Source organism: Eumetopias jubatus, unplaced genomic scaffold (genome assembly GCF_037043125.1).
Source record: "Eumetopias jubatus isolate StellerSeaLion01/CBP00866 unplaced genomic scaffold, mEumJub1_p1.0 scaffold_9, whole genome shotgun sequence".
Classification (NCBI taxonomy): Eukaryota; Metazoa; Chordata; class Mammalia; order Carnivora; family Otariidae; genus Eumetopias; species Eumetopias jubatus.
The window spans coordinates 80,684,744-80,828,922 of record NW_028274815.1 but is presented as its reverse complement, the minus strand read 5'-3'; the positions used below and the strand labels follow the sequence as shown (position 1 = coordinate 80,828,922).

General features: G+C 42.0%; 1 protein-coding gene and 1 pseudogene across 1 annotated transcript; both read left to right on the top strand.

The window, feature by feature from the left end:
- Positions 1–79,734: 79,734 nt before the first annotated feature.
- RFX8 (regulatory factor X8) lies at positions 79,735–142,649 on the top strand. Its single transcript, XM_088026631.1, has 15 exons — positions 79,735–79,808; positions 86,302–86,425; positions 97,235–97,296; positions 98,385–98,471; positions 115,692–115,755; positions 119,724–119,834; positions 120,423–120,500; positions 124,257–124,370; positions 125,176–125,326; positions 127,966–128,024; positions 129,513–129,669; positions 131,805–131,899; positions 134,804–134,918; positions 137,433–137,749; positions 142,473–142,649. Exons 1-15 carry the CDS (start codon positions 79,735–79,737, stop codon positions 142,647–142,649), a joined length of 1,785 nt encoding a protein of 594 aa, XP_087882757.1.
- On the top strand, positions 121,391–122,671 carry LOC114209814 (solute carrier family 25 member 3 pseudogene; annotated as a pseudogene).
- Positions 142,650–144,179: the final 1,530 nt, after the last annotated feature.

Below are 144,179 nucleotides of genomic sequence, written 5' to 3'. Positions count from 1 at the left end.
AGGCAGGGGAAACAAAAGCAAAAACAAACTATTGGGATGACATCAAAATAGAAAGCTTCTGTGCAGTGAAGGAAACAATCAACAAAACTAAAAGGCAACCTACTGAATGGGAGAAGATGTTTACAAATGACCTATCCAATAAAGGGTTAGTATCCAAAATATATGAAGAACTTAATACAACTCAACACCCCCCCCAAGTAATCCAATTACAAAATGGGCAGAAGACATGAACAGACATTTCTCTAAAGAAGACATCCAGATGGCCAACAGACAGACACATGAAAAGACACTCAACATCACTCATCAGGGAAATGCAAATCAAAACTACAATGAAATAGCATCTCACACCTGTCAGAATGGCTAAAATAAAAAACGCAAGAAACAAGTGTTGGGGAGGATGTGGAGAAAGAGGAACCCTTGTGCACTGTTGGTAGGAATGCAAACTGGTGCAGCTGCTATGGAAAACAGTATGGAGATTCCTCAAAAATTTAAAAATAGAACTATCCTATGATCCAGTAATTGCACTACTACTGTATATTTACCCCCAAAATACAAAAACATTAATTCAAAAGGATACTTTTGCGCCTATGTTTATAACAATTATTTACAATGTCAAATTATGGAAGCAGCCCAGTGTCCATTGATGGATGAATAGATAAAGAAGATATGTTTATATATATATATGTGTGTGTGTGTATATCTATATATAATAGGATAGTATATATAATAGAATATTATTCAGCGATAAAAAGAATGAAAATCTTGCCATTTGCAACGACATGGATGAGACTAGAGAGTATAATGCTAAGTGAAATACGTCAATTAGAGGAAGATGAATATCATATGATTTCAGTCATGAGGAATTGAAGAAACAAACAAGCAAAAGAAAAATAAACAGAAAGACAAACCAAGAAACTGACTCTTAACTATAGAGAACAAACTGATGATTACCAGAAAGGAGGTGGATGAGGGGAAGGGGTGAAATAGGCCATAGGGATTAGGGAGTGCATTTGTTGTGATGTACACTGGGTAATATATGGAATTGTTGAATCACTATATTGTACACCTGAACCAAATATAACAGTATATGTTAACCATACGGGAATTAAAATTAAAACTTAATAAATAAATAAATAGAAAAGATTTAAGATGGTGAAGGAGCAGGCCCACCTTTTTCAAGCGGGAATAGGCTTTTGGGAACTCAGGCCATATCTCAGCAAATCTATTGTAGGAAAGGATATAAACAGATATTAATGGTCAGGTAATGCGTTCCTTTGAAACTTCCAGAGTACCTGCTAGTACATCTTTGCCCACCCACAGAAATCCTCAAACCCCAGATGAAGACTTATGTTACAGAACACACTGAAGAAGACCAGCTCCAAAGCTCAACGTGTGCCCTTGGTCAACCTCATAACCCAGGCTTATGGTCATGTGCATAGAACCTCCTTCCACCTCTCAACTTCAGTCTCATGCAATTGGCAGATAGTACTAATTGGTCAGGCTTCCTTTCCTGTTCCTTCCTTCCAAATATTGCCTCAGGACCTTTTCAGTTTAGGACTCTAAGACATGCTTCCAAGTTAAGAGAATTAGTGTTTAAGACGAAAACTATTCACTGTCTTAGATTTAAATTCCTGAGTGTTATTCATCTATAAAACAATGGGATATGTCTACATGCTTTTAGATTAAGGTGCCATAATTTATTTAACCAATTCCCTATTCTTAAGCATCTGAAATGATTCCTATTTTTTTACAATTGAAAATATATAACTTATATGTGGCATAATTCCTAAAGTAGTGTCCTGGGTTATAAGAAGTCATAGAACAGGGGAGCCTGTGTGGCTCAGTCATTGGGTATCTGCCATCGGCTCAGGTCATGATCCCAGGATCCTAGGATCGAGACCTGCATCGGGCTTGGCGAGAAGCCTGCTTGTGTTCCCTCTCTTGTTGTCTCTCTCTCTGTCAAGTAAATAAATAAAATCTTAAAAAAAATAGTCATAAAACAAATTTGTAGCTTTTATTATACATATTGCCACACTGTTGTCCCTAAAGATCAAACCAATTTAGAGTCTGACCAAGCTGGATATTTACATTGTTATTTATTTGTGAGCTTTATAGGTACTTTATGCTCTCATAAAATTTAACATTTACATTTCTAAAATTGCTTCTATGTATTGATTCATTGCATTTGCTTGTGTATAAACTGCCGGCTTTGATCCCATATCAGGTATTGATTGGTCATATTTGCATTTACTCTGTCTGTCCCTTGGAAGGCATTTTATCAGTGATGTTTGCCCTTCCTTCTCCACACAGATTGTTGGCTTGCCCTTGGTGCACTGAGGCGAGGGGTCCTGTCATCAAAGGAGAAGCTGCCAGGGCACAGCTGCTCTGTCCTTGAGCCTCTTTGAAGTCTAAACAGAAAGCATTTTAGTGCTTACTTAGTGCCAGGTTAGTGCTTTCCGTGTTATCCGTAAGCAGAGTCAACTCCTGCCCTTTGGGTTTTTATCAGACCTTCTTTCGGGGACCTACTGATGCCCTGTTCTAAGTTTAAAAGCTTTCTTTTTCACTAGTGAAGAGGAATCTTGCACAAATTCTCAGCACCCATGAGTTCTAATCATCAGAATTTTGTGATGTCTTCCTATTCATCCAATTCGATGCTCCTTGCCTGGACTCAGAAGTGAGACTATGTGTACCTTATAACTCCTCTAAGCCAAAAACCGGCCATCATCCCATTAATGCTTATACCTTGTTCTTCACACCTGTGGCCCAAGCTTTTAGCTCAAACTTGGACTATTCCAATCATTTTCTCTTGGACTCCATCCTGGATAATAGGAACTGGAGAAATCAGAAAAGGAAGTTGGTTTTTTGTGCCTGGAACTGGAGTTACCACTTGTTTGTGGTCAGTGGATAAAACTAAATAGGGGCAGCCTCCCCAAAATGAGGAGTGCCTCACGAACCATGGAAAAGTCACATGTACTGCTAGAAGGAGTCTCTTTTGGGGTCAATGTATTCTGCCTTCTGGGTAGATGTTAAGGTACCCATTTGGGTAGTTGTTAAGGTGAAGAGAACTTCTCTGTTACCTCTGGTAATGTCTCCTAATCTACTTTTCCCACAACAAGCTTCTTACTCCATGTTATTAGCTCAGGAGTTGTTCAAAGTGGGGGTGGGTGGAATCCATTCAAGATGCATCAGATGGCTTTGGAGCTCAGTCTTCCTTTAGAGCATTTCAAAACTAGTTGCAAACTAATTCGACCCATGGAAGAAAGTTAAGTGCTTAACAATCAGTGAAAAACGAAATAAATGAAAAGTTGAAGTGGAAAGATAACTGCTATCCCACAATGGAAGTGTTATGGTGGAAAAAAGGAACTCACTCAAAAGTTCTCTTAATTAGTCCAAATTAAGATGTTGCAAATATGTGAATTGATTTGTATTTAATTAAACATGGTCTCTGATAAATATGTTGATATAATCTGCTTCAGGTTTAGAAGAATCTTCTGGTTTATTATTATTATTATTATTATTATTATTATTATTTTACAGATCTTAGTGTGAAATAGAAGAAGAAAATTAAGGCATTTTATAATACTAGAGCTATGTTTTGCAGTGGCCATTAAAAGGCAATGCAATTCCAGATTCCACCTTGGGACCCTTTCTGTTTCACTGAGGAATCTAATTCTTTGTGTTACACTACCTCATTCTATGAGGGGAAGCCCACAAAGATCATCACAATGAAACTTCCTGTGGCCCTCAAGGGCATCCTTTAGGAATGGAGGTAGAAGAAAGCTCAACAGAAATACGCAACTAAACCTCTGGGAGTTTCAGCAAGTGACTGTCAACCAAGGTTGGGTTAGGGGTTCCAGTCTCTGGAAGAGAGCCTTCTGTATATCAAGTCCTTGGCTTTCCTCATTTAGTCTCACTTATTGCTGTGTTAGTCCGGGTTCTCCAGAGAGACAGAACCAATAAGATGGATAGGCAGGTAGGTAGGTATGTAGGTAGATAGATAAATAAGGAATTAGCCCACCCAATTATGGAGGCTGTCAAGGCCCAAGATCTGCAGGGTGAGTTGGCAAGCTGGAGACACAGGAAAACTGATGGTGTATTTCTAGTCTGAGTCCTCAGGCCTTTGAACCAGGAGAGCCAGTGGTGTCAGTTCCAGTCCAAAGGCTGGCAGGCTCAAGACCCCAGAAGAGCTCATATTTCAGTTCAAGTCTAAAGACAGGAAAAAGCCAATGTCTCAGTTCAAAAAGCAGTCAGGCAGGAGAATTCCGTCTTACTTCGGGTAGGGTCAGCCTTTTGTTCTATTCAGGCCTTTGCCTGACTGGATGAGGCTCATGCATATTGAGAAGGACCATCTGTTTTACTCAGTCTACTGATTTAAATGCTAATTTCATCCAGGAACATCCTCGCAGACACACCCAGAACAATGTTTAACCAAATATCTGGGTACCATGTGGCCCAGTCAAGTTGGCATGTAAAACTGATCATCACAGTCACCGGTGTACAGACAACACTGGCTCAGGAGATGTAGGAAACTTGCTATAGAGAGCAAGATGGAGTCACTCACGTCAAGCAGTGACTCATGTCAAGCAGTGACCTAAGCAGCCAAGGGCATTACAGCTAAGACCAGAAATCGCCCAAACCAGCACAGTCTAAAGACACCCAGAACTGATAACGAACAGAACCAGAGGAGACCTGCAGAGGCCCAAGACTGATTAAATACCCTTTAAAAGAGAGGACTTTTGCAGCAAACTGTCAGACTCTCCAGACGCTGACCCTTGCACGTCTGACCACATCAAAAGGCAGCTGCCACCGAAGGCTCTGCCTGACTAATCTCTGAACGTAACAGATCCTCCACTGCTTGAACAGGATAAGCAGTCAGCGCTGAGAGCTGGCCCGGACCAGACCCAGTCCTCATCTCAACTGTGCGTGCAGGGACTGACTTGGAGCTGGGTTTGTTAACTTCTTCCCCCTCGTTGCATCTTGCTTGTTGTGTGACTTGGTATTGTGCTTCACTTTGTGTGACGTGTAGAAGCCATGTTAAACGTGTAGTGAAATGTCATTGAGTTTGGAATCCTGAACCTGCTTTACAATTGTGTTAACCTTGCTTTATGATTGAATAAAGCTGACATGGTAGAAAAACACAACTCTTGAGGGGCAGGCACAGGAAGGTTCTTTCCACACTGCTGCACAATGGGAAATATACCCATTTTTACCTCTGCTATGAGGAGTGTGATTTAGGGAAAAATGGGAGTGTAGTGATGGCATCCCTTTCTCTAGATGACAAAGGTGATTAAGTAGAAGGCAGAAGGGACTCTGAATTCCCACACCTTGGGGCCCCTTCCACAGTGGGCTGGATGAAGATGTGCTCAGTAGCTTCCCCTGGTGGCTCTGGCACCTTTTCCCACTGTGAGGCTTTGCTAAAGGAAGGTGAGAGCAAAAGTGGCCATTGTGGGCCCCTGGGACCCAGAGTCATTGAAAGGAGGGGACTAAGGTTCCTCTCCAACAAAGCAGGTATTTGGTCTGTTGCTGTATTGCTCAAAAGCTTGGAGATTTAGCTTTGTGTTGCACTATTTTAATAATCATACCAAAAAGTTATCCAGCAGCTGCCTGGAAGCAGTGTGATGGAAGGATACAGACATTATAGCCCTTTGTGGGCAGTGCTGCTTCTGCCTTCTCCAAGTGCTTCCCAGCCCTGCTATTGATTTTGACTTCCAGGTTCTTTTTGTGAGATTAGTGTGGAGGTGATATTTCTTTACAAACCAGGAAGATTCCAAGAGATCCCTTTATTTTATTTTATTTATTTATTTTGCTTTTATTTTTTTTATTTTATTATGTTAATCACCATACATTACATCATTAATTTTTGATGTAGTGTTCCATGATTCATTGTTTGCGTATAACACACAGTGCTCCATTCAGTACCTGCCCTCTTTAATACCCATCACCAAGCTAACCCATCCCCCATCCCCCCTCCCCTCTAGTTTGTTTCTCAGCATCTCATGGTTCCTTTCCCCCACCAATTTCCCCCCCTTCATTTCTCCCTTTCCTATTATCTTCTTTTTTAAAAAAAATATAATGTATTATTTGTTTCAGAGGTACAGGTCTGTGATTCAACAGTCTTACACAATTCATAGTGCGCACTATAGTACATAGCCTCCCCAATGTCTATCACCAAGCCACCCCATCCCTCCTACCCCCCACCACTCCAGCAACCCTCAGTTTGTTCCCTGAGATTAAGAATTCCTCATATCAGTGAGGTCATATGATGCATGACTTGCTCTGATTGACTTATTTTGCTCAGCATAATACCCTCCAGTTCCATCCATGTCTTGCAAATGGCAAGATTTCATTTTTACTGATGGTTGCATAATAGTCCATTGTATATATATATACCACATCTTTATCCATTCATGTGTTGATGGACATTTTGGCTCTTTCCATAGTTTAGCTGTTGTGGACATTGCTGCTATAAACATCAGGGTGCACGTACCCCTTTGGATCACTACATTTTTATCTTTGGGGTGAATACCCAGTAGTGCAATTGCTGGGTCATAGGATCTATTTTCAACTTTTTGAGGGTAGCCAACAGACACATGAAAAAGTGCTCAACATCGCTCGGCATCAGGGAAATCCAAAGCAAAACCTCAATGAGATACCACCTCACACGAGTCGGAATGGCTAAAATTAACAAATCAGGAAACGACAGATGTTGGTGGGGATGCGGAGAACGGGGAACCCTCCTACACTGTTGGTGGGAATGCAAGCTGGTACAGCTACTCTGGCAAACAGTATGGAGGTTCCTCAAAAAGTTGAAAATAGAGCTTTATTTTATTTTTTATTTTATTTTATCATGTTATGTTAATCACCATATATTACATCATTAGTTTTTGATGTAGTGTTCCATGATTCGTTGTTTGCGTATAACACCCAGTGCTCCATGCAATACGTGCCCTCTTTAATACCCATCACCAGGCTAACCCATCCCCCCACCCTCCCTCCCCTCTAGAACCCTCAGTTTGTTTCTCAGAGTCCATAATCTCTCATGGTTCGTCTCCCCCTCCGATTTCCCCCCCTTCATTTTTCCCTTCCTACTATCTTCTTCTTCTTTTTTTAACGTATGATGTATTATTTGTTTCAGAGGTACAGGTCTGTGATCCCCAACAGTCTTACGTAGTTCACCATAGCACATACCCTCTCCAATGTCTATCACCCAGCCACCCCATCCCTCCCACCCCTCACCACTCTAGCAACCCTCAGTTTGTTTCCTGAGATTAAGAATTCCTCATATCGGGGCACCTGGGTGGCTCAGTCATTAAGCGTCTGCCTTCGGCTCAGGTCATGACCCCAAGATCCTGGGATTGAGCCCCACATCAGGCTCCCTGCTCGGCAGGAAGCCTGCTTTTCCCTCTCCCGCTCCCCCACTTGTGTTCCTTCTCTCGCTCTGTCTCTGTCAAATAAATAAATAAAATCTTAAAAAAAAAAAAAGAATTCCTCATATCAGTGAGATCATATGTTACATGTCTTTCTCTGATTGACTTATTTCGCTCAGCATAATACCCTCTAGTTCCATCCACGTCTTGCAAATGGCAAGATTTCGGTTTTTTGGTGGGTTTTTTTGATGGCTGCATAATATTCCATTGTATATATATATACCACATCTTCTTTATCCATTCATCTGTTTGATGGACATCTTGGCTCTTTTCCATAGTTTGGCTATTGTGGACATTGCTGCTATAAACATTGGGGTGCACATACCCCTTCGGATCACTACATTTGTGTCTTTGGGGTAAATACCCAGTAGTGCAATTGCTTGGTCATAGGGTTCCTCTGTTTTCAACTTTTTGAGGAACTTTCATATTGTTTTCCAGAGTGGCTGCACCAGCTTGCATTCCCACCAACAGTGTAGGAAGGTTCCCCTTTCTCCACATCCTCGTCAATCTCTGTCGTTTCTGGACTTGTTAATTTTAGCCATTCTGACTGGCGTGAGGTGGTATCTCATTGAGGTTTTGATTTGGATTTCCCTGATGCCACGCGATGTTGAGCACTTCTTCCTGTGTCTGTTGGCCATCTGGATGTCTTCTTTGGAAAAATGTCTGTTCATGTCTTCTGCCCATTTCTTGATTGGATTATTTGTTCTTTGGGTGTTGAGATTAATAAGTTCTTTATAGATTTTGGATACTAGCCCTTTATCTGATATGTCATTTGCAAATATCTTCTCCCATTCTGTCGTTTGTCTTTTGGTTTTGTTGACTGTTTCTTTGCTGTGCAAAAGCTTTTTATCTTGATGAAGTCCCAGTAGTTCCTTTTTGCCCTTGCTTCCCTTGCCTTTGGAGATGTTTCTAGGAAGAAGTTGCTGCGGCTGAGGTCGAAGAGGTTGCTGCCTGTGTTCTCCTCTAGGATTGTGATGGACTCCTGTCTCACATTTAGGTCTTTCAACCATTTGGAATCTATTTTTGTGTGTGGTGTAAGGAAATGGTCCAGTTTCATTCTTCTGCATGTGGCTGTCCAATTCTCCCAACACCATTTGTTGAAGAGACTGTCTTTTTTCCATTGGACATTCTTTCCTGCTTTGTCAAAGATGAGTTGACCATAGAGTTGAGGGTCCATTTCTGGGCTCTCGATTCTGTTCCATTGATCTATGTGTCTGTTTTTGTGCCAGTACCATACTGTCTTGAGGATGACAGCTTTGTAATAGAGCTGGAAGTCCAGAATTGTGACGCCGCCAGCTTTGCTTTTCTTTTTCAATATTCGTCTGGCTATTCGGGGTCTTTTCTGGTTCCATATAAATTTTAGGATTATTTGTTCCATTTCTTTGAAAAAAGTGGATGGTATTTTGATATGGATTGAATTAAATGAGTAGATTGCTCTAGGTAGCATTGACATCTTCACAATATTTGTTCTTCCAGTCCATGAGCATGGAAGGTTTTTCCATTTCTTTGTGTCTTCCTCCATTTCTTTCATGAGTATTTTATAGTTTTCTGAGTACAGATTCTTTGCCTCTTTGGTTAGATTTATTCCTAGGTATCTTATGGTTTTGGGTGCAATTGTAAATGGGATAGACTCCTTAATTTCTCTCTCTTCTGTCTTGTTGTTGGTGTATAGAAATGCCACCGATTTCTGTGCATTGATTTTATATCCTGACACTTGACTGAATTCCTGTATGAGTTCTAGGAGTTTTGGGGTGGAGTCTTTTGGGTTTTCCACATAAAGTATCATATCATCTGCAAAGAGTGAGAATTTGACTTCTTCTTTGCTGATTCGGATGCCTTTTATTTCCTTTTGTTGTTTGATTGCTGTGGCTAGGACTTCTAGTACTATGTTGAATAGCAGTGGTGATAGTGGACATCTCTGCCATGTGCCTGACCTTAGGCGATAGCTCTCAGTTTTTCCCCATTGAGAATGATATTCGCTGTGGGTTTTTCATAGATGGCTTTTATGATATTGAGGTATGTACCCTCTATCCCTATACTCTGAAGAGTTTTGATCAAGAAAGGATGCTGTACTTTGTCAAATGCTTTTTCTGCATCTATTGAGAGGGAGAGCCCTTTATTTTAAATGTTTAATTGAAAACTCTAGAAAGAAAAAAGAAATACTCACCTTTATGGAGAAATACATCATGAGAGGGAGTTCTCTTTATTCCTGTTTGCTGTTTAAGAGTTTAAAAGGCTGGTAGAGAGGGCTCTTCTTTTTCTGTTTTCCTACTCTTTAGCATCCCTTTGTTAACTCACCCACCTTCTTTCTAGAACTTTTCACACAAGCCAGCCCCAGACCAATTTCCTAGTTGTGTGGCAAGAGAGGAAGTGGAAATGATTTATGCACGTGTAAGGTACTTGCTATCCGGCACAACATGATTGCATAAGACTGTCTAACAAGAGAGTGGTGGTTGGGGGTGAGAGGACATTAGTAACAGGACTGGAAGTGCCAGGGTGTTAAGCAAATGGGGAAATTCATTTCACCTTCCCTTCCAAAGAGGAAATGACCCACCCTGCCTCCCCCCGCCAGAGTAACACTTCAAGTAAAAATGTGGAACATTTCAAAAGACAGAACTCCAGCCCTCCACAACCATAGCCAGGAGCTGGCAGAGGACTTTGGAAGGAAGCAAAATTTTATAGAAATAAACCAATAAGGATTTACTTCTTATAGATGACACTGGTTGTACACAAGCCAAGTGTCAACGGTGGTAGTGAGGTCTTGAAGCCAGGGTCAAATAGCCCAGAGTCCATTAGACAGCAGGAGACAAGAGTAGGAGGCCAGCAGATGCACACCCTGAAGAGGGTCTGAGCTGAACAGAATTAGTCTCTCAGTCACTAGGGGAACTTGAAGTTAAGAGCCAAGTGCCTGGGAGGCATTGACAGACTGTTGGTAAATTTTTCAGGTGTTTGAGAGAAGTGATGAATAGAACCAGGGGAAAGGAAGAAATATGCCAAATAGAACAGCCATGGGAATGAGTTCCCCAGGGAATCATGGGCAGCAAGTTTAGGATATCCCAACTGCAGGAGAACAAAGCAGAGCTCTGGAACTACAGGATCAGGGCACAGGCAGGGAATATTCAGGTCTCATGGACAGGTATGAGCTACAGATTGAGTGAGGATGGAGCAGACATGCCCTAGCAGTCCAACCATATGAGGATATGGAGTTAGCACGTTTATATTATTTAAGACATTATCAAGAAAGAAAAAACGAAGTGAATCTGATCTAAGAGGTGTGCATTCTCTTCTGTTATTTTTATGCTTCTGGCTGATTTGTAGCCTTGGGGTGATGTTGAATGGAGCAGAGGCCCAAGATTTATGCTAATTGTGAGCATCTTTGAGCAAATGTGTATGTATGTTTGGGGGGAGGGTGGATAAACAGTGAGGTTAGTTACCAGGTGAGCTGGACTTGGGCTGTGTGAGGGAGACCATGGCAGGGGCGAGGGAAGGCTAGTGTTGAAGGCCCCATAATTTCTTCTCATCTAACTGCTAAAATCTCTTGGATCTGAGACAGATCAAATTGCTACCATCTGAATGATGACAGTGGGAGCCAAAGCAAACCCTACTTTTTAGTGGGGCTGTGGGGTGCAACGACTTGGAGTCTGTGGAGCCACAAGATACATTCATTCATTTATTTGCTCATTTACTCATCCATTTATTTATTCACTTATTCCATAATCATTATTATAAACTAAGTTCCACCAGTTGGGTGTTTTTCCCACTTTGTGATTGATGGAATTGCCATGAACTATAAACTTATTTACATTTCCTTTTCTCTTCAGCACAGCAGCCAGCAGGAAGGAGTAGATGCAGATGGGGTAGAGGCAGGCAAGGAAGATGAGCCAGGTAAAACTGAAGGCGTGCCAGTTAGGAGGTTTTGCTGACATCTTCCTCGGCTTTATAATCTGGCTCCCCCCTTGCCCCCATTTCCAGCCCGCATGCCCAGACACTTCCCTGATGCCCCATGTCTAGCCAGCTCTAACCACTAACTGAACATCTCCACATCTCTATGTGAACTGGGAATAATATCACCGCAGTTATCGAGAGCTTTTAATGTGCTGAGGGCTAAGGTAGTTGCTCTATGTTCAAGATCACATTGATCCTCACATGCACCCCATACGGGTGAGGAAATTGGGGTTTAGAGAAGTAACAAGCCCAAAGTTACTCAGTAATGCTATTTCCTGCAGCACTGGAAGTTTCTTCTGCCTGCAGAAGAAAATGTGCTTTCACAGGAAGTCAATCAAAATGAGTATGAGTTTGTATTAGTTTCCTAGGGCTGCCATACAAAGAAGCACAAACCAGATGGCTTAGAACAACAAATTTATTGTTTCACGATTCTGGAGCCAGAACTCTGAGGCCAAGGTGTGGGCAGGGCGATACTCCCTCTAAAGAAGTTAGGGAAGGTTCTATTCCTGGTCTTTTCCCGGGCTTCTACTAGTTCCTTGGCTTGTGGCAGCCTAACTCCATTCTTCACATGGCCTTCTCCCTGTGTGTGTCTGTATCCAAATTTCCCCTTTCTATGAGGACACCACTCATGTTGGATTAGGGGATAGCATATTCCGTTATGACCTCATCTTAGCTAATTATATCTGCAAAGACCCTGCTTCCAAATAAGGTCACATTCTGAGCACTGGGGGTACTTCAACATATGAATTTGGGGGAGGGATATAATTCAACCTGTACAACTGTTTTGTGACCTATTTCTCTACTGTTCTAACAGGACCACACACAATTTCCTCCTACCCATGTGGAGGGGAGTGGGACCAGTGGGGAATGAAGAGGGGAACGGTGTGGGGGCGCGGCATGGATGAGCTCTCTCTCCTACTTCTAAGACTTGCACATCATCAGGCTGTGTCCATTTTTCCTAAAGGGGATATGGGGACTCCCTCGTTTTAGGATGCACATGCCCTCTGTGTACACAGGTAACTTCTCCTTCACTAGGGGCAAACACCCGATTAGGTACTTCTTTCCCAGTTCAAGGATCTAATGGTACAGATTGCCATCTATGGTGTTCCTTCTGTGGTCTCTTTCTTCCCACATTAGGAGTCCACTGATGGTCATTCAGGCCTTTAGTCAACACACATAGATGCAGTTCCTGCTGTATGCAGGGCACAGGGAGCCCATGCATCAGGGTCTCAGAAAACATGCAGTCTTATGGGACAGGGAGCCAGAATACCAGGCAGGAGGTTTGTTAACAAAAGAGAACAGACAAAATACTGATGTTTTGCTTCTCTCTTGGAGGACTTGGGGAAGGCTTTTAAGAGATGTGCAGTAGTCTGACATTGGGGAAAGGTGGTGATTCTGAGAAGGGGCGGGATGGCACAGGCTCTCAGGAAGCAGGAACAGTGTGGGAAGAGAGGCAAAGCCCAGAGCATGCATTGTTTGGTTTAGATAAAAACTGTGAGCTATTTCAAGTGGAAAAATGGGGTAATAATTTTGGACAGGTGGATTGATTAAAGGGTCTTAAATGACAGGGTAAAGAATGTGGACTTAGAGAATCTTTGAGGAGTGCCTGGGTGGTTCAGTCAGTTGAACATCCAACTCTTGGTTTTGGCTTGGGTCATGATCTCATGGGTCATGATCTTACGGGTTATGGGATGGGCCTGTGTCGGGCTCCATTCTCAGCGGGGAGTCTGCTTGAAGGTTCTCTCCCTCTGCCCCTCCCCCTACTTGCATGTGCTCTCTTGCTCTCTCTTTCTTTCAAATAAATAAATAAATCTTTTTTTTTTTAAAGGAAAGAGTCTCCTTGAGAATGTTTCCTTCCTCAGTTTTTTTTTTCTTTTCCCTTCCCAATGAAAACATGATCTTTGTGGTAGGCAGAATAATGGGTTCCAAAAATATGTCCACACCTTCATCCCCAGTACCTGTGAATATGTTACCTGATGCAATAAAGGGGATTTTGCAGCTATGATGAGGGTTAAGGGCCTTAAGATGGGAAGACTTTCCTGGATTAATGGGATGGGCCCAATTTAATCATATGAATCCATAAAGTCAGAGAACACTTCTGGGACAGAGAACTAAGGAAATGCCAGCATGGGGAGGACTTGGCTTTGAAGATGGAGGAAGGGCCACTGGGTACTGGAAAAGGCAAGGAAATGGATTTTTCCCTGGAACCTACAGAAAGGAACACAACCCTATTGATGCCTTCATTTTGGCTCAGTGAGACCCATATGGGATATCTGACATTCAGAACTGTAGGACAATAAATTTATGTTGTTTTAAGCCAGTACATTTGTGTTAACTTGTTACTGGGCTGCTTGGGCCTTATAGGGCACCTGGTTCCATTCCGTGAGGTTACTTTCTGACCTAGGAAACTCAAGTGCAGCTCAGCTAGCCCCGTGCTTGTTCCATTCCTCGACAATTCCTTCCTCAACCCTCTACCCTTCTCTGGTAGCTGGTGGTAGTGGTGGGACAGGAGGGCATTTTCACTGGCACCAGACCTAATCTGGGACTGTTTCAGGCAGGAATCAACAGCCATACAACAATGCATCAGTTTCCCAACTTCCATGGTTATCAGGTTAAAATGTAGCCATTTATAGCTTCTCTATGGAAGCCACCTCTGTGCATTGCTTTCTATATCCTAAAAATAAGAGAATAAAATAGTTTTACAAAACAAAAAGAAGAATAAAGAAAAGAGAGAGAGAGCCCCCATACAGATTCTCATAAAAATCAAACAAAGGGACGAGGATGGGGAAGCCAAGGACATTGAACTTTAGGCCTGCTGCCTGATAGCCTTTAGATGCAGGGCACATGGGTCACTTTCTTTTCCCGGATTCTATATATAGCATGTCAGTTAGACCAGCCTTTTCTCCAGAGTCCAGCTCCACTCCACAGTAGATTTCCACCTGCAGGAATTTTGGGAAGAGGGGGAGCTGCTTTGGTTTGCACTTTCCTTCTTCATATTTGGTGCTATAACTAGTTCTGAAGTCATTGTTCTTTCTAAAGAGATGGTTAGATGAAGTAGGTAATAAGAAAAAGTATTGCTTTCACAGCCTTCATTGTTCCAATAGAGAGGGCAATTCCTTTTAAAAGAAATGATGCAAGCTATGGCTCTGTGTGTATTTACCAACACATTACAGCCCAGTTGCCAACTCTTAATTGACAATAAGATCATGAATAGTTGCTAGCTAATCCGGATATTTACTAATGGCCAGCAGAGACAGAAACGTCTTCTTTAGACGGCTGATGCTGCCACTGGGTGCCAGAAGTTACTGGCAACCCTTGCTTCTCTCATTCTTTCCTCTGAATAGCCAAACCTCCCTGTGGCTGCAGTTTTCCTTTTCTATAACCAATTGCTTCCATTTTACTGCTCACACCAGTGTGTTGGACATTTACCTGCATCTTCCCACAGTGTTTTATTGCTGAGTGCTGGAAATTAGATCACACATACATCAAAGGCACTTCCAAACTGATTTGAAAATTTGTTCCTTTGGCATTTCAAAACATCATGCGTATTTCTCACTCCCTGTTGTTGTTGTTGTTGTTGTTTTGCCAGAGTATTAAACATGGAAAAACCAAAATTTATTCATTAGTTGGAAGGAAAAGATTGTGAATATTTTATTTATTCAAAATGCAAACTAATATAATTTGAGGCACAGAATTTTAAAGCCAGGAGTCTGGAAAATGTCTTCCAGAATAAAAGGGATGGCCCTTATCACTTATGAAGTAGTCTTTCCAAAATAAATGAACTGGAAACTAATGAAACCTCTAGATCTATTTACACAAAAAATAGAAGACAGATAAATGAACATATTAAATGGCAGCATGGAGTTGCCATCCATAAAATCCATACCAGGAGAAACTATAGGACGAATGGCCCAATTTCCTCAATAAGTATATTAGAAGGAAGAGAAAGAGAGAGAATATCTGAGGAGCATCTTACAGGTTAATCGATTTAAAATGTTATCAGTCATTTGCAATGTGCAGACCTTAGTATGGAGACAACTGGAAATTTGAACATTGACTTCGTATTTATAATTTTAAGGAATTATTGTTAATTTTTAAAGTTGTTATAATAGTAGTGTGAATATACACTTTTAAAACGATTCCTTATCTTTTAGAAATACCAATGGAAATATTTACAAGGGAAAGATCCTGGGTTTGCTTCAAACCATGTAGTAGGCAGAAGGTGAACCAAGGTTGACATGAATTAATCATAGTGGGAGCAGGGATTTGGGTACACAGATATTCATTAAACTATTCTACTTACACAATGTTTGAAATTTTCCACTAAAAAATGTAAAATAAAAAGCATTGCTTAATGTAAAAATATAGAATCCACTGATGTCCTTAAAATTGCCCACATTAAAGGAAAAATCAGAAGTGACATGGGTATAAGTTTCTAGACATCTGCAACTCCTCCTTGCCAGTCCATGTCACCTCCCTGGACACCTCCCATCCTACCTCGCTCTCCAAAGTACTGTAGGTCTGGTTGCTCATGGAGAACTTAGGTGAAAGTCTGAGTAATGTGTAGCACTGCATTAGCCTTCAGAGGACTGGCTATTTCCATCGTTCTCAGCTCCCTTCTTGGTCCCCACAGCCCTCTCACTTCCGGGGTGCCCACAGAAATTTAAAAAAAATTTTTTTATTAGTCACCATACAGCACATCATTAGTTTTTGATATAATGTTCCATGATTCATTGTTGGACCTTTTTATTCAAAAAGCAGTTTATTTTGCTCATTCCAAGTCTGTCCTGACAACTCCATGAGGACTCCTTTCCTTATTGTACATATAGCACAGCTCTTTCCCTGAGGAAAACCTTCACAGCTTAAAAATCAGGGCAGTGGACTGCAGAAATGGCTACAATTTTTGCTGCTCCTTCCATCAAACAGTGAAGTCTATTTCCTGACCCTTTGAGTCTAGGCTGGCCTTGTGACTTGTAAGAAATAGGCTGAGTGGCATGGCACTGTGAAGAGGCGCTGAGCTCCACTGCTGAATGGAAGCCCACAGGGAGCAGGCACAAGCCACCCAGTGAGGTGCCTAGATTGTTCAGCTTCCTGCTGACCACAGATGCAGGTGTGATCCCAGGCTGGACCGATCAGGCTAGCGTAAAACAGAACCAGCCAACCAAACCACAAAATGATGAGCTAGATAGATAGTTGCTATTTTAAGGCATTCACTTCAGGGATTTTTTTTTTTTTTAAATGCAGGAACAGTTAACAGAGCCAATTACTCTTTCCTACTGCACGGATGGCACTGGGTGGCTCCAGTGAATAATAGACACTTGATAAGTAGAGTGATGGGTGGCATGGAGTATTTCCCAAAATAGGTAAATTAGAGGTCAGAGCAGACTTCCCGGAACAAAAGACACCTAAACTGAGACAGGGAAGTAAATATGAATTAGCTAGGGATAAAGATGGGAAAAGATTTCTAGGGAGAAGAGACTGCACCCACAATGCTAGCAGCATCCTAAATGAATGTATGTTGAATCATTATGTGACATCTTTGAATTAAAGACTTTTACACTAAAGGATGCAATGAGATGAACCTTTTAGTTTCCATCTGAATTGTCTTCAGGTATTTTGTCTTTGCGATCCTAAAGTCTAACCCTCTCAGGAGGGGAAACTGAGGCCCTAATAATGGGCTGCTTAGTATTATAGATATTCAAGCACACATATTCTATCTACTAGAAGTGAATAAGCTCCTTAAGCAGTGAGGGATTATTTATTTTAGCGTTCCCAGACCTACCAGCTACCTACACCAAGTGGGTGAGTAAATGAACAGACCGATGTATTACCCAGAGTCTTTGAAATTTTCGAATCTCCAGGAAAAATTCATCATACTTTTTATTAATACTGTAGGCCCAGATTTGCTCATGCCCTGCCAACAGTTTCTGCCTAGACTGGTGTCTGTAGATCCAGCTTTATTCAAACTACCTTTGCTGTGGTCTTCTCAGCTTTAAAAACTTGCCCGCTATGTTCATTTTGATCATCCCTTCAACATTTTAAAATCAGCATCTCTCCAACTCCTCCCTGGCAGGTGTTTGATCCTTCATCCTGGTGTGCTTTCCTGTTTTAGGGAATGATTAGAGCCTGCAGGGCCCTGGACCTACATCACATTCAGTCTGGTTTGAAGGAGGGCAGTGCTTCACAGAGGTTCAAAATGGGAGATCTCTGAGGCAGAAACTTAAATAGAAATGTGCCAGTTTTCAGCACTGAGCAACCAATTTATGAATCTTTCTGATATGTGAGAGAGAAAGCAGCTAAAGGGGCTCTTATTTTCATTAGAGAAAAAAACCCTATGAAATATGAAAAACTAATTTAACCTACAGGTTCCATCTGTGGATTTTATATAGAGACGAAGCTCACATGTATCTTCCCTAACACCTATAGAGCAACAAGCCAAGAAAGAATAATAGAAATTTAGACATGTATGGGACCTTAATGATAATCCAATTCTGTACATGTATCCTGTACTTGCCCTCATTTTACAGAAAGAAAATTGAGTCTGGGAGAAGTTAAGTGTGTGCCCAGATTCAGAGAGCAAAATGTATCTGGGGTGACAGGATGTTTTTTGTGGCGATGACTTCAAAGTGCACACCCGTGTGTCAAAATTAATCAAATTATACACTGTGTGCAGTTTATTGTATGTCAAGGATGTCTCAATAAAGAGACATTAAGAAGAATGAGAATTAAGAAGAATGAAGGCAAAATAATGTTTTCAGGGGGTTCAGAACCACTACTGGACTGTAACCTTGAACAATCTAGAATGTGAGACACATTCTTCAATGAATGAATTATTGAAAAAAACAAAGGGGGGAGGAGAACACATAATGAAAAGAGATGTAGGAGACCTACCTATCAAATACAATGTGTTGATTTGTTTGGGTCCAGATTCAAATAAATCAACTATAAAATAACATTTAGGAGAATATCGAGAAATTTTATACACTGGATATCTGATGATATTGAGGGATTAATTTTTCTCTCTTTTTTTAAAGATTTTATTTATTTGGTAGAGAGAGAGAGCACAAGCGGGGGGGGGGGGGGAAGCAGCAGGCAGAGGGAGAGGGAGAAGCTGACTCCTTGCTGAGCCCAATGTGGGGCTCGGTCCCAGGACCCTGAGATCATGACCTGAGACGAAGACAGGCACTTAACCAACTGAGCCACCTGAGGGATTAATTTTTTTTTAAAGATTTTATTTATTTATTTGACACACAGAGAGAGAAACAGAGAGCAAGCACAAGCAGGGGGAACAGCAGGCAGGGGAGAAGTGGGCTCGGTGCTGAGCAAGGAGCCCAACTTGGGGCTTAATCCCAGGATCCTGGGATCATGACCCGAGCCAAAGGCAGCCGCTTAACCGCCTGAGCCACCCAGGCACCCCAGGATTAATTTTTTTAAGTGTGATAATGGCATTGTGATTTTGCTCAGAAAAAATAAAAGGTGGGGTTTTTTTTAGATGTATAAATTAAACTATTTACAAATGAAATATTAGGATGCCTGATATTTGCTTCAAAATAATCCAGTCTAGATGTTTGAAATGTTAAGGAATTATTAAGATTTTGGGGGTGAAATGGTATTCTGGGTAATTTTTAAAGAGATTGTATTTTTGAAATGCATAATGAAATATTTACAGAGGAAATGATACGGTTTTTGGGATGTGCTTCAAGGTAAACCTGGCAGTGGGCAGTTAGTGGGGGTCTGGATGATGATCACTACTGAGGCCAGTGATGGACATGTGGAGATTCAATCAGAAGTTCCTTTCTACTCTGGTATATATTTGACATTTTCCAAAATATAGGCTTAAAAACCAACATTATGAAATTATTGAGTTAAGTCTAGATTATGAATTAGTGTTAACCCATCATTTGACTGGCTAGTGGGGAACTGGGCATACCCACAGAGCTAGAGGAACAGCACACAGATTACTAGTTGAAAGGGGAGAACCACACCTGTTTTTAGGTCCATGTGCAGCTCAGGAAAGTGAGCTGTTCAGAGGGCAGTTAAGAAGAAACCCAATCTCTCCAAAGACAGACTAAAGCCATATTAACTTCCGTTATCATCTGAAGCCTTCACATGCTCGTATTTAAAACTAAAAAAGACACCACCAAAATATGAAGTGAAAGTTATAAGAAACTCTTAAATACTCTGTTTCTGTATTTTCTATCTAAATTAAGGGGATGATTTCTTTTTCTCAAAGAAAACTGAAGTTTGGATTGTTCTAGTTTTGCATTGCATCCTGCTTTAGGCTGCCCTAAAACAAAAACAGAAACAGAAAATACCTTAACCCAAATGCCTGGGTGGCTCAGTCGTTAAGCGTCTGCCTTCGGCTCAGGTCATGGTCCCAGGGTCCTGGGATCAAGCCCCAAATCAGGCTCCCTGCTCAGCAGGTAGCCTGCTTCTCCCTCCTACTCCCCCTGCTTGTGTTCCCTGTCTCACTCTCTCTCTCTCTCTCTGTCAAATAAATAAATAAAATCTAAAAAAAAAAAAAGCTTTAAAAAAAAGAAAATACCTTAACTTCAGTAGGCTCTTCTAGGTCTTCAGAATGAAGGGTATCAGTTTTTCCTTTGGCTAGATTTTTATGTTTGGGTATGTTTTGTCAATACGTTTATCATCTTCCTCACTTTCAAACTGTATTTCCTGTCCAGAAACACTATTTCAAGGTTATATTTAGCTTTTCACATAGAATTCCTCAGGCTGCATCCAGGAAACAGAGCCCTATAACTGGAGGGTGGGGTCACAAGGTCAAGGTGTTTCCTGGATAAGAACTCCATCAGTGTTATGTCCAAACTTCCAACATCCCCACCATTCACTGTGCCCTCCTCACTGTCAGAGCCCATGGGATGATAAGCAACCAATAGCAAATGAAGGGCTAATTTCATGGAAGAGTTTTTGCCGCCCAGTGGGAGGGAAACTGGATCTTGTCATTCATATCCTTGTAGACTATGAATCTAGGTGACATGTCACCTATAAAATCTTTTACTCTCCAGCTCCTAAGTGAGTTATGTCCATTTATCACCTGTTCACTGTAAGCAATGCTCCACATGAGATGCTTTCTTCTTCCCTTGTGTGTAGACCCAATTGAATGGTAAATGCAAGAGTAAGGCAGATGGTAATCAAAATATCACTTTGTTACCAATAAAACCTGGATTGGAGGATGTAGTGTAGGTGAGCAACTCACATTGGCCATTGGCTTACCAATATACTCCCCATCCTTCTCTCACACATGTCCTCCTACCCCCACATCCTGATCATGGAAAGCCCACATGAGGGAAAACATGTTTGCAAGCATACCCTCTTATCCAAGATTGTGCCTCATACTGGTCTGGGCAGGGAAGGAAAAGAGAGATTGTTACCTCATTGCTGGAGCCTTTTTATATTAGATCCTTTCAGTGGAGAACATAGACCAATAGCTGTCACCCATAAATCAAGGAACCTGTGGAGGAATGAATAACGGATAGGGCAATAGGCCAGGAGTGATACTCAAGAGGTTGTCACCTCATTGGTAATGGGAGGAGTGGGTATGAGTGTTCCTTTTTAATAAGCAGATGTGTGTTGGAGGTGCGATAGGTGCAGGGTGGCAGTGAGGGTTCAGGGTAAGGGGATGAAAAAAATAAAAAACAAAAATTAGGAGACAAACTCCCTGTCCTAGGGATCAGAGGCCTAAGGAAGGGACAAAACCAGGAAATGGCTGGTATCAGCTGAGTTATTTATCAGTTCAAGTAAATGACTAAGTGATGGCCTTTCATATTGTAACTTTGCTGAGTATATGCCTAAACAGATTCCAAGTGGTGAAATTTAAGCTAAGTGGGAATTTTTTTTTTAAAACGTGGAGCAGATGAGAAAAAGGAAACTCAGTTTCTAGTTCAGGACCTATAAGCAAAATTGGGTAACTAACCCTGTGATGGCCTTTGCAGTAAGTTGATACCACAGGAAATGACATGGCTTTGAGCAGCCTTTAAAGTTAACCTAAATGTTCATTGTCTTGCTCCAACTGAGGGTACTACATAATTGAAAAAGGAAGTGAAGTGCTTTTGTCCTCTAATCATGTGGTTAAATCTAGAGTCAGATAAGGCCAAATGTGTAAATTCCAATGTTTATTGATTATGTGGTCAGAAAATATCTGGAATAACCATGCAAGTGGGAATAGTGTCTAATTTTGCTTACAATTATATTCCTGATACTTAGCAGAGTGCCAATAGGCACTCTGTAAATACTTGATGAAAGAAAGAAAGAAGAAAGAAAGGAAGGGAGGGAGGGAGGGAGGGAGGAAGGAAGGAAGGAAGGAAGAAAAGAAAGAAAGAAAAGAAAAGAAAAGAAAAGAAAAGAAAGAAAGAAAGAAAGAAGAAAGAAAGAAAGAAAGAAAAGAAAGAAAGAAAAAGAAAGCAAGCAAGAAAGAAAGAAAGAAAGAAAAGAAAGAAAGAGAAAAGAAAGAAGAGAAAGGAAGAAAGTCAAGTTAGTCGGTGTGGGTAGAATATATGTTTTTGGGTAGGGATTTGGGAATTGGGTTTATCAAGAGATTTTCTGCTCTCTAGGAGGACAAGGAAGAAGCTAAAGAACTTTGGTTACCAGAGGTTAAGGCAAGATATAGAACAAGAACCAAACAAGTTAGTCAAGGCATATTATGAGGTTAGAGATAGATCAGAGAACATGTTTCCAAGCCTGGTAATGTAGGGTAATGTGTGCCCTAACCCTGTTCACCAGTGAGCACTGAGGTTTGGAAGACTCTTCTGTTTCTCACCTAAAAAAACCAAGCCTTATGGATGTAAAATATTTGGAAACACAAATGAACTTCTGCTTTTGGCCAAGATGAGTAACAAGGATTGGATTTACTTCCTACTTGAAACAACTAAAACACCGAAGAAAATGTGGTTTCAAGACACGGACCTCAGGCAATGAAGGAGAGTGATCCTGAGAGGGGAAAATAAAATTTGCCCCAGTACTGCCTACAGAGAGTGTCTAAGATGTAGCACAGGGAGAAGAGCCCACAGAGAACCCCACAATCTTCCAATGTTGAATAGATGAGACAGGTAGGTGGTCCAGGGAAGCCAAGGTGACTGAGTGAGTTCTCAGGACAGAGTACTGAAGACCAAGGAGCTACACACAATGACAGCCTTTGAGATCAGCAGGAGGTCTCCCTCAAGTCTTTCTTCACATGCATGTGAGGAAATTACCTAGAGCCAGGGAAAAGGTCACACAAAAGGATAAGAGGGAATAATCCCCTAACAGGACTAGGAAAGTTCTTCCCAATAGCCAAAGTGAAAAACCTCACAATTCATGGAATATCAATTAGAGAACTCAAGAGTTTTGCCTCAGTAGTGAGACAAAATTATCCTTAGACTAAAACACCACTAGTCTCACCTTGCAAAACTTAAGAGCAAGATCTCAAAGTATCAAACTCTTTCCAAGTAACTTAACTGCATCCCAAAACAAGATTCAAATATATTTATAGGAATATGAAAATATCCAGTCCTGAAAATTCAGTCTGGCATCCAAATTACCAGACATATAAAGAAGCAGCAAAATATGATCCACAATGAAGGGAGAGAAAAGCAATTAATAGAAACCTACCCAGAAATAGTACAAATGATAGAATTAATAGTTAAGGACATTAAGACAATTATTTCAACTATATCCCATATGCTTGAGAGCCTAGAGGAAAGATTGAACATGATAAGTAGAGACATGGAATACAGAAAAAAGACCCAAATCAAACTTCTAGAAATGAAAACATCAATGTCTGAGATAGAAAGTACACTGGATGGTGTTAACAGAAGATCAGACATGACAGAAGAAAAGATTAGTACACTTGAGGACATAATAGAAATTATCCAACATGAAACCCAGAGAGAATACTGGGAAAAAATAAATAAACAGAACATCAGTGAATCCTAGAACAACTTAAAACAACCTAATATACATGTAATGAGAGTCACAAAGAGAGCAGGGAACAGAAAAAAAAAAAATTGAAGAAATAAAGGCCAAGAAATTTCCAAATTTGATAAAAACTATAAACACACAAATCCAAGATGGCCTCTGAACCCCAAGAAAAGAAACATGAAGAACACTACATCAAGGCATATGATAAAATTGCTTTAAAACATGTATAAATAGGGGTGCCTGGGTGGCTCAGTTCAATGAGGGTCTGACTCTTACTTCAGCTCAGGTCATGATCTCAGGGTCGTGGGATTGAGCCCCACGTCAGGCTCCCCACTCAGCAGGGAGTCTGCTTGGGATTCTCTCCCTCTCCCTCCCCCTTAGCCCCTCCCCTCTCACTCTCTGTCTCAAATAAATAAATCTTTTCAAAAATAAAAAATAAATAAATGTAGGATACTAATATCACAAAGGCTGTAAGGGGAAAAATAGAAGTATACTGTTGTAAGTTTCTTGTGTTACACATGAAGTGGTATCATATCATTTGAAGGTAGACTGTGATAGGCTAAATCATAAATCAGCCACCATAAAAACATAATAAAGAGTTAAAGTTAATAAACCAACATAAGAGCTAAAATGAAATTTTTTTTTTAAATACTCAAGTAATCCAACAGAAGGCAGAAAATTAGAGAGAAGAGAACAAAGAACAGATGGGATAAATGTAGAATACATAACAAAACACTAGATTTATTTTTTTAAAGATTTTTTATTTATTCATATGACAGAGAGAGTGAGAGAGGGAGAGAGGGCATGCACAAACAAGGGGAACAGCAGGCAGAGGGGGAGAAACAGTCTCCCCGCTGAGCAGGGAGCCTGAACTGGGGACCGATCATGACCTGAGCTGAAGGCAGACACTTAAATGTTTAACCAGCTGAGCCACCCAGGCGCCCCAAGATGCTAGATTTAAATAAAAGCATATCAATGATCACATTTCATATGCATTGTCTAATTAGTCTAATTTAAAGGCAGAGATTTTGATTGGATAAAAAAATAAAAATTAAATTAAAAAAACAAGACTCAACTATATTCTGCATCCCAAAAAAGACAGAAGTTCTATAACCCCTTAACCTACAGTGTCCTAATGGTACCTGAAAAAGTGCATCCTTCCCTGCTATTCTATCTGTAACAGTTCCTTCTCCATCCAATGAGCCACTAGTCGTGAAACCTCACAACATTTGATTTCAAGTCATTACTTCTGTAATGTCTCCTCAGTACTGACCCACTCAACTCAGACTTCATTTTAGGTAACTGTGCTTTTGCCCAACCTGTTTCTTTCCATTGACCTTTGACCCCTATGACCAGCCCACCTTCCTTCTCTGCCAGCTCTCAGCCCTATAAATCATGACACTTATATCAAGATACAAGAAATCAGAGCTCGGTGATGTGGGACTGAGACTTCTTTGGGTCTGTCCATCAGTCTTCCTCAGCTCCAGTTTCCTCTACTCCTCAGAGCTAAGGCCACATCAGATGGATACTGTTTTAGCAACAGCTAAGGAAGATTACCACATATCCAGCCTTAAGTCTCTCTTGTTGCTCACCTCTCTGTGACCTTGTGCCCCACTTCTCATAACTTCCTGAAATGCATTCCTCAACTTGTGTCCCAGGTCTAGCAGATGCCCCTGATCAACTATAGACTCTTGCCCACTGGCTTTCCTGATACTGCCTAGACTTTTTTTTTTTTTAAGATTTTATTTATTTATTTGACAGAGAAACAGTGAGAGAGGGAACACGAGCAGGGGGAGTGAGAGAGGGAGAAGCAGGCTTCCCACCGAGCGGGGAGCCTGATGTGGGGCTCGATCCCAGGACCCTGGGATCATGACCTGAGCTGAAGGCAGACACTTAACAACTGAGCCACCTGGGCACCCCTGCCCAGACTTTTAATAATCTCCCAATGTTGGTTTCTCTATGACAGCACCATCCGCAGCTGTCAAATAATATCTAATTGTTTGTGTTAGACAACCTGTGCCATAGACAACAGCCTCATCTCCACTACCACCTCTGCCCGGGCCACCGCACCATCTGTCATCTGTTGCTCTACCCTTTGAATGTCCTGTCCTGCCTGCAGCCCTAGACCTCTTTCCAGCACTTATCCCTCTTTAATCACGTGGGTCTAATTCCAGCCAGTCTTTCTCATACTGTGGCAATGAACCTTCTCAAATGGGTGGGTGCCTAGGCTGAGGTGACCAAAGCAATTCAACTGTTTGATCATGTCTTCTGAGAATAACTACCTCAGAGAAAACTCAAAAGGGCCATCACTTTGTCTTTTATACAGTCACACCCATGTTTTTTTCTCCTAAGAGCATCAGAAGCCATATTACCAACACCTATAGTGCTCTTGGATAATGGTCATGGCTGGGTCACATTTGGCTCTTAATATCTGCCTATATAACTCATTAAGTAATAAACAACCATCTGCCTTAATGTCAAGCTAAAGCCATTACTAGACACATGTAAAGGGCATGGCCATGCCCATTCTTCCTTTAGCCTCAGTCCAGGCTGTGGTTACCATTCATCCTTAAGTTGTTCAAGACAGAGAACTTATGGTCCCAAAAGAATCCAGGCAGTGGCCTGATTAAACTCTAGAAGTTCAACAAGTAGTGTTAACTTTTAGAAATCTTAGAAGAAAATAATTGAGTTTGGGCTAGAACTTCTCCCATGGCTAGATTCTTTACTTTTGGTGGTATTTCTAGGGTTGGAGAGGTAGAAACAAGGAAGGGACAAGATGGCAAGAGAAGATTTTGGGCACTAGGAAACACTTGGAGCCTCTGGGCACAGTCCTGGTCATGACAAAGTAACCTTTGGACTTAGAGTTACCATACCAGCAAAGGAGTGAGAGAGACCAAAGGCAAAAAATAATGAGCAATGCTTTTATCCATGAACTTTTGATGCCTTCCTAATGGTACATAATATGGAATTAACCATTAGTTTGTTCTCTATACTTAAGAGTCTGTTTTTTAGGGGCACCTGGGTGGCTTAGTCAGTTAAGATTCTTGAACTCAGCTCAGGTCTTGACTCAGGGTTGTGAGTTCAAGCCCCATGTTGGGTTCCACGCCCAAGTCTGTTTTTTATTTTGTCTCTTTTTTTCTTTGTTCATTTGTTTTGTTTCTTAAATTCCACATGTCAGTGAAATCATATGCTATTTATCTTTCTCTGATTTATTTCACTTAGCATTATGCCCTCTAGATCCATTGGTATTTTTGAAGATGGCAAGATCTCATTCCTTTTTATGGTTAATATTCCACGGTATATATTGTATATACCACATCTTTGGATAAAGATTCATCTATTGATAGACACTTGGGTTGCTTCCATAATCTGACTACTGTAAATAATGCTGCAATAAACATAAGGGTGCATGTATCTTTCAAATTAGTGTTTTTGTATTCTTTGGGTAACTACCCAGTGGTGGAATTACTGGATCATAGGGTAATTCTATTTTTAATTTTTTGAGGAACCTCCATACTGTTTTCCACAGTGGCTGTACCAATTTGTATTCCCACCGACAGTGCATGAGGGTTCCTTTTTCTCCACATCCTCACCAACATTTGCTGTTTCTTATATTTTTATTTTGGCCATTCAAAGTAGAGTTTGTTTTTAATCCATGTGTCAGACAGTGCATGATGATACAAAAAGTCAGCTGCAAATTACAGCTACAGTCCACAACAGTGGAATCAACCTCACTGTCCCCTTGGTACAAAAAAAAAAAAAAAAAAATGGTACAAATTGTGAATGAGCCCTTTTCAGCCATACATATGCATAGACTCATCATTATCAAGTCTATAGTATTATGCATAACCACTGCAGAACTATTTCTAGTCTGGAAAGGGGAATAGAGCATACAAAACAAGGTTATTTTGTTTTGTTTTGTTTTATTTTATTTTATTTTATTTTTATTTTTTTAAAGGCTTTTCTCCAATCCCATTCATCATCACATTAGGTTAAAAAATATACAAGGAAAGAAACAGGAGGGAACTAATCATAAATGATGGGGTGGACTTGTTTCAAATCCCTGTATTTTAGTGAATTTTACCTAACAGATTCCCATGGTCTCTACTTCCTAGGATCCCTGACGTTCCAATAGGGATGCCCATTAAAAATTTATCTGCCCATTCTCACAGGGCTAGAGAGTGAGGAGGAGAAGGACCAGGAAGGGAAAAATTCTCTCCTTCCAATACCGTAGGGAGATGAAGCTCTGTTTGGGGAAGCTTTCATTTTATCCCATAATCCTGTTTGTTTCTGTATTCCCAAGACATGGAAAATGAGAGAAGGGAGAAAGTAATAATTATATGTATAAGTGGAAGATGATGCCCACTATTAGAAAGCCCTGTGTTTGAGATGTTTCCCCAGAAATAGGACAAGTGGCCACACTGCCTTTCACTCCAGTGTGCAGGGTGATAGAGCAGTTGTTCTTTGGGAAAAGGTAACTGCCTCATTTGGGCTCCAACCTGTGCCTTGGCTCTAATCTACCCTGTAAGAATAAAACCACTCAGCCATCCAGAATAGGGTTCCCTGAATGAAGCATAAGGATCACATTGAAGGAACTCAGAGACGGGAGAGCAGTAAGGATTAGTGTCCTTACAAGGAAAACTTCAAGGAAGAGGTAATGCTTGAACTGGCCTTTAGGGGCTTCAGGGGCCAGTCAGTTCTTTAAACTTCAATCTCCTCATTCTTAAAATGAGAAAACTCATTGAGAAAGAAGGGCTTTCCCAGTAAGGGATGCCTAGCCCACCCACAGGTGGGGGGTGCTGTCCTTAGGAGACGTTGCCCTCCCTAAGCCCTAACATCACATTCAGTGTGAGTCACTTAGAGGGCTGGATGTGCTTAAAGTTTATCCTGAGTGACTCTGATCATGCGAAACTAGGGAAGTAAATATTAATTACACCAAGATAGTTATACTTTCCATGTCTGATCTGGGCATAAACACTGTCTCCTTGTTCCTGTCTTTAACGTTGAAATAGGTTACAACTCACCATCTTTCTACTGATGGGTCATGTCCAGGCCTATAACTTTTGTCACAAAAGCCACAGAGTATAGGTAATATCCTTATCAGGCTCTGGTTCTCGACCACTTGGCTTCAGAGCCCAGTTATTAGCTAGTAACTCCTGGTAGATTACTTTCCCAACTATAAAATGTGGCTTGTAATCATACCTAACTTATAGTTAATGTAGGTGAAACAATTAGTACAATGCCAGGTACCTAAGCATTCAACAAGTGTCATTATTAGTCATCTTTTAAAGACACAGTTATGCCAGTTGTAAAGTGGTCATGAAAAATCTTACCTTCCATCTCCTACTCGGGATGCTGTAAAACTTGAAGTCATGAGTGTTAAAACACATAAAAATCTATCTACTAGTACATTGAAATTCTATTTACAAGTCTCTGCTGAGGATTGCTGTATTGGGAAAAATGCCTCTGGCGAAGGATTTTTACCATTTCATTAACTAAACTCCCTTAGATTAGGATGGCAGATAAACCAGTATTGTGCAACTCTGCTCTGTAATAAGTGAGGTAAGAGCAGGCTTCAGGATCTAACAGGCAATGTTCAATACTGAAAATTCCTGTTGCCCTGAAGGAAATAGGTTTCAGTGCCCCTGGCTTTGTTAGTGGGATTTCTGGCTATGGCCAAGTGAGGAGGTCAACAAATCCCATCCTCAAAAAGCAACTATAAAGCTGAGCAAATTTGACAAAAACTATTTCATTGCCTTGGAAATTGACCAAAGGCATACAAAAATATAAGAAACATTTGCACATAAAACTACTAAGAGCAGTGGGAGTCTGGCATTCTTGCCTGGGGCTGCTTCCATTTCCCTCCCCAGGTCAGTGGAGAATGTTTTGCCAGGGCAGGACAGACCATGAGGATCAGGAGATTTGCAGCCATAATCAAAGACCTTGCTTGATTTGGAGCAGTGGATGATACCTACATTCATCTGCATAGTCTGGAAGTGACAGTCTTGGCAGTGGGTGAAGGTAGCTCTATTAGCCCGAGGTTATATTTATGATTGGGGCAAACATATATCTGGCTGAGTTGATGTGCATGCACAGCAGAGACTGGAGACAGCCCAAGCTAGGCACATAGTCCTGGCCAACCATAGGGTTATACAGAAGACACATGGGGAATGCAAAAAGGCCAGGTGGAAAGGAAAAGCTTGGAGAAGACAGAAAAATGGCCTGAACTTTGAAAGCGGCCCCTATCTACTCACAGATCCATCAGCAGAGGACAGAAGCCTTTTTGGCAGCAGGGGCCTGGGCAAAACCCCAGTCAAGTCTAACACTCCAAACAAAAGGCAAAGATAGTCATATTGGATTAAAAAACCAAGATCCACCTATATGCTGTCTATAAGAGAGGTAAACTACACAAAGATTCCAAGACACAAAGAGATTGAAAGTAAAATAATGGAAAAAGGTATCCAAAACAGTATCCATAAGAGAGCTCAAGTGGCTATATTAATATTAAACAAAATACACTGGAATACAAAAAGTATTATGCAATAAAGGAATATTTCATAATGAGAAGAGGATCAATACATGAGGAATTAAAACAATTACAAATGTATACATACCAAAAAAAGAGCAAATATATGAAGCAAAAACTGACAGAATTGAAGTTGAAATATATAATTCCACAATAATGGTTGGATATTTCAATACCCCCTCAGTAACTGATAGAAAAACTAGATATGAAATCAACAAGGATATAGATGGGTTGAACAACACTATCAACCAATTCACTCTGGCACATACAGAACACTCTGACTGCAGACACACATTCTTTTCAAGTGCATATGGAACATAACCTTGGAAAGACCATATGATAGGCCATAAAACAAGTCCCAATATATTTAAACAGTTTAATTATATAAAGTATGTTTACTGACTACAATGGAATTAAATTAGAAATCAACAACAAAAAAGAAATCTGGGAATCCCATAATATTTGGAAATTAAACAACACACTTCCAAATAACCCATTGATTAAAGGAGAAATCACAAGGGCAATTAGAAAATATATTGAGCTGGGTGTAATTGAAAACACAACATATCAAAATGTGTGGGATACAGAAAAAGCAGAGCTTAAGTGGATATTTATAGCATTAAATGCCTGTAATAGAAGAGAAGAAAGTCCTCAGGTCAATAACCTAAGGTTCCACATTAAGAAAATAAGGGGGAAAAAAAACAATCTAAATACAAAGCAAGTAGAAGAAAGAAAGTTATAAAGATTAGAAGAGAAATCAATGAAACAGAAAACGGAAAAACTTTAAAGAAAAATCAATGAAATCCAGATTGGTTCTTCAAAAAAGATCAATAAAGTTGAGAAGTATTTACCTAGACCTATGAAGAAAAAGTTCAGAGAAGACACAAATTTCCAAAATCAGGAATGAAAGAGAGGACATCATTACTGATCCTACAGAGATTAGAAGAAAACTACAAAACATTGTTGAGAAAAATTAAAGATCTAAACAAATGGAGAGATATCCCATGCTCATGGATTTCAAGTTTCAATATTGTCAAGATGGAAATTCTCCTTAAATTGATCTATAAATCTAACATAATTCCTATCAAATTCCCAGTAACCTTTTTTGTAACAATTCACAAATTGATTTTTTAAAAAATCTATATGAAAATGCAAAGGACCAGGATACCTGGGTGGCTCAGTCAGTTAAGTGTCTGCACCTCTAGTTAAGCATCTGTACCCCCAAAACAATGTTTTTAAAAGAAGAACAAATTAAGAATTTACATTTCTTAATTTAAAACTTACTATTGGGGTGCCTGGGTGGCTCAGTCAGTTAAGCATATGATTCTTGTTTTCAGCTCAGGTCATGATCTCAGGGTCATGGGATCGAGCCCCATTTGGGCTCCACACTGGGCATGGAACCTGCTTAAGATTCTCTCTCTCTCTCTCTCAAATAAAATAAAATAAAATAAAAACTTACTTTAAAACCACACTAATCAAGAGAGTGTGGTATTAGCACAAGGAAAGACATATAGATCAATGGCACTGATTAAGTATCCAGAAATAAACCCTCATTTACCATGAACTGATTTTCTATGAAGGTTCTAGACAATTCAATTCAATGATAAAAGGGTAATACTTTCAACAAATGTTGCTGGTCCAATTGGATATCCATATGCCAAAAAAAGGAAGAACTTAGACTTTCATCTCATAGCATAAACAAAAAAATCGGCCCACAATGGATCAAGATATATATAAAAGCTAAAATTACTGAACTTTTGGGAGAAAATCTTTGTAAATTTAGTTTGTGCTACACATTTTTATAAATGACACCAAATGCAAGATCTATAAAAGAAAAATATTGATAAATTAGACTTCAAAATTTAAAACATTTGTACTTCAGAAAATACCATTAAGATGAAAAGACAAGTCATAGACTGGGAGAAAATACTTGCAAATTATATATTTGATAAAGAACTTCTATCCAACAAAGAACTTTCCAAACATGTTGATAAAAAAGCAAATAATCCAATATAAAAATGGCCAAAAGATCTGAATAGGCATTTCACCAAAGAAATTACACAAGTGGCTAATAAACTCATGAAAAATGTTCAACATCATTAGTTATTAGGGAAATGCAAATTAAAACCACAGTGAGATATCACTATATACTCACAAGAATAGCTATAATCAAAAAGGCAATAGCAAGTATAACATGGACAGAAAGAAATGTAGCCCTCATATGTTGCCAGTGGGAATTTAATATGGTGCAGCCACTTTGGAAAACAGCCTGGCATTTTCTTAGAAAGTTAAACTTTCCACTTGACCCAGCAATTCCACTCCTAGGAATCTACCCAAGAGAAATGAAAACACATGTCCACACAAAGATGTATAGGCAGATGTTCAGAACAGTATCACTCTTAACAGCCAAAACTAGAAACAATCCAAATATCTTAACTAGTGAATGGATAAACAAAATGTTTCATATGCACACAACAGAATAGTATTCAGCAATAAAAAGGAAAAAAACTACTGATACATCCTGTGACATAGATGAACCTCAAAACAGGAGGCTAAAATAGAGTGAAAGATGGAGCACTGGGTGTTATACGCAAACAATGAATCATGGAACACTACATCAAAAACTAATGATGTAATGTATGGTGATTAACATAACATAATAAAAAGAAAAAAGAAAAAAATAAAATAGAGTGAAAGAAGTCAGACACAAAAAGCTAATTATTGTATGATTCCATTTGTATGAAATGTCCAGAAAAGGCAAATTTATAGAGACAAAAAGTAAATTAGTGGTTGCCTAATTAACCTAATTAATTACAAACAGGTATGAGGAAACTGTCTGGGCTAATGGAAATATTCTAAAACTGGATTGTGGTTATAGTCACTCAACTCCATAAATTTGTTAAAAATCATTGAAATGTACCCTTAGAATGAGTGAATTTAAAGACATATAGATTATGCCTCAATAAATCTGTTTAAAATCTTGAAAATATGAAATATAGACACCTAAAATTCAACCACAGTCCAGTTGGCACTCCTTTGCTGTGAATCATCTCGGCTGCTGATGTAAATTAGAATTTGGAATGGTTCTGTGGATTTAATTGATAGCTCTCCAAGAAGATTGATTTTATGTACCTAATGATATTTAAAGACACAAACGTTCAGTAATTTTGTTGTCTATTTATAGCCATCTACTATTTGTTATGCTCTCTTTAGTGCAAGCTGCTGCCCTTCTGGGGGGGGGGTGGGCTTTGCTACTCAATATAAGTAGTAATTAATTAAGAGCTCAGCTCCTACACTAGAAGCAAGCAGAAGGGCAAAGAAAGCCAAACAGATGTCCCCAAAATGAGTTCGGTTCTTCTAGCTAGTTTCCTAATTACCACTAATACACACATGTGCCATGGATTAGAAAATACCCACTTCCTGTCAAGAATAGCAGTAAAATAATCAGCCAGAAAAGGAAAACTCTTTAATTCTTATTTATTGGCAGTTGAAACGTGTAAACATAAAAATCAGCTCAGTCACTGAATCAACTTTGATCATTATGACCAAGTGGGAAGGTATTTGTTTGGTTGATATTTAAAGAATATAGGTTGGCATGTGGGGAAGGGGGACAGATTTGCCCTATCAGACATCAAGACTTATTTTGGAACACTAGTAAATTAACATTGTGATAGATGAATAGACCAATGAAACCAGAGAGCCAGAAACAGAGCTAGATAATATTCTATAATATAATGAAAAAACCAAAACATTATAATACATTGAATTTTAAAATACCAAAAGCTAAGAAAACAATTGAAAGCAAGTTTCAGCAAACTTTTTCTGTAAATGGCCAGATAGTAAACATTTTATACTTTGCAGGCACATACATCTCTGTCCCTTCTTTTCTTCCTCCCCCACCTCCTTTTGCTCCTTCTTCAAACTTTTAAATATGTAAAAACCATTCTTAGTTCAAGGGTCTACAAAAACAGTCCATGGAAAAGGGGCATAGTATTGGAGAAGATTATTTCAGTCAGTATAAACAACAAAGGATTGTAATTAAAATATAAAATGGTTTGTTTACAAATCAATAAGAATATAGGTAGCCCAACAAGAAGAGTAAATGATACGAACAGGAAATTGAATAAGTAATAAACATACAAAAACAAGCTCTTGCATGGAAAGAGGGAAATACAAATTAAAGCATAATATTATGAGATAATATTGCACACCCTTCAGTTTGCAAAAAAAAAGGCTAGTCTAAGTATTTCAAAGGGTGCAGCTCAAACTGAAATTCTTTTACTTCTGGTGGGAGTATAACTTAGTTTCAACCACTTTGGAGAGCAATTTTGCACTATGTAGTAAATTTGAAGATGTGCATGCCCTGTAACGCAACAACTCCACTAATAGTGCTAAGGAAAAGGGTGGAAAACCACTTAATGTGCATTATTGGGGTAATGGATAACCAATTATGGCAAATTTATAAATGGAATACATAAATATAAAATGCATATAATTTAAACATAGACAAATGGCAGTTTAAAAGAATTATATATATATTTACATGGACAAACCCTATAAAATTTGTTGTATCAAAAATTATATTGCAAGTTAAGAACTGAGAATAGTCAAGATAACTGTGAAGAAGAAGCTAGGGATACTTGTCTCCCCAGACATCAAAATTTACAATAAAGCTATGATGGTTAGGACAGTATGGAATTAGTGCAAGGATAGGCAAACTCATGGAATTAAAGAAACCTAGAAACATACCCATGCACATCTGGAAAAGAACAGCACTGCCCATCAGTGGCAAAAGGATAGGCTTCCCAACACATGGAACTGGAACAACTGGTTATCTATAAAGAAAAAATTGGAACTGGATCCTGGCCTTATACCATATTACAAACCTCCATTTCAGGTTGATTAGACATTTAAATATGAAAGGCAAAACTTTAAAGCCTAAGAGGAAAATATGAGAGAACATCTTTATGATGTCAGAATACAGGTTTTCTAAAAAAAAAAAAAAAAAAAAGAATACAGGTTTTCTTAAATAAAACTCCAGAGTGTTAACCATAAAAGGAAAAGATTGATAGATTTGACTACATTAAAATTGAGAATGCTTCTTCATCATAAAACAGCATTTAAAAAATGAAAAGGCAAGCCACAAAAGAGAAGTTAATACTTGCAGCATATATAACCAATAAAGGCTTAATATGCAGAGTATATTAGAAGTTCTTAGAAATCAATAAGAGAAAAGACAAACCCAATAGAAAAATGGACAATGCATGCAACAGTTGCTTCACAGAAAACAACTACAAATAACCAATAATTGTATGAAAAGATGATAAAATGGAAATGTAAGCCCTAGCAAGATGTCATTTTGTCCCCAGTTGATGGATAGGTGTTGAAAAGACCATGAAACATCCAGAACACTTACACACCATTGGTAAAGGAAAAAATTGGTCAAAACTTTGGTGGGGGGCATAAACTGGTAGAACTACTTTGAAAAACAAAAATAATCAATATAATAATAAAAGGAACCAGAAATCCAACTCTTAGGTATTACCACAGAGAAATTCTTACATATGTATACCAGGAAAAAATACAATACTATTTATAACCACAATGTTTGTAGGTAGCAAAGACTTGAAACAACCTAAATATCCAGCAGCGGTACATGGTATATAGTATGTTTATCCAATGGAATACTAGGCAGCAGTGGAAAGGAAATCAATGAACCATAACTCTGCTCATCAACGTGGATGAACTGTGCAAGTACATGAGAGTGAAAGAAAACAGTTTTGGAAGAATACATACAACATGTATTCTGTACAAAGCTTAAATACATTCAAACATAAATGTGTCTTTCAGGATTATGTATATTGTAGCAAATTGTTAAGAAGTGTAAAGAAAGAATAAGCACTCAGTTCAAGGAAGCAGTGGCCTCTCGTGGGAGAGAGGAGGAGGAAATTTGGGAGGGACACATGGGGTCCTTCAGCAGGACCAGCTATAGCTCACTTGTGGGTGGTGGCCATACAGGTTTTGGTTTTGTTATTATTATGTATTTCTTACATGGAACATATAAAATATTTGTATCATATATTTTATAAGTTTAACATGAACAAATTATGTGGCAGAAAGAAAAGTACAGTAAGGTACCATTTATGTAAATTTGTAAAGCACGAAAAGCAAAGTAAGTACATTTTGTTTCTAGAGACACACACTTGGTAAAAGCAGAAAAACACCCCCCATAAGGATAACCACGAATATAATAAATAGGGAGTTTCGTTGGAGGAGAATAGCCGAGTAGAGGAAAGTTGGGAAAAGTTACAAAGAGATTTCAACTGTAATCTGTGACTTTTTATTTAGAACATAAAAATAGGGGAGCCTGGTGGCTCAGTTGGTTCAGCATCTGCCTTTGGCTCAGGTCATGATCCTGGAGTCCTAGAAGGGAGCCTGCTTAGCGGGGAGTCTGCTTCTCCCTCTGCCTCTGCGCCTCCCCCGCTCCTGCTCGTGCGCTCTCTCTCTCTCTTGCTCACTCTCTCTCTCAAATAAATAAATAAATAAAATCTTAAAAAAATAAAATAAAACATAAAGATAATTCAAGCTAAGATATAAGACAGCAAAATATTAACATTTTTAAGTCTGAGTTGAGTACTTAGGTGTTAGGTATAGGGTTGCCAGACCTGGCACAAAGAAAAAAAGATGCCCAGTTAAACTGAATTTCAAATAAACAATTTTTAGTATGAATAATTTTTAATATAAACGTGTCACATAGGGACTGTCTGCGTTTTGTCTGGCAACCCTAGTTGTTATATTAATCTCTGTATCTGAAATATCTTATAGGAAAAGTGCATTTGTCCCGTTCATGTATATTATGAAAAATTAATCAGCAATCATGTATTTAGTAGGCACAAAATGAGGGGAGGAGATTATAGAATACCTACAGCTTGTATTTTCAAGCCATTTTCTCTGATTATTTAAGTCTAAAAACTGATGTACTTATTTAAAAATTTTAATTACCATTTATTGTATGCTAAGATCTTAACATGCATTATCTCATTGGATCTCCATAACAACCCCAGTCCTGGTACTACTTTTTTTAGTTTTCTTATAGTTTCTGGTACTTCCCCAAGGCTCAGAAATTGGCCACGTTCTCAGAGCTAGTGTGTGTTTCCAAAGCCATTGTCCCTTCCACCCGATGGACACACACACACACACACACACACACACACACACACACACACACACACAGAGCAATCTTTTCTCAGTCCTTCGTGGTTTCTCCCCACCTGGACTTCTATATCATTTTGTGTCTGGTTCCTCCTTTGGCAAGGAGCACTTATTAGCCTTGTGTTTGTTATCTTTCTAGAAACAGACCACCCACCTACTTAGGTTGCATACTTCTTTGCTGATCACTACCCAGCCCCAGCTCCAAATCTCTGACTAACCAGTGTCTTGTGGGAAGAAGGTGCACAGTACATATTTGTCCGTTGACTGGTCTGGAAGGCAGCAGTGCACTTGGTCACTTCCGCCAGTCCTACTTTATATATATATATATATACTTATTTATTTATTTATTTGTTTAAAGTAAGCTCTATATCCAATGTGGGGCTTGAACTCACAGCCTCGAGATCAAGAGTTGTGTGCTCTACCGACTGAGCCAGCCAGGTGCCCCCACCAGTCCTACTTTAAACACAGAGTTCCTTGGCTTTCAGTTTTCACATTAATGCACTGATTCCTTCTGGCCAGCACAGAGCATGACAGAGTCTTGAAGCCCTCTAGATAGACACCACGCAGGGAAGCCCAGAGACAGTTTTCTTGGGAACTTCCACATAAACAGCCCAAGTCCATGCCTACTACTAATTTTTAAAATGCCCCAATACAACCCCTTTTTGTTGTTTAGAAGAGCAGGGAAGAGTCCCTTCAAAAGACCAGCTGGCTTCCTCTCAAATATGCTAATTGCCCAGCTTCCAAGTTTCAGCTCAAGGCCCATTTTTATGCCTGACTTAAAAATAAAGTCCTGACAATAAGGTCTTGAATGGAAATGCTGACAACACTAACTGGTGAGAACAAACAGCTATTCCAGGAAGGGAAACAATGCAGGGAGGCAGTGAGCACCCATTCTAAGCTCCAGCCAGCCTTAACACTCGAGGCTGCACTGCACAGCCCCCGGACCAAGCCTGATTTCTTCACTGGGGGCTTGAGGAAATGTGATCCTATCTCTTTGTTCTCAGAGTTTAAAAGTGGAACTAGCTTTGCCTGTCTGTTACGTTGGAGGGAGAGTTTGTACCCCTGCACTTTCGGGGGACCGATTCTGAAACTCAGGACAAGCAGCGTGCATGTGGGGTAGAGGCCCCTGTGCACCTGTGTGTAGTTTCTCTGTTCCCAGTGGCTCCCTCTGTTTGAAAGAGGTCTACGCAACATTTAAAACAAGTGTCACAAATAAATAGGCCTGGATGACCTAATGGACTTCACAAAGATGCTTTTCCTGGGTGGCAGTGATCTGTGTCCCAGTCTGCATTTTAAAGATTATTTATTTATTTATTTGATAGAGAGTATGAGATGGGGGAGGGTCAGAGGGAGAAGCAGACTCCCCACTGAGCAGGGAGCCTGATGTGTGGCTCCATTTTGGGACTCCAGGATCATGACCTGAGACAAAGGCAGACGCTTACCTGACTGAGCCACTCAGGTGCCCCCTCTAGTCTGCATTTTAACAGCTCTGTCTGGATAGCAGCCTTAACGTTCTATGTCAGTGGAGGCTGCACCTCCAATTCTAACCAAAATGAGTGAAAAACTATTCCATGGTATCATCTCCTTTAATTTACATTTACCAGTGAGGTCAATAGTATTGTCACCATTTTACAGATGAGGATCCTGAGCCTCAGAAAGGATAAATCATTAAGTAAGACCCCATTGTTAATAGGTGATAGAATTGAAATTTAAAACCAAGAGTGTGAGATATGATGAAGTTCAGGACATGCTACCCCAAAACATTGCACCTTGGCCTATTGGATACTTAAGCTGAAGGAATTTGAGGACATGGCAGATGCAAAGTCATGCTCACTTTCCCCTGGTCCTTGTCCCCTGAAACAGTCCATAAACCCTTGTGTGAGAGGTGTCCTCTCTATACCCAGAAGAAAGGAACATCTTTATATCCAAAGACAAAGGGACACCAAGAAGAATCCTAGGAAGCAGGCCTTGCTAAATTCCCCATTTACAACACTTACTTCGTACTCTTTGATCTATCATATTTCTATATGAATGCCCACTATTCATCATGCCTAGCATAAAAATACTCAGGCCTAACTGTTTCTTCATGGCTTCATATCTTTATGAAGGCCCCCATGTCATGTCAAATTTATGTTAAATAAAGGTGTATGTTTTTCTCCTGTTAATTTGTCAGTTTGATTTTCAGACCCAGCCAGAGACCCTAGGAGGCTTGAGGAAAATTTTTCCTCCCCTACAGATGCCGCGCTGCCCCACCCTTGCTACTCAAAGAGTGGTCCATGGACCAGCAGCATCTGGTATCACCTGGGAACTTGTTAGAAATACAGAGTCTGATAACTTGCCTTTTAACAAGATCTTCTGGGCTTCACATGCACATGAAAGTTTGAGAAGTGCTGACCACACCCCAGCCCTTCTCAAATGACCCTGCTCCACAACAGAAAGAAATGAGCATGGAACCGTGAGGATTTTGGAAGATAAAACAGGGTGTGACATAAGGTCCTAAGGAGAGTGGAGTGCCAGGTGGAAGGAAGTGAAGAATTTAGGATAGCAGTTACGTTATGTCTCAGAGGACTGCCTTGGATGCAGTGCAGAGAAGAATAAGATAGTCTCTGGATTTCAGTATCTTCACATCCTGGGTCTGCCATTTACTAGCTATAAAACCTTGGGAAAGTTGTTAAAATTCCCTGAGTCTCAATTCATCTCCCAAACAAGGATAATGCTACATATTAGGTTTTTCTGATGTTCAGTGAGACTCGTGTGTGTGTGTGTGTGTGTGTGTGTGTGTGTGTGTGTGTAAAGTGACGGGAATATCATAGGTCATCAATATGGGTATATATTAAATATTAATATCCACATTAAATATTATGTCATCCAGAGTCTGAGGGGACTTTAAAAAGAGTTTTCTTGCAAGCAACAGAAACCACTCTGGTTGGTTTCTGGCCAGTTCGAGGGATTCATTACCGAATATTACGTGGTTTAGAAAAAATCATTGTAAGGAACTGATTCAAGTGGGAACTTCCAGGAACAATTCCCAGGCTCAGAAGCACACTTGCGCCGCATTGCAGAAAGCCTTCCCATGGAACTCACAGCCTCCGCAGCAGTCCAACGCTGGCAAAATGACTGCCTTACCCTCTGCCCTCTTCGTCTTGGTTCAGGTCCAAATTGAGTCTCACACTTTGGTGTATCTCACTGGAGGAGCCTAGATCACAACCAAAACCCTGGTTGCAAGGAAACCTGGGAAATGTAGTTGCTAGCTTTCCAGTGGCTACAGAACAAGGAGGCACTTCAGAAGGGGCTTAGAATGGATGAGAGGGGACAGCCCATAATGTCCACCACAGGGGGTTGCCAGTCTTTACTATGCCCTAAATAGGATGATCTGATCTAGGGGTCAGGGCCTTATCTCAGGGCTATGTGGGGATAGGGATTCAGCAGGTGTGAATAACTAGAAAGCAGGATGTCAGAAGGAGCTACAGAGCAGCTGATAGATAAATTCATTTCAGGCACTGTATTGGACTTGCACATGCAGGGAGAGTTCAGGAATGGCTGTTAGCAGGACCTTCTGGGGTGACAATAACAGGCAAGGCTTTTTTTGTGCTCATGCCTGCTTACTCACTCTCTGGCACCCAGCCTGGAACACATATTCCACCTGGGTACCCCAAACCCCCAATGTAGTGCCCAACGTGGCCTGGCCTCACTAGGCTATATTTCCTGATCAGAGTTAATTCATAAGAATAAGTAAATTAGGGGGCTAAGGGCTTGATGAATTATGTAGTCCCAAGGATGTGTCTGAACTTCACTGGAGATTTCCAGTACTGAGTTTCCAGGCCATGGGAGCTTACAAGCAAGGGTGGACACCTACTAGTCAGGGGTGCTGCAAGAGAGATTCAGGGACTGTGCGAGTACTGGGCCAAATGTCCTGAAAGGCCCTTACGTACTCTGAAATTCAGGGCTCCCTTGAGGCACTTACTTCCCCAGAAGGGGCTGTAATAGGGAAGAAGCATGGCAGACCAATAGGGAAGATTTGGAGTCAGGGCTCTCTACAATGTGCAAATCACTGTCAGAGCAGTGTCTGTCTCCCTAGTTTACTTAAGCACCTGAGCAAGGGGCTTCTTAGAAGGAGGGAACAGTGCCCCATCCCTGTTAGACAATTACTGCATTGTTCTGTATGTTATTTACCTGAAACAGGTCATGCTCTTCCTTCAGAAAGGGGCCTGGCTTCGGCCCTGAAAGGATTAGAGGAATGACTACTTTTACAATAAGAGGTGACCTATAGTCTGTAGTATTGTGAGTGTCTGTGGACCAGAAATGTTTGACAATCTGAAAAAATAAAACAACAAAATCATGTGTTGTGTGCAGCAGATAGGATTATGGTTAAATTTGCCTTCTTTTTTTTATTTCTGCAAATTTTTTTTTTAAATTCCTTCGTAGACTTCAGAAAAAGAATCATTTCTCTGGACTTAAAGGAAATTTCATGAATCATTATATTAGGAAGATGCAGAGGTGTTTCTAAATTTGTCTCATTTTGTCTTTGTCTGCTAAAGGCCACCAGTGAGAGTGAAGGCTCTGGGCCTATGTAATTCCAAATCCAAGTTGACAGAGCCTCAGACTGTAGTTTTTACCATCTGTGTGTGGTCTCCGTTTTGCTTGGTTTGGTTTGATGTGCTTAGGTGAGCAGGCTGGTTTGAGGTGTTGGGACCCATACCGCAGCAGAGGGGACAAAAGAGGGCCCTCTTCCTTTCCTACACAAGCAAAAGTATTCTTTCACAATCCACAGGCTCTGGTTCTGATTTCTAGATAGAGATGGTGGGCTAAACACCTGCCTCTGACTTTGATCTCTCCTGAACCCTACCAAACTACAATAAAATGAGCAGGAGAGGAGGCAATGAGGTCTTAGAAGCTGGAAAGCAGATGAAAGCCAAATCTGGCAGTGCAGAAAGCTGAGATCTACACAGTTTACAGGATGGCAGCAAGTGCTTCTGAAATTGGGGGTAGAGGAGGTCTGCAGGTGCCCCCTCCGCTCCACACCGTAATTGCCTCTCCCCAACCCTGTTGGGAGACTGGAGCTTTGGTCTATGGTGAGAGCACTCAGAACTGGGACTATCAGGCACAACTGAGGATGGGACCCTGTACTAAAAGGATGGGAAGATGACGTGTTATGCCTACTCAAAGCTGTGGTGGGCAGCCCTCTTCTTTCACACAGTTCCCAGAGCACAGGCAAGCAGGTCTTCACCCTCTGCAGAGGATGCTGGAAGCTTCTCCTCAGGGGCATCAGATGGCCCAAGAGGAGAGCCTTGAAAGTACTGATATTAGGGGTTCCCCAACTCATGGCCCAGGCTGGTCACCCCACTTGGAAGCTAACAGTCAACAACAGCCGCCAACCCCAGTGCAAGACATCCAGTCAGCTTATTTCCTTAGTCAATCATCTCCCTCTCTCCCTTTCCTCCTCAGATAAGCTGGGACCTTTGTGTCTTTCCACCTCAGGCTGGTGCTCCTCCTGGGCTCTAGACCCATCCTCTTTGGCCTTCCCAGTAAGGATATCTTGGACCCCCTCCAGTCAGATAATAGATCCTTCTAATCAGCAATAAAACCCAATCGGTCTCCTCCATCTTGCAGAACCTCTCCTTCAGTCCCACATTGTCTCCAGTCTCCCACACCACCTCTTCTGCCCCTCACAGCCAAACTTCCTCACCTTACACTGAATTCCCAACCCACTCAAGATTGTCTTAGCCATGTAACTTCACAAAATCTGCCTTTCCAAGGAAGGCCATGGAAGTTGCTAAAAACAACAGAGACATCTCAGTCCTCTTCTTGACTTGACAGCAGCATTCACCAGTGTTGACCACCACCTTCTTGAAATACTCTCTCCCCCACTGATTTCCATGGCATCCTGTTCTCCTGATTTCTCTCCTACTTCACTGACCACTTCTCAGCCTTCTTCACTGCCTTGCCCTCCCTTACTCAACCTATAAATGGTGTTCTTTGGGGTTCAATCCTAGGCTTTCTATTTTTCTCACTCTACTCTCTCCTTAGCTGATACCATTCACTTGTCCCCAAATGTGTATCTCCAGCTCAGACCTCTCCTGTATATCCAGTTTCATCTTTGAAAGCTTTATAGATATCTCTGAATTAACTGTCCACACTAAACTAGCCAGACTGTCCTGCCCCCACCTCAAACTTGCTCCTCCTCCAAAACCCTCCCCATTAATGGCCAACATCTGTAGAGTTGTTCATGTTGAACACCAAGAATCATGTTTGACATCCTCTTCTCCTGTTCAAACTTTTACTAAGTCCTGTTGATTCTACCTCCAAAACATATCACAAATCCACCTCTTTCTCTCCATCTCTGAAACCACTACCAGAGTCCAGGCCATCATCTCTTGCTTCCAGACTACTTGCCCCACATTCATTCTTGCCCTCCAGTATCACTCCCCTGCTTCAGACCTTCCAATGGTTTTCCATTACTTCTAGGATAGAACAAAATCCTTCACTTGGCCTCCATGGCTCAGGCTAATCCAGCCTCTCCTCCTGCTTCCACTTTTGCCTTTCTAGCCACAGGGTCATTCCTTCACTTCCTGCCCCTGGACTTTTGTACCTGTTGCTCCCTCTACTTACAATACCCTTCCTTCCTCCCCCCCTTTCTCAGTATTAGGGACTGAATGTTTGTATCCTCCCAAAATTCATTTGTTAAAGCCCCAGCCCCCCAGTGTGACTAAATTTGGAGACAAGGGCTTTATGGAGGTTAATAAGGTTAAATGAAGTAATAAGAGTGGGGCCCTAATCCAGTAATATTCGTATCTATATAAAAAGAAACACAAGAGAGCTCTCCCTGCCCCTCCCCACCATGTGACATAGCAAGGAGATAGCCAGCTATAAGCCAGGAAGGATCCTCACCAGAAACGACTCAGCTGACACTTTGATCTTGACTTCCCAGCCTCCGAAATTGTGAAAAATAGATTTCTGGTGTTTAAGCTGCCCAGTCCAAAAATATTTTGTTATGGCAGCTCTACCTGGCTGATCACACTCAACTAACCTCTACCCTTCAACTCTCTGTCTAAACCACATTTTAAAAAAAATCTCTGACTCCCCATTCCCACACCACATTGCCATTTAAATAGGACCTTTGATATTCAATCTTATAGCAGTTGGGGTTCTTCTTTGTAGCACCTGTCACTATAGCATTAATTAATTCTGTAAGTGTTGCCTTCTACACTAGACTGTGCTTGATAAAGGTCAAGACAGTGGTCTATGTTATTCAGTGATGTAGCCTTGGTATCTAGCACAGGGTCCAGAACACAGTAAGTGCTTAGCAAAAATTTTAATGTGTGATCATGAAAGCTATCTCTGATTTTAAGGAAATCTTGAACAATTTTTTAAAATTTTATTTTTAACTCTACAATCTTATAGGAGAAAGGAACCAAACCTTATATTCTATATGACCCTTTTTAATTTACAATGCTTAACTTGTCAGAACTCAAATATACATTTTTGTGTTGCAGCAGTCAATGTTGCCTTATATCCTGCCTGTTTTTACTGCAGTGGAAAGGATGCCAGGAAAATCTCCCTTTTGGGACTTGGACATTCAGTCAAATGCTGCCTTATCACATGGCTTTTTCCCTTTGATCACCAGACTATCCCCTAAAGTAGTTCAAGCCTGTAGGCCCTAAGTTATACACAAAATAGTGTAACATGTAATTGTGTGGTAGTTTGAATGTAGGTTGAAATGCTAGATCAGAATAAAAAGCCTATGATTGTTAAGTGATGCAATCTGAGCAGACAGTAGTTCATCTATACATGTGTGGGCTAGCCCCTGAGAGCCCAGCCTGTCTCCATTAGAACCACAACTACACCCAGTGAGTCCCACAAAGGAAGCAGCCCTCAAGCGTTCCCCTGGCCTGGGCTGTTTCTATACAATGCTTAACAATCTGCTGGTGGAATTGTTCCCTGCCACGGACTAAATATGTGTGTCCCCTCAAAACTCCTATGTTGAAGCCAAATCCCCAACACAATAGTATTTGGAGGTAGGGTATTTGGAAGGTAATTAGGTTTATGAGGTCATGAAGATAATGGGATTAGAAGAAGAGATCAGAACCCCGTCCTCTCTGCCCTGTGAGGACACAGCAGGCAAATGGCTGTCTGTAAGCCAGGAAGAGAAACCTGACAAGAACTGAATCTGCCAGCACCTTTTTTGGACTTCCTAGTCTCCACAACTGTGAGAAATAAAAGTCTGTTGTTTAAGCTACCCAGTCTGTGGTAGTTCGTTCTAACAGCCCAAGGTGACTAAGACCTCCTCCAGTCCCCTTTCCTCGGAAGGCTGCACTGTATTCTCCCCGACGGAGGGACTGTCCACTTCCTCTCAGGGAAGGTAGCTTTTGAATTTACTTTTGTTCAGCCCCTATCTGGTGACACACTAATGTCTGTAGCAGAGCTTACTCAGAGGGAAATAACCTGCTCCTAGTGTCACTCTCTAAACCACGAAATTAGTCTTTAACAAGAGAAAAGGTCGTTAACGTGATTTCACATGCACAGATACAGGTAGAGGTCACACATTCCACCATTTGTAATGCCCAGCTATTATACGGATACCCTGAGTCATTTCCCATTGTTGAGCCCTCAAGTTGTTTCCAAGTTTTTCGCTGCTACAAATAGCAATGATCAAAACATTTTTATGCTGCTTGCTTTTTTTTCTAACTTTTAGATTTTTCCTCAGAGTAAAGTTTCCTGGTTAAAGTGTATGAGTTATTTTATAGCTCTTACATAAAGCCTTATTGCTTCATAAAAGCCACAACTATATACGAGGTAGCAGCATGTGCAAATGAGCCTCCTCCCTCACAGGCCTGCCATACTAGGTCTTGCCATTACCCCTTATCTTAACTAGTTTAATAGATATATAATGAGCCTCTAGATTTATTTTACTGTTCATTTCTTTCAGTGAGAGTTGTATATGTGTGATTAACAAAATGCTAACACTCGGAGAATCAGTTATCATTCTGCCAATAATCAGAAATCTCTGCTTGAAGGTCCATAGTTTCAACTCTGCCATGGCACTTTCCCCATTCTCAAATCCACAAGGTATTGTTAATATGAGTGATACTTCAAGGGATTTATGGGGACAAATGGTGGAAGAGAAAGCAAACAAATGAACAAATAAGCAGAGAAGTATTTCCTCTTTCAATCTGGGCCTCCTCAAAGTCACTGTGTTCGTTGAAGGCCATCTAGTGGACCCACGAGGGAAAAATGCACAGTGGTGTGGGAGGGAGGCCAGCTTCCCAGGCACACACAGATGCGGGGGTGAGGGATGCAGGCCTTTCAGGATGAATGCTGGCTCAGAGTCCTGTTTCCTCACGGGAGGAAGGGCTGTAGATTTCCCCAACTCCCATCAGCTCCTATGTACTATTATTTCACATTTCTTGAGGAAATGATAGGCCAGCTTCTTCCTGATGGAGGTGTGTAGAAACCAGAATGGAATGAAAAACATGTTGTTACATTTACTAAACTGTGCAAAGTTCGGGACTGAGTTAAAGAAATGAATTTCTAGTACATATGTGCATGCTCGCATGCATGCATGCGTGCGCACATGCGCGCATGCACGCGCACACATACACACACACACACACACACAAGCAAACCACGATTCCCATAAAGTAAGGTGCCAACATTACAGGTATATATTCATCCACCAAACATTAGATGAGTTCCCAGTATATGAGCACAACCATGCTCATGCTACAGATGACTCTAGCTGGGACTGATAGTCTAGAGAAAGGGAAAAGACTTAGCTGTGAAAAGTTAGTTAAGGTAGAAGGCAATGAGACTTGAAGAGCAAGAGGTCACTCCGCTCTAGAGAATCAGAGAACCTTCCATGGAGGAGGTGGACTTTTGGTGGTTTATTTTTGGTTTCATTTAAACAAAATAATACATGCTTGTATTATTGAAAAAAATACAAAAATTGGGGAAAAAAAGGCAAAAAGTGGACTAATCCTCTCACTCCCCATGTGCTTCCATTCTTGACAGGGAACCACTGCTTAGAGTTTGTTTTGTATAGTTCTGAGAGGTAGATTTTGAAGGATGATAAGGTCTGGCCAGTGGAAGGAAGTGGGATAGGGATGCTATGGTAGGACTCTCTGGAATGGGAAGGGTTAACTCTAGATGGGCACCTAGCCCTGTTATCATCGTGATATTTTAATTTTCTGATAGTCTCGGGTCTCTTGAGTTTCTGGTAGTACTCATAATTTAAAAAAAAAAGAGAGAGAAAGAGAGAGGAAAAAAGAACTAGTTAATTCATTCCAGATACCTGGCTTCCTTCAAACTCCCCAGATTTTTTTTCTTTTTTGGTTTGACCACGAAGTGAACCCAAGAGTATGAATCATAAGCCTTCACCTCGTGAGTGTTCTATTCCAAGACCTTTGACTTTCGGAACTTTTTATATTGCATTCAGATACTCAGGCAACAATATTTCCCTGCTTCTTCTGGTCCTTGAAAGGAAAGCTTGCATTGATCTCTAAGACTGGGGGACATTTGCTACACAGCAACAGGTCCTTAACTCCCAATGCAGTAACTAGCAGCCTTGTTCTTTGTGAACCTCCCAGACTAGTTCATGTGGCTTTCTTCTGGATGACCTGGACTTAGCTCTGTCAGAGTACTTAACAATCCATATTGTAAATTGCTATTAATTATTCAGCTTTATGCAGACCATAATATCCATGAAGCCTGTCTACTCACTGTGATAGGCTCAGTGCCTAGGATCTCAAATATTTGCAGAATGAATGTATGAATAATGACCAATGTTCCACAAGAAATTCTCTGTTCTAGGCGTGGCCCCAGAGTAAGTGCATTAGCCGCTAGACACGTGTGATAAAATAATAACTCACTGACAGCTAAGCACTGTTCCCCACACAGGAAGTCTGAGTTATTCCTCCTTTGTGGATATCCCAACTCACTCATTTTTGAAGAGAGTTAGAACTTTCCGGGATCAAACTGCTCAGTGCATGACACACATTCTTCCGGACCCTTTTCCTGCCACCACTTCCCCCATCAGCAGAGCCTGACAGTCAGCATTTGCCACAAAATCATCATTAGTGGGGCGCCTGGGTGGCTCAGTCGTTAGGCTTCTGCCTTTGGTTCGGGTCATGATCCTGGGGTCCTGGGATCGAGCCCCGCACTGGGCTCCCTGCTCAGCGGGAAGCCTTCTTCTCCCTCTCCCACTCCCCCTGCTGTGTTCCTGCTCTCACTATCTCTTTCTGTGTCAAATAAATAAAATCTTTAAAAAAAAATCATCATTAGCATATCTCCTGGTTGGTGTCACTGCACTGCCTGTGCTTACCTTTCCCACTCGGGACCTTCAGAAGGAGCCAGCCTGCAGCACAGAGTGTGTAAAGCCCACCCATAGACAAGGGTCTACCCAGACCCCCTTGCCACTTGACCTCTTGATCCACATTTCCTGTTTCTCTTTTCCAGAACTCTTCAGTTCCTTGATGTCCTTCTCAGCCTCCGCATACCTGCCTGAGGTCCTCCGTATTAGGAGAGGTGAGGTGCCATTACAGTATCTATCTAAAAATCTTAGTGACTTAATAATGACAAGAGTTTATTTCCTGCTCACGCTACTTGTCCACTATGGGTTGGTGGAGGACTTGTGCTCACTACAGTCGTTTAGGGACCCAGGCTGGTGGACGTTCCTGCTCCATACACAATTTCATGATCACTACAGCGAAGAAGGCAACATGGTGAATCACAAGCTCCCAAAGCTTCTGCTCATATTTCATTGGCCAAAGCAAGTCACATGACCATGCCTCATGGCAGTGGGTTCAGGGAAGTACAGTCCTGACGTGCACCAGCAGGAGAGAACTGGAATATTTGTACCTGGCTTTAGTGACAACCAGACTCTCCTTCCATTGACAGTGTGACTGGACACATTGGACAGCCATGCTGACCTTGGCCGTCCTGCCTGATCCACAGCTTTGCTTGCTCCTTCCGTTTTAATCTACTATAGTCGCAGGGGAAAATTTCTGGCGGAGGAAACCAGACCACTACTTCCTGCCAGAGGAAGGAATTGATCATCATTCATGTGAGATCAGAGTTGCAGTGTTAAACAGAATTCCCAGAGAGTTTCCAAACACTTTCTTAACCAGTAGCTTACATTCAGCCAGCCAAGTAAGCTCCACAAACATTTCTTAAACCCATAGGATGTGCCAAGGACCCTGGGAGGTGCTGGGGTTACACCTATCAACCACACACACTTGCTGTTATAAAAGAACTAAGACGCAGGCAAGCCGATTAAAAAATATCAGAGCAAGCCTTGCTTTCTTTACTGTCCCTGAGTTAGTGATGGAGCCAGAAGAAGGGGAGCTGATGGGAAACTCAGCATCAGGCAGGTCAGCCTTGCTCAGGCACAAAACTGCGGAGGGTGGAAAGGTGTCGGCCTGTTCTGTTTGCTTCCGCAGAGAAGTTGGGTCAGGTAATCATGGGGCTGCCCACCCTGAGGCAGGACTAACAGGAAAAAACAAACACAAACATGTTGCTTTCAATAAATTGAGGCGAGTGGACTTGGCCTGGGTTCGAGTTTCAGCTATACTCACAAGTGTGCCAACTCTCTGGGCTGCTTCCTATCTGGAAAATGAAGATTTTGTGTGGCTTAAATGAGATAATGTCTACAAAGCACTTACCACAGTCTCCTGAATATGGGAGACAGCCAGGAAATGTCAGCCTCTGCTAATGTTATGTGAAGCTGCTCCAAGCACCTGCAGTGGCTACCCAGTTTATGTGATCAGTTTTCATCCCTCTCCCTCTTTTGCAACAAACTGTGTTTCAGCAATAATCATGAAATGGAATAAGTAATGTTAATGGCCAGAGAAAATGCAGTAAAATTTTCTTTTTCTTGAGCTTTCTATATATAGTCATGACAGTAAAACAAAATAAATACCCAATACAAAAAAAGAAGCACATTTTCAGTACAAGAAAGGAGAGAAACAGTGGATTACTGTTTTTTAATTACAATAATTTTTTTAATATCAAGGAGAAAGATGTATACTTAAAAATTGGTCCATCATGGTAATGGACAAGAGTGCAATTTAATAGCCACTGAATAACAGTAAGGTAAAAAAAAAATTTAAATTTTAAATACTCACATTTTCAAAAATTACTCAAATTTAATCATGCGTTTTGTATATGGAAAATTTGTACATAACAAAAATATCATACCTTGCACTTTGCATGGTTTCAGTTTTAAATTTCAGAAGTGAAAACTCCAAGTGGTTATATAGAAAGTCAGAATAGAAGCAACTCATATTTTGTTTCTTCATCTTTGCAATCATTCTGCTACCACTGTTTATTTCTTATTTTTTTCTTACTGTTATTATAGATTTATTAAATCTGTTTAAATGCAGGCATATGTAGTTTGACAGATGATTGGACACGAACTTGAAGTGAACTCACTCAAAAGAACACAAGGCCAGTTTACTCTCAAAAGGAATGGGTATAGCTGAGTCCAGGCTAACCCAGGGCCAATTGTATAGTTGGAAGTTCTCTGAATTAATGTTCCCTGGTACATAAAGTTTATTAAGGACTATGGTGGGCAGAACTCTAAGATGACCCCCACGTTCCAGCCCCTGGTGCAGAGGCATCTTCTCCCGTTATTCAGTGAAACACTCATCTAGGCACTGTTGTGAGGGACTTTGTGGATGTAGTTAAGGTCTCAAATCAGTTGATCTTGTAGGGAGATTATCCAGGTGGCTTGGCCTAATCACATGAGCCCTTTAAATCTGGTTGTGGAGGTCAGAGACATAAGAAATCCGAGATGTGAAGCAGGAGAAATTTCTGATGCTTTGTTGCTGGCTTGAGGATGGAGGGGGCCACAGGGCAAAGAACGTGCGTGGCCTTAGGAGCCAAAGACTCAGGCTGGCTGACAGTTTGACTTCTGTCTTAGGACCTGGAGCAGAGAAGCAGCTGAGCCACACTGTGCTGGATCTACATAGCTGGGAGCTAATAAGTGGCTGCTGGGTTTTCTGTTTGTTTTTTAGCTTTATTGAGGCATAATTGACAAGTAAAATTGTATATACTTAAGATGTTGAGACAGCTTGATGTTTTGATATATGTATATACTGGGATATGATCACCACAAGCTAATTAACATATCCATCATCTCACATACTTTTTTTTTTTAAAGATTTTATTTATTTATTTGACAAAGAGAGACACAGCGACAGAGGGAACACAAGCAGGGGGAGTGGGAGAGGGAGAAGCAGGCTTCCCGCTGAGCAGGGAGCCCGATGATGCGGGGCTCAATCCCAGGACCTGGGACCATGACCTGAGCTGAAAGCAGATGCTTAACTACTGAGCCACCCAGGTGCCCCCTCACATACTTTTTTGTGTGTGGCAAGAACACTTAGGATTTACCCTCTTAGCAAATTTCAAGTATACAATGCAATATTTTTCACTATAGTCACAGTGCTGTGACATTAGATCTCCAGAACTTACTCATTCTGCATAACTGAAACTTTGTACCCTTTGACCAATATCTCCCCAGTTCCTCTATCCCCCAACCCCTGACAACAACCTTTCTACTCTGTGCTTCTGAGTTTGACTAGTTTAGATTCTATGTATAATTGAGTTCATGCACTATTTGCCTTTTTTGTGTCTGGCTGCTTTCACTTAGCATAATGTCCATGCTATTGATAATGCCCATGGTTCATCCGTGTTGTCACAAATGGCAGGATTTCCTTCTTTTGCATGGTTGAACAATATTCCGGGGTGTGTGTGTCTGTCTGTCTGTCTGTCTCACATTTTCTCTATCCATTCATCCATCAAAGAACCTTAGGTTGTTCCATGTCTTGGCTATTGTGAATAGTGCTTCAGTGAACACAGGGTGCAGATATGTCTTCCAGATACTGATTTCATTTCCTTTGGATATATACCGAGAAGGGAATATTGTTTTGAGCCACTGAGTTTGTGGCAGCTTGTTATGCAGCAATAGAAAAATTACTATAATGAATAAGTAATACAAATATGCTAAAGTTGACATAAATATTATTAAAAATCTATAGTAATTGCACCAATTGTTTAGAACTTAAACCAAAAAAGACTGTCAAGTGAGGACTTCTTTATCACTGACTTTGTTTAGAGTTGCTAGAGCGCAGTGATAATAAAAAGCTGGCTGACTTTTAGTTGGTTTTATTATTATTTTAAAATTCTTTACCGATGGTGCTTCCCCTTTCTGCCTGCAACTGAGGTGGCTGATCCCTTTGCTCTGTTCTTGGTAAGCCACTGAGTACTTGGAACCCAAAAAGAGAAAGAACCTTCTGGATCAAGCAGCTATTTAGCAGTAGAGGAGAAGTCCAACCTCAGGCCTCATGACTCCGTCCTGCCCCTTATTAAATTAAGGCTGCAGGTGTTCTGGGAAGAATTGTGCCAAGTCTTCTGTAAGTTTTCTGGTGAAATCTTAGTAAGGTAACTAGCTAGGATCCATCAGTAATCATGAGCTAAGGAATGCAAATTCTTGTCCCAAATGAACCCCTAATTGATTTAATGCTACTTAAAGCACATAGGGCTGCTTTGGTTGCCATCTGTCTAAGTCTGCTCGGGCTGCTATCACAAATGCCACAGGCTGGGTGGCTTTAAACAACCAACATTTATTTCCCACAGTTCTGGAGGCTGGAAAGTCCAAGATCAAGGTGCCAGTGGATCTGTTCCTCTCGAGAGCTCTCTTCCTGCCTTGCAGACATCCGTCTTCTTGCTGTGTCTTCATATGACAGAGAACTCCGGTCTCTCTTCCTCTTCTTATAAGAACACTAATCCCATCATGGGGCCCCACCCTCATGACCTTAGGACTTCAACATATGAATTTTGAAGGGACACAAGGAATTTTGAAGCATTATATACGATATAACAATATCACATGCCTCTGTGCTGTGATATGATTTCCTACATTTTGAAGGACATGCTATTTTGGAATTGTACAGCTGGAAAGATCTTAGAGATCTTACACTCTAGGTTTCCAGTTCTGAGCACAGAGCAAGCCCCAGAGTACCAGGGGACCCAGAACAGGTTAGCCACCCCTCACATAGCACACTTTTGTGTGCTGTAACACATTTGTATTTAGAGATACCATGGCCACATTTATTGGTATTTATGTCACAATTCTTACTCAAAGGACATTTGTGGTTTGTCAGTTGTATGTACTTTGAAGGCATTATCCATTTAGTACATAGCAACATTTCTCAAATCTGTGAACCTGGTGACACCTAACGCTGTATCCCTGGCTCTTAATCAGAGAAACCCTGTAGTACGAGTTAAGTGCTATATCTTCCAGTGACCACTGTACCAGTATGTTCCAGTAACATACAAAGACGCAGACAGTCACTGAAATCTTTGTATAATACTTGGTTTTCCAGATAATCCTAAATATGCATATTAAGTCCTTTTTGGATCACTGTTCAAATGATAATAGATAACACTCATGGTGTGCTCACTATGTGTCATTGATTGTCTAATTTAATCCTCACAGTGACTCTCTGGTTTGGTACTTTGGTACTTTTCAATGTTTCCATATGAAAGACCTAGATCCCAAAATGACCAGCTGTCTGTCACACAGCTAGTAAATGGAAGGGGCAGAATTTGAACCCAAGGGGAGAGCACCATCATAGGAGGCAAGTCTCCATGGGTGTAAGTGGGGAGGGGATTACTTATCACCCAGTAAGTCCCAAGATGATACATGTGGGAGGAGGAATGGGGAGTGGGGAGAGGACACCAAAAGGTAAGAGGCAGATGAAGAAAATGAATACCAGCATTCCACCTCAGCGACCTCACAAGTTTACCAAGAGCACTCCCTAATTGTTTAAGACTAAATGAACAAGTCAAGGACACTATGCCCCTGAGGAAGTATGATGGGCAGTCTAGGCAGGGTGGGGATTGGGTTAAATAAACTTCACAAGTACTCCAGATTTCTAATGTTCTTTCCAATCTTGACTGCTTCACCATAGAAAACCATCTAATACCAGTGCGTTGGCTATAAATCAGGGGCACTGTGTAGATGATCTATGTGAACTGCTCTACTGGGCGCTGACTGACACCAAGATAAGTTAAGTGAATAGAGGAAGCTTGTAAACTGCATAACACCAACGTCTCTTCTACCTCCTTCTTCCAACCTTGTCCCCCTGGACATCTGAGGCTCATATATCCTCCAGACAGTCCTCTTGAGTGGGATCCATGTTGAGGTGACCCAGTGGGTCCAGATCCAGCCCACACCTGGGCAGTCTCACCCCTAGCCTCTTGTCAGGTGGGAGTCAGATATCAGTACACTATGTCCCTCAAACCCTGGACGCACAGTCATCTCCCTGAAGCCTCTCTATCCCTTTGCTTTCCCAGCTTCCTGAACATTTAACTGTATATTGCTTTGGCTGCCCCTTGAGATCCCCACTGATGTGGCACATTCCCCAGACTTTCCAACTAGCTTGGTGAGGATGCCTTGGGTTAATTTGTACCCTAGCCTCCTTCCGCACTCAGTGTCCCTCTTTTCTCAGCCTTCTCCTCTTGAATTTCCTGCCCTAGTCCTTGCCTGTGTAAGCATACTAATACCTTGATTGGCTGTCTTCTCTGTTGCCCAACCCCCACACCCCCACATGCCTGGTTTTGACATGATGCTGGGCTGCCCTCCCTTGCTATTGACTTCTCTCTCTAGTTAACAACGCTCTACCAGCAGGGTGCTCGTGTATAAGATTGTTTCTGGGACACAGGCATGTGTAAAAATGCCTTCCACTTTAGCAGAAAAGCATTATTACTTCATTCCCTCTGCAGCTTTGGTGAAAACTCAGTGACAGATATTTATGGAGGAGATACTTATTGTAGCTCTGCATCTGAGGACACCTGGGAAGGATACTTTCACAGCTGATCCACACGGTGAAGTCACTGTGGCCATTAGGAACCTTCAAATGGGTCCCTCAGGTGGGCTGTAACAAGAACAACCTTAGGAAGTATACATATATTCACAGTCCCTAATAAATAATAGGCTCTCCTCTTGTATATCAACTCTCTTCTAATTTGGGATGAGTCCCCTGCATATTCAGGCCACATCTCCTCACAAGCCTTGAAATGACTAAGGCAGCTTCATGTAACTTTTTCTGCTTTGGAGTCTTAGTCTGAAATGAATCAGTCCTTGAATGTCCTTTTTGTCACTTCATTATGACTATGGGCCCTGGGGCAAAGGGAACTCCTGGTAGCTGCTTTAATATCCTAGGGTTTCCAAGTTGAATATGCCAAGTAGGCATTCGGCATGATCCTCATAAATAGGGATTCCACACTGGGCTTGTGGATCTTCAGAATACCCACAGGGACAGAGGATTCAATACCTCCACCCCAATGACATACGGCCCCCATGGTTTTAAAAAGGAGAATTTAGAAAATTACTGTGATGGTTAATTTTTTGTGTCAACCTGACTGCACCAGGGGGTGCCCAGATATTTGGTAAAACATTATTCCAGATGTGTCTGTGAGGATGTTTCTGGGTGAGGTTAACATGTGCTCCTGTAGACTGAGTGTAGTCAATTGCCCTCCCAATGTGGGTGGGCCTCATCTAATCCATTGGAGGCCTGAATAAAACAGAAGAATCTGAGTAGGAAAGATTCACCCTCTCTGCCTAATTGTCTTTTGAGCCGAGACATCCATCTTTTCCTGCCTTTAGACTCAGAATCAGGCTGGAGCTTATACCATCAGCTCTCCTGGTTCTCAGGCCTTCAGACTCAGAATGGAAATATACCATAAGCTCTCCTAATCTCCAGTGTGCTAATGATAGATATGATGTGTGTATATGTGTTACAGGAGATACATATAGTCCTCTATTACTTATAGGACTATAATGTCTTATAGTATATGTATCTATATCTTATTGGTTCTGTTTCTCTAGAGAACACCTACTAATATAATTAACCAGATGACATACATTAATATTTCCAGCTTACAAATTGTTTGGGGGGATATTATATCAATTTTCAGTCTTTATTGAGATTATAATGATCATGGATCAATAGTTAAATCAATAGTTAAAGACTATTACAAAAAATTCTGATGGATTTGTAAATTCATTGGATCAAGAGAATTTTGCTTTATTGAATAGAAGACCTCTACAGAAGATCTCTTGGGCTTTTGTTAAGAGTGATTTTAATTTTGATAGTATTACTAGTCATGAAATTTGACTTTCTTCCCATGAAACAAATATTTACCCTGGGTCATTAGAAAGGATGAATGATTTCACTGCCTGTATTGCATTCAAGACCAGACAGCCACAACAACTTAGAGCTGCCTGGTTCCCAGCTGGAATTTATCTTATTTGGATATTTCTATGTGAAGAAAGTTGGAACAGGGATTAGGTCCCAGATTTCAGAGAATAGGCAGTATGTAGTATCAAGGAGGAAACAGGATGATAAAATGTTCAGGTGAGGAAATGATGTTATACTCAATTTAGAAAACAAAATTCAAAAATACTTAAGCCTTTAGTAGAGTGTTTTTTTAGCTTAGCTGACCAGCAGTTTCAGTCTTTTTTTTAAAGTTCTTATGATCGAACCCCCAAAGAATTAAAAGCCCACATGGTCCAGGTTTTACATGGGTCCCACCACAATCATGAAAAGAGATCCATTTTATAACCTATACCAGCAGTTCTCAAACTTTTTGGTCTCACTCTTCAAAATTTGAGGAACCCAAAGAGCTTTTGTATATTTGAATTCTATCTATTGATAGTTACCCTGTTAGAAATTAAAACTGAGAACTTAAAAGATATATTTATTCATTCACTTTAATGACAATAATAAATCCATTAAGATAAATAAGTTTTATGAAAAAGAAGGCAATAATTTTAAAAACTTTAATGGGGAAAAAAAACTTTAATGGGAAGAGTGGAATTGTTTTATATCTTCCCAAATCTCTTTAGTGTCTGGCTTAATAGAAAACAACTAGATTCCCATAGCTGCTTCTGAGATCATGACCTGAGCCAAAACCAAGAGTCGGTCACCACCAGCTGAGCCACCCAGTGGCCCCTCTCATCACTGCTTCTTTATTCAACTAGTCACGATACCACACATCTGGTAGCTTCTAGTAAACTTCAGTGTACACTTGTGAGGGAATGAGAGTGAAAAGGCCAATTACAACTTAATATTCTTGTGAAAATACTTTTAAACTGGCCCTGAACGTGTCTAGAGATCACTCAGCAATCCCCAGAGCACAATTTGAGAGCCACTGGCCTGCACGACACCTCCTAAAACACCCTCTCCCTTCCTCTCACCCGCTGAAACTGCTCAGGGGTTCTCACCATAAGACTGTCCAGTATCCTCAACAGCCAGCTCTGTGATTTATTCCTGGGCTTCTCTGCCTGTGTCCACAACACCAGGACTGTGTTGATTTAGAGGTACTTAGCTTTTGTCTGGGGTTTGTGGTGCCTCTGCCATCTCTCAGATTGTCCCCAACAAAGGGGAGCCAGGAGCACTTCTCAGAGTCCACCTCCATTTCCATCCACCTCTGCAGTCCTACCGTCCATACCTTTCCTCCCATTCTGCATCACACAGTATAGAAACTGTGACCAAAAAAGCAGTTCTTTCAACACTCCAAAGTAGACCTTCTTAGGCATTTAGCAGTCACTCCCCATTCACCCTCCCCCCAACCCCTACAACCACGAATCTACATTCTGCTCTCTGGCGATCTATCTCATCTAGATATATCATATACAAGGAATCACACAATATGTGGCTTTTTGTGTCTGGCCTCTTTCACTTAACATGATGTTTTTGAGGATCATTCGCGTGGTAGCATGTGTCAGAACTTCGTTCCTCTTCAGGGCTGAATATTATTCCATTGTAAGGATAGACCACATTGCTCATTCTTTATAAACCCATCCTTGGCCCTGACTGCTGACCTGCCCACCTTCCTGTTTCCTGTCTTTATTCTCCTCCAGGGCAGGAACTTCATTTCCCTTTTCCCAGCACCTAAAAGAATACCAAGGAGATAGTGGGTACTCTTAAATATGTGTAGCCTGACTGGCCAGCTGACCTTTTTTCCATACCTTCACACCTTTGCTGTTCTGCTTCCTTCCAGCATTTGTTCGGCAGAAAGTAAAGACCGCCACCCAACCTCAGGGGCAGGCTTGGGCTGGCTCCTTCCAGGCTCTCGTCTAAATGAGCTAACAGTGCAGGATGGGGTCACCTTCGTTTGCAAAGCCCCAGCTTCCATCCCTTGGGCTGACAGGTATTTGGAGGCCCTCCTGAAGGGCTAAAAATAGAACAGCTGTCCACATGGGGAACACTGCACTGCAGCCAGGTAAGCCCCACGGGCACTGAGCAGACAGACTCCTGCCATGTCGTCAGCAGGATGGGGCGGGAGGCCATGGGGAACATGGGCTGTTGTGAGCAGACCTCCCTGATTACCCTTGGGCCTTGACAGTGTCTCCATACTTCTTTGGAGCTCCCTTACATTCTCCCTCTGTGTGCCAGGCTCTGTGCCTCTTAATGCCCCTCAGATCTGGAATATCTTTTCTTTTATGGGGCAGTGAAAACCTATTCTTGTTCTTGCTACTTTCCCCCCAAATTTTGTCTGTGCCTAAAACCAGGAAACCCCTTTGCCACCTGCTAACCCATCATGTCCATCAGAACAGCCTGTGTTTGAAGGGAAGTTTGTGCATATCTCAAAAACAGTAAACTGCTTTAAGGGTCTTTTATTGGTAATATTCCGGAATAAAATGGTGACTGGGATCAAATCCCTGCCATCAGGAACTACTTGAGCTGGGCTATGTATCTCTCATGACTACCCGTCTATCCCTCTTAGGGTAGGGCCAGCTTAGGGCAAGGTCAGTTTACCGTCCACCTGACCAGGAACTAACTGTTTGGTTCTGATAATTGAATTAGACATGTTTTCTTCAGAGGTGACAGACAGCTTAGCCTCCCAGCTCCAGCAGCTCATTTTCAAACTTCTCTCCAGTAACATCATTTCGATATATGTAGCACAGAAGTGCTTAAAGTGCACTTTGTAAAATAATGTGAAAGCTTCTTCTATAAATAGACTAAAAGGAAGAATTCTCTTTTTTAAAAAGCAATAGACATCCTCATATTGCCACTCCCATGACACATGAAATATTGGCTTTCAGAAATATTTTCCCCAAAGGTTACAAAATGCCTTGCATCATAGGTTGCTCTTTGATTTGGTAATAAAAAGTGATCGCAGTAGCCTATTAATTTACAGAGACTAATTCAAGCCTCAGGATACAGTCTAGAATTTTGTAGGCAGTTACTAACAGCTGCAAAAAAAAAAAAAAAAAAAAAAAGTGCATCCTAGGCCAGAGGAGACTCATCATAAAAATGATAGCAATGAAATCTGCAAGGATTATGGAGCAGCAATGCTGCAACAGTAGCCAGACTGATTCTGCCGTAGAAAATACATCACGTAGGTGACTAGGCTTCCTGGTTTTAATTTCGACTCAGGAAACCATGTGAGCATCTATTATGTGCCAGGGATGTACATGGACCATAAATACAAAACAGCTGTGATAAACTCAATCTTGAAAAAGCACCTTTCTTTTAGAAGCACAGTGGAAGAATGTAATCTTCACCGGGGGCTGGGAAAGTTCCTCAGAACAACTGTCACCTGTCCATCATTTGGGTATAAGGCAGGGAAAGGAGAAGGGAGGAAGCCCAGATAAGTCAGGCTTCCTAGCTTGGCTATCAGGACAGGTGAGAGTAGACTAACCAAGACCTCAGGGGTAGGCTTAGAAGGTTTGGGGCCTGAGTTTGAACCTGAGGGTTGGAGGCGCCTGAAGAATTTTCATACGGCTTTTGGGGACTATGGCAACAACAGTTGTTTGTTGACAATATAGTTTATCTTTTCAGTTCTCTTTATTTCCTTTTTCTTTTTAAACTACAAACACACTCTATTCACACTCTTTTAAAGGCCGATTGCTAATCTTTTATCACTGGAGTTCTTAAATTATTCTTGGCTATAGACTTGGATTTGTATGAACTTAGAGCTCTCCTTTGTTTTCTCATCCCATGCTGGGGGAACCCAGATAATTTCTGGTCACAGCTGCAGATCTGTGGTTGTAACTGATCTCCTGGAAAATAGCCGTAAAGTTGCTGAAATTATCCTTTTAAAATTTTTACTTCATTTCTCGACATAAAATACTTTAGCTTTGTTCTTGTGGGTAGATCTCCATTTCTGGAATTTCCCCAATGACGCTGTATTATCAAAGAGCTTCATGCATTTTTAAACAAAATTATCCTACTTTTCAGAGCCTTTCAATTCTTTTTCCAGGGACTTCAACTTTCTAAAAAATCCGGAATGTAGCCAACTGTTGCTCCCATTAGCTACTGCGTTGCATGTGGACTTTTTACCTCCCCTTTAAATACATTGGTAGAAATTGTATTCATTCTTTTGTTTTTCTGCTAAGATCATTTTTTTCTCAGCATGTTATTATTATGTATTGATTTTTCCTTACATACCTAAATTTGTTGCTGCTTAATATTTACCCAACCTCCACAACATACAGAATATGTAACATCAGTCCCTACCTTCTAAGAAGTTATTCTTTTAAATATCAGCTGCAAAGGTACATATATTACTTTACCTTGATACTTGAATCAGAAATTATATTTTAAAAGATGGACTACAAAAAAAAAAAAGATCGACCACAAAAAACACAGGACTTGCACATGGCAAAAATTCACCCAAACAATAAATAGGTTAATTAACTAATTAATAAAACAAAGAAAAGGAGAGGGAAATATTTGCCAGATATCCAACTGAAATGGTTAACATCCAAATTACAACCTTTACTAGAGGAAGGGCTCTTATGAATCAATAAGAAAAAGCCAAGCACCTTAACAGAATATCAGGTAAAGAATATGATTAATGAATTCACAAGAGAAATTCAAAAGCCATGAAACGTGAAAAACAACTCTCCAAATAATTAAAGAAATAAAATTTAAAATAGAAATGAGAAAAAAAAAACATGAATTAGATTAGCAACATTTTTTTTTAATTGACTTAAAAAACAAACCACAAACATCTAATGTTGACCAGCATATGAAGAAAGGGGCAGGCTTTCTCAATCACTACGTGTGGCAGGAAAAATAGAAGCAACTTTTCTACAGAGTAATTTGACAGTATCTTCTCAAAATTTAAACATGCTTGCTCCTTACCTCAACAATTCCATGTCTAGGAAAATATGCTAAGAATCATCCACTTGTATAGAGAACTCTAGAATTTTTTTCATTTCTCTGTTGTTTAAAATGAGGGGACCAGGGGCACCTGGGTGGCTCAGTCAGTTTAGCATCTGGCTCTTGGTTTCAGCTCGTGGGTCATGAGATCAAGCCCCACGTTGGTCTCTGCACTCAGCAGGGAGTCTGCTTGAGATTCTCTATCTCCTTCTCCCTCTGCCCCTCTTCCTGCTCTCTCTCTCTCTCTCTCTCTCAAATAAACAGATAAATCTTTTTAAAAAATTAAAAAATAAAATAAAATGAGGGGACTGGATAAAATTTCCTGTTTGATAACAAAAATATATTGCCTTAATAATAATAACAATAATAATATATTGCCTTTATAATAATAAAAGAAATTGCTTCTCATAACAATAAGAAAGCTACTACTATTGAGAAGAAAAATAGAGTATGTGAGTGAGGTTTTCCAAAAATAAATAGAATATTATTCATTTAGGGGCACCTGGGTGGCTCAGTCAATTAGGCGTCTGCCTTCAGCTCAGGTTATCATCCCAGGGTCCTGGGATTGAGCCCCACATGGGGCTCCCTGCTCAGTGGAGAGCCCACTTCTCCCTCTCCCTCTGCCCCTGCCCCCTACTCATGCTCTCTCTCTCTCACTCTCTATCTCAAATAAATAAAAAATCTTAAAAAAAAGAATATTATTCATTTATATATCATATACCATTTATATATATCATAGAGATAAGCATTTATGTACCATAAAGAGAAGCAGTAATGCCTCATCCATTTGACATAGCTTGGGGAACCTGGACATGACTGGGTGCTGGGAGTGTCTGTCAAACATTAAGATAACACAAGGGTCCATTTAAACCAGCATAGTGTTGATAGCTAAAAAGTACTATGGAGTCAAGGGTCAGCTGACTCTACTGTCCTTTATGCCAGAATTGTTTCTAAGGAGACATATTAATTGCTCATGTGAAAATAACTCTTATAAATTTAAGCAGATATGGAAAAAAGTAATGTTAGTTGCTCAAATCCATTTTTTCCCATAGTACAGTGTTTAATTTAAACCTGTGAACAAAATAATGAATGAATACTTAATGTGTTGAGTTTTATCGTGACTTTTAAATTTATATATAAATTGAAAGAGGCAATAAAACAGTTTCAGTGTTACTAAATGGATTTTTACAAATAATCCTGAAAAAATTCTATGTGAGTGTATTTCAAGACTCACAGTTTCTCCAACATACACTGTTTAGCATTTAATTCCTTAACCTCTTGTATTTTCGCTTATCTGTTTTTATGTTTTGTTGTATTTGTTACACATGTTAAAAAAAAACAAACTATGCAAAGTTGGGATTACAATACAAGGGTGACTGCATTTCCTTTCAATGTCACTTAGGGACATTGTTGAACGGGCCAACTCAAGGATTATTTAGAGAATGTACCTTTGCTTGAGTTACTAATTACTACTGATTTGGCCTGGATTCTTAATTGTAGATTTTTGTCTAGTTAGGTTTATAAATATTTCTGTCTGGTAAAGAAAGTTACACTCAAAGTTACAGTTTTCTTGCCCTGTTAGGACATAACTAGTTTTGTCTCTAATACAAAGTGTTAGAGGCTGAATTGTGTCCCCCACCCCCACATTCATATGTTAACATCCTAACCCCCAGTACCTTATGGTGTATTTGAAGACAAGACTTTTGAAGAGGTAATTAAGTTAAAATGAAGTCATGAGGATGGGCCCTAATCCAATCTGACTGGTGTCCTTATAACAAGAGATCAGGACACAGACACACACAGAAGGATGGTCCTGTGAAGACAGAGGGAGATGGCCAGCTACAAGCCAACAAGAGGGGCCTTGGGAAAAATCAGCCCTTGCCAACATCTTGATCTCTGACTTTTGGCCCCCAGAATCATGAGAAAATAAATTTCTGCTGTTTAAGCCTCCAGTCTGCAGTATTTTGCAATGTTAGCCTCAGTAAACAAATACACTTAGCAAAGCCATTTCAGTAGGTCTTTCCTGACTAAATGAATTCTTAAATTCCACTTTGAAACAACTTTAATGTCATACTGAATCTCTTACTAATGTGTTAAATAAACCTTCTATATTTGTATGAAAGTCATGTTTTTAACATTTTGAACATTATACTTTGACATAAGTTTTGTAAGAAGCCCATAACATTATCTCCATTTTCCTATTTGACATTTATTCCATCTGAGTACTCGTTTCTAAATGTTCTATTGTTAAATCTTCTGATATTTGATAACATACTGATCAATTGGTATGGACATATCATCAGTTGGTATGAGTCAGTAGTCTCATCAGCCTTTAGTCCTTGTTTTGTTTTGTTTCTAGTGTCCCAGAGGGGCTTCAGTTGAAGTGCCCTATGGCCAGCCTTCTTCCAGTTCATTCAGATAATTCTACTTCCTTCTTTGTATTACCTTAGGCCAGAGGGAGCTGAGAGATTGCCTCAGAAGGGCCCATGCCCTAAAAGCCTTTTTAGATTAAAAAAAAGCAAGCAGACAAGGGAAATTGAGGCTTTTCCTGGCTTAAGAAAGCTGTTGAGGAGAAGTCAGTCTGGCCCATCACTGATGCTGCTCTGCAGGGAGGGTGACATTGGATATTTTGTATCACATTATTCAGTGATGTTAGCAGACGTAAAATCTAATAGAACCCTTGCCCAATTCATCTGGGACTTTATCTTTAATCTCACCCGTCAGAATCTGACACTTTATTCACATCAAGGCATCCCTTATTTATATTACTAAAACAGCTATTCCACCTCACCAGGGTGGATTAAATTGCTTCCATTTACCAAAGACAGAGAATAGGCCTGCTCTTTACAAGGAGATGGGAGATAGTCCTTTTTATTTAGAAAAATATTAAGTAATTTTCAGTTAGAGAAACATGTATTAGCTTATTCAAAGCACTAAGAGCCAAGAAGGAAGTCCATGGCCCAGTGCAGAGAATGGTATCATAGTATTTGGAATTATTATTAAATAATTATTTAATTTAGTAATTAATAAATAAGTAATAAGTTGGTACTGATACATGCTACAATATGGATGATCCTTAAAAAGATTGTACCAACGGAAAGAAGTCAGACACTAAATACCATGTATTATATGATTCCACTGATATATGGAATGTCCAAACTGGGCAAATCCAGAGACAGACAGTAGATTAGCAGTTGCCTAGGGATGGGAGGATGGAGGAGGTAGGGAGTGACCACTAAGGTGTGCAGGTTTTCTTTAGGAGTAATAAAAATGTTCTAAAGTTGATTGTTGTGATGGGTGCACAACTCCATGAATATACTAAGAGCCAGTGAATTTTACACTTTAAAGTTTCTGCTGGATTGAGTTTTCTGCCTAAGGTGGGGAATGGGAGGGAGTGATCATTCAGCCAGCAATCTTTTATCTTTAACAACATGGAGCAGCAGGAACTCTCCGCACTGCTGATGGTAGCGTACATTATTATAACCCCTTTGAAAACAGTTTCTCATGTTGAATAAAATCGAAGAATTACATACGTTATGACCTAGCAGTTCCACTGCCGGGAATTTTGGGGGGCAACCAGAATGCTTGCATGTGTGTACCAAAAGACATTTTGTAGAAACATTATTCAAAATAGTCCCAAACTATTGGAAACAAGCTAAATATCCATGAATAATAGAATGGATAAATAAAGTGTTGACATACAATGTGTATGGCAACACAATCCTATGGAATACTATGTGGTAAAGAAAATGATTTAACTATAGCTAGATGAAGCAACATGGATGAATCTTAAGAACATAAGTAAAAAGAGTTCTGATGCAAAAAATTAAGTGTTTTCATATATAATAATTAAAATCAGTAAAACTATATTGTTTAAGGATGCATAGTTAGGTGGTAAGGTTATAAAGAAAAGCAAAGATGGAATTATCATCAAGGTCAGCATAGTAATTGTATTTGTGAGGAGAAATTATGATTGAGAAGGTCCAAGAAAGGCAATATGCCATTTCTTAACTCAGTTGATGGCTACAAGAATGTTTACATATTAGTATAAACTACTAAAGAGTTAGCGAAATACAACCTGTGGGCTAAATCCTGCCTGCCGCTTGTTTCTGTAAATAAAGTTTTATTGGAACACAGCCACACTCATTTGTTTATATATTGTCTGTGGCTGCTTCTCACTGCAATGGCAGAGTTGACTAGTTGAGAAAGAGACCATAGAACAAAAAAGCCTAAAATATTTACTAACTTGCCCCTTACAGAAAACATTTGCCAACCCCTATTTTATACTAATTTGTTAAGCTATATTTTATATTTAATGTGCTTTTTGTAGTGCCTTATATTTCACAATTAAAAACAAGATTAAAAAAGAATGTGGTGTGATAAGTACAGTGATGGCACCATCATGTGGATAGGCTTTGGGGGTCACATGGGTAGGACTAGGAGGATAAGGAGATACTTTGGGGAGTTGATGCCTGAATGTGTCCTAATGGATGAGTAAGAACTGGTCGGATGAAAATGGTAGACTTCTACTTCTGGAAATTCAATGGGCTAAGTTACTCAGAATAATACTGTTGCTAAAAATTAATGAAAATTAATATAGGAAATACTTTAACATCTTTTTTTACCCATTCTTTTTACCCAGATCCTTTCTAGAGTCTGATGAGCATCAGCATCAGGCACCTTAATGCAGTGTTTGAGTCATCCCACAGTGCCAGTTTAGTTTTGCAAAAGTGGCCAACTAGGCACTAACATACCACACCTGGCTCCATGCCAGTGTGTCAGGCTTCTTACCCATTTAAAGTTTGGGAATATGTTCAGATTGTTTCAGCTCCAAGATTTCTAATAATTTTAAGTTCACTTTTATTGTATATTAAAAACATCAAAGAGCTGACAAGATAATAAGGAATTACCAAACCAAACATTGAAGTGGAGACCTATATAATTAAGTAGAGCTCTGATGTTCCTTCTGGAGCATCTGTCAACTGGTCAAAATTGAGCTTGGGGTTTTTTGGTCTCATGGGACAATGGGAGAAAAGTCAGTACCTAGGGCATGCCCAGGGTGGAGTTGGTCTTAGGAGAGACCCTCCCTCCATTAAGCTGGGTCCAGAAAGTCTATTCCTTAAGCAAACATCCACAAGAAGACTTGAAGAAAATTGAATCAATACTGAACAGAGTATGGGAAATAAAAATTTCCCTAGAGTCATAACCACAAGCTAGACCTTGTGTGGATTTGCAGTTCATAACCATATCACGTGATGGCCTAATACAACTCCAGGACTAGTAGTGAGTGTCCCAAGACTACTGGCAAAAGTAAGCACAGTTTCTCTTTTAGAGGAAAGCATCTTCAGCCTCAAGCAGATAAAACTCTGAAGATAGTTTTTCAAGGACAGTGACCAATAGATAGCCAAAGCAAACAAGCATGAAAAGTAACCAGGCATCTTGAGCAAGAACAAGTAAAATAGTAGATTGGAGAAACTGAACTTTGAACTTCAGATAATTAATTATCAGACAAAATATAAAACAAATAGTGTATTTTTAAAGTTTTTTTTATTTTTAAGTAATCTCTACACCCAACGTGGGGCTCAAACTCACAACCCTGAGATCCAGAGTTGCACACTTCAGTGACTAAGCCAGTCAGGCACCCCTACTTAGTGTATTTTTAAAAAGAAATGCTCACAGCAAGCTACAAAACTTGTGTCTGCAAGAAATAAGAAACTATAAAATGTGATACAGCATATTTTAATAGTAACCGAACCAAACTTCTAGAAAAAAATAATGATAGTTGAAATTAAAAACTCAACAAATGAATTAAACAGAAAAAGAAAAAATACTTGAGGGAGATTTAAAAACTTGGAAAATAGAGTGAGAGAGTCTAAAATCAATTTAATCAGAGTTCTGAAAGAGAAAGAATGGGATAAAAGAAACATTTGAAGAGATAATGGCTGGAACTTTTCCTCAACTGATGGAAGACACTAATCCATAGATTCAAGAAATCAGAGAAATCCCAATCAGGATAAAATATGAGAAACTCACACATAAATCCGCCATAACAAACCTGAAGAACCCTAAAATCAATGAGAACTTAAAAGAAGACAGAAAAAAAAGAAAAAGACACAGAGTCTTCAAAGAAATAACAAACGTATGACTGATAACTCAGCATCAGCTATAGAAGACAGAGGACAGTGGAATAATATCTTCAATACACTGAAGGCAATAAATATCAGTCAAGACTTCTAAAACTGGTGTACACATCTTTCAAGAAAATGAGCAAATACAGATATTTTTAGAAATAAAGCCTGAGAGAGGTTTCCAAAAGTAGATCTTCTATAAAGAGAATTCTGAAAGATAATCTTTAAGTAAAAGAAAAGTGAGGCCAGATGGAAATACTATGACAAAAGAAGGAACAAAACACAAAGCAAAGGAAAATGGAGGGTATGTAGGTAAGCCAACCAAACCCTGCTTGTATAAAACAAAATCTTAATGCTGAGGAGTGGCAAAAAGATAGAATTAAAATAAATCACAGCATTTATTTAGAAGGAGATAGAAAGGTAAATGAAGTTAAATGTTTTTAAGCTTCTATTGTCAAAGAGTAGGCTAAATGTATTGATTAATATAGACTTTGAGAGGTTAAATATGTTGTAATTTCTAGAGTAATCTTCAAAAAAGTAGACACAGGGGTCGCCTGGGTAGCTCAGTCATTGGGCGTCTGCCTTCAGCTCAGGTCATGATCCCGGGGTCCTGGGATCGAGCCTACATCTCCCTCTCCCACTCCCTGGGCTTGTGTTCCCTCTGTCGCTGTCTCTCTCTCTGTCAAATAAATAAATAAAATCTTTAAAAACAAAAAGTAGACACAGGATGTTACTTCCAAATTACTAGATGTTAAGAAATGGAATACTAAAAATACTAAATTAATCCAAAGAAAACAAAAAAGGAGAGAAAAAGGATTTTTAATTTTGTCATGAGATCAGAGGATGCTCGACAAATAATGAAACTAATAACACAGACATCACACAGTAGGAGGTCACTATTAAATGAAGTGAAAGCAGGTACTCTCAGCAGTTAGCAGAGGAAGGTACAAGATGAAAACAGGGGCAGAATCTCTATTTCACCAACTGTACAACCATGTGAGACTCAATGGGCCCCCAGCTTCCTCCAAAACAGCTGATGATTTCATGGTGTATTTTTTAAACTTGTGTATTGTCCAAAGATGCTGTAAGTCATAGCTGTTGTCCATCTCATCCTCAAAACTGAATGGATCCATTCCTCAGTGGGATCCTGTCAGCCCCTCCTCCCTCGACTAGTCTTTTGGGTTCACAAAAGTCACTTGACCATCAACCTGTATTGTGAATGTTCCTCTCATTCCTGGCAAAGCTGCTTTATCCAGGAAGAAGAGTTGCCTTTGTTGGATTTGAGGAACTCTCTTCCTTGGATAAGACAAATAGTTTTTTCAGCAATGTGAGAGCTGAGTTTGGGAGCCATTGTTTAAGCTTTCCTGTGCTGGGTTTTGTGATAAATTGAGACTTTTGTTTTGTTTTGTTTTTCTTCCTTGCAGAGGAAATCAAATGCAGCAGGCCTCTTTATGGTGGGCTGTATCTGATGTGGCAAAGGCAACAAAGTCAGGAAGTTCAAGTGATGGCTTCTAGGATGGGTCCAAGCAAAAACACCACCCCACCTTATGAAATAGAAAATGTTATGCTGTAAGCAAACAATGCAAGAAATGGTCTTTTTTTAAGAAACACAAAACTCAAGTTCCTTATCATCTCTTTCTAGAGGACATTTCTCATTACTTTAGTCATTCAACAAACATTTATTCAGCACCTACCAGTATCTGTCCAGCACCGTGCTAGTCAGTCCCTGCCTTAAGGAGCTCACTATATAGAGGAAGGACGGCCGAACAGAGTGTTAGAGCCCAGTATAAACAATACTATGATGGAATAGAGCCCAGGGGGTAGAGGAGGGCCCTGGGGAACCTCCCCACTTAAATTGGTTGAAGAAGAGGGGGTCTGGTAAGGCTTCCAGGATAAGGAGAGATTAAGCTGAAATAGGCTGGACAGAAGTTAGCCAGGAGAAGATGAACAGAAGCCTAGAGATTCCAGGCAGAAAGAGTGGGTTGTGCAAAGGCACTGGGATATGCAAATGGGCAGCTCCTCAAGGAACTGCACGTTCTGTGCTTTGGGAAGGTGAGATGAGGCTAGAGAATCAGATATTCAAATCTACATAATTTCTGTGTGAATATTTGAAACTATAGGCTCATACCTATAGAGAAGAAGAATCCTCAGGTGTGTGGTTACATCACTACAATCATTTTTGGCAAACTGAGGATCCAGAGTATGACAGAAATGTGGATGTTAGCAAAAATTTAGGTCATAAACTTAGTTGCAATACAAATTGCAACTGTATGATCTTGAGCAAACTGCTTCTCTCTAGGGAATGGGTTTTGCTTTGTTTTTACCTACAAAACAAAAATATTCCGTAAATGGGTGGACATGATAGTGTTTTATGAGCTTTCTGAGCAAATGTGATGTAATGGTAACAACAACTGTGTTAGGGATTAGCATTTTTAGGCACAAGATTTCCTTAGTCTTCCCAGCCCCCCACGTGACCAGAGACAGAAAGAAAGGAAGGCTAGAGAAGATACAGTTGAGGGGACCGGAGGGGAAGGGCAGACTCCAGGATCTCAGAGGCGCTGGCGGCCACTGACAGAGTAAAGAATGAGGAGGAAGGGTGTTTGGCTGGGCTGCACGAGGGTCAGGAAGGGGAAGTGGCTAATTGTGTGGTGGGCGGACAAATAAAAAGTGAGTCTGTGAATCAACATTCTGTGACTCTCAGCATATTTCTTGAGCAGTTGTGATCACACTCTTTTTATTTTTATTATTATTTTTTTTGATTAAACTTCCAGAGCAAGGAAATGCCAAATGGATCAGTGTATTCAGTTCTCATAGTGCTTTTCCGTGCTCAGCTAAAACATGAGTTCTAATGCTAGTGAAGAGGAAAAGCGAAGAAAATTCATTTGCATCGTATCAGAATGCTGACTGTATAAAACATGACTGCATATGTATTTTTAATTTCCTATGTTATCTCTCCTTGGATAGAACCACCAAACTCTGACTTAGATCCTGATTGCCCTCAGAAGGCCTGAGCTGTGTGCAATTGTGGGAGGGAAGAGTGGGAGCTGAGCCTTCATCCAGAGCCCCAAGGAACCAGAACTGTTTCTCCTGACCCCCTTCACACCCCAGTCAGAGACGCTGCTCCCCTGGGAGAGGAGTGAGATGTGCTCACGAGGCCACCCCTTTCTCTTCTCTGGGTATGTGGCTGTTGGTGGTTGGGGCCGTGGGGAAGGAGAGAAGGGAGAAGAAAAGTGGACAAGGACACTAAACTTCCTTTTTTTGCTAAACCTCTAGAAACCATTTGTTTAACAGCAGCCTACACTTCCTGGACAGCCCGCAAGATCTGACTTATTCTGTGATATAGCTCATACCAATGTTTCCCAAACTGGATTCCATGGAACCCCAGTATCCTTCAGGATGTTTATCAGTGGTGAACAGTGTTATGTAAAAACAGACAAATAAATGGGGAGGGAGTGGGAATCTGTAGACAATTAAACTTGGAAACACTAAGTTAAATGGAGTTAAACAGGCTTATCTACTGCAGGACTGCTCAGCTCCTTTAATATAATACATCTGTGAATCACCAAGACAGAAATATAGTATTTGGGAGGTTCCAAAGAAGAATTTTTTGTATGCATGTAGAGAACACTTAGTTGCAAAAGTGTTCTACAGAACACCAAACCAACGTCCTACTAATTGTATATTGATAAAATACTAGTGTTAATTATACTGTTAATAACATATGTTTGTATATTCCTCATGCTGAAGAGGGTTCTAGGTAGATCTGAAACTAGTGTGTGTGTGTGTGTGTGTGTGTGTGTGTGTGTGTCTATAAGTGTATAAATGTCTTTTATGCATCATCCCCCAGAATACAGAGTCAAATATATATACATATATATATATTTTATGAATATTTCTTTTTATTATGAACATTTTTTTAAGATTTTCTTATTTATTTGAGAGAGCACACAAGAGAGAGCATGAATGGGGGGAGGGGGGCAGGGGCCGAGAGGGAGGGATGAGCAGACTCCCCGCAGAGCAAGGATCCCAACACAGGGCTCGATCCCAGGGTCCTGGGATCACAGCCTGAGCTGAAGGCAGACGTTTAACCAACTGAGCCACCCAGGCGCCCCCATTAGAACAATTTCAAACACATGAAAGTGGAGAGAGAGTATAATGAGCTCCCTCAACCCCATGGCCTGGCTTCCACTGTCATCAGTACCTGCCAAGCTCATGTCTTCTATCCTCCCCTCTCTTCCTCCCCGCCCCTGCCAACTGGGTTATTTTGAAGAAAATCACAGACATCCTCTCATTTCATCTGTAAATATTTGAATGTGTATCTCTAAAACAGATAAGGATTCTCTTTACAAACATGACCATAATAATATCACCGCACCAAAAATTTCAAAATAACCTACATCATTGTAACTACTTCTTTCCAAGGAAAGTTGTAAAATAGGCAATGGTCAAGTTTACTGAGCACTTACTATGCCAGGCACTGCGCTAAAGGCTTTATCGGCTATCTTTTTGCCTCACAGCTACACTGGGTGGTAGCTACTGTACTGCCCATTGTGTAACCGAGGAAACTGCCATGTAGACTTCCCCCAGCGGAGTGGCTAAGCCTGTGCCCCAGGTGCTCTGCTGCTTAGTGGCTGGATGATTTGGGGACAAAGTCACTTCACGTCTTTTCTAGTTTCCTTTTCCTCCCTGTGAAATGAGGCAAATACTATGTTCCTCTGGTGCTCCTCTATACTTACAGTCATGTAGACCCTACGGAGGGCTGCTCTTTTCTGCACGTGTTGGGTACAAGGCAGGGGCATCTATATTTTAGTCCAAACTGCTAAAGTGAGTCCAATGTAATGATTCAGTCCGTCCTCTGAGATCATGCCCAGTCTCTTTAGGGAAACATGATTTATCTCTGTTTCATTTCCCTAGCCTGTTTTTCCCCAAGATGGCCAGAGGCCACAGTGGGGAGAGAGGTGGCTTACTGTGTGGGAGAACCACATAACTCATGATTTAAGGCAGGGCACTCTGCAAAATGGAAAAGGGAGCAAGAAAGAGTTGCACAGGGCAGGAGGCACAAACCTGCACTGCTCCAGGCAAACCCCACCCAACATGGGTCCCTTCTCAGGCCTTGTCCTCTTCCCTGGCCCCCAGCACGCAAAGTCAATGCCCTTGTCTTCATGGGTGCTGCCCACTCTGGTGGCGGCATGGCCATTGTCTGTAGCTGGCCATGGTTAGACCTCAGTCACCATCCCTCCAGGGAGGACTTGTGCCCCCTTACTACTGAGGGCTCTGTGGGCCCCTGAGATCTTGCTCTGTCTTCACTATGTTCCCTGCCATGAAGCACACCCTATGGCCCTGAGTTATATGTCCACTCTAACAAGGTCCCTAGCTAGACTGGGACCACTATCTAATGTGTTCAATTCTACAGAATCTTTTGGGGTAGCCCTATTTTCTTTTCTATGTCTCTGTCAGGAACAGTGATTGTTGTGGGGGACTATGAGGGTAGATACCTTTGCAACATGTCCTTACTCCCCCAGGCATGCATATGGCTCATAGAGGTGCTTTATAAATATATATTGAGTGAAAGGCTCAAATCTAGCCATCCCTCTGCTTAGCCATGATACACCAAGTATGCTTTGAAATGATCACCTCGAGGTTGATGTGGGAGCACCCTGCTTCTCCCAGAATCCTCACTGAAAAAATAAATGACAAGTATTAGAAACACATCAATTAGTTAAGGGAAAAGGAAATCTGCTGACACTAACTCATGCAAAAAAGCAGTCCGTCAGAGAACACAGAGGAATCTTGCAGAACTCAATTTCAGGAGGGACAGCAGAACCGCTTGGGAACTAGAAGGTGATCAGGCATCTGCCCTCTCCAGCTCTCCGTGGCCTCTCACCTCAGCTGCTCCTCACTCATCTGCTTCATCTGCAAGCTTCTAAGAAGTGTTACAAACTGAGGGGTCTGGCTGGGGAATGATCAGATGTATGACCTGGGCCACTCCACTGCAGGCAGGTATGGATGAGAAGCACTGGCCCAGTGATGGCATGTGAAGATTGTCTTTGAGAAAGATATCTCAACAACTGTTTGCACCGTGAACTAGCTCTTTGGCATCTTCATTTTATTGGTTTTTAACCCAGGTGAAAGCAAGCTTCTATTCATAAGACATTCTTTAACAATCTTTGGGCACCTTTTGGGATGTGTTTACTTTTTTTTAAGATTTTGTTTATTTATTTGAGAGAGAGAATGAGATAGAGAGAGAGCATGAGGGGGGGAGGGTCAGAGGGAGAAGCAGACCCCCCGCCGAGCAGGGAGCCCGATGTGGGACGCAATCCTGGGACTCCAGGATCATGACCTGAGCCGAAGGCAGTCACTCAACCAACTGAGCCACCCAGGGATGTGTTTACTTTTGTCCTGCAACAAAGCATATAGGCATATGCCCTTTATAAAACACTTTCCTTGCCTCCCTCTGCTGGGGGATTCACTTCCTACTTAGCAAAAGGGGGTCACGCAACTAGATGAAATGCAGTCTGCTATCCTTTAGCTGCTTTCAGAAAGATGTGTCAAATGTGTTTTGTTTGGGGATGCTTTAGTGAAATTCATTTCATGGTGAGGATATCGTGAGATAATTCCATGCAGAATAGCTGGGAGCTATTGGAGTATGTTTTTACCAAAGAATAATATGAACTGTGAGGAAAGACAAAGGTCTGTCACACCAGAAAGTCAGCTAATGCTACCATTTTAAAATTGCTTTTCAAAATAATTCCTCTGTGCTAATAAAAACCTTTAAAATGTATTTACACAAACCCAAAACCAATTGCATTAGTGTGCCTTTGCTCGTTCTCTTAGAAAATTATTAAACGAATTAGGGTGTGATTTACAATTTTGCACATGATTATGATTTGAACAGGTGCCTTTTGAGGTTATGGGACAGCTCAAATAGGATGACTCACTTAATTACTACTGTTCCTTTGCAAAAAAGGAAACCACTTTTCACTTTGTGTTTGCTTAGTTTTCTATCAGACTTCAGAAAAATCCCACTTTTAATGTAGCAAGAGTTCAAATGTATTCCTCTACAAATTATTATTTACGAGCATTCTGTGATGAATGAAGGCTGTTCCCTTTCATTCCATACATTCTCAGAGTTCCTCTGCAGATAATACTGTTTGTTATACCACATGTGGCCAGCCTTTCACGTGACCTGTGCAAAAGTTGGGGAGCGGGGAAGCAGTGGATTGGTAGAAATTAACCTCTACAGAAATGGTATGTCTCCAAGGTGCTCCCAGTCATGGATTTCAGATCAAGAAATAGCAAAGATGTGCTTTGTGTGGAGTTTCTTTCCCAACACATTCATGCCTGTGAATGTGGTGTACCCAATCAATTTTAACTAGAGCATGAACCAGACACTCTGTAGATGAATCTAGACCAATGAAAATTTTAACATGTGATAGCAATTTGGACTCTCTCCAATGAGACTGTTTTGCTCCAGTATAGTTTGAAAGTCTCCATGGCTTATTGGTTTAGAGCCCAATGATCTTGGAAAGTCTCTTCCAGGTGAAAATGAAACATGCAGTTGTCTGTTCTCTGTAATGCTCTGTCCGTGCAGATACTAACTACATTGTACATTCTTGACCAAATGCATTATACTCTTTAGCTTTATTTAAAAATACATCTATTGCCTGAAGACACCTGGTACATCCACAGAAAGTGAATAATTGTAAGGACTGAATGAAATTAAGCACCCCAGATCAGAGATGGTTTTGTGCAAGGATAAGGCACAGCTGGTGCCCTTTTAGAAGGTGAAATAAGACTAACTGGATAATCTAGAAACCAATTAGACTGAAGTAGGCAAAAGTAGTCACTGTTTAGCTGAAAGAGATACGTACTATGGCAGAGGGAGAGAAAGCTTGCTGTGCATAAAATGTGACATGAGGAATTGGAATTCTGTTTGACATGAACTTAAAGATTTCTTTTCTTTTCCTTGTAATGGTATAGGACATTAGTGGTCAGATGCTGAACATGAGTTAGAGGGAGACTGGACTTTTCAGGTACAAGAGAGCATATACATGGGTCTGGCTATCTCATCAGTGAAAGCTACAAAAGGAAGTCTTTTTGTTATGTCAGGTGCAATTAAACATTCTTTGAAAATAAAATGAATTTTAGACTTAATACTACTCTGCAGTCTATGTGGCTATATGCTCAACCCAAATGAAAGCCTTAATTATATGCTGCTAGTAAAAGAGTCACATGCAGAGGTAAATGTCTTTTGCACATTTAGCACATTAGGAAGGCATACACTGTGAATAAATCTAAGAGTGTTATTGTATTAGCATGTACCTACTTAGAGTCTGCATCTATAAGAGGGCTGGTCAAACAAGGTACACTAGCTGTCACCTGTCATAGAAGAAATTAACTGGTCCTTTGGGTGGAGGGTGTGAAATTGACCCCATGGACTCATGTCTATAGTCCTCTAACCAACTGGCCTCAACAGCTCTGGAGCAAGGCAAAGTAATGTTTGCATTTCATTGCATCTAATATTTGATGTAGTAAACAGCAGAGACTACTGGTCAACCAGAGGGTCATGGTGTTCCATTGTTATTTCCAAGATTGTTCCAGTGCCTGGTACTGACTGGAGCAAAGTAAATATGCAAATATCACATAATCATCAGTGACATAGTGAGACCTCAAGTTGGCCCTAACAAGTTGAGCCTAATAACAGTAGGTTCTTCTCTTGGTTATTTCTAGTCTCTGTGGAAATGAGTGGGCCTCGTGGGAAGTTTCTTGGGTGGCCAGGAGCTGCTGCAGGACCTGCATGAAGAATGGCAGAAGCCAGGCTCTCAGCTTCTGGAGGCCACTGAGAAGGACCTCCCGCACTGCAGGAGGCCCAGGATGGGAGCACTCAGGGCAAAGCAAAGCCAGTGAAGCAGCCTGGCAGGGTTCCCGTCCAAGGTCCCAAGACACCTACCACCTCTCTAGAAAAAAAACAGAGAAGAAGGGCTGAACTCAAGAAAGCTTCCTTGGAGAACTTTCCATAGCATGTCACCTGGTTGTTTCCTCTCTCCTTCTGCTGGTTCTTCATCACAGTTACCATGCAGCTTTCCCTGTTCAGCAGAGTCTCCCGGCACTACGTGAAACTAGCTGCTGCCAATCTGCTTCTTACCCACACAGTTGGCTTCCTATCATTGCCAGGTCATGAAGGGGTCTCTCCACATGCTCTTCGCCTTGGTTCCTGCCCTGAGAGGGGCTGATGTGGTGTCAAATGTCCCCTACTGGATGGCTTTTTAAAGCCGCCAGCCCTGAACAAGGACATACAGCTGAAAAGATGAAAAGGGCAAATATCAGCCTCCATCACTTATTTATAAGTCCTTTCCACTTTACTGCCCACCGCCCCTCCCCTGGAAAAAAACCTTCCTGAAGTTCTTAGAACCAGGCTGATTCCTGATGCCACTCCCCAAAGGGGAGCCAGATGCCATTTGGGGTTGGCTCCAGTGACCTGGCCAAACTTAAAGGCTCAGGCTCTTTAATGAATGTCCTGCTATCTCTCCTCTAGAACTGCTTTAGGAACACTGTTCCTGATACCCTGAGGATTGTGTCCCCACTGGAGGGAGAGTGCTGGCCCTGGAGACCTGTGTTTTGCCCCAACAACTACTTTCTTCTTTTTTTTTTAAGTAGGCTCCATGCCCAGCATGGAGCCCAGTGTGGGGTTTGAACTCATGACCCTGAGATCAAGACCCAAGCTGAGACCAAGAGTCAGACACCCAACCAACTGAGCCACCCAGGCAACCCCCCCACCAACAACTACTTTCTAGTGCTGTCACATGGAAGGCAGTCATTGCTGTTTGTTGAATGAATCTCTGCCCTGCTTCCAAAAGTGGTTCTCCAAATGTGATCATGTGGTGTTAGCGGCAGGGGTGGGGCATCTTTTTTTTTTTTACCTTTCTTTTCTTTTTTTTTTTTCTTTTAAGTAGGCTCCATGCCCAGTGTGGAACTCAACATGCAGCTCAAACTCATGACCCTGAGATCAAGACCCAAGCTGAGATCAAGAGTCAGACACTTAATTGACTGAGCCACCCAGGCACCCTGGGGTATCTTTTTTTGAGGCAGGTTTTTCTTAATTGTGGTCAAGTATGCATAACATAAAGTTTACCATTTTAACCAGTTTTAAGTGTATAATTCAGTGGCATTAAGTACATTTACATTGTGCAACTATTGCCACTATTAATCTTCAGAAATTTTCCCTCATTGCAAACTGACACTCTGTAATCATTAAACAACATCTCCCCATTTCTCCTCTCCCAGCCTCTGGTAATTTCCATTCTTTCTGTCTCTCTGAGTTTGACTATACTAGGTATCTAATATAAGTGGAATCATCTTTTTGTGACTGGCTTACTTCATTTAGCATAATGTCTTCAAGGTTCATCCATGTTGTAGCATGTAATAGAATTTCATTTCTTTTTAAGGCTGAATAACATTCCAAAGTATGTAAATACAAATATTACATTTTGTTTATCCATTCATCCATTGATGGACACTTGGGTTGCTTCTATCTTTTAGCTATTGTGAATAATACTGCTATGAATGGGGGGTACAAATTACAAATATCTGTTTGAGTCTCTGCTTTCAGTTCTTTCAGGTACTGAAGGGATTCAGAACAAGTTTCCCCAAAATGTGCCACTTTGGCATGTGGACTATTTTAAGCTGCAGGCAGTTGAGACCCTGTGGGCTCAAGAGAAACTTTGCCCCTCCCTTAATTACCTAAAAGAATCTAAATTGGGGATCTTTCCCAAAATAAAATTACTACCAGAGATAAATTTTATCTGAGTGACCCATCTGGATGGCAGGGCAAACATCTAATTACCAAACATTTGCCATTTTCTTCTTGTCCTGTGAATCGCCCTATTCCCCTTTGAAGCCCCAAGCTCCTACCCCATTCCTCAGCTCAGGATGGCATATATACATCATTTTACCTTTCTGTGTTTACCCCTCTCCTGTATGTGGGGTTCCCATACATACAAAATTAAATCTGTTTTTCTCCTACTGTCTGATGTAAATTTAATTCTTAGGTCAGCTATAAGAATCTTTGAAGGGTAAAGGAAAATTTTTCCTCCCCAACAGTACATACCCAAGAAGTGGAATTGATGGATCATATGTTAATTCTATTTTTAATTTTTTGAGAAACTGCCTGTGTTTATAGCAGCTGCACCAATTTACATTCCCACCAGCCATGAACAAGATTCTAGTTTCTTCACATATTCACCAACAGTTGTTATTTTCTTGTTTTTATTTCTTATTTTTAAAAATAGCAATCCCAAAGAGTGTGGAGTGGTATTTCATTGTGATTTTGATTTACATTTCACTAATGGCCAGTGATGTTTAGCATCTTTCCATGTGCTTATTAGCCATTTGTATATCCTCCTTTGGAGAAGATATTCAAGTCCTAGGCCCATTTTCTAATTGGAATGTTTTGTTGTTGCTGTTGAGTTGTCAAATATCTTTTTAACCTAGATGAAGAAATCTTTCTGAGAGGACTTTGAAGCAGTCAGAAGCCAAAAGAGCAGTTGCCTGACTGAGCTCCCCTTCATGCCACATACCCTTTATTTATTAGCTCACTTAATACATACAACAACCACACAAGTCCTAGTAAGCAAAGTAAGGTTGGGAGAGAGTAAGCAGTTTGACATCACGGACCAGTGATGTGAACATATAATTCCTGAGGGCAAGGACTACCTGGTCCTGGCTGCAGGTTGGGGGGGATCACTCCAGGGCAGATGTTCTTAACTGGAGTAATCTGGGGTCGGCCTCTCAAAAGTCCTGATGCCGGCTGCCCTCAAAACTCCCAGGACCAGTGGTTCTCAGTCCCGAGTGCACACCAGCATCACTAAACTCCTGGGGAGCTTGTAAAAGCCCGTTTGCCTGGGCCGCTCCCACCCCCAGACCAATTACATCAGAACCTCTGGGATTGGCGCTTGGGCGTCCATATTTTTGAAAACCGCGCGGGTAATTCCAAAGCGCAAACAAGGTTGAGGACCGCTGATAGTCACCACTGCTGTGACCTGATTTGAAACTTATATACATTGGTTTTTATTTGTTGCTTCCTCGTTTGTTTGATGGCTTGGTAGCAAGGTGGGAAGAGCGCCTTCTGTACTTCTGTCTTTCGATCTTTTGATCTAGGGGCCGGCGACCCCGTCTCCCCACCCCCGCCCCCAACAACCTTCACAGCAGGGCCCAGGGCGCGACCCAGCAGCCTCCGCCGCGCGCGCGGGGCTCCGGCCGGGCTGACTCAGCTCCGGCCCCCCGCCCCTCCGCGCCCCCGCGTGCCCCTCGCGCCCAGCTCTAAAGTAAACACCCAGCAGCGGCGGCGGCCGGACTGGTGCAGCCGCAGCCGCCGGCTCCCTGTCTGGGTGCGGCGGGCCCTGGTCCGAGCCATGGCTGAGGATGTGCCAGCCTCCCTGTCGGGCGGCGCGGGCACCCGGGGTCTGCACAGCGGTATCATCCAGTGGTGAGCGGCCCCGGACGCCTTCCCTTTGGGCCGGGTTTCGCGGTCTGGGCTGGGAGGCGCTCTGGGCCGATAGAATGGAAGAGGTGGGGCAGGGAAGGGGGGAAACGTCACTCCCTCTGCTGCTGTCCCCAGGACCCCGGGCCAGTGCCCAGTGCAAGGAGCGACCGCCGTGCTCCGGGAGCCTTGATAAATAGGCCTAGAAGGACAGCCGTTCACACCCAGAACCAGTGCCTTTTGATGCTGGCTCGCCAGAGCGGCGGATGGGACTGGACACACACACACACACACACACACACACACACACACGACCTCCTGATGTGGGTTTTCCATGTGAGGACTTCCCTGTTGGTCACACTGACCGCGGGAAGCAATCCAGATTGCCCCCCACTGGGGGGCCTGTTGGTTGGACCTGCTCTTACATATACATCTGAAGGCACGTGGGCGTTGGTCAGGAGAGGAAATGTTTCCCCTCCGTATGAGATCCAGAATGGGATGTTTTCTAACTTAAAGCAAAGCAATTTTTAGCTTTAACAATGCATTCCACATTGTTTGTGAAATTCACTTCTGGCTATTTAAATAGGGGCAGAAAAACTGGAAAGAAAAATATCATTAGCCCCTGGGACTGATGAACTCATGGGTTTGTAGCTTTTCATAAATAGGAAAATAATTGAAACCAGTTCTAAAATCTAAAACCTAAGTTTTACAAGGTGAATAAATAGCAGATATCTGATTACTTTTTAAAAAGGTTTTAAGGAATACTTCTCAGGAAAGACTTTCTGGAAAAGTTATGTGAGCAAAATAGAAAAATGAAGGGTGTGTTTGTGATTAAACATGAAAAGGCCTAAAGTTTTACCCTTTTCTTCCAAGAGAAAATTTTTTATATATTTTATCTTGCATAAGAGAAAAAAAATCAAAAGACTACATATTAGAGCACACACCAAGTTTTCAGAATACTACACAACAGTGCTCTCTTTCTTTTACACTCACTGACTCCAACCCCTCAGCAGAGTGGCTCCTTCTTAGAAGAAAGAACTATTAGGATGCCTTTGTCAACCGTTCCAGGTCACCATTTAGTAAATTAGAGTTTCTAGGATTTGCATTATATTCTAGAGACTTGAAAGAATGATTAGAGATTGAAACATACCTCGACAGCCTCCTAAGGTTGTCTATGAAATGACTCAATGCAGGCTGCCCACAGTGCAGGTGCCCTAAATCACTTAGGATGGTGTAGACCATTTTAGCAGTGAGCTGAACTAATTCAAGTCCTATGCCATGAATTCCAACTCACCCTTACAGGTCTCGCAAACACAGAGGTCATGCTCTTCAAGTTTGGGGAGGAGGTAGAGCAATGGTGGCAAGGAGGGCATAACTTCCTGTGGAGGACTGCTCTTTAGGCATTCAGCCTATGAGGTGGAATGTTTAAAAGATCATTGGTACTGGTAGTCTTAACATTGGCATTAAAAATACAGCCCCAACCACTTCGCACCCATTAGGATGGCCGTTATCAAACAAACAAAAATAGAAAATAACGAGTGTTGTCAAAAATGGAGAAATTGGAGCCCTTGTGCACTGTTGGTGGGAATGTAAAATGGTGCACCCATTATGGAAAACAATATGGTGGCACCTCAAAAAATTGAAATGGAACTACCATATGATCCAGCAATTCCACTTCAAGGTGTGTACTCCCAAAGAATTGAAAGCAGGGACTCAAGTGGATTTTTGCACACCCATGTGTATAGCAGCATTATACACAATAACCAAAAGGTGGAAACAATCCAAGTGTCCATCAACAGGTGAATGGATAAACAAAATGCAATATGTACATACAATGGACTATTATTACTCAGGCTTAAAAAAAGGAAATTCTGATACATACTACAATATGGATGAAACTTGAAGACATTACGCTAAATGAAATAAGCCAGTCACAAAAGGACAAATACCATATGATTCCACTTGTATGAAGTACCTAAAATAGTCCCATTCATAGAGGCTGAAAGTAGAATGGTAGGTGCCAGGTACTTGGGGAGAGAGAAGGAGGAGTTAGTGTTTAATGGGTACAGGATTTCAGTTTTGCAAAATGAAAAGAGTTCTTTGAATGGTTGGTGGTGATGATTGCACAACAATGTGAAGGTGTTTAATGCCACAGAACTGTACATTTTAAAATGGTAAATTTTGTTATATATATTTTATCACAATTAAAAAATAAATGTATATTTTAAAAACTACACACACAAGTAGAGCCACTCAGTTTGTAATCCAGAGCCTTAGCATCCTGGAGAGTGTTAGAAGATGCCCAAGGAGACCAGTTTCCTAGAAGAGTGGCAGCGGGTACTGGTGGGCGAGCTGTCCAGAGATTCTGAGTGACAGACCAGAAAGGGGGCTGATTATTGTCCCATGGCAGAAACATTCCACTTTCAGCATTGCTTCATAGCTTCATTTTCCAGTCACTAGTTAGATCCTCAGCATTCCTTAGAGACTTCAGTGCTGCTGTCGTAAACACGATAAATTCTCCAAGGAGAAAGGTCCTGCAAGGAGCAGGACAGTCTCCAGAAACAGAAGTAATAGACATTTTCTGTTTCACAGACAGGAAGGGTTGTAGGAATTGAGAGAGAAGTGGTCAGATCTCAGGGGAGCACAAAGGGATGAAGAGCAGTGACTTGACTTCCCCTACTGGGGAGTGCAGACCGAACAAGTCTGACAGGGTGGGACCCCTGGTTTCAGACCTCAGATGAAACTACTACGCATCCTCTAATCCCTAGGTATGCTGAGCCTGGCCATAGTCTAAAATAACTGTCTCTCACATGTATGGCTTTTTAAAATTTCTGCAGACTGTTGAAATTAATGACATGCAAATTTATTTTGAAAAATACAGAATTCATAGCTTTTGATCAGGCTGAATCAGGGTACTATAAGTGCCAGCATGTGTAATTCCCAGCATTACATTTTTCTTTACCATGGAAAGGAGCACTCAGAAAATGTGAGAATCGCAGGGCTAGATATGTGCACTCTGATGTTGGCTACTATCAGATTGTCCATCACTCAAAACAAGGAGAACATCATGAATGTTTTTACGATCTTAGCAATCAACTTCATCTGATGGTGAGGCCTGGTAAATACTGTTCTTAGGCAGCTAAGCAAGGAATTCAGTGATCTGATTCATCCTACACCTTCATAATCATGGATCACCAAAACACATTTTGGTGGCACAGTGTAAAATCCTTAACCAATCCCACCTGCCAGTAGTTCAGCCCAACCCTACTGCCTACACATCCCCCCACCCCCATCAGCCTCTCTTTGGACCCACATGTAGTTGAAAGTCAGTCTCATTTACTGCAGGTGTTTCTGGGCTGCCAGTCTGCCAACAGGGCCGTCTTTCTTGCATCCTCTGAATATTTTGGAGGTAGACACTAAAACAACACCAATAAGAGCTTCCATGTGCCAAGAAGTGTACTAAGCATATCATGTGCTTGTTTTCTAGTCACAAAAGCTCTAGGAGGTATCTCAGAGTCAGAATGCAAGCCCATCTGTGAGGTGCAAAGCCCTGGATAATACTCATTGATCATAATTTCAAGGGGCACCTGGGTGGCTCCGTCAGGAGAGCATGTGACTCTTGATCTTAGGGTTGTGAGTTTGGGTATAGAGATTACTTAAAAAGAAATCATTTACTTAAAATAAAAATTCATAGAGGTGCCTGAATGGCTCCGTCGTTTAAGCATCTGACTCTTGATTTTGGCTCAGGTCATGATCTCAGGGTCATGAGATCCTTTACTGTTATTCTCCCTGATAGTATTATTTAGCCTTGTGCACCCAGATAACAGGCAGACTCAGTAATGTCATTTTGAAAGAGAAAGACACAGTTCATAGAGGCCTAGAACAAATGAATTTCTGTGACGAGGTAGAAGGGTTTGCAAACATTTAAACTAGAGTTCATTTTAAGGAGTATTTCGCATGTTTCTTTTTTGAGGAGACCATTCCATGACTAAATCAGTAGTAGCTATAGGTAAACAGCAGTGAGTTTGAACTTGACATCTATCATATTTTGCGGCAGCTCCCCAAGCATAGCTGTCTTTTGTGATACCTCAAGTATAGGCTTTTCATCTATCAATGAGTGGTTTCTTAACAAAAGAAATATAAAAAATCACCTAGTTGTAGGAATTTGCCCCTCCCCTCCCCACTGAGAGCCATCATCCTGTATTCAACATTGAGCCAAATAATTGGTACTCTAGCAGCTATATTTAAACCATGGTCAAGTATGTCAAGTGGCACATTCTCACAATGATGTTAAGGAGACCCTTGGAAAATCCCCTTCTTGGGCAGGTACTGGGTTGGATAGTGTCTCCCCAAAATACTTATCTATCTGGAAGCTCAGAATGTGACCTTATTTGGAAATAGGGTCTTTCCAGTTGTAAGTAATTAAGAAGAGATCATACTGGATTCAGCTGGGTCCTAAATCCAATCACTGGTGTCCTCATAAGAAGAGGAGAGAGGACGCTCAGAGAAGAGAAGCCCGGGTAAAGACAGAGGTAGACATGAGTGTGACGCATTTATAAGCTAAGGATGTCCAGTGAACACCAGAAGCTAGGAGAAGAGCATACAACACATTCTCCCTCAGAGCCTCTGGAAGGAACCAGCCCTATGGACACCTTGATTTTGGACTCTCAGCCTCCAGAACTGTGAGAGAACCAATTTCTGTTGTTTTAAGCTGTCTGGCCTGTGATAATTTGTATACCTCAGTATACAGGGCCAAAGATTTCCCCCACCTCCTATATGTTAGTTTTTCCTTTTATGAGGAAGCCGATGGGGTTGACAATTGTGTCTTTAGCTCTCAGGGAAAGTAAGTGCAGTCCTCAGTGGGCCTCATCCCAGAAAATAAGCTTTATATCATCAATGAGAAAGGAGACGATGTATTGGTAAATTCCCTGCTGAAAAATTCTTCTGTGCTTAAAAATTATATTGGCTTCCTTTGCATATTTCTCTAAAAGAATAAGAACCCTGAGAGTCTCTCCTCAACCAGTGAAGGAGGGGTTGTGATCAGATGTCACTGTGGACCACACTTTCTGGCCTCAGCCTCCCCCACTTCTTAACCCACACACATACCAGTTGCTGGAACAGGGACATGGCTATCCCCACAGGTCTGGCTGTGGGCTGTGAGCCACAGGCAGAGCCCCTCATTGCCAAGGGACTGCTACCTCCCCGCAAGTGTGGGAACACTTGAGCAGTTGAAGACCCCACCTTGAGCAGAGGCCTGAAATGCTGCAGATCACATACAAATGCCACTCAGCTGGAGTGTCTGCCTGTCTCTTGGTGTCTTGCATTTTACATCTCATATCAATTTAAATAATCAAAATATTGTGGCCTGCCCTAAATGAGTCAGATTTAAAAATTGTGCAAACAACTGGGGGAGGGAGGCAAAGCGTTGCACATGTGACCTGGGTCACAAGCACACAGGGACTGGCAAGCCTGCAGGGGTGATAGATCAAGTAAATAATCCCCACTTTATAGCTATAGAATTCTTGGCTACAACCTTTACAATAGGACATAAAACAGTGTCTGCTGAGCCAATAATTTGGGCTTCTTTTTAATATGCCTACATGCCAAAAACAAAAACAGACCAAAAAACAAACAAAACAACAATAAAAACCCACCACGTTGATTATCTAAAGACCCATAATCAGAATGCAAACTGGTACAGCCACTGTGGAAAACAGTATGGAGGTTCCTCAAAAAGTTAAAAATAGAACTCCCCTATGATCCAGTAAGCACACTACGGGTATTTACCCCAAAAATACAAAAACACTAATTCAAAAGGATATATGCACTCCTGTTTATTGCAGCATTATTTACAATAGCCAAACTATGGAAGCAGCCCAAGTATTCATCAATAGATGAATGGATAAAGAAGATGTGGTATATATACAAATGAAATATTATTCAGCCATAAAAAAGAATGAAATCTTGCCATTTACAACAACATGGATGGAGTTAGAGTATAATGCTGAGCAAAATAAGTCAGAGAAAGACAAATTCCATATGATTTTATTCATATGTGGAATTTGAGAAACAAAACAAATGAGCAAAGGAAAAATAAAGAGAGACAAACCAAAAAACAAACTCTTAACTATAGAGAACAAACTGATGTTTCCCAGAGGAGAGTGGGTAGGGGGATGGATGAATTAGGTGATGGGGATTAATAGCACACTTATGATGAATGCTCAGTAATGTATAGAATTGTTGAATCACTATATGGTACACCTGAAAATTATAGCACTGTATGTTAATGATACTGGAATTAAAATTAAAGATTTAATAAATAAAGACCCACAATCAAAATACTTAACTCTGGGCTGAGAACAAAAAGGTACATTATTGATGATGGTTGGTGAGCCTTTGCATTCAATAAGTTAAACAGGTTTCATTTCCTTGGATCAAAATTTTCTGCCCTAGAGAAACTGATGCCAATTTCCTCTGCCTTGTCTTCCTCTCCCCCCAGGTTGGTTGACAATTTCTGTATCTGTGAAGGGTACAGTGTGCCTCGCTGCCTGATGTATGAGATTTATGTGGAAAGCTGTGGCCAAAATGCTCAGGACCAAGTCAACCCAGCCACATTTGGGAAGGTTGGTTGTGAAGATAAAAATACAGTGCTCACTGAGTAAAAAAACAAACAAACAAACAAAAAAAACGCAAGTGAATTGATGAGGAAATATTAAAATTTATTTGGGTCTAATGGGTTCTCAGTGGGAATAATTGGCTTCACTCTGGGAAGCCAACCAGATGGCTAATATATTCCTTCATCTTCCTCGAAAATCCATTCTGTCCTTTGTCCACACTTCATAATGAGGGGCCAGGAAAGGTAAGGAATGGGTGGTGTCTAAGAAAGTACAACTGTGGCAGCTCCAAATATTCTAAAAACTCAGCCAGGTTTGCTGGGCCATTATTCCCTGCATAGAAATGCCAACACTTGGGGTGCATGGGTGGTGCAATCGATTAAGTCTGACTCTTGATTTTGGCTCAGGGTCGTGAGATAGAGCGCCATGTTGGGCTCCATGCTCAGTGGGGAGTCTGCTCCAGAATCTCTCTCCCTGTCCCTCTGCCCCTCCTGCTCAAGCGTGCTCTCTCTCAAATAAGTCTTCAAACAAAAATGCCAACACGTAGCACCACACAAACTCTAAGAACCACTTGAGGTGTCAGAGAGCTGGTGCTTCCTACAATTTGGTTGTACTTAGAGAATTCAGTGGCTCTTAAATATCTCCTCTGGAGGTTAAGAACTCTGTCAGAAACTTCGTGTAGACCATATAAAATACAGCAAACACTTTTTTTTTAAGATTTTATTTATTTATTTGACAGAGAGACACAGCGAGAGAGGGAACACAAGCAGGGGGAGTGGGAGAGGGAGAAGCAGGCTTTCCGCTGAGCAGGGAGCCCAACGCAGGGCTCGATCCCAGGACCCTGGGATCATGACCTGAGCCGAAGGCAGACGCTAATGACTGAGCCACCCAGGTGCCCCCAGCAAACACTTATTAGCACAAGAATAGTCTGCTGAGATCCTCCACATACAACAAATATTTATTGAGCAGCTGCTGTGTCAGGCACTGTTTTAGATGCTGGGAATACAATAATGAGCAAGACAGAAAAATTCCTGCACTTACTAAATTTATTATAGTTGAAGGAGACTGATACATAAGATAAAATACATAGTATATGAGATAGTATAAATGCTAAGGGGAATAATAGAGCAGGAGATAAGGGGTGTGTGTGTGTGTGTGTGTAAGAGTTGTAATTTTAGGGAAGGCAAACAGGGAAGGCCTCCCTCAGAAGTAACATTTGAGTCCACAGTGATAGGCAGTGAGTACGTGGATATGAACAAAGAACAGTGTAGGCAGAGCCAGTGCAAAGACCCTGAGGGACAAAGGAGCACAAGCAGCAAGGAGGCTGCAACAGCTGGAGAGAGGAGAACAGGGAGAGGACCAGGATGATCCTCAGGACCTTGAGGTCAAATCAGGGAGGTGAGAGGAGCCAGGTGTGCAGAGAGTGGGCAGGGATTCAGCAGTGAGAAGAGGTCAAATTCTGGGTATATTTGGGAAACCGAGCCAGTAGGATTTGTTGATGGAAATAATTAATAGAATCATAGGACTTAATCATTATTAAATTAACAATAACTTCCAATCATAGTTGTATTTATTTTTAAGGCACTTTTCCATCTTTTTTTTTTTTAGGATTTTATTTAGTTGAGAGACAGAATGAGAGAGGGAGAGAGAGAGCATGAGGGGCGGAGGGTCAGAGGGAAAAGCAGACTCCCTGCTGAGCAGGGAGCCCAATGCAGGACTCAATCCCGGGACTCCAGGATCATGACCTGAGCCGAAGGCAGTCGCTTAACCAACTGAGCCACCCAGGTGCCCTCCATCTGGTTTTTAGGAATAGACACCAACTCAAAACAAGTTAAAAGGAGAATTTTTAAAAGGGAAAGGGATATCTCATTAAATCCTATTATAAAAAGTTTGGGCTTCATAGAGTCTAGTCCTTTGCTGCCTAATAGAAATGCAATGGGAGCCACAGATATAATTTAAAATATCCTAGTATCCTCATTTTTGAAGTATTTTAAAAGATGAAAATTTTTATTATTTTGAAATTTAATCCAAAATATTCAAAATATTATTTCAACATGGAATCGATATTATAAAATCATTGAGTTACTTTTTCATTCTTTTGTTCATGCCAAATCTCAAAAATCTGGTGTGTACCTTACATGTACAGTCCATCTCAGCTTGGACTAGCCACAATTCAAGTGTGCAGTAGCCATATGTGGCTGGTGGTTCCCATTTCAGATAGGCCACAACTAGATTCTAAGTCACCAGGCATCTCTTTTCTTTCTCTCTGGTATATCCCTAAACCAGTGGGATCTGCTTCTCTCCACTGGCCTACTCCTTGCCCCTTCCCAGAAGCCAACTGCCTTCACTGGCTTCCTGATTTCCCGTTATGGCTGCTTGGATGGTGTTTCCCATGATGCTATACCTGACCTTCTGCCCCAGTGCCCGATACTGTAACAGGCAAGGGCGGCCTGCAGGAAAGACATGTGGGTGAGGAGGAAACAGTTGGCATCTTTAATGCTTTGTCTTGTGTCACAGCCATTGGCTGAAGCAGGTAGCATTTGAAGTCAAGAAAACAAACCAGCAGTGATTAAGGCTGAGGATCACACAGCTATTTGTAATGTATGGGTGGTGTTTTGGGGAAAAAACATTTTCCTCTACGCTTTCAGATTCTTTTGGTTGGTCTAAGATTTAAATTGACAAGAGACAAATTAACAAATTTAACTATGTATGTGTGGAGGCTCACTATGGCCCGCCTGGCAGTCAGGCAATTGAGACTTATATGCCATCCAGACCCAAGAAGAGTGTAGGAAAGTGGGACTTCAAAAGGGAAGGAATGCAATTCATAGGAAGATGAAAAAGAGTAAATGTTTGGTAAACAAATGTTAGATGGACCATACAGAAACAATAAGAAGAATTTTAACAGATTTTGCTAAATTCCTCGTCTTCCACATCTTTCATGTTATACTGTAGTTATCTACAGTGATACCTCAATTAGAGGATATCAAGTCCTCTAAATTCTTTTAGGCAATTAGGGGAAAGGTCAAAGGTTCTTCCTGAGCCTTCTCTTTCTTAAAAATAATCAGCCTAGAAGAATCCACTTACCAAAGAGATATATTTTCCGGTGGTAGAATTTGCTTCCCTACAGTGTCCAATCCAGTCTCCTGAATTGTGAATCAGACCTCTTTCTATTTGTTACTCCCTCAAAAATATCCTTGAGTTCCAAGAGACCTTGGAGGTCACCTAGTCCAATTGAATACCCAGTGCAAGATTCCTCTGAAAACATCTCTGGCTAGAGCTTTTATGCGAACAAAGTGCCCTCTCTGGACAAAGACAAGCCTTAGAGGTGGGTAATGGGGCAGCACACTTCTGTGCTCTTCCTCTGGGCAAACCTAGTTCTGCTCCAGGGTCTTGCGTGGCATATAGAGCACAGGCCGATGAAAACCTGCTTGACTCCTCATCAGGGACCTTGGTGCAGCTCACAACCTGCACAACCATACCGTGTTGGGTAGCCACCTGGCTTAGGCTGAAATGATGTGGGTGACAAGGAGCTTGCTGACCAGGCCACAATGATGCCAATTCAGTATTTTCCATCCCTCCCTTCCGTCTTTCCTTTTTTTGTGCCTCTCCCTCTTTTCAGTGGCCCTCAGATGGACAGAACTGAATTGGTTCATGACACACTGTCACCATGGGTTTATGCATGGCCTAATTCCATCTGGGTATTTCGTTCTTTTTAACAATGTGGTAAACATCTGTGAACCCACCACCCCAAATGAACCATCGCACCAGATGCCCCATATCCCATCTCCCTGCCCTGTCCCACTGGTGGGAACCATCAACCTGTTCTTCATTACCTTGCTTTTTGAAAAAGAGTTTTAGTGCATTTATGTGTATTTTTTAATCTTTTGACCACATTTACCCCTTTTGCCCACTCCCCTGCCCCTTGCTCTGTCAACCACCAGCCTGTTTTCTGTATCTGTGAGTTTGTTTTGTTTTTGCTTTTTAGGTTCACATGTAAGCAAGATCATATGGTGTTTGGCTTTCTTTGTCTAACCTATTACATATATGTATTTCTAAAAAGCACAAAAATTTTTAATTTTTGTGGCTTAACTTTTTAAGATTTTACTTATTTGTCAGAGAGAGAGCACAAACGGGAGTGACAGGGAGAGGGAGAAGCAGACTCCCTACTGAGCAAGGAGCCCGGTGTGGGACTCAATCCCAGGACCGTGGGATCATGACCTGAGCTGAAGGCAGTGGCTTAACCAATTGAGCCACCCAGGCGTCCCTGTGGCCTAACTTTTTTAAAAAGGGGTATCATGTTATTTGTCTTTGTCCACTTAAAATTGTACTAAGATTCATCTAGATTCATTTGACCATTGTGTAATATTTCACAATTTACTCACCTGCTGTCCTACTGCTGGGCATTTGAGTTGTTTCCAGATTCTGCTGTTGTGAATATTCACGTGCATATTTCCTGCTGTGCACATGAAGATGCTTTTTTAGGCATGTATGTCCAGGGATGAACCTTGCAGGCTAAGGGGGTGTGCAACTATGATATCTGGGGATGGGGCCAAACTATTTTCCAAAGTGGCTGCTCCAGGTTACCCTCCCACAAGCAATTCTGCAGATTCCAATGTTGTTTCCAAAACATTGACATTTTAAGATCCACTCCTCTAGCCAAAATCTTCATCCCTGAAACAGAGCCATTGGTGGAAGTCCTGCACTTTTGATAATACTAAAATACGTAGGAGAATCTCCTAATATAGCAGCTGCTCAAATATTTGAACCAATTTTTTACATCTCCTCATCTTCCCTTCTCCACACTGAATATTCCTCGGCTCCCAAATTTTTACCTTCCTGCCCACTTGTTTCATTATGACTTCAATTTACTGATGTTCTTCCTAAAAGGTAGGTAGCCCCAATGGTACAACCCAGTGCCTTAGGAGTGCTCAGATGACAGGGGCTCTTACTTTTATTGGGAGGGGGAGGGCTACCATTGGCTTTTATCCTTCTATGTTACTCTGTTGTTTTCATTTCAAACTTGTGGTCAACAAAAATAACCCTTAAGTATTTTTTCACATGAATTAAAATTAAGCTACCCCCCAAAACTGCTTTGGAAACTGTGAAATACTCTATATAAATACAAAATATTATTCTCAGATTATTGTCGTTATGCAGGTGACTATTTGAACTCAGGAGCAGCCACTCCCTTATTCCTATATTTTAGCTTCTTAGTTTCAATCTGCAGTTCTGTTTACCAGTATCTTCTTGAATCTTGTAGGTCATCCAGTCTTCTCAACCTGCCGAAGCGCCCATATTTGAAATGAATATCTCTTATCCCTCATTCAATAAATGAAAGCAATATGAGTGCGTACAAGATGTTGAGTACACTCTGTGCTCACAAGGTTTCCCTGAGTAAGGTTTTCCAGCCAGCCAGGAATTCCCTCGAGTAGCTTATCATTTAGCCCACATCTTTAGCCATTTCATCACTTGGCAGCCTGGGACACTTCCTCAGGGGGACCCACTCCTGGGTACCCTGGCTCTACAGCATTTTCTTTATCTACCTGCCCGGCAACTTGATCAGATGGAAGCGGTGTGACTTGAGCGTGACATATTTAGTCTCTGTAAGATCTCCACTTCTTTTTCTAAGAAATCAAAGCCTATTTTTCAAAATCTTTTTCAGAGTTCCTTTTAAGTTGTATCCCCTCTAGGGTAGTCTCATTGCAGAGCATTCCAAAGGAAAAGGTAAAAAAAAAAAAAAGAGAGAGACTCCAGTGTGTGGCAATGGGCATTTATTTAGCATTTTTCATCTTAATACTTGCCTTAGAATCCATTCTTCAAGACCACTAACTTTCAGTTCTTGTTGGGGGTTTGCCCGAAGAACAGGCCATTCAGGGGAGCCCGTGTTGGGAAGGGACCCTTGCTGCCGAATTTGTGACTAATGGCCTAGGGAGAGGAAGGGGAAAGGGATATGATCCCAAAGCTTGTTTACAAGAGAAACAACAAAATACCCAATTCTCATTTCCTCCCTCTTCCCCCGGGAATGGAGTTGATTCCAGATTCCACATCAAGTTCCTGTGCAGATGTCGGAATGTTTCTTGCTCTTTTTGGCAGCTCTGGGCATATGATGGGTAGTGCTCATTCTTGGTGCAAGTAATATCTCACATGGATTAGGGAATTTCCATAACACTGACTTCCTTTTTAAAAATAACATTTTACTGATGTTTTTCTGATTATAAAAGTATTACAATCCCTTTATAGAAAGTGTAAAAATTAGAGAAAAATATAAAAAGAGGAGGATAAATACTGGCTATAGCCTCACTGTCCAGAGCTGTAGCCACACGCATATAGTTTATTTGCACGTTTGCACACACATGCACACACACACGACCAGCAGGAGCTAAGGGACTAATCACACAGTGACTTTGTCTTCGTTTCGCATGGTGCTTTGAATCTGCTCATTGGGTGGTTCTTCCACTCCTGAATGAGCATGTGAGCACGAAGTGTGACCCCTTTAGTCCTCGGGTGATACAAAGCCCTGTTGTCACTCTTAATTTACCACATGGTATCAGTCTGATGCTTAGAATGTCCAGTTCCATATAACATCAAAACTGAATTGGGTTTAAAGTGGAATCTTTTTCTTCTCTCCTCCAGGATGGCTTCTTGCCTACAAAGAACTAGACACGGGGGCTTCTTCTTTCCTCTCTATCCCTCCTCCCCAAAACTTGCTGGGGGTTAGTTTGACCCCTCTGGAAGCAGGGGAAGTAAAAATGGCTGGAAAGTTCCTACTGCTCAGCTTCACACTTTGGGGGCCAGGCAGACTCTTGTTTCCTGGTCCCTTTGGTGGCTTCTTCAGAGCAGCCCTTGGGAATGTTCTAGTATGCATTTCTTGGGTTGGTGAATGACTTTCTGCAACCTGACTGTCCATTCTGGGGGACTTTTGCTGGGCAGAGCCCAGGCTCTCCCACATGTCGGCTCTTTCTCACACGTAGACAACTTCTGGCCATAGGAACTACTCTGCCATTCTTGGCCTAGACAGAGTGTGGGTGTGCTGGCTGAAACCAGGGTGGTAACCACTCTCCTCTACCACCAAGTGCACTGGCCATCCTGTCTATAATCTATCAGGAATCCTATGCCATAGCCAGACACTAACTCCAGGGGCCTCACAAAGAGTTCTTCAAGTGAATCTGTGAATCCTATTCTGCTAGGCCTGAGCTGATTGAGCCACACTCTGTCCCACACACCCTTCACAGGTAAGAAGGTCATCTTGCCACAAGAAATCCCCTTAGACCTCCTCCTCTCTATTCCATCATGAGTGATTTGAAGTTGAGGACTTAGTAGATTTTTAAAAAACCCAATTTTAGCTAAATGCCTGAGGGTACAATCCCCTAAGATGTGTGTCTCACAATTCACTTTGCTATCTGTTGTCTGTTGTGTTCATGTCTCATCCTGTTGTATAGATATTATATGGATGAATTGATGTATGGATAGGTGGATAGACAGACAGCATGCAATATGGTATTTTTTTATCATTTTTTTCATCATAATAAGTATACTCTTTAATTCCCATTCCCTATTTTCCCCATCCCCCTACCCACCTCCCCTCTGGTAACCATCAGTTTGTTCTCTACAGTTAAGAGTCTGTTTCTTGTATTGTCTCTCTGTCTGCCTCTCTTTTTCCTGTGCTTGTTTGTTTTGTTTCTTAAATTCCACATATGGTATTTGTCTTTCTCTGACTGACTTATTTTGCTTAGCATTATACTCTCTAACTCCATCCAAGTCATTGCAATTGGCAAGATTTCATTCTTTTTTTGTTGCTGAATAATATTCCATTATTGGGATACTCCCAAAGTTTGGCTATTGTAAATAATGATGCAGTAAACATAAGGGTGCATATATCCCTTTAAATTCGTGGGTTTTTTTTTTAAATTTTTTGGGTAAATACCCAATAGTGTGATTACTGGATCATAGGGTAGTTCTATTTTTAACTTTCTGGGGAACCTCCATACTGTTTTCCACAGTGGCTGTACCAGTTTGCATTCCTACCCACAGTGCACGAAGGTTCCTTTTTCTCCACGTCCTCGTCAATACTTGTTGTTTCTTGTGTTGTTGATTTTGCAATATGGTATACTTTTTAACAACACTAAGCCTGGAATCCAACTAATTAGGTTGTAACCCTGGGCAAGTTATTTCATCTTTTTGTGCCTCAACATCATCAACTGTAAAATGAAACGATTCATAACGTTAATAACAGTACCTACCTTATGAGATGCTTTTAAGAAATTAATGAGAGAATGCATATAAAAAAAATTGAGTGGTCCTGGCACATAAGAAACACTCAAGAAATAATTAACTTTTATAATCACATGCCGATTTATCTAAACTTAGAATGTCATAAACATTTTCACACTAAAATATTTTAAAATAAATGTTGTAAAATGGTGCCAAACACTTTTTGGATGTTCCAGAATTCATTTAACCATTTCTCTTATTGGAAATTTCAGTTGTTTATAATGTTTCTCGATTCTACCATAAGTCTCCATCTGTACATGATAACTTCCCCAGGAGGGATTCTAGACCATTGTAACCAATACATAGCCCTCATGGTAGATCCTGATATTCTTAACCAAATCCCTAATATTTTTAACCTAGAAAATTTGTTGGTTAAGAACTATATTTAGCTGTTTCAACTTGTACTTATTGGATGATTAGGGCAGGTAAGCACTTTTGCATGTGTTTTGGTCATATGTATCTTGTTTGTATATATATTATCACCGGACCACTTTCTACTGGGGTATTGTTATTTTCCCATTAATTTATGTGAGCTGTCCATATATTAAATATATACATTTCTTACTACATTTTTTGGAAATAATCATCTCAGTTGGTTTTTAAATTTAACTGTGGTGTACCTGATCATAAAATGAAATCACAGGATAGTCTGGGGTTAGAATTACTCAATAAAATAAAATGTGCAGATTATTATGCTGCCAGACAACTGGGCAATTTATTTCTGCTTCTCCCTCCAAAACACCAGATTATTTCCCAGGGCCTTGAATCTGAGCCTGCTTCATAGTTTATAATAATTATTTTAGATACCTACTATTTTACAACTAGATATAGAGGGAAGGTTTTAAGTGATTTTCTTAAGAGGTGATGGAATTTTCAGAATCTGTGGTTGAAAGTAGGAATTTCTGGCTTCTAATTCTGCATTTTTAGACTTGCTGACTTTTTCTTTTATCACTTATTCTTCATCTGTACATTTTGGACCCCTTCCCTGAAGGAACCTCTCAATTTGGCCTCATAACCTTGATGTTTAATTGTGCAAGATTTGCCTTTCCTGTTCCTTCATTTTTCTTCCTCTACACCCGGGCTTGGGTGGCTTCCCGTAGGAAGAGGTAGGGCCTGGAACCAGACAAGAGAAACATTACATGACACTGTCAAATCCTGCTGCTTAGAAGTTAAGAAAAAAAGAAGGACAGGGGGAGTGCCTGGGTGGCTCAGTCAGTTAACTGTCTGCCTTCAGCTCAAATCATGAGTGATTTGACTTGAGGACTTATTAGAGTTTTAAAAAACCCAATTTTAGCTAAATGCCTGAGGTCATGATTTCAGAGTCCTGGGATGGAGCCCTGCATCAGGCTCCCTGCTCAGAAGTGAGTCTGCTTCTCCCTCTCTCTCTGCTCCTGCCCCCACTCCTGCTATCTCTCATGCTCTCTCAAATAAATAAATAAAATCTTTTTTTAAAAAAAAGGGAAAAAAGAAAGAGGGATGTAACAAGAAGCCAAGCAAAAGCAGAAGCTGAATGATTATGGAGGGGACTAGAGAAAAATAGTGGAAATCGTTACTTGACTGCTTAAAACACCATGCCTTCCATGCTCTGTATTTTTCTAATTCCACCATGCTCCAGGATTTCCACTTTCAATAGACATGTACTTGAATACCATGCATGTCATAAACCTCTTCTAATTAGGAAGCTGGAACAGGCTTCTATTTTTTTTTAATGTAATTAGTCGTAAATATAATGTCAGCGCTAACAAAACACATGAAAAACATATCTGGGAGATGAGAAGTTGAGTCAGAAGTAGTTATGTTGTTCAATATTTTAATAGCACTTGCTACCAAAACCTTTAAAATGAAAAAATTAGGTAAACAAATGAATAATAAAAAGTGAAAACGACTATCACATTGGAAAAAAGAGGAAAATAGTAAAATTATGGCAGCTCACATGATGGACTCTTTTGCAGCTATTAATAATCCCTTGTTTTTAGAGAATTCTAAATGACAAGGGGAAATCTTTATGGTACACTCTGGAGGGGAAACAGTCGAAAGCAAAACTGCACACATACTAATTGTGTGACACCAGTTGTTTCCTATGTATACCCACAGAATCGTACACATATTGAGGCTTGAAAAAAATGCTAGAAGGGACGCCTGGGTGGCCCAGTCAGTTAAGAGACCGACTCTTGGTTTCAGCTCAGGCCCTTATCTCAGGATCCTGAGATCTAGCCCTGCGATGGGCTCCACACTCAGTGGGGAGTCTGCTTTGCTCCTTTACCCTCTCCCTCTGCCCCTCCCCTCCCCACGCATGTGCTCTCTCTCTAAAATAAATCTTTAAAAAAAAAAAAAAAAAACTGGAAGGAACCGCACTGAGGTTTAAATGGTGGTTTCCTCTGAATGGTATATTTTCCTATACTTGTCTTGATTTTTTCCAAATTTCATTTACACGTATTTTCTTTATAATAAAAAAGGAAATACAATTGAAACATTATAAGAGGAGAAACTGTAAGTTTCATCTCTAAATTTTCCAATTGCAGCTTTAAATCTGATTTATTCTTTTAGCTTGTACGTTTGGTTTTTCCTGATCTTGGCACCCGGAGGCTAGGCACAAGAGGAAGTGCCAGGTAGGTTTATCATTTTTGTTCTATTTGAAATGTTAGAATAAAACATTTTGAAAAATCACAAAATGGGTGACACAAAAATGCAAAACTAAACAAACTAGAAATATCAAGCTACCAAAGAGTTCCCATAATTCAATGAAATCCTAGTGCCTGGAATAATTTGGGTGATACTAGAACCAAATATTAGTTTCTACTTAGTGATTTTGTTAAAATATGAAAGTCACAATGTTTTCTTGTTTCAACACTTTAAATGTTTAGACTTGTGGACGTCCATTGAAATACTTAAATAATTACACACACAGAGTTATAGAATTGTTTTAATTATTCTTTGAACTAAAATTTCTAAGTATTCACCTAATTAGCATATTTGAATTATTTTCCGGAGACCAGGTACCCAGGCTCTATGTATTTTTAAAGCAAAAGGAAATTCCAGTGTTATCAGGTGCATCGTGCTATAATTGTCATTCAATTACTATTGTTACTTGTTATTTCTTTTAAATAAAGAAAAATCAGGAGAAATCCATGAGATCAGAAAATCAGTGAGAAGGGATGGAGGCCAAATTAGGAAAGGGGCCTGCTACTACCCACGAGGGAATGAAGACAGCTGAAGCATTTGCCAAACTAAACATTGGGTAATAGTTCATTTGAAAAAATTTTGCCCTGCTGCTGTGAGCCTAGACAAGCAGCTGCATTTTCCCAGCTCAGCAAAGTGCCTGGGCTGCAGAGCGGGAACCAATTTCCTTCTTGGGTTTGTGAGAAGCCAAGTCTGGTTCTCTGTAGAGAGAACATGGGTGTCACTCCCCTTCACCTTAAAAAGTTTCATGGCGGTGGCAGCAGGAGGCTTTCCCTGTCACATCTCTTTAAGACTGGAGTGTCCTTTGTTGGGAAAGCAGAGTAGAACATTTGCGAGCCCATTTCAAAGCTAATGTGTATGAAATAGTATGAAATTATCTACCCAACGGAGCCAATAAATGGCGTCATAGATAAAACTCAAATAAAAAATCAGATCTTCATTAGCTAGTCTATTCTGTGGCTTCTGTAAAGCATGTCGGTGGTTTGACATAATCTTTAAGAAAACCTTTATTTTTCAGATATCATTATGATGGAATCTGTATCAAGAAAAGTTCTTTCTTCTATGCCCAGTATTGTTACCTTTTGGGTGAAAAAAGTTATCACAGGTTAGTAACTCTCATTTAGGTATTTTGGTCATAGGTCACAGTCTGATTAATATGAGAAGCATTCATATTTTAGTTGAATCTAACTGGCTTTTTGGCTGTTCTGCTATTAATCCTTCTTAAGGATGGAAACACACACATCATGTCAACATGACTTTGATGTGGGCAGTAAATCAGTCTCTGGCAACATCATAGGCCAGAGAAAGGCATTTCCAGCTCATTTTCTTGGATACTTTTCATTATAATTATCATTTCAATTGCCAAAGCCATTTTTCATTCATTCTTCTCAACTTCTCCATAAAATATGACAGAATTGGCCACTTCTTTCTTGAAACTTCCTTTAGCTCTTAAGACTGCTTCATCCAGTTTCTTCCCCAGAGTGACACCTTCTTGGTCTCCTTATTGCTTCCCTCCCCTTAAGTGTAGGCATTTTCCTGAGACTCAACCAATGGCACTCTTCCTATCCTTTGGTCCCAGGATATCTCATCCTTCTTTATCTTTCACCTATCACCACACCCCCATGGATGGCGACTCCTCCTAAGGCATTTTCCAGTGGCCCTTTCTATCCCATCTCCCAGCCATTCCTCTCAGGCTGTCTACTGGATATTTTTATTTACATGGCCCATTAGTGCTTCTTACTTAGTATGTAGAAATCTAAATTTTTAATCTCCCTCCAAATCATCTCTGCCTCTTGACTTCCTTATTTCAATCTATGCTACCAATAGATAGAATCTATACAAAATGTCACTCCAAAGCCACCCCCGACTAGATTGGGAAGGAGAGATTCAGCCCAGAGATGGTTCCAAAGCTGCCATGGTCATTCTGATGAGCGCCTGAATCAAAAAGGAGGCAGATCAGAAAGACCTCTCCAAGGCAGGGTCCTCGGTTGGTTGACTCAGCCCAGCCTGTCCCACCGAAACCTCAAACTTAACCTCAAGTAAAGTCATTATGTTCTTCTTCCAACCAGCTCTTCCTCTTAAATGTCTTATTCATCGATTAGTCACAAAGAGGGAAAAATTACATCAACAAAAATAGAGAAGTTAAGGAAGGGAACAGATAGGAGACCTATTTCAGTTAGGGTTAGAACTCTCCTTGTGCAAATGTATTCTCTCGCTTGCTGACCCGTACACCCCTGAACAGCTAGAGCCAGCATCTCTTTGCCCCAGAGCACCCAGCAGGCAGTTGAGAGAGCCCCGCAGCATGACAAAGCTGGTACTCAGCAGCCGTAAGAGGCCGTGAATGTCCTGAGGTCTCTGGGTCAATGTCACAGAGAGAGGGTCTGGAACTGGTCTTTGTGGGGAAAAAAAGTAGGTTTTATCCTCAGCAAGGAAGAGGAGGGCTGTCAGGGGACACAGATGAGAACAAGGGTGACAGGGGCGCCTGGGTGGCTCAGTCGTTAAGCGTCTGCCTTCAGCTCAGGTCATGATCCCAGGGTCCTGGGATGGAGTCCCGCATCGGGACCCCTGCTCAGTGGGGAGTCTGCTTCTCCCTCTGCCCCTCCCCCTGCTTGTATGTGCGTGCTCTCTCTCTCTCTCTCTCTTGCTCTCTCTCTGTCAAAGAAATAAATACAATCTTTAAAAAATTGTTTTTAAATTAGGTCTCAAAACAAAAACTTCATCTCTTTAGTTTTCAGGTAATGAAAACTGTATAACTCATCCATTCATTTATTTGTTCATTCAACAAATATTTGCATTCCTACAGTAAGTCAGTCTCTGTCTAGTTACTGGTGGTGAAGCAGTAAACAAGACAAACAAGGCCTCCCCTCTTGTCAGTTTTAGTGGGGAAGATGTAAGACAATAAAAACAGAACAATAGCAAGATTAATCTAAAGATGATAAAATGGAGTCATGGGAAGACCTCTTTGAGAAGATGCCTTTTGAGCAGAAAGGTGAGAAATAGAGCCAGCCAAATGAAAATCTGGGGGACAAGTATTCCAGGCAGAGGAAAAAGCAAGTGCAAAGGGCCCGAGGCAGGGATGAGTTCAAAGAACAGCAAGAAAGTCTGAAGGTGGAGGTTGGTGAACGAGCAGAAGAGTGGGAGGAATGGAATCTGAACATACAAGTGGGACCTCTAAGTCTTGGCAAGGAGGTGAGATGTTATTCTGAGTGTGACAGGGAGCCACTGGAGAGTCTCAAGCTGCGGAGTAAAGCAATCTGATTATTTTTATTCTAATTTTTTAAAATTTGAGTATAGTTGACATGGCCTATTACATTTGTTTCAGTTGTAAAACTCAGTGATTTCAACAACTCTGTACATCCTGCTATGCTCACCACAAGTGTAGCTCCCATCTGTCACCATCCAATGTTATTACAATACATCAGCTATATTTCCTATTGCTGTACCTTTTATCCATGTGACTCATTCATTCCATAACTGGAAGCCTGTACCTCCCACTCTCCTTCACCCATTGTGCCCATCCCTCACCCCCCTTTTCTTTAGCAACCACCAGTTTGTGCTCTGTATTTGTAGGTCTGATTCTGCCTTCTGTTTGTTTATTCATTTGTTTTGTTTTTTAGATTCCACATATAAGTGAAATCATATGATATTTCTTTCTCTGACTTATTCCACTTAGCATAATAACCCTCTAGGTCCATCCATGTTGTCACAAATGATATGATCTCATCCTTTTTTATAGCTGAGTAATATTATCCATTGTGTATGTATACCACATCTTCTTTATCTGTTCATCTATCAGTGGACACTTGGCTCCCTTCCATATCTTGGCTATTGTAAGTAATGCCGCAATAAACAAGAGTGCATGTATCTTCTCAAATTAGTGCTTTCCTTTTCTTTGGGTAAATACCCAGCAGTGGAATTACTGGATCATACGGTATTTCTGATTTGTATTTTAAGTGGAGATCCTCCTGGCAACCATGCTAAGACTGGATTGTACAAGGAGATGGGAGAGGAGACAGAGTGACCAGTTAGAAGACTTTTTAGCAGCCCTGGCAGAGCTGGCCCATTGAGATTTCTCACTGAAATAAATTTAATTCTCTCAAAGAGGCAGCATAATACTATGCAATATTATATGTGGATAAGGGCAGAGACTCTGGAACAGCCTGCCTGGCTCTGCCGCTAATAAGCTGTGTGATCTTAGGCAGGTCATTCAACCTCTCTGTGTCTCCGTTTCCTCATCTATTAATAAGGATAATAGTATTGGGGCACCTGAATGGCTCAGTCAGTTAAGCGTCCAACTCTTGATTTCGGCTCAGGTCATGATCCCAGGGTTGTGAGACTGAGCCCCAATTCTGTCTCTCCCTCTCCCCCTGCCCCACACCACCCCCATGTGTGCTCTCTCTCAAAAAAATTTTTTTTAAATAAGGATAATAATGTCTACTTCATAGGACTGTTATGAAGATTAAATGAATTAATACAAGGAAAATGCTTGAAACAGCACCTGGTACACAGTAAACATTTAATATGACTACGCATATTGCTCTTGACCTTGATGTATTCATTTTATCATATCTATGATTTTTCTCATGGTATTATGTGTATGGTTATTATTTTGGTCATTGTATTTTTCAGTTCTATCATTCCCATTTGGTTCTTTTGTATAACTTCTATTTTTTTTATGGAGGTTTTCTGTTTTTTCGTTTGTTTTAAGAGAATTTATAACTACTTGTTAGAGTATTTTTATAATGGCCACTTGAAAATTTTTGTCAAATAATTCCAACATCTAAATCATCTTAATATTGGTGTCAGTTTGTTATCTTTTCTCATTCAAATTGTGGCTTACCTAATTCTTGGTATTATGGGTGCTTTTCTTTTGCTTCCTTCCTTCCTTCCTTCTGTATAATTGACATACAACATCACATTAGTTTCAGGTATACAACATAATGATTTGATGTTCGCATATGTTGCAAAATGATCACCACAGTAAAATCTAGTTAACATCCATATGTAATTACAAAATGTTTTTCTTGTGATGAGGACTCTTAAGATCTACTCTCTTAGCAACCTTAAAATATGCAATATAGTGTTATTAATATAGTCACCAAATTGTATATTACTCCCCCAGGACTTACTTATTTTATAACTGAGTCAAAGGTACAAATTTCCAATTTTCCATCCCCCCACCCCCTCTGGCAACCACCAATCTGTTCTCTATATCTCTGAGCCTGTTTTTTTGCTTTTTTTGGGTGGGAGGTTGTTTTTTAGATTCCACCTATAGGTGAGACCATGCAGTACTTGTCTTTCTCTGTCTGACTTACCTCACTTAGCATACCATCCTCAAGGTGCATTCCTATTGTCACAAATGGCAAGAAGTCATTCTCTTTTATGGCTGAGTAGTATTCCATTGTGTGGAATACACGCACCACATTTTCTTTATCCATTCAAATGTCAATGTACATTTAGGTTGTCTCCATATCTTGTCTGTTATAAATAACATTGTGTTGAACATAGGGGTGCAGACACCTTTTCGTGTTAATGTTTTCATTTTCTTTGGATAAATACCCAGAAGTGAGATTGCTGGATCATATGGTAATTCTATATTTAATTTTTTGAGGAACCTCCATACCGTTTTCCACAGTGGTGGTTGTACCAATTTATGTTCCTACCAACAGTGCGCAAGTTCACTTTCCCTGCATCCTCGCCAACACTTACTATTCCTTGTCTTTTTGGTATTAGCCGTTCTGACAGGTGTGAAGTGATATCTGATTGTGGTTTGATTGAATTTCCCTGATCACTGCTGATGTTGAGTATCTTTTCATAAACCTGTTGGCCATCTGTATGTCTTCTTTGGAAAATGACTATTCAGATCTTCTGCCCATTTGTAAATCAGATTTTTTTTTTTTTTGCTATTGAGTTGTATGTTTATATATTTTGGATATTAACCCTTTATCAGATAAATGATTTGCAAATATTTTCTCCCATTAAGTAGGTTGCTTTTTATTTTGTTGATGGTTTTCTTTGATGTGTAGAAGGTTTTTAGTTCAATGTAGTCTTGTTTATTTTTGCTTTTGTTGTCTTTGCTTTTGGTGTCAAATCCAAAAAAATCATTGCCAAGACTGATGTCAAGGAGCTTACTACCTGTTTTCTTCTAGGAGTTTTATGGCTTCAGGTCTTACACTCAAGTATTTAACCCATTTTGACTTAATTTTTGTAGCATATGGAAGTTTTCTTTTTTTGCATGTGACTGTCCAGTTTCCCTAACATCATTTATTGAAAAGACTATTGTATATTCTTGGCTGCTTTGTTGTAATTAATTGACCATATATGTGTGGGTTTATTACTGGCCCTTCTATTCTGTTCCATTGATCTCTATATTTTTCTCTTGTATCCTGGGCATTTTCTATTGATTTTTCTATTGTATCCTGAGCATTTGGGTTATGATGTTAGGTTTTCAATCCTGTTTAAATCTTCTTTAGCAGGCAGTCACCCTGTTTAGGTGGAGCATATAGGTTCTGGCCTACTTTTGTGTGCTGTTGTCCCAAAGACAGTTTAGTTTTCAGAGCCCTTGCATACTGTTCTGGTCTGCTTCATTCTTCTGGCACTGCAGGGACTTCTGATCGTTTCCTTACTGGTGCTACCTACAGGGGCTGAAGCTGCTTCCCTGGGCCACCTTCTGTGGGGAATGCAGAGAGCCAGAGTGGCTGGGCCTGGGTCCCTTTACGTCAGTTGGTGTCAGGCAGAAAATACCAGGTTCTGCTGGCATTGCTCCTGTGGGTAGCATCCCTGCCCTTCTGTGCTCCATTGAATCAGCCAAAGGATTCGGTACTGTCTATGCAGGTGGATCAGCCCACCTGTCGGTACCCTGGGTGGGGAGTTGGGGGTGGGGAGTGGGTCAGCCCACCAGGATGTTGAGGCTGCCACTGTGGTCAGACTGGGTTGCCAGCCCATGCTCTAGAAGCAAGTTGCAGCCCTCTATAGGTCTCTGTTAATTTTCCCTCTCCTGGTCCTTTGTTCAGAGAGTGCAGGTTTTTCTTGGGATTTAGGTCTATGCCTACTGACAGTTCTGGGCTACAGGTCTCTCCAGTACCCAGCCCAGCTGTGTATGGGACATGAAAAGAAAACCCAGGGCACTCAACATACTGTCTCTTCTCTAGTCAGTCCACCTTCTTCTTTCCAGGATTAAGAGCCCTTTTGTCATGACCCACTGAAAAAGTTCCAGGATAATTATTTGTATTAGAGGGAGGCAGCAAGGAAAAATGAATCTACACTATCTTGTTCCATGTACATCATCCAAGCTGCCTCAGAAACCTTCTGAAAGTAGACCATGTATATATTATAAATTAATGTTGCCAGTAATTTGAATGCTTGATTATATGATTGTGCCTAACAAATTAAAATATGATGAGTTGAAATCTGATGGTAGGGATTTTGGTTGGAATAAGATGGCATAGATCCATTTCTTTCTGTTCCTCCCTGCTAAACACAACTGTAAACACTGGAAGTAATGCAAGAAGCAAACAAAGGAAAACTCTGAAAGGTGTTAAGAAGAAAGTGAGCTGGTTTGGGACCCCAAGACTGCGCAACCAGCACAGTGATAGGGCACCCTCTGTCTTCCCCCCACTCACCCAGACCCACTGTTTTCCAACCCCCAACCCCCTACCTTGCAAGACAAGGCATCTGGGTAGACTCATTCCTCCCCTTGTTCCTCTAATAATATCAGGCAAGGGGCAGCAAGAGGGAGTCTGACCAAAAACAAACAGCCAGAGAAGGCACTCTCATTACTTGCTGGGTCTGAGACACCCCTTTTCCACCAAAAGATACACTAAAGGGTGTGAGCTAATCTGTCAAGGGAGACCCAGCTATAGCAAGTGGCCTAGTCCAGGAAGCCTCTGTCCCCATTCCACCCAGAGGCAGCTGGGGAGCACCAATGGAGGGAACCCCCACTCCACAGAGAGAAATCCCCCACCCAGTCTTGGAAAAGCCCTCCAGCTCCCTCAGGCTGTACCAGTAGGGAGCCCCAGTGGCACAAGGTAAACCAGGCAAACCAAAAACAATATATTCGTACCCATGGCTAAAATATACTACAGAGATATAGTAAGGATATACAGTTGGAGCATAAGGGGAAAAGAGGCAGAGTTCTGAAGGAATCCATGTGCAGGCCTCTATATGCTCTTGCTCTCCCATGAGGGGTCACACAGAGCACACTTCTCTGTGCAACAAAAATACAGCAACACATATGTGATAGTTCTGCTCAGGTAGGCCCATTAGGAGAATCCACACTCAAAGTTTTTAGTGGGGGCTGGTCATAAGCACATTCTTCCTAGCATGAGCCAAAATGACAGATTCCCAAAAAGAAAGTATGTTATTCAACATAAACTATATTGTTTGCACAAACAGTCTAGGCACAGGGAACCACTCTTATCAGTTAACTGTTGACTGGGAACACTCTGGGAACCAAGTTCCCAGACTCCAGCCACGGGCCAGTCTTGCAAGCAGGCCTGTCTAAGGAGAACAGTCTCAATACCACTATGTTATCTCTTTTCTGCGCAATTGTATGACCCTGTGAATATGTGAAGAAAACATTGAATTGCACTCTTTAAATGGTGAATTGTATGGTATGTGAATTATCTCTCAGTGAAGTTGTTTAAAAAAAAAATCCCAGCAAGGTTTTTTTGTAGACATAGACAAGTTTGTTCTAAAAGTTATGTGGAAAGGCAAGGCCTTAAAATAGTTCAAACAGTCTTGACAAAGAAGAATCAAGTGGGAGGAAACACTACTGTAATGTAGCTACAGTAATCAAGACAGCAGCATGGTTTTGGTGGAGGCACACACACAGATCAATGGAACAGAGTAGAGAAGCCAGAAATAGACCCACTCAAATATGTTCAACTGGCTTTTCACAAAGGTGCAAAAGTAATTCAATGGAGGGAGAGTAGATTCTCAACAAATGGTGCTGGAACAACTAGATACCCACATGTGGGGGGCAGGGGACGACCCTCACAACTAAACTTCACAACTTATACAAAAATTAACTCAAAATGGATCAGTCTTACTTTTAAACCATAAAAATATTAAACTTAAAGAAAAAGAAAATCTTTGGGACCTAGGGTTAAGCAAAAAATTCTAAGACTTGACACCAAAACCACAGTCCATAAAAGGAAAAGCTAATAAGTTGGACCTTATCAAAATTAAAAATTTTGTTCTGTGAAAGACTATGAAGGGGATGGAAAGACAATCTACAAATTAAGAAAAAGTATTTGAAGCTACATATCCATCAAAGGACTAGTACCTAGTATATATAAAGAATTCTCAAAACTCAACAGTAAAAAAATAATGCAGTTAGAAAATAGGCAAAAGACACAAAATATACATCTCACTGAAGAGGATATATACAGGTGGCACATAAGCACATGAAAGAATGATCAGCATCATTAATCATTATGGAAATGCAAATTAACACCACAATGGAATATAACTGTATACCTATCAGACTGACTAAAATAAAAAAACAGCAACAACCACCAAATGTCGATGAGGAGTCAGAGGAGCTGCATCACTCATACATTGATGGTAGGAATGCCAAATAGTTTGACAGATTTGTTTGTTTTGTTTTTTTAAGATTTTACTTATTCAACAGAGAAAAAGCGTAAGCAGGGGGAACAGTAGAGGGAGAGGGAGAAGCAGACTCCCCACTGAGCAGGGCGCCCAATGCAGGGCTCAATCCCAGGACCCCAGGATCATGACCTGAGCTAAAGGCAGACGCTTAACCACTGAGCCACCCAGGCACCCCAGTTTGGCAGTTTTTATAAAATTAAATATACAATTAACATCCAAACCATCAATTGTACTCTTGGACATTTATCCCACACAAATGAAAAATTATGTCCACATAAAAACCCGTACAGGGGTGCCTACGTGGCACAATAGGTTTCAGCTCAGGTCATGATCTCACAGTTGTGAGATGGAGCCCCTCGTCAGACTCCACGCTCAGGGCAGAGTCTGCTTGAGATTCTCTCTCCTCCTTGCTCCTCCTGCTTGTGCTCTCTTTCTCTAAAATAAATAAATAAATCTTTTAAAAAATAACAATAAAAAATTAAAACCCATGCATAGATGTTCATAACAGCTTTCTTTACAACAGCCAAAAATTAGAACCAACCTGATTTCTTTCTTTGGCTGAATGGTTAAACAAACTCTGGTACATCCATACCGTGGAATATTACTCAGCAACAAAGAGGAATAAACTATTGATATAACAGCTTGGATAAATCTCTAAATGCTGAGTGAAAAAACTCCTTTCTCAAAAGGTTCCATATCTTTTGATTCCATTTATAAAACATTCTGAAATGACACAATTTTTAAATAGAGGACAAATTAGTGGTTGCCAGGGACCTGGGGGTAGAGAAGCAAGAGACGGGTATGGTTATGGAGGGGCAACACAAGGATCCTTGTGATCATGAGAGTGTTCTGTATGTTGTCTGTGGTGGGATGGGTACACAAATCTCCACAGGTGATAAAATCGTATAGCATTAAAAACACACAAAAATGAGTTTAAGTAAAACTTGGGAAATTTGAGTAAGATCAGTGAATAGTATCAATGTCAATATCCAGGTTGTGATATTGTACTATAGTTTTGCAAAATGTTACCATTAGGGGAAACTGGGCAGAGTGTAAAAGGAAGCTGTCCAAATCATCTCTTAGTATATGTCAATCTACAGTTACCTCAATTAAAAATTTCAATTTCAAATAATAAATGAGGCCTAATCCTACATGAGGACAGGTCCCATGAAGTATCCCACAGTGTTCCCCTGCCCACTTCTCAAGGCCATATGTGCAGAGGTCTTGTTGTTTCTTCTGCTCACACCCATTCTCTCTTCTCACAGAGTTCAGGTCTTTCCTTTATTTCAAAGAACTCTCCTGCACATTCCTCTGTGTGCAAGTTGCAATGGCAGCCCAGTTGTTCTTCCTCTGGAGACCTTAAGTGGTCTCATTACCTAACCAAGCAGGACTCCTTAGAGTCAAGAGGCGCACAGTGAGAGGGACTCCTGGGCCCTGCACACTTGGAAGTCTTCAACCCCAGTGGGCAGTGGGCATCTACGTCTGCTCAAGCATGTTCTTACATTCACTTTGAAGAGCATGATCTCCCTAGTGTTTAAAACACAGAGGGGAACCCCCAGCAAACCACAGATGAGTATATTTGTAGTTCCTAAACGTTGAATGCCCTGGTGAAGCAGGCACTTCTCTATGTGAGGCCTAATTTACAAAAACTTTCTTAAGAGAATAGGAATCTGAATTTTTAGGTTTTGTTGTTGTTGTTGGGTTGTTTCATTTTGTTTTGTTTTTTAAGAGCATGTCTTGTTAGGTGTGTCTTAGAGTGGAATATATTCCATTCCCAGCAACAACCCTCTGAGTTATTGAGTGGTGCTGTTCAAGGGCATTCTGTTGTCTTTTGTTCCCCCTCGACCTTATGTTAAGGAAAGAAATGGAAACACCAATAAGAGCATTAGCATAGAGAGATTTGGCAAGGAACCAGGGTTGGTAGCAAAGAGGTGGCTCTGGGGGACTTTGCTTCCTCTTCACCACCACTGCCAAGCACTGCAAAGAAGCATATATCTAATTAAAATAAATTTAGTCTCAAAATAAGCCTCTATCTCCTCCCTCTTTCCTCTATATTGGTCCTCCAAGACGGCTCCAATTAGGCTCATCAGTATAGAAATTCTGATGCCCAGGTCTCTGACACCATCCATCCCACCCCTCCCTCCACTCAAGCAGAAGCCGCAGAAGGACATGATCCAGAGTCAGGGAAGACGTCACTGATGATCCCCTTCACTGGACACCTGAATAGGAGCAGCTGGGGAGTCAAGTGTGTCAACAGCATTCGCTTGCACTGGGGTAGAGCAGGACTGGTGCTGAATTTCACTCAAAACTGCTGAGGCAGCATCTGCCCTGAACCAAGGAGAGACCGAGGTTTGATTTTCAAAGCAAATGAAAAGTTTGAGGCTTTTCTTTTTTCTTTTTTTTTTTCGGAAAAAGAAAACTATAAATATGCAGTGTGCACCATATGAAAAGGACCCCTTCACAAAATCCAGAACGTTTTCCCTCCTGCTCCCCTCTCCGGGGTAACATAATTTTACAGGGAATAGGCCTCCCCAGATTCCAATCCTGTTTAGCTGGCAACCAGATTGAGACTTGGACCTGGGTATAATTGCTGACCTAGAAACTCACTGAAGAATTAAGGCCAGAGTATAAAATGCTTTATTATTGTCTGGGGAGAAGGGGGGAATGGAGGGAGTGTGTGTGTATTATTGTCACATCTAGAGAAACAACCCTGCCTAATTCACTGTTATGCTCTACCTCTGAGACAAAAATCCCTGTTAGTATGTTCCAAGGAAAACTTTTTTGTCATTTTGCAAATAGATGAATCCCCATTCTACCCAACGTAAATTCTGAAATCAATTGTACAGAGTCTCATGTTTCTCTCAGGAAATATGGAAACTAACCCTTGCCCTCATTCCTCCCCAACAACAATCTCCTCGCCACCTCTCCCTTGCCCTCCCTCTCTCCCTCCCTCCCTCCCTCCCAGCTTTTCCAACTTAGAATATTAAAAGCCTTTAAAAAGCTTCTAAAATCATGCCTTCAACATTCCATGCCTTTGTTCTTAGGTCCTTTGTTCTTCTGCCAGCTCATGAGCTCAGGGGGCTGCCTCGGTGGGCCCTGAGCCTGCAGAATCCAGAGCTGTGGGCCCAAAGCTGGCTAGTTGTGCCGACAAAGCAGAAAGGCAAAGGGTTCGTCTTTCAGACCACACCCCCCTTGAGGAGAGTGAGTTCACAGGGAGCTGTCAGCCGGGCAACTGTGGGCACCACAGACCTAATGATGTCAGAGAGAACACCAGCAGTTCCTTCAGAGTCTTTCTCCAGACCCAGGAAGGGCGCCTTTTCCTTCTGTTTGTGCAGCCATGGCACCCAGCGGTGTCTGAGCCCACCTGGCTCTGAGGAGCCCCAGAGGGCCTAACTCTCAGGCACTAATAAGGTGTCCAAGTCGCAACCTGCTTTTTGGCCCTGTCCACCCTATGGTTTTCAAGGCTGGTTAGAACTTGTTAAGGTTTAAAAAAATATGCATTACCCGGTTGCTGTCTAGCAGCTCAAGAAACATACAGGTGGAGAATTATACCCTAGACTGCACCCTTGCTTGGAAAAGATTTTAAAAGCAGGTAACGCTTCCAAGCTCGCGAACACTGGACCATCCAATTTGCTCAAAGCCTCCCTCACTCACCAAGCTCCAGCCAGAGCTGACTCCTACAAGGCAACGTGCTATTTGCTGTCTGCCGGTGAAGCTTAACTTCTGGTTGCTGAGTTTTACTTCAGGAGGGTGAACGTAAATGAATTAGACTTTCACCATTTCCCAGGGTGTTCCCTGCGGTCATCATTTTGCAGTTAAGTTGTTCATAAAATCTAATGGGTCAGGGTACAGTTAAGCAGTATAAAAAGCAACAGCCCCCAGTGCAGAATATGACTAATCCACAAACAACACTCAGCAAACCAGTTTTAAAAATAAGGTAGTTCTTTTCAAATACCTGATGTCTTACTTTGTCCTGCTCATGTACGTTATTTTTTATCCTACATATACATCTCGCAAGACCGAATAGTAGAATGGGCAACAGAGATGAGGCTCTGAGTCAGAGCTGGGTCTCTAGCTCTTGGAATTGTTTCTCTTTTCCAATATATAAGATGGGGATAATAATGAATTATTATCTATCTACCTTGTGGATTGTTGGAAGAATTTAGGTAATACAAAGTAAAGCACTCAGCAACAAATAAATACTCAGTGGATTGTAGTGATTAGTATCATTAGTAGAAGCAAAATTATATCAAAGAAAGCTTATATTGCAATCCTAATGACACACGTCCTTCTATGACTCCATATATTTACTATTTTAATTTCAGCTATAAAAATATTCATCAAGTTCATCTTCTAATCAAACCGAAATATAATTATTCATGTGCTTTGAGTAAAAATTGAAATTAGATCCTTTAATGATTGGAAGATGAGCACCTTTGCTCTGCAATCTGACACCAAACAAGTATGGTCCACGAATTAGGTTTATTACATTTTTATCCTCTTACCTTTGTAATTGCTTCAAGTTGTTTCACTGCTGATGGAGTGATTTGAGAGGACAAATTACAAGGCCAAAATGATGTAAATGAAAGTCTGGATTAATGACAAATGATGTCAAAACCTGAGAATGTGAATGCAAATTGTAGTTAGACTAAAAGAAAGTCAAATGCCAAAAAGCATATTAAGCTAACATTGCATTTGAAAGATTTTATGGAAGAAAAAAAAAGATGAGTTGTGTGCCATATAATCATATCGCAGTCCTCTTCACATGCTGGATCCTTCTTTAGCCAAATTGATCATAAAATCTAACTAACGTAATGGGGTGCCTTGGTGGCTCAGTCGGTTAAGCACCTAACTCTTGATTTTGGCTCAGGTCATGATCTCAGAGTTGTGAGACCAAGCCCCACACTGGGCTCCAGGCTCAGCAGGGAGACTGCTCGAGATTCTCTATTGTACTGTGTGAATTCTGAGCCTTCCTTCTTCCCAGGTCTCTCTCCCTCCATTTCCAGGGGACTCTTTGCAGCACCTCCTGACCCCTCCCTATCCCTAGTGGTTAAATCCTGACAGCCTGGGCCTGGGCTGGCTTATACCCTGTGGAGCAGGAGCTGAGGAGACAGTTCACCAGGAACACAAGTGTACATATCTTAAGACAAGGACAGACTTGACTCAGGGTCCCTCCTGAACCATGGGCTTCACCATGACTTGGTACCATTAAAGCATCTGAGGCCTCAGGAAATGGTGGAAGAAGACCTCTTGGACTGGAAGCCCTTCAATCATGGCAAGGCTGGCTCTGGATGTTAATGTGGTTTTATTAGAGCCATATTTCAGCAATGACTATGCTTTTGATCACAACCTAGTAAATGTCCCAAAGGACTGAGTCAGAACCGCACACGGGAAGTGATGCAGTGGCAGTGACCCCTAGAACATGAGGCCATCCTGACTGGCACCTCAAGAGCTGAAACTGTCACCTCGCATGCTGCTTTGGCCTCCCTACCCTCATTACCCCTCCTTTTGAGTGATAGACCCCAGCGGTCTAACACGGTCTCCCTTTCTAGCTCAGCCCAGCCTTGTCTTAAGATTTAAGCATGGGGCCAATGCCTGCTGTGTCCATTTGGCCTAGTTGGCCAGATCCTCTGGGTGCCAAAGCCCTTGACATGGCCCTCCATGGATCCCCCTCTTTGCCACCAGGCTGGTCTCCAACAGCGATCCTCTGCTCACCTGCTTTGTAGCCTGGCTCTGATATTGCCGCCTCCTCTCTCACTAACCGGTGTATACTTTCATACATCTTTGCTTGAAGGGGGCCTTGGAGACGAGGTAATTTTTTAAATAAATAGATAGGATTGCACTAAGCCCAGACCCATGTTATGAGCCATTGACCTATATTAAGGGATCCTAAAGGTTAGAAGAGGCAGCCTTGCCATTCTTTTGAACAAGTGAGCTGTCACCGTCTGGCCAGAAAGAGATGGGCATTTTTTTTCACATCTCTTTGAAGAGGAGATTTTATGTTTCCTGTCACTGTTGTTTCAAAGAGCAAAATCCCCCAATTTAAATGCTATAAAAATAAAATAACGCCCCAGTGAGAATAGTGGGATTGTGTCCCCCAGTCTGCCACACAAAGGCCTCTATATGGCAGGGAGTTCGCTTTCAGCCTCCTTTTAATAGTGAGGAGGGTAACACCACCCTCCTTTCAATGGCCGTTGAATTAAACTCATATACTACACATTGAACACATGGCAGGAACTTGGGAGTTGCATTTATAAATCCTAAGTAATTGAGAGTATCACTCTCAACTGATTGGCTTCCAAAGCTACCGGAATCAGGGTTGGGGCAGAGGGACTGAGCAATAAGGCGGAGGGTTTCCCTTGTCATTCCTTTAAGTCAGAAACCAAACCTTCTAGCTTCCAGACTCCTGTTTCTAAGTAGCTAAAGGAATGTCCCATGAAGATTGTTGTCATCGTCAAAAGAGTTTAGTAAGTGCTGTCTAAGTACAGTGTTGTGATATGTACTAACCAAAGGGGCTACCTAATCACAAGTGACACCATCCTGAGTTTATCAAGCTGCAAATTTACAGCCATGTAAACTGAAACTAATAAGGGAATAGCATGCCCCCCAACATATATTCCCCTAACACCCTATACTTCAACTGTCTTAACGCCCATGCCATGTCTTTGCAGTTATTTATGTAACATCTTTTTTCCTCTATAGGCTGTCACCTCTGTGAGAACAGACTGTCCACCATGATCGCAATTATATCCCCCAAGGCCTAGTGCAATGCCTGACCCTGTAGGCATGCAATAAATATTTCATGAGGCAATGGGGGATGGATGGAGGGATGGAGGGATGGAGGGATGGATGGGGCTGAATATATTCATACCATGGTCTTGGATTCATTTTCCAAAGAAAATATATTAGGGTAACATATTAACCCAATATGGAATTATAGAGAAATTGCTCTCCCTCCAATTTAGTTGAGGAAAGGCCTCACAAGTGATTTTTAGGACATCTCTTAAAGGCTGATGACTCTATATTTTAATTTAATTCCTCTTCTATTAGCCCTTTACTCAGTGAACTTTCATTTCTGACATTTTCTTCTTTTTTCTTTTTTTTTAAGATTTTCTTTTTTTATTTGAGAGAGTGAGACAGAGAGCACAAGCAGGGGGAAGGGGCAGAAGGAGAGGGAGAAGAAGACTCCCCTCTGAGCAGGGAGCCTGATGTGGGGCTCAGTCCCAGGACCCTGGGATCATGACCTGAGCCAAAGGCAGATGCTTAACTGACTGAGCCACCCAGGTGCCCCTCTTCTGTCTTCTTTCATTCTAGGTTTTATCCAGTGTTTTATTTATGTTTGTTGGTCTTGAGGTAATGTCCCAGAACCTGTGTGACAATGGGCTGCTTACAGATTTTACCTGGAGAAACTCCATCTTTGTCCATACCTACCCAAGAGATCATTGAGATATGACAAGTGGAATTCCAGGACATCTCAAATTCTTCACCTGTGGCTCTCTTTGCATCATCCATCAATCCATCATGCTATGTGGAGGGGTATCTCCCCTCCAGGTTGAACAGATCCCACATTCTGAAACCCTCTTGCCATTGAACACTCCAAAGTACATTGTGATAGCAACTCTTGATGGAAGATGAAGAGGGTGGCTTTCTAGTGGTTTTGTTTCCAGACCCTGAATCTATTTGCCCTGTTTTGAAATAGAATACTATGTGAAAATATTGATCAGATGGGTATCAAGTATTCTGCCCAGTTTCCCACAACTTGGATTGGAGACTGGACGGACACAAACATTTAGCAGAGAGCTTCTGGGGATTTGGAGAGAATGGGAGGGGCTGTAGTCTCTCCCTGTGTGAGATGAAAGCCATTGACCTCCATCTCCCCTGCACCCCTGGACTCTGACCTCCTCCCAGGCCATCCTACCTTGAAGACCATTGCCTTGTTTCCAGAAGTAGAGCAACTGGTCTACTGCCTTCCTCTTCTCTTTATGTTTACCTAGAGTTGAAACAATCAGGTGTAAGGATATGTATTGACTTGGAGTGGACAGAGCAGCTACAGCTCTGAGAATGGTGGGGGAACTGGGAAGGAGATGCCACCTCTGGCATCCAGAGAATAAACATTTCCTGTGCAAAGGGGGTCGTCTCTGGGCTCCCAGTTTCTCAAATACCCAGAATTAAAGGGAAAATATCCCACACCACATGGAGAGGACTGAATCTGTTCTCCATGATGTACAAATATCTTCATTATAAGGTATGAATCCAAGTCATGGTGAAATGCAATGTACATCTCATTATTCTCCATTTCCTTGTTCCATGAAGGTGCTCTGTTACATACATCAGAGGATATTATCATTTCTGAATTCATCATTTTTAAAAGCCCCAAATCAGAAAGTATAAGACCTCATTTCCATGAAGATTTTTCTTTTCTCTCAGGAGCAAGTTCTACCCATGATAACATCATAACCTTACTTCTAAGGGGAATAAACCCCTCAAAAGAAATACATGGTTGTCCCAGTTACAGAAATTAATTTTTTTAACTCCAAGCAGGTGCTAATCACCTGTCATGTATAGGAACTTGGAGGAGAGTTTTGAAAAAAAGTTATACCCCATATAAGTAAACTTGCTGCAAAAAAAAAAAGAAGAAGAACACTACTTCATACTTGTGCTCAGAAACAGGTGGCTTACTGAAATTATTTCTCTGTTATCTGTTCTGTCACAGTGGAGACATCATTGGCTTTGAAAAATCTACTAATTATAACAGCATTATCCAACAAGAAGGAATAGTGAGTATGGAATATAATAGATTTACTATAATAGACCCTGCAATATTCAGTAATTGCTTGATCAGATGCAACTGTTTTCCTGTGTTTAATGTTCTTATTATGTGTGGTCCTTAACCACCCACCCATTTGACCAATGGGTGATTATCCACAGTGTGCCACACTGGGACAGATGTCCTCAAGGAGCATACCGTTTGCTGTACATCAGCTGTTTGTGTTTCTTTTGCTATAATTAAGAAGGATGTATAGGTTGTTAGCAATAAATTTGTGAGAAAGTGTCTCCATGTTACAGTTATAGCTCTTTGAATTAGGACACCAGAACTATTAATAGCTAATCTATGACATCATGCATTGAATTTTACTTAAGTTGGCCAAGAGGATATGGTCGTACATGGTGTCATTGAATGAACAACTTTTTGAAAACCTTTTTTTGTGACCAGCACTCTTGGGGACTGAATGAGGTATGAAAGAAAAGTAAAAACAAACAAAAACGTACTCTCTATACTTGAATAGAATACAGTTTCAGGGTTGGGAATCTAAGATAGACATGAGATAACTGGTGTGCTGTGGAATGGGCAGGGTAGGCTGTAGGTGGATTGAGAAGTCCAAAGTGGGATTGGAGGAGAAAAGTTGTAGTGGACCAGAGTGATTAGGGAAGGCTTCATGGAAGAGGTGGCCTGTGTTCATTTCCTATTGCTACTATAACGAATTAGCACAAATTTAGTGGCTTAAAACACAAACTTATTTTCTTACAGTTCTGGAAGTCAATCTGACATGGTTCTCACCAGGCAAAGATCAAAGTGCTGGCTAGTCTTTCTGGAGGATGTAGGGGAGAATCCATTTCTTGTCTTTTCCAGCTTTTGAGGCTGCCCATGTTCCTTGGCTCATGGCCCCTTCCTCAATCTGCAAAGCCAGCAAAGGCAGGCTGAGTCTTTCTCACACTGCCATCCTTCTGGTTCTTTGCAGCTGGGAAGGGCTCCCCGCTGTTAAGAACCCTTGTGATTACATTGGGGCTGCCTGGATGATCCAGATAATCGCCCCATCTCAAGTTCCTTAACCTTAATGACATGTGCAAAGTCCCTCTCACCATCTAAGTTTCCAGGGATTAGGATGTGGACATCTTTGGTGGCCATTATTCTGCCTGCCACAATGCCCTTGAGCTGATTCTGTGGGGGTCACTTGGATCTTCTTTTAGGAGGCATTCATCTTGGCATAGTTTGCATTCATGCAGGGAGGTGTGTGGGCAATGAGGCAGAGGTGAGGATTTGGGGGAGCAGTAGACTCTGGGTAGGGTCAGATGGTAGACAGCTTGTCAATGCCAGGCCGAGGAATTTACATTTCACCTATAGTGAAGACCGGGGGAGACTGTAGGCCACCATTGAGGCATCTTTAGAAGGAAAATGACAGGATACATTTGCTTTGGGGGTGATAACTGAGGGACCAGTGTCCTCAAGGATGCAGGAAGGACCAACGGCATCCAGGAAAATTGATAGGGGAGACAGATAATGCGTAGAGGGTCAGGTATTGACAGGAAGGGTCCCCCATTGTATCTCTAGGGTGTGACACACAGTATGTGCTCACTAAAGATTACAATGACATTTTTTAGAATTATCGAAAATCCCAAACTGCATTTAATATAGCTGGAAAGTCTAAATAGAATGTCTCACTTTTTTCTTTGTCATTTTGCTGAATTATTTCTCCAGAATGGGAATCCCTCTGATTCTTTCCTGAATGCCTTCTCCTGCAGAAATTCCAACTTAAGTGGTTCTGTAACATACTTTCACTTTAAATTTCTGATTGTTTATATTGTAAAGAAAAGATTTCAATTTGTGATTTTAAAACAATTTTTTTTCTGAAAGATCAGTTCTTTTCACAGGAAGAGCCTGGAAGGAATTAACTCCAGGAACACATAACTTTGCTTTTTATTATTATTTTGTTAGTAATTGATTACTTTCACGTTTTCCTTGCAATGATTTCTTACATTACTACAATAACAATAGTACATTACTACGCTAGTACATAGGACATTGAACAGGTAGAACTGTGATGTTTTTGCCATGTTGAAATGTAGAGATTTCTGCAGCGAGACAAAGAATAGTCTGCCTGGAACTGTGATTCTCAACTTGAGCGTGCGTAAGCCTCACTTGGGAGGCTGATCAAAATGACAGATTTCTGCCCTCATCTGATCTACTAGGGCCCTAGGGATATGAACCCCAAGCACTCCTGGAGATTCTGATGTAGATGGTTTCAGGACCACACTTGAGAAACACTGGCTTTGATCATAGCAACATCAGCCTCAGGAACATTGATGAATACAGGAGGTCAGGGTGTGCTATGGAGAAAATGGATGTAGTTAGGGTAAGATGTGGTAGGGAAGAGAAGCTAGCCAGAATTTGACTGGATGATTCCTTAGTGCTTCTCTAATAGAAGACTGATGGCCAGGCCAGTGAACGCCACAAAACAGCCCCATCCTTCTTGATGACCTGCACCCACATACTACAAGCGTTGTCCATCCAATGACTCCGAGGGAAACCAGTGTTCCAAAGTGTGAGGAATGAGGGTTGAATAGCACCCAGTGCAAACCCAGTGGGAACCAAACAGCACCCACAGGAAATGACATCCTTTGAGCTGTCACCTTTCTGTGCGACTACTTCATGTATTTATTTAGACACCCATGCCTCTATTTATTCCAAAAATATCGATAAGGGGAATCGATATTGGCATCTTCACAACATTAAGTGCATAGTGTGCATTTCTCCAGGTCAGTTGCTTTTGTCAGATTCTCAAAGGGGTTCGGGACCACAAAGAGTTAAGTAGTACAGATTTTAAGACACTGAAAAGACTGTTGACCATGACCCCTAAGCTCTCCTGACCCTCGCTGTGATATGAGTTGATAACAAGGGAGCATGAGAGAAGGAGGAAGCTGGCAGTGCCTGTTCTCGATTGTGTGCAGCGCCTCGTGGGGTGGTAGCCGAGTGCCACTCCTATCCATAAGGGTGGGTACAGGTGGTTCAGAAGGCCACTCTGCCCTCACGTGGCTTGTAGACAGGAACAAACTGCAAACCCACACAAACAGTCTACTAAGCAAGATGTAAGTGAGAAGCTCAGTGAGGCTCTGAGTATATAAGATCTGAGGGTGAAATACTAATCTTGGAACTGTACTGTCACAGAGCAAACCATTGGGGTGGAGAGAGAATGAAGAGGAAACCATCATGTGTGTTGCAATCCAATGTGGCAGGCTTCACAAGCTCAATTTCCAACCCCTAGGAATGATTTCAACCTACTCTTTTGAAATGGAAATTATTCAAAAATTGTTCTGGAAAATCTTGAAGAAGTCATTTAAAATAAAATCAAGGTCCTGCAATCAATCAGGAGTGATCCTGCCTTCCCTTGCTCAAAAGGGACAGCAGGAAGAAATGTTAAATTCACTTTCTGCCATGTTACCTCTTTCCTCCTTGATGGAAATGTTTTACCATTCTGTAATGTGTCCTTCTGAAGTCTGTGCTCTTCATTTTCCTTGATAGTTAGACCCTGAGATTTCTGATATAACTAACCATTTTTATAATACAGGCATCATGACCTAGACAGGATATGGTTTTATTTCGGAGGGACAGTTATATAGACAAGGATTGTATAAATGTATTTGTGGTATTAAATTATTCATAGATAATATTTTTATCACATGTTACTATACAGCACTTGTAATACATGACCGTAAGAGTGACACATTTGAGTAATATATTCAGTCCTAACTGCTTCCTGATGAACAGAGTTTATAGAATATAAGGGAAGGTTAATATCATTTGAAATGAAATAAGGGGGGAAAGTTGCTAGGATCAATATGTCCAGAGATGTGGATAAAAGGTTACATAGAACATTAACCTGTAGTAGCAATGTGATTATTACATGGTTTATATGCAAGGAAATGCATTTTATTTTCAAGAGATAATCCATGTGTAAATGGTTTCTAGTGTGAAAATCATTCACCGATAAGGACAGACCCAGTTGGATCCCCTTTGTCTGAATTCAGGAGATGTCCATTCTGGGAGCAAGAACTGGCAAAGAAGTATTCCTACAAAATGGTAGGCTTGCATGCCTGGGAGAAACTAACTTTTCGTGCCTTTGATGCCCAGAGGAGTAAATGTCTTCTTAGTTTGCCTGTGATCATTTGAACCCGATGGAGTGATATTTGCCTTCTCCCAGACCTGTGAGCACCAACATACCCTCCTGGGCTTGGTGGCAGTCAGGAAATTCAGATCTTCCCCTCACATCCTATAGAAAGGCTCTACCTGGGACCACTTTGTCATCTAGAATGAGGGCTTCGCTGTGACAGAGCAGAGAACAGATAGGCAGATTTTCTAGAAACTGGGATGGGGGAATATGAAGGGGGAAATTGGGGTTTAGGGAGAAAGATGTCAGAGACTGGTGGCCTCTTTAGTGGGTGGTACAGACCCTGGGGTTATGACTTCAAAACTGAAGCTATGTCCATGTTAGGCCAATAATGTGTATCCATTGCTCCATATAAATAAATAGCACTGTTAGAACTCAGCTACTCTTATAGCTGAACTGCAACATGGGCAGCAGCCTCTAAGGGCTGAGGGAGGTCTTTGAGGATCAGTTCATTCTTGAAGTGACTTTAAAACTGAAATGATTTTCCATATCCTTCCTAGATGGCCTTTCTTGCTGATGAATACTACAACTATTGCCAAGATATTATACAAAACGTGAGGAACCAAGAACTTGAGAGGGTAGGGTTTTAGCTATAAAATACAAGTATTTATGACTCATTATTAATCATTTTACTTGAAAAGACCCCCTCAAGGGATGTCGAGTGGTAATTCATTGCACTGTAGTGCTTAGAAGTCAGCTATTTATAGATACTGAGGTGATATCTGAGGTGATATTTTTATTCAGTTTAATCATTTGGAAATTTTCCAAGGTGCTAGTATAACCTTATGCTTCAAATATAATTCAGCTATTTCTTAAAGATCTAATTCATGCTGATTTTGAATAAAGTATTGGTAATATTATTCACCTTAGAATTTTCAGTCATGCTGAAGAGCCATTTTATTGATAAATGCTAACCGAAAAAAGAAGCAAGACTTTGAAGCAGGGTCATCTGTGTTGTAATGATTGGGTTTTATTCTAGAATTGGCTGTGGAAAACACAAACACGTCTTTTAACCATTCTGAATTTTATCTTTTGCAGTAGAAAATCCAGGGAAACAAGCACACATTTAAATGAAAGCTTTTCTGATGCCTAGGGTTCTAAGTACTTCAGCTTTGTGTGATAATATTCATTTAGCATGAGTTCATTTAGTACTTATTCAGTGTAAAGCATTATAGTGAAGGAGAGACCAAAATGGCTTCAGGATGACCCTTGTCCTACTGATGCAATTTTCTCAATATCCATCCACCTTGAATATCTAATACACTCCTTTCCTTCATTTGCTCATCAAACATTAACTTAATTTTTACCCTGTGACTAGTACCATTTCTGGAACTAGGAAAGTATTCTCCATAAGGCTTAAGTTTATAATCTGCCTGAAGGGCACAGATCTAAGGGTCGGGAGGACGTTCAGCCTCTGTGAGCCGCAGGCTTTTGGAGGAAGCGGTTGTGTGTTCACCATCTTAGGAAGATGTTCTTGTCCGTGGCGTGTCTGGTGTGGGCGAACCCGTTCAACGTGCTGCACCTGCAGCTGGTACACGATGGCCTCACGGGCCCCTGCAACAGCCTCGCAGGGCCCCCGGGCCCGCCCCGCTGCTCCCACCCCTGCAATCTAGCAGCAGCCGCTGTGGAAGAGTACAGTTGCGAATATGGTTCCATAAAGTTTTATGCACTGTGTGGCTTTGGTGGGGTCTTAAGTTGTGGTCTGACAAACACTGCTGTCGTTCCTCTGGATTTAGTGAAATGCCCTATGCAGGTGGACTCCCAGAAGTACAAGGGCATATTTAATGGATTCTCAGTTACACTTAAAGAGGGTTGGTGTTCGTGGTTTGGCTAAAGGATAGGCTCCCACTTTCACTGGCTACTCTATGCAGGGGCTCTGCAAGTTTGGCTTTTATGAAGTTTTCAAAGTCTTGTATAGCAACATGCTTGGGGAGGAGCATGCCTATCTCTGGCGCACATCACTATATTTGGCTGCTCCTGCCAGTGCAGAATTCTTTGCTGACATTGCCCTGGCTCCTATGGAAGCTGCTAAGGTTCAAATTCAAAGCCAGGTTATGCCAACACTTTGAGGGATGCAGCTCCCAAAATGTATAAGGAAGAAGGCTTAAAAGCATTCTACAAGGGAGTTGCCCCTCTCTGGATGAGACATACCATATACCATGATGAAATTTGCCTGCTTTGAACATATCATTGAAGCATTGTACAAGTTTGTGGTTCCTAAGCCCCAAAGTGAATGTTCAAAGGCAGAGCAACTGGTTGTAACATTTGTGGCAGGTTACATAGCTGGAGTCTTCCGTGCAATTGTTTCTCACCCTGCTGATTCCATGGTATCTGTGTTGAATAAGGAGAAAGGTAGCAGTGCTTCTCAAGTTCTTCAGAGACTTGGATTTAAAGGTGTGTGGAAGGGACTCTGTGCCCGTATCATCATGATTGGCACTCTGACTGCACTACAGTGGTTCATCTATGACTCTGTGAAGATCTACTTCAGGCTCCCTCACCCTCCTCCACCTGAAATGCCAGAGTCTCTGGCATTTCAACCCAAGAAGAAGCTTGGGTTAACTCAGTAGAATGATCAAAGCAAATGTGGACTGAATCTGCTTGTTGATCAGTGTTGAGGAAAGTGCAAGAGGAACTTTTATATATTTGACAGTGTAGGAAATTGTCTATCCCTGGTATAATTACTGTAGTCTCTTGCCTAAGGCGAGGATTTCAAACCCACTGTTGAAATAAACCCAACTATTCATGAAAAAAAAAAGCTTACAATCTGGTACTAAAAGGAGCAATATAAGCCAATAAATATGATACAGTATGGCAAGTTCTAGAATGGCAGCTTGATTAGATTGTTCCGGGTGCTAGGAGAAAGAGTAAAAATGATGGCCGGATAGTCTCCCAAGGGGAAGCCATGATGCTATTGATTGCAGTGGAAAAGCAGAGGTTCAGATACACTCAAAAGTGCAGTAGGAAAGGAGTTCCAGGTAGAACTAATGGTGTAGGTGAGAGCAGCAAGATGTTCTCAGGCATGACATGACGGGAGAGTCCCTGTGACTAGATATAAATATCTATTAAGGAGAGAACCATAGGGGATGTGGGAAAGTAGTCTGATCCTAGAAAGGGCCTCATGCCCTGTGAAGAATTCTGATTGATTGAGAAGGTGGTGGGGGAGCAGTGATGCAAGACTGCCATATTGGAGCAGACGACAATGAGGAGGTTTTGTCATAGGCAAGGTGAGAAGTGAGGGGAGGGGTCAAGTCTGGAACAGTGACAGTGACATCAGAGAGAAAGATGGGCAAATTGGAGAAATATTTCTGAAGCAGATGCAACAGGATTGGATGACTTTGGACAAGGGTGGTGAGGGAGTTAGCAGAGATGAGCCCGTGGTTGCTACCTCATTCAGACCGACCAACCCCAAAAGCCATGCTCCAAAGTCACCAACCTGACAGTAAAAAGATTAAATAATCCTATTCATCCCACTATTGCATTTTTTGTTCCATATCTATGAGTCTCTTTGGAGATATCTTCTCTAAAATTAACGCCCCAATAACTGGATTTCAAATCACAGAGTCGTCATCAGGTACTTTGAGAGTTGGCTGTAACTTCCTTGACAGCCTGTATACAGGAATAGCTCTTTGCCTAGAGTCATCAGCAGGGCCTCGTGTCAGGATTTCAGCGCTGCAAAATATTTGAGCCTGCAAAAATCCTAAAAAGGCAAGGGTCTTTATTAGTTGGCACCTCAGATTGGCCACCTGGTTCAATAATAGAGTCTGAAGAGTCAACATGGGCAAACATAAAGAAAAGTAAGGAAGCTGCCATTTTGTTCCACAACAAAAGGTATCTACAGAAGTCTTTAAAGAAGGCTCCATGGAGAATGATACCGGTGCCCTTTGGCTCACACAGTCCTTGGGTGAATTCTAATTTATCAAGGAGGCCTCTTTGATTAAATACTGTTACACATCCTTCTGAGCTGACAAATAATTGAGGGAGTCAGTCAGTCAATGAACATTTGTTCTAAACGGTGGTCTGTGCTCTGTGGCCAGATCCTCATCCTATTACAAATCAACAGGAGCCCCCTTGTGGTCAGAAACAGCCTTCATTCCAGAAAACTTCTTGAAAATGCCATTCCACATCAGCCCATCCAACTGGCTAGTGGCTCACTGATGGGTTGCTGGAAAGAACACTTCTAAAACACAGCTTGGAAAAGCTGATAGGCCGAGCTATACATTAACTGGACTGAAATTAATCCCATTACCATTTGGGGCTGATTAAGTATATAACGGGGCATCAGTCTCACCAGACACAAAATGAATTTTGGGAGGTATGTTCTGTTCCCTCATCAGGTGGAGGACTTGCTCACTTCCTTCTGGAAATCTCTGCAGCAAGACACAGTCATGCTTATGACATTGCCCGATGTGTGCCAGCTCTTTAAATGCTACGATGTGCAACTGTACAAGGTAGGAAGACATTTGCTTGCCTTGCTGGTTTGTGTCCTTTCCAGAAACCAATACCAGATGCTAGGATTAGGACTGCAGCCCTCCTGTTCTGCAGGCTCCATGGACTTCAGGCCCTCTAAGGAGTAAATCATGGTGTTGATGGAGCCTTTTAATCTTTCTCTAAAACTCAGCTTCTTTTTTTAAATTCGGTGAGAGTTACCTCATGGAAAGAAAAAGCCAGTACACCTGGTGACGTATGGTTCCAGTGATTAGTGAGCCCTGCATTGAGTCAAAGTTCTTTCTCTGGTAACATCAACAAAGAAGTCTTTAAAATGAGTAATTGGAATAATTGCTTTGGAATATACAGAAGTGCTGGGTTTTCTCATTGCTTTTTTTTAAATGCTCAACCTCCAGAGTGATTACTGTTATTTGGGGATCAGTTGTATATAATTTCTATGCTTCTCCTGAAGCTGGTCATGAACCTTTACCTCTTACTTTATTATTTTTTAGGACACAATCTAGTACCTCGAAATGTTTAACACAAAGGTTGAAAACTGGAGGCTGGGTTCAGCCCTTATGTAGTTGGGTTTGATCCCATCTACTATTGGTTGAGATAGTGTTTCTGAAATTTTTTGAAACAATTATCAGTATTTTAAGATCTTTGAAAAAAATCCCATTCTGGCCACACACCCCACGCATTGAGCAGAGACAAGAGCTACATGGTAGCTTTCTCTCTGAGTTTGTGGCACGGCCAAACATGGCCACTTAGAACTGGAGGACGCCTACCCTGGCCGGTAGTCACCTCCTCTCGACAATTCCGTTGTAGGGAATTGAGGATGTTCTCCTTCATGACTTTTTGGAAGATGTTTCTATCCAGTACCTGAAGTCTGTCCGGTTATTCAGCAAGAAATTTAAGCTGTGGCTACTTAATGCTTTGGAAGGTTTTCCAGCCCTTGTACAGATCTCTAAACTCAAAGGTAGGTTTCAATGAAAAGAAAAAAATGAATTCTGTGAGAGTAGATGAAGGATCTAACTTTCACACTGAGGCAGGACATCTCAGCTGGTGGGAAACTCTTCCCCTCCTGCGCTAAACTGAAGCCTGCAAGGCCTGACCAGTTCGGATCTGCTGGCATTTTCTTTAGTGCAATGTTGGGTCCTTGTGCTGATCCATCCACACCCTTTCATCGATTGCCCCTTATAAATCCTAACATGGATTTCTGACAGGCCCACGGGGTTAGAGGTGCAGAAAAGTTGCCACTGACTATGGTCCAGGCAGGGGAGAAGCCACAGTGCGTCCAGCTGGTGACTAATGTGTGCCTTCTCAAACCAGCCTCCTGAGGGCAGCCTGCAATCCTTGGGCTAGGTGGCCCAATATTCTTCCACCTCTTTGTGCTCTGTGTGGCCTCTCAGCAAGGCTTCCAAGAATATCGCTCCCTCCTTAGAAATTCCTCCCATGTCCTTAACTTTTTCACACCTCTTGGGCCACTGGGGCATTCCCACTTTTGTGGTCTCAGTCTCCCCATTGACCTTCTAGAACATGTTCCCTTCCATCCTGCTGCCAGGTGGTAGTCTCTGAAGACTCCTTCCCCCAGGCTGTTTGTCTGCTCAAGGCCTACAGCAGCTTAAAATGCCAACAACACCCATGTCCGCGTGTGCAGGACATGCTTTATGGTCCTGGAATACCTCTTCTCCCCCTCCTGCCTCTGTGAGGTTTTCCACCACTGCCTGTAGCTTCCTCCAGCGCCCTCCCCACCCGGGCCCTCCTCTTCCTGGGCCAGCTTGCTCAGGGCTGAGTCTTGCTTTCTTTGCACACTGTTTGCTGTCTTCTCAGACTGGCCCCAGAACAGGACCAGCTCTAATTTTAACCCACCAGCCCTGCACCCCTTGCTGTGTTCAGTACTCACACTGGGAAACTTGATCCCACGCGACCCACCTGGACATGTTCCCATGGCCGGGCAGGGACCGTGGGCCGGAGACTGCCAACCAAGAATCAGCAGAAAGAGGGTGCTGCAGGGAACGTGAGGTCTGGAACTTGCTGTGGCAGAGGGTCCATGAAGTGAGGAGATTTCGCCACTCAAGCCCAGTCTCCCTCCGTCCCTCCCTGAGGCTACTTCAGAGCTTTCTTGTTGGTCATCCTGCCTCCAGCCTCACCCCCTCGATCACACATCCCTCTGCCTCTAGTGATGGTTCTACACAGTGATCTGACCCATTAAAACCTTCCACGGACCCTGCTGCCTGGACGGTCCACAGGCCTTCACTCACTATGTGGAGTCATTTACAGCTTGGCCTCTGGTCTCATCCTTGTCCCAAACCCCTGGGGGAATCCCCCCACTGGTGCTCCCCAGCAACACAAGACAGGTTGTATCCAAAAAGGTCCTTATTCCTGCTCCTGTCTCTGCCTAGAATGCCAGCCCCATCCCCACCCCCCACCTCCCTCCCCCGCCAAGTCCTCACCCCTCCCTAACTCCTAACTTGCACATTCTAAATGAAGCCACACCTGACACCTTCTTCCAAACAGGCCCCTCCCTCCCCTCTGCACCCCCCCACACCGCTTCCTTCATTCTTCCCCAGGTGGCTCTCACACTGCCCGGGGCTCTTACCCTGCTGTGGGGAAGGCATCTGTAGGTCTGGTGACCCATCCTCAGAGGGTGAGCCCTTAGCAGGTAGAGGCTGCCCTCCTTCGTCCAACAATCCGGTGAACACCCAGCACACATTTATGGAGCAAACACTGCACTAGTGTCCCTCATAAATATTTGTCAGATGAATACATGCACACACTCCCTTTATGTTTCCTCTTTTTGCCCTTTCCTTTTCTTGGGTCACTTTTCTTTTTTAAAGATTTATTTATTTATTTGAGAGAGAGCGAGTGAGCATGGGGGTGGAACAGAAGGAGAGAGAGAATCCTGAAGCCGTCTCCCCATTGAGCACAGAGCCCAATGCGGGGCTCGATCCCAGGACCCTGAGATCCTGACCTGAGCTGAAATCAAGAGTCGGATGCTCAAGTGACTGAGCCACCCAGGCGCCCCTCCTTGGGTCAGTTGTTGAGGAGAGCACTGTAGAGATGACAAAGTTGGGGGAAGTCCTAAACTCCTTTGAGCAGGCACGTCAGATGCTGGGAGTACATCACATTCTGGCACGGAGGGGCGGGGGGGATGGTTTTAGTCAAGTGGCCCCTGCCAGTATCTCCTAGCCATTCGGGAAAGGGCCAGTGGGCGGTGGAAGACCAGGATGCGTGGAGGCCTCCCTGTGTGGAGGGCAGTTTAGGCAGCTGTACCTTCCTGGGCAAACCCGCGGGCCTCACGTCCATACTGTGCGCCTTCTTCCCCACTGTGTGCCTAAGAACTTGAAGCTACAGGGGCGCCTGGGTGGTTCAGTTGGTTAAGCATCTGCCTTCGGCTCAGGTCATGATCTCAGGGTCCTGGGCTCGAGGACCGCATCAGGCTCCCTGCTCAGTGGGGAGTCTGCTTCTCCCTCTCCCTCTCCCTCTGCCCCTCCCCCTGCTTGTGTACTCTCTCGCCCACTCTCTCTCTCTGTCAAATAAATAAATAAAAATATTTATTTAAAAAAAACTTGAAGCTACAGTATTAATAATGGCCATATGTTTTGTTCTCAACAGAAGTTACTGTGTTTGTCAAAAGACTAAGAAGGAAGACATACCTTTCCAACATGGCAAAGGTAGGTTTCAGCCAACAGGACAGTAGGGAACAAAGCAGTTTCCTGAAGCAAAAAGTGAAAGGTGCAAGTATGTCCTAAGAGCAGGTGGTAGCTCCCGTTGTAGGGAGGCCATATCCATCTCCTTAGAGGGCAGACAGGAGGACCTTGTTGGCCACTAACTGGGAAGGTGTAGAGTGCCCAAAACTCTCAGCTAGAAGCCCACCCCACTGCTCCCCTGCTCAGAAAGGCTCTCCCTGCAGGAGAAAAAGCAGAACAAGCAGGTCAGTGTTCTAAAGTTCGAGAGGAAGAATCCACATAAGTGCTGACCAGGGCCAGCCAGTGTCAGAGGTGAAAGGGCATCATGGCAGAGTCTAGAATAGACAGATGGAGACCGTCACCCTGTGCAAGGCCCCATGGACTCCATGTGTCCAGTCTGCCAGGTTTCTCAGCTCTGACCTTTTCCCTCCTGGGTTGTTTATGTAGCTTCAGTGTTAGAGGAAGGCAGAGAAGGGCTGAAAGAAAGATTCTATAATGCCAGTGTGTGGGCCCCTCAGGAATCTGTTCTGAAATCCTGTGGACACCAGATTGGGACAGCGCTTAGACTGCAGCTCTGTTCTAAATCAGTCCCAGCTCGGGAGGAGCACTGCCGGGCCCCTCCGCTTGGCCATCTCTGTCCTTCCAGCACAAAACTCTCTCTCGACTTCGCGTTTCCCGGGGTTGGTTCCTGCCTCTGTGCTCACAGCCCATCCGGTTCTCCAGCACTTTCTCATTCCTGATTGGGTCAACCGGTGATGGCCAACCCAAGTGGCAAGCTGGGGTTCTAGAGCCACCCTGCTCTGAATCTTCTCTTTCTGAACACGATGGTTGGGGGAAAGTTTACTCAACATCCCAGGTGCCCTCAGGCTCCTCCCCTGTCAGATGGAGGAGGTAGCTGCAGGGTCTGCTCCTGAGGCTGGTGTTGAGGATGACCCGCTGCTCAGCCCTGGGGCTCCAGAAATGGAGGGGATTGGATTGTCCCCGTTGGGTGGCTGAAAATGTCAGCTCCCAGCAGCTGAATTCATGGCCCAGAGGAAGGACAGAGATAGCGTCTGGTGCCCGCAGCCCCCCTCTGGAACTGGCATCTGTGGAGCCACATTCTCCTTGCAGAGCTTCCAGCAGAGCCGCCGTGCTCCTCTCTAGAGTAGTTCAGGTGCTTGGAGTGGGGTGTAGGGAATAAGAATCAGGGAGAGGAAGAGCCACAGAGCCCCAGGAGCCCTGACCACATCTGCCTCTGAGCAGAAGGACTCTGAAAGGTGATTTTCAGAAAGGCCGTCCTAGAATACGTGCAATTTGAACATTTCAGTTGTCATGTAGGATTCAGTTTTAGTGGGTAATACCCAAATCCACTTCTCTTTCTCCTAAAAAAAAAAAAAAAAAAAAAAAAAAATCTTAGTCTTTTGGAGAGGGGAATTAGGCAAAAGTAAAAGGACAAGATTTAATGAAGTTATTATGCTTCTCCATTATCTTTAGACTATGAGAATGGTGTTGAAAAATAACAGGAGAGTCAGCGTTTTGAAGTCGGATCTACATGCCATCATCAGTCAAGGCGCTTTGGACATGTCTAAGAAAGCCCTGCCAAGTAACCCGAGTAGTGCCGCTGACCTGGAGACACATGCAGAGATGAAATGTAATCTCCCTTCTGCACCTTGCATTATTGGGTCATTTGGGATATATTTGGGGCTGGCGTGGCCATTATTGTTTATGAATTCTTAATAGAGGTGGAACCTACTTTACTCTTTGATATTATCATTTATCTGCTCGCACATCTCTTCCTGCAGGGGTGAGGAAGGGTTCGCCATGTCACCAGTGCTAATACACGTTTGTTGAATGAATGAACAGAGGAGGGTGGTTGTTGCTTCCCAGTATTTCTTCCTGGAAATCAACGTAGGGTGTCTCCTTTGGAAAAAAACATCGATCTTGTACATGCAGATTCAACAGTGTCTCTTCTAACTCAGTCCGAATCACATTAAGTTAACCCTGCCTTGCCAGATTCCGCTGTGTCACTATTGTGAGCATTACCAGTGTTATTTTTCACAAGGTGAAGCTTAGCCATGTGCTCTTACCGTTATTTCACTACTTTCCAAACAAGTGATAGTAAGTATGTGGATATTCCTGCCCTTTGCTATCTGAGAGTTGTAACTGTTTTCAAGGGAAAAATCTCCCTTGCACAAAGAGCTTGACAAGCGGGCTGACAGCATTGTTCCATCTCCGGGAAGCGAGAGTAGTGAGAGAAGCAGCTGTCCTCACTCAGCGGGGAGAACCTGGGTGCTGTTTCAGGAGGAGAGCTGCAGAAGGTGTATGACCTCCTCCCCCAGACTACGGGCGAATCTCTAGGCCTTTGTAGGAGAGTTGCCAGGAGGGGCCATGGGAGCCGCGCTCCATTCATGCACGTTCCAGACACCCCCCAGGATGGCCCGGGAAGGTCCAGTAGCCTCATCCTCCATGAGCCTGGCCCTGTCCTGATACACTTAGCTGTGCTGAGAGCTGCCTCCCCAGAACCTGTGGGCTTCTTCCGGTGTCAGCTGTGGCTTATTCATCTTGGTCCACCCAACACGGTGCTGGCGCATGGTAGCACCCACATACTTCATAACTAGTTGAATACATGGATTCAGTAGTGCATAAATGCACCACAAATTATCCTGGCCTCTTTCTTAACCTGGAAGTAGGGCCGACTTTGGTAGGATTGTACCAGTTATTAAAATATATAAATAGGTCCATACTTGTCGGCGGGTCGCCCCTGCCCCTATTGTCTGGCTGTTCCAAATCCCAGCTCCTTCCCTCCCAAACCAGTAATAAGAAGGTAAACCCCTAACCTAGGAAACTTCAGAGATATGGACAAGCAGTGCTCATTAGTAGGAGCCCAAAAGGCCCTCTTCCCAGGCTACTGGTTCTCCCCCACACTCCAGGTAATTGCCCAAAGCCTGCTCTTGCCCCCAGCCAGAGCGCAGGGAGCCCCAGAAGGGCATGAGGCCTCTCCCCCGGAAGCCGGCCCAGTAGTCCTGTGTGCTCCTACTGGCATTCTTGTGAAGAGAACTTCCAAGAGGGCACAGAGCCAGCAGGGAGGCAGTATTCTGGTCACCACTGCTGACGCCTAGCAGATAAATGCTGGAGGTGTCCCTGGAGGATCCTCCAGATGAGACCTGGCCAAGCCTCAGTCAGGGCCATGGCAACTTACTCAGGTTTCTAAACTCTGCTTGGTACATAGCCGCATTCCAAAAGGTGGGCGAGCCCAAGACTGTTCTTTGCTCAGTGCTGCCTGTGCAGGTGAGGACCCAGTCCTGATGTCACACATGCTTGGGCCCCACCATTCAGGTCTGTACTGAATTTATAGCCCCAGGCAAGGCACATCCCTCATCGGCTTTGATGTCCACCATGGGTTTAAAGGACATTAATAAACTACCCCTGTTGTGAAAACGGCAAGGGTAGGTGAGCTCATGTCTGTATCATGCAATGAGCTCATCTGTAGCTGGGTTCTGTATAATTACAAGGTGTAGTTATTATTACAAAATATTTTTTTTCCATTTCAACAAGTGACAGATATGGTTCCTAAGAGGCAAGACCATGTAACTCTGAACTAGTTGACCGCAGAGGTGACAAATCCAGCTTTAGAATTCTTCCTTTGTGTTCAAAAGGAGTGTGAGGCCCCAGGAAATGCCTTTGAACTACCGGTCCAGTGTTGTCCCCTAGGTCACCTAGTATACAAATACCTACAGTAAAATCCTGCTACTTTGCTCACAATCGTTTTGTTTCTTTTGTTTCCAGGTTTAAGCAGTTTGATTTCTTTGCTGGGGACATCCACAGATCTCAGCATATTCCTGAATTGTCTATCCTCAAATCTCCAAACATTTGTCTTCCAGGTACAAAACCATTATTTTTTTTTAAGGGAAGAAAGGGCTGTTGATCATTCTAGCTACATTTTAGCACCAGTGCCCATGACCTGGTGCAATGAAAGAGTTTTCTCTGGCCAGAAATGTGACAAGGTTGGTGCGGGTGTTAAAGATAGGGAAGTGGTGTCTCAGTACCTCCTGCAACAAGGCAGGAATCAGAGGCTGGCACATACAGGTGTGTGTTTGTGGGTGAGCACGTGCACTTGGGTGAGCATGTGTGGTCTCAGGTGTGTGTGCAAGTGAGCATGTATGTGCAGGTGAGTGGGGGTGATGGTGGATGAGCATGTGGGGGTGAGCGTGGGTGAGTGTGTGTGCAAGTGAGCATGAGTGTGGACTGAACATGGGTATGTAGGTGAATGTGTGTGAGGGCGAGCCCATGAGCATGGATGAGTGTATGTGTGCACCAAGCAAGAATGTCTAGGAGGAAGAAAGAAAACAGTCTATTTAGGGAGAACAGTGCTGGTCTAGGTATTTTGCAGAACCATCCAAGTGTTAAGCTTGATTTCACAAAATCAAAGATGCATTGTTTTAGATACAGATGGGTTTGGTCCTTCTGGTCGACTTGAAACTTGGGTGTTACTTGACTAGGGCGTTACTTTGGCTTGTTGTCCTCATCCTCTGCCTTGGCAGCCTCACTGTAAGAGCTAAGAGTACTGTCAGAGAAAGTCCCAGCACCCCCGCCCAGCGACCCAGAGGGGGTGGTGGTGGCTGAGGAGCTGGGGGCTATGCATTAAAACCTAGACCCAGACGAGGCAGCCGAGGGCTGCGCTGCCTTGAGGCATTGTCCTCTGAAGGCTGAGGCAGTTAGGAAGGGCCTTGATGAGGGAGGTGGGATTTAAACAAGATGTAGAAGGTGAATAGGATTAAAGCAAACTAAGAAAAGGAACATTGTCCACACGAGACTGGCAAGAGCAGAATGAGCATATGGAAAAATGGAGGGCCATTTACGGAAGAAGCAGACGTCTCTGGAGCAGAGAACAAAGACTTGGAGGGCCTGGGCCAGAAACTCGACTTTGGGCTTTCTGTTAAGCCTCCAGTCACATTTCTTTCTCTCCCCCTTCCTGCCCCACGTGTTCTTGTCTATATGCCTGTCCTCTCTATCAAAGAAAAAAGGGCACAGGTAATACCTAAGACTGCAGGTGGCAGTAAGGTGACACACCTCAGAGATGAACCAGGAAACTTTTCGGGAAGGAGTTTGGAAGTCAGTTCCAACGCTTGGCAGGTGTCTGTTTCCATTCTTTGCCTCTGGGTGATAATCGTTCCCGATTCTGTATGGCTTTTCTTTCTCCTCGCTGGGCTTTGGCAAAGCCTGTTTGTAACAGTGGTAAGCATGTCCAGGGTTGCTTTGCTGTGGAGACATGTATTCATTTGATAGCTTCACCCGTAGAAGCTTTCAAGCCTCTGTTCCTTGTTTTGGGTTTTCACTCCACGCCTGACTTGAACCAAGATGAGTCCCCCTGAGACCAGTAATACCAATCCTGCCTCAAAGCAGCCCGAGAGGCTCACCCTGTTTTAGACCATGTAACACTGTATTTCCCAAGACTCCCACCCCCATATCTTCAGCCTTCACAAATGAGGCATGTTAGAAAAATGGTATTTTTGTAACCGTGCCTTTGAAGGGCTTGTTTTTGTACAACATCTTGGCTGATAAAAAACCAGACTATTGTCAATAAAATACTCAGACTGTGGAAATATAAGCCCTGAGGCATGTGGGAGGTGACTAACGGCTTCGGTGGCTGGCGTCTGGCTGCAGGCTCACAGAGGAAGCCGGTCAGCTGGGTCACGTGCTCCCTCTCCCAGTTCTCACTGGTTTGGGCCCAGCAGCAGCTTCTGGACACAGGGGCCTGAAGTGCCACGTGGGTAGCCACAGCTCTCAGGGTTTACATTTCAACACTTGTGCAGAGTGCTGGTCACCCAGGGCTACTTCTCCCCATGCTTTTCAGAAGTATCCTTGTGTCCGTTGAGCGGGGCTCCTTCTGGGAGTCCTGTGTTAGGTGGTCAGAAGCACCAGGCCAGGGGCCAGGAGCCCACGGTGGGAGGATGCTGCTCCTGGATGGGGTTCACCACCTCCCAGAGCCCGGGGCACTCACAGTGTGCAGAGGAAGGAGCAGCAGAGATGAAAAAGGGTATTATTCCCTCATTTCTAGCCAGGCTCAACATCTCCTCCTCAGAGACTTGTGGTCGTGCCCCGTGTGTGGCCCAAATACATGATGAGGCTTAGGAGGGCTTCAGGGGCGTTCATTCTAACACATGCCCGCGAGATTCATAGGATCCCCAAGGCGACTCTCTGTCTAGATGGAGTTTTGCAGCCTGCATGTGGAGGCATCTCACTGGTACCCAGTTTAGTGCTACCCAGCCTGTCCACTGGCTGCCCGGATGGAAGCTTCCAGGCCTCAGGTCATGCACATGGTGCAGCGGCCAGCTTTGTGCTTTCCAGAATCAGCGCAGTTACCTTCATTAGTGTGGGGTCCTGGGCCGCTTTTGCACGCGCTCAGACTGGGCAGGTATAGAGCGGCCAGCAGCTCTCTCAGGGGCGACTGCCAGGTGGGCCCAGAGAGGCTGCCCGCGCCAGTCCTCTGTGGTGCTTCACAAATGACCGCTTTTGGAAAACTGTGTGGAATCAAAACAAAAAACGTAGGCCAGTTACCCACCTCTTTCCTTCTCTCCGCCAATCTCAAAGGGTTCTGCCCTAGAATCATCTCCACAGGAGATGCGGGAGACCACAAATAGGCCACTGTGCCTCTGCCTCATCGTTTCTTTTTCCTCTTCTCGCCCGGCCACTTGGGGGCGTCTGTGCGTGGCAGCCGTGCGTACATGATCTTCCAGACTTTGTCACAAACCCCAGCATTTTTTTTCCTCACAAAAATGTAATAGCCCAGCAGAAGCAAAGAAGAGTTTATCAAATTGGCCGCCAGCTTCCAGCTAAGATGGAATTTCCTTCTCACCGCCGTAAGCAAAGCCATGACTCTCTGCCACAGAGATAGTTTCGGTAAGTCAGAGAACACAAAACATTTTGGTATTTTAAAATGTTATTAAGCATAGAATCCAGTCACCTTCTTTTCACCTTTTTAAAAAAATATTTATTTTTGTGAGAGGGAGAGGGAGAGCAGGAACACGAGCAGAGGGAGCAGCAGAGGCAGAGGGAGAAGCAGACTCCCCACTGAGCAGGGAGCCCGACAAGGGACTCCATCCCAGGACGCTGGGATCATGACCTGAGCCGATGGCAGACGTTCAACCAACTGAGCCACCCAGGCGCCCCTCTTTTCACCTTTTTTGTAAAATACAACACAGACCTAGAAAGCCATAATAATTGTGTTTTAATGGCAACCGTGATAGTCCATCAAACAGTCAAACCAAACTTCCCTTTCCCTTTCCATCATGGTTGGATGCATAAGAGGCCTCCCCTTGTTTTTGAATTGTGTACTTGGGTGTTTTTAGAAAAGCACCCAGGGAGCCAACTGAGATGGGGGGGGAAATGGGTTCTTTGGGGCACCCAAGTTTAAATTTCAGGACTAACGATTGATCCAGTCACCATTGTATGCAGATAGTGGAAAGAGTGAAGTAGCATCCATTGCAAACTATCTGCTCAAATAGGTGGTCTTTCTTTGTCAGGAAGGGTCACGTCTGTCCCATCTGTGGCAAAGATGCAGCATAGAGGAACTGTAGGAAGGGAAGTTCACCACTGAGCCCCATGGAGAGGATCATTCATTCCAGTGGATAGTTATTGTGTCCCTACAAAGTCCCAGGCACCTTCCCAGGCACTAGGCGTAACAGCAGTGAAAAGACAAAGTCTCCGCCCCTGTGAGCTTGCACACCAATCTGGGTGAAGAATCCCTGCTCCAGAGAGCTGCCAGATGCCCTCACGGCAGGCAGGTGAAACGAGGAAGAGAAGACAAGCTTTATCGTAGACCAGTTTTGCCAACACTCTGGAACTCTTTCGAGGGTGGCTGCTGTCACCTGTCATCCATGGAGGTGACACTCACTGGTAATGAGACTCTCCCCTTTAGTGAAGTCCAAAATGACTCTGCTTTATGCTAATGCTCTCCCAGAGCAAAGTGAGGGAGTGGAGCTCCTGTGCTGAGCTCCTGATAAGAAACCCAGCCCTGAAGCTGTTGCCCCCTACCCCACCACACACCCTCTTTGGACCTCTGTATGATGTCCCAAAAAGTATTTACATTGGTTTTTCCTCTTCATGTGGTTAAATGGGCCAGAGGTTACTGGTCAGGCTTATTCCAGACCAAGTCAGGTCATTCTGTCTCCCCGGGATCCATCACGGAAAAACAAACATTGCGTAAGGCTTTGAAATGGACAAAATTTGCTGGAAATGGAGGAAAGGCTTTGAAATAGGCAGAAGGTTCAGTGCACCCTTCTGAGTTATCTTCAGCTTTCCTGTGTTTGAGTTATTTTACAACTCTCTAAATTGTATCAATAATAATGCAAATGATTCTCCCCCAGGGAAATGCAAACTAATTGTGTCAGGTGGATGCTATTCATTACTGCCCTGAGGACAGATCTGTGGAGCATCTTTACTGTCTATACATGCTCAGTGCTTGGAATTCTCCTTTGAACAAGTTGGCAACATTTTACGAACTTCCTCTTTAATAAATGACTTAGATGAGATCTTTGACACGTGTTCATTTTATATCTGTTGAGAGCTGTGGTTTTACCTTCATTAAAAAAGTATCTTTTGGGGCGCCTGGGTGGCTCAGTTATTGGGTATCTGCCTTCGGCTCAGATCATGATCCCAGGGTCCTGGGATTGAGCCCCACATCAGGCTCCCTGCTCAGCGGGAAGCCTGCTTCTCCCTCTCCCACTCCCCCTGCTTGTGGGTTCCCTCTCTCTGTGTGTCTCTCTCTGTCAAATAAATAAAATTTTTAAGAAAAAAAAAAAGTATCTTTTAATGATAGCAATAAGCCAGATCCCCCTCCCCTCAACCCTGCCCCGCTTTTCAGCTGAACATTAATTATCCTTCTTTCCTGGAAGACCAAAGGCCTTGGGATTTGGAGCGTTCAGCTGAGTCACATGCCCTCCTGTCTCCCCTTCACGATCTCCCTGATGGCGGGCCTGCAGGCGCTACATTTCCAGCCTCCCATCGGCAGCTGGCTCCCTTCCATACTCTGCCTCCACATCTCCTCCCAGCCTGTCCCTTAACTACCCCGTGTGCCAACCAAAGGGGGCTGAGAGGTACATTCTCCAGCTCTGGGAACCGCACCTCTTTCTCTGTAGGATTTGCTTTTCTCCCACCTCACATTGGATGGGCTTTAAGTTCCCTCTCATGGCTCAGGCTATTTAGCTGTCTGTGCTTTCTGTCCCAGGAGCCACCTTGCTGGGGTTCACGGGTATGGAATACCTGCCCAGGAACCTCCAGGATCTGCTATAGGAGTGAGAAGGCCCCAGTACACAGAAGTTAAAAGCCCCAGAAAAGTTGGTAATTCCATAGTGATCTGTTTATCTGTCCATCTGTCTATCTAATTACTCATTTGGGGTTGTTATTTCAATGTAGGCTCTTGGCATCTGTTCCACTTGCTGCTTTTGGAATTTGTGACTCATCTACTTCAGTCATGCATGGAAGAGGGGGAGGAGGATGACGATGGGGGACATCTCAAGGAAATGCTACCAGATGACCGGTCTCTTGTCCAGCCAGACCAGGCATCTTTCCACCCTCCACATTCTTCACCAGCGCAGGAGTATGAAAGCCCAAGTGTGGATCCACACTGGGTGACCCTGAAACACAGGGGCCAGAGCCAATGTCCCATGGGTGTGAGCGGTGTGGTTCTCAGCGTCCTGGGCTTCCTGGTGGACAGTGACACGGGCAATAAGGTACAGACACAGGGGCCCCGGCTTCTGCAGTCTTTGCAAAGGACTAAGAACTATCACATGGTTAGGAAACCCATAAAGATCACTTTGTCCAAACAACGATACATGATTCTAGATCCGTCTTTGCTTTGGGAGATTTTGCCAGAGGTGATTATAGTAGCTTATCTGTTGATCACTGGTCAGCTCAGGTTCGTGGTGCATAGATAGGTACCTGGCACACTCAGAGGTGTGGAATATTTGGATGGCCTGGGTCTTGCCTTCCCACAACTTACCAGGTGTGGTTAGACTGACTGAGCTAACTAAACTAAGAGAGAAACACTGAAAACACCTCTGGTATTTTGGATTTTGAAAAGATGGAATTGGGGTACATCCTGAAAGATATAAAAATGAGAACTGCTGGGGCGCCTGGGTGGCTCAGTCAATTAAGTGGCCAACTCTTGATTTCAGCTCAGGCCCTGATCTCAGGGTTGTGAGATTGAGCCCCATGTCCGGTTCCACGCTGGGCATGAAGCCTGCTTAAGATTCTCTCTCTCTGCCCTTCCCTCCTTTAAAAAAAAAAAAAAGATTCTCTCTGCCTCTCCCCCCACCTCAAAAAAAAAAAAGAATTGCTATTTATCTAACACCTACTATACACCCTTTATATGCATCATCTCAAAGCCATATAATCCTGCAGAGTATCTGCTCTTACCATTTTCATGTCATGGCTGAGGTAACTGAGGCTCAGAGAAGCTAAGTGACTTACACAAAGTCACACAGCAAGTAAACAGTGGAACAGAGATTGGAGTCCTGGCCTGCTTGATCTCCAGTCCATTCTTCTCCCACAACACGAGATCAGAAGAGGGTGATCCATGCCCCAAGGAGAATAGGACACAGGTTGCAGAGGTCAGAGAGGGGGCCCTCTCTGAGTGCTAGAAAGAGGAGCCAAACTGATGAAACAAGCAACTGCAACTCCTCTGTTGACCGAGGAAGCGGGGGTACCTGGTGTAAAAAAAAAAAAAAAAAAATTTGCCTTAGTATTAATTTTTAAAATTTCTATACACATGTTTGGAAGTTTAGCCACTTTGCACAGGATTTCTTTTGAGCCCTCAAGTTCCTTCCTCTTTTGAGAAGATGAGGAGTTGAGTTGAGTAGGAGACCCAGGCAGAGGCATGGCCCTTCACCTGAGTTAACAGTGGTCTTGATCATGGAAATGAGTCACAGCCTGAAACTGTCCATGCCCTACAGTCCTCACAATAACCGCAACCTCCAAGGGATCTTTCCTTCCTGAACAAACCCTCATTCCAAGTACTCCAGAGTTCAGAGAACCCTGTTAATTTTTTTAAGAGATTTTATTTATTTATTTGAAAGAGAGAGAGAGGGAGAGAGAGCACAGAGGGAGAGGGAAGAGCAGACTCCCCGCTGAGCAGGGAGCCCGATGTGGAGCTCAATCCCAGGAGCCTGAGATCAAATTTTTTTTATATATAAAGATTTATTTATCTATTTTTAGAGAGAGTGTGTGAGCAGGGGGAGGGGCAGAGGGAGAAGGAGAGAATCCACAAGTAGACTCCCCGCTGAGTGGGGAGCTCGACACGGGGCTCAATCCCAGGACCCTAAGATCATGACCTGAGCTGAAACCAAGAGTTGGATGCTTAACTGACTGAGCCACCCAGGCACCCCCAGAGAACCCTGTTATTGAGCACTTGGATTGGAACACCATACTAGACAAAATGTGAGCAAGAGTAAAAGAGATGCGTCTCAGGTTTACAAATTCTCTGTCTTTGGTTTTTGTTTTCTTACCTTGTGATAGTAAGTTCATATATCCAGCTGCCTTTGATGGTGTTGGTGGAGTAGATTCAGACATGTCTATAAATAAGAAACTCACCTCCTCTGAGAGTGTGTCTGTGAAGCAGACATGATGAATAGGCATGAAATAGGGATATAGTGACATACTGACCTCAAATCAGGGACCCCATGGCAGGGGCAGGAGAGCTGGGCCGCCTTAGGAGAACAACAGCTGGGGACAATTAGGGCATCACTCACGACCTGGTATTTCAGGACTGTTGGCAGAGAAAAGGCCCAGTTAGACCCAGTTGGCCAGGCAGTGCCCAGCAGAATGTCTCTCCCTGCACCCTGACCCTCTGAACGATTGCCCTGTCCTGGCAACAGGGTTCAGAAAGGGCTGGCCAGTAGGAAGCCCCCCTGAGTACACTCTGGAGCATTCTATGGAACCCTAACAGGACAAGCAATTGTGCTGGATGCTCAGCTCCAAGTGTGTACATCTCTCCACTCACTGGCTGGGGAAAGAGCTAAGACTGTAGACAATTTGACATGCCCCTTAGTCACCAAGGTAACTGGGAGTAAACTTTTACTTCTTTGGCCACAGTTAGAAGCTGGTGGAGAGCAGACAGTCAGCTCCTTGTGCTGGGCATTTAAATGCATCGTTTCAACAACCCAATGAGATGTACCATCATTGCCCCCGTTTCACAGATAGCATAACTGAGGCTCATGAGGGGTGGAATAATGTTCCCAAGGTCACCTCGCTAGTAATTGACAGAGCAGGGATTCAAACCTCTGTAGATCTCCTGGCATAACTGTCCCTTCCTAGCACCCTCTCTCTCCCCAGAAGGTGCTACCATGTGCTCTAATTCCAAAAGCAGTGACTTGGGAATGAATTAAAAATACCTTCAAGTCTGATGACTTGGGAACGTAAGTGGGCAATTCTAGTACATAACTTCCTGGGTTCAAATGCCCCATCTTCCACTTCTTAGCTGAGAACCTTGGGCAGGCTGCTTAATTTATCTGTTCCTCTGCTTCCTTATCTACAAAATGGGAATAATAATATCTAATTCCATAGGGCTGTTAAGAAGTTTAAATAAGTCAATCATCGCAAAATTCTTGGAACATAGTAAGAACCCATAATCATTAGTCATCATTATTATTTCTCCAAAGAAACTTAATCTGAGCGCCTTTCCACAACACTCCACCCAATCCCCTAGCAACTCCGAAGTTTATTGCAGTAGGGTTTGACTTATATTTAATTGGTGGAAACAATGGAGAAAGACATTAAATACTTAATTGAACTACATAATAAAGCAATACAGGCAGATGAATGTCAGATAACCCAAGGTAATATGCATTAGAGATTAATTAAACCTGCTTCTGTCTGTGCATGCCTGCTGAATTAGCTATAATGACTTAAACACTCTAACACCAAAAAGTTATGCTCATCTAATTTTTATTGCATTCATTATTCAGCATTTGCACTCCTCATCAACAAAAAAGCACACCCTCAGTGTCCCATCTGCATTCATCTGCCACGAGTTAACACCCCATTCAGCAGCACATCTGTGGCTTCCTCATTCTTTGAACAATTTAGTGTTGCCCTGCACCTATGATGACATCCAGAGTCAGCATTCTGGACTGCCATATCCATCTGTCACTCTTCTACACTCCAGCAACGTTCACGATAGGAAGGTGCCCAGGAGTGTTTAAGAATAAAGTAAAAAATCACAGATATTAAATAAGGAATATTCTTTTTAAAAACATACCACATGGGGGCACCTGGCTGGCTGAGTCAGTAGAGCACGTGACTCTTGATCTTGGGCTTGTGAGTTTGAGCCCCACATTAGGTGTAGAGATCACTTAAAAAAATATTTAGAAATAAAAAATTAAAACAAAAAATAAAAGCATACTACACATTTTTCACTTTAGGGCATGTACTCAAAGATTAAAGCATGGCAAAAATATTTAAAAACAAGGGACTCTGGCTATAGGACAAAGGTAAAGATGATTTTTTTGAGAGAGAAGAAAAACATCCTCTCATTGGGTGGTGATGGTTATTGTCAAATTTAGGGAGAAAGAGTGAGAAATACTTTCACTCACCTTGCGTTTGAAGTTGTTTTGTGTACATCTTTGTAAAATATATTCCCTTATGGGGCGTGGAGGGGGTTATCAATGAAACCAGACCCAAGAAAATAGGTCTCTATCAGTTTGAAAGTATTCATGTCCAAGGAATTGCTAATCTTCCCAGTACCATCGGAGCTAAGGGAAGGAAGGCATAGTATCCTGGTTTCTCTGATGGGAAGCCTTGCTCAGGCAAGTTAGATGGCTTATCCAAGAGTGGGCACTAAGCTAACTCTAGAATCTGTGAATCTCTCAAATCTATTACTACCCAACTGAGTGTTAATTTAACCAATGACTGTTTTCATGGTTTCCCCCCACCACCCCTTATCTACTGGTGTATTTGATGGATGGTGGAGGGAGGGTCTATGTGGGAATTTGAGCCAAGAATGCAGGGACTGGTATCCATCTGGAAGGCAGCCAAAGCGATGAGCATTGCAGCCACCTAGGAGCCCCTTAAACATTTCACAGGTTCCTTCTTGATTTTCACAACGGATCCACACTCTCCCATGTCTTTAATGGAAGAGTGTTGGTTTGATCTCAGTTCCTCACAAACAACTGCAGGCCCATTCCTTTTCCTAAAGAGAGCCCACCTGCCTCACCCCCCATGGCCCCTCTCTCTTACACCATCCCAGGGTTGAGATTCCTTCCCTGAAGTCCTCACCAGGCCCCGAGCATTCTTCAAAGAAATTAGGATATCCTGTAGTAGGAACAAATAAAGGCAGAAGCTTCCAGTTGAGGTCCAAGGGTCGGGCGAGGGCGTGGTAGAAGAATATAAATGGTGGGTCCTGCAACAGGGAATAACTTTTCTTTCTATCTTTGTCTTTTAAACATTTCCCCCTTGCAGCTCATCCAGGTATTATTGGAGGACAAGGCCACGGAAAGCACAGTCAAACTCAGCCTTCCTGTGGGACAAGAAGCCCTTGTAACCTTAAAAGATGGACAAAAATTTGTAATTCACATATCAGATGTACCCCAAAGCTCTGAAAATATTTTTTTTCAGGGAAAGCAATGCAACATATAAGATTATTTATTTGAATAGGACATAAGGAAACATAGATTTTCACTCTTAAGAATATATTAAATGCTAAAGCTTTTGTATTGATAGGAAAGAAGATTTTATGTACATAATAGAGGTAGCATTGTATGTGTTATGTTTATATGTATTTCAAGGAGTTAGTTTTGATGAATCATATAAACTGATTTGGAGAATAATTTTTGCCTCTGTTGCTTTTCTTCAGGGCTTTTCAGGTGTGTTTATTGGGAACTTAACAGAAGAGAAATTTGAGAAATCTTGTTGGGAGTAGAGAAATGGATAGGGGCGCCTGGGTGGCTCAGATGGTTGAGCGTCTGCCTTCGGCTCAGGTCATGATCCCGGGGGCCTGGGGTCGAGTCCCACATTGGGCTCCCTGCTCCTTGGGAGCCTGCTTCTCCCTCTGCCTCTCTCTCTCTCTGTCTCTCATGAATGAATAGATAAAATCTTAAAAAAAAAAAAAAGAATATGCTTTAAAAAAAAAGAGAGAGAAATGGATAAATCTCTAGAGAAAGATAAAGTTTGAAGTATACAAACTGATACAAGGAGAAGAAGGCCAATGGTAACATTTTTCTTCCCCTTGGTAGTGCCTTGATTGAAATAGAATTTGCAGAAAGATCCCCTCAGGCAGTGAGGAACAGACAAAGTACAATTTGATACCAACTATTTGGCTTACACATTGGTCCGTTAAGAACATTCCTAAAGTAAGGTCGAATTTTGAACCCAACAGTGTCTGCAACAAATGATGATATCCTGCTTTGAATCACTTTTTATTCCTCTCTTTGTTGCAAAATCCTAAGAAATGTTGAAACTGAGAATAGAGCCTTGTTAAACCAGATCAATTTTTATGTAACTGATTATAATATTTAAAAGGAATTTAACAATTCATGCTTAACATGATTTCTGGCATAAGTGGAGATAATAGAGAATATTTTATTGATCTCATCTTATTTAAGAAATGAATTAAATTTCCCTAAATGCTTGGAAATTTTAAAGAAACATAAGAACTCTGTCTCTAGATTCATTAAGAATTATTCATCTTTATAGTTAAAGAACTAATCATTTTTCAAGGCCCTCTCCCCCTACACTTAATATATTACGTCATTACTGAAGCTCTCTGGGAGGAGTTGTTTGTCAAAGACTAACTCAGAGATACTCCTTTGCTCACTGTTCAGTGACCTTGCATATCCTTTGTTTGCCCGCATATAAGTAGAGGGTTGGGAGACTGAGTCAAGGAACAAAGGTAGCACCAAGATGTATCAGTCTGGGAACAGTGAATTTTGTTTGCGTATCTGGAGGTAAACTGATAACGTCCTTGAAAAAGCCAACCAGGTTTATCAAAGGCAACAGTCTGAATTGTTTATCACTGGGGTTAGAAGTTAGGGTAGGGGTTGAGGGCGGGTAGTAAGAAAGAGGAGCGGAAGGGGCTACCGGGACCCTCATGGTGTTTGCAGGTCTTGGCTGCCAGGGTAGCCATACAAGTGCGTTCACTTTGTGAAAATGCATCACAAAGCTTATGAT

What these genes read in the sequence shown, in the direction of transcription:
- RFX8 (XM_088026631.1), top strand. Translation starts at nt 79,735, where the DNA reads ATGGCTGAGGATGTGCCAGCCTCCCTGTCGGGCGGCGCGGGCACCCGG. An exon ending in GGCACAAGAGGAAGTGCCAG is followed by an intron (nt 97,297 to 98,384) that starts GTAGGTTTATCA and finishes TTTATTTTTCAG; the next exon opens with ATATCATTATGATGGAATCT. An exon ending in GGAACCAAGAACTTGAGAGG is followed by an intron (nt 120,501 to 124,256) that starts GTAGGGTTTTAG and finishes TTCCCTCATCAG; the next exon opens with GTGGAGGACTTGCTCACTTC.